Source organism: Rattus norvegicus, chromosome 1 (genome assembly GCF_036323735.1).
Source record: "Rattus norvegicus strain BN/NHsdMcwi chromosome 1, GRCr8, whole genome shotgun sequence".
In the NCBI taxonomy this organism is placed as follows: Eukaryota; Metazoa; Chordata; class Mammalia; order Rodentia; family Muridae; genus Rattus; species Rattus norvegicus.
In genome coordinates, this window is record NC_086019.1 from 49501580 (window position 1) to 49645450 (window position 143871).

General features: G+C 44.5%; 2 protein-coding genes and 2 long non-coding RNA genes across 12 annotated transcripts in view; 2 read left to right on the forward strand and 2 right to left on the reverse strand.

The window, feature by feature from the left end:
- Positions 1-5408: 5408 nt before the first annotated feature.
- On the reverse strand, positions 5409-64161 carry Rsph3 (radial spoke head 3). Of its 7 annotated transcripts, none has more exons than XM_006227910.5 (9): positions 56928-64161; positions 50231-50318; positions 28279-28420; positions 25576-25721; positions 24454-24657; positions 22374-22536; positions 20381-20467; positions 19942-20060; positions 5409-5584 (listed from the first exon to the last, which is right to left on the reverse strand). In XM_006227910.5, exons 1-9 carry the CDS (start codon positions 57470-57472, stop codon positions 5474-5476), a joined length of 1605 nt encoding a protein of 534 aa, XP_006227972.1. In that variant the 5' UTR covers positions 57473-64161; the 3' UTR covers positions 5409-5473. The 7 variants fall into 7 exon arrangements, with proteins under 7 accessions (XP_006227972.1, XP_006227971.1, XP_008756963.1 ...); XM_006227909.5 differs by having other exon boundaries at positions 19715-20060; XM_008758741.4 differs by lacking the exon at positions 5409-5584 and adding an exon at positions 14473-15954 and having other exon boundaries at positions 19715-20060.
- A 10009-nt stretch (positions 64162-74170) lies between these two features.
- Positions 74171-83168, reverse strand: Tagap (T-cell activation RhoGTPase activating protein). 3 transcript variants are annotated; one of them, XM_003748695.6, is made up of 10 exons: positions 82981-83168; positions 82175-82259; positions 82034-82087; positions 81694-81760; positions 80358-80524; positions 79670-79831; positions 79152-79261; positions 77634-77829; positions 76813-76927; positions 74176-76140 (listed from the first exon to the last, which is right to left on the reverse strand). In XM_003748695.6, exons 2-10 carry the CDS (start codon positions 82199-82201, stop codon positions 74894-74896), a joined length of 2145 nt encoding a protein of 714 aa, XP_003748743.1. In that variant the 5' UTR covers positions 82202-82259; positions 82981-83168; the 3' UTR covers positions 74176-74893. The 3 variants fall into 3 exon arrangements, with proteins under 3 accessions (NP_001296378.1, XP_003748743.1, XP_006227974.1); XM_006227912.5 differs by having other exon boundaries at positions 82171-82259; positions 82981-83155; NM_001309449.1 differs by lacking the exon at positions 82981-83168 and having other exon boundaries at positions 74171-76140; positions 82175-82201.
- Positions 83169-87065: 3897 nt separating this feature from the next.
- Positions 87066-99831, forward strand: LOC120099118 (uncharacterized). Its single transcript, XR_005497978.2, has 4 exons — positions 87066-89541; positions 93346-93506; positions 93873-93968; positions 99553-99831. It is a non-coding gene; the product is annotated as an uncharacterized LOC120099118 (long non-coding RNA).
- A 38272-nt stretch (positions 99832-138103) lies between these two features.
- The window catches only part of LOC102551987 (uncharacterized), a 10573-nt gene continuing 4805 nt past the window's right edge, over positions 138104-143871 (forward strand). Inside the window, exon 1 of the long non-coding RNA XR_349996.5 lies at positions 138104-143649. This is a non-coding gene — a long non-coding RNA (uncharacterized LOC102551987). The remainder of the gene's footprint in view (positions 143650-143871) is intronic.

The following is a 143871-nucleotide window of genomic DNA, read 5'->3' on the forward strand; positions in this document are numbered from 1 at the left end:
GTGTGTGGTGTGTATGTGTGTATAATGTGTGTGTATTTGTGGTGTGTTTGTGTGTGTGGTATATGTGTGTGTATGTATATGTGTGTATGTATGTGTGTATATGTGTGGTGTGTGTGTGTATGTGTGTATGGTATGTGTGTGTAGATGTGTGTGTGGTATATGTGTATATGTGTGTGTGTGTGTGTGGGGTCATATAGCCAGAGAGTAAGTAATGAAACATGACATAAAAAGGAATAAGAGGAGGGGTGGGGTTAAAGAAGAAGAGGAGATAGAAGCATAAACAGAAAGATTATGTTTGAAAATCCCACCATGAAACATAATATGGTATATTCTAAACTAAAAAATAAAATTAAAAATGGCATTTAGGTCGGGCAGTGGAGGTTCGTGGACTCCTTTGATCTCAACACTTGGGAGGCAGAGGCAAGTGTGTCTCTGAGTTGAGGTCAGCCTGGTCTACAGAGTGAATTCCAGGACAGGCAGGGCTACATGACAGAACCCTGTCGTGAGTTGACAACCCTTGCCCCTTGCCACAGAGGCACCCCCTTTGGTTTTTAATGATGTGGCCTAACTTGAGTTCTCGAAACTGAACTTGGGTCCTCTGAGGAGCGACAAATGCTCTTGACCATTGTGCCATCTCCTTAGCCCATGCTTCTTTTTCAGTGATTTAGAACCTCAGCGTCTGACTGAATAGACAGAAGGACTGAGCTGGTACAAACTTGATTTAGTGAGTGTGGAGAGCTGTGAAGGGCTAATAATCATTATGCCATAATTTGTGAGAATCTAGGATACTATAAGCCTGTACTTTGTTTTTAAGGAGTTTTACTATATAGTTCAGGCTAGCCTTGAATTCATGGTGTTTCTCCTGTTCAGTAACGCTAGTCGTACTGAGATTAAAGGTGTGCTCTACCATGCACAGCTAGCATCAATACACTTTGGATGGATTGCTCTAATACACTCATTTTAGCCAGCGTGAGCCATGAGTGAGCATTTCAATAGTGGGAGAGGTCATCTACCCTTTGCCTGAGGTGGAAAGGGACCCAGAGCGTCATGGTTCTGTGATCATCTGTACAATGGACCAAAGGACAGATCCTCCTGTGGCTGGGTACATGGATCTGCAGTCTATCATTAACACGGCTGAGGATGACCTTGAACTCCCAGTCCCCTGGACTCTACCTCCCAGGTGCTGGGGATGCAAACATGGCGATGTTTGGTTTCTGCACCACGGGAGATCGGAGCCAGGGCTTCATTCCTACCAGGGCAGCAGTCTACCAACTGAGCTACATCTCTAGCCCAGACTCATTGCCAGGGCCCAAGTCCTTTGAAAACACGGGCAGATTCCATTAGTATATAAGCCACGAAAGTCTGACCAGCCTGGGCAAGTACATCTGAGCTAGGGCTAGAATAGTCAAAGGGGGTTACTCCAAATGGGATCACTGAACTGTTTCTGCCTGGGAAGACACTGGCGAGAGGAAGAAGGGATCTTTATTGGCTACTACCACCAGCCATGACATCACTGTCCCCAGGAGAGTTAGTTCTTCATTTATTGGACTTCAGTCCCTCCCACATTCATTCTAGCTTTGGGGTAATCCCCTTGTGATTTGCTAAGACAGCGTGGTTTCAGGTTCCAGAAACCAGCTCTGTAATTATTTTGACGAAAAAGGGAATTTACTGGAAGAAAGCCTTACCATTTCGGGGTATTACTTTGAAAAGGGCAGGGCCTCTTTGGCAATCTTGCGCCCTTTCTTCAGCACGAGGCTCTGCCTTAGCGACACTTAGATTTGCCAGGGCGTTTCTTTCTGTCTTCTCCAGAATGCCAGCTTCCTGTGCAACGTGCCTGAGTTGCTTGTGTGGCCATGGCTGGCGGGGACACAGTGGTTGGGGAGGGCGGAAGAGTGGCTGGATCAACACTTTACTCTTTTTCTCTGGAACACTACTCATGCTCATGCTTACCGCCTGGTTCTCCTTTTATTTAGCTTGCTCTCAAATCGCCCAGTCTCTTCTTTTGGCTTTGAATGACACTGCCCCCCACTCCCATAACTTGAGTAAACCATATCTACACACCTGTAGACACCCACTTTACAGGGTCAGCTTTTCCTTCATGCTCCCTGCTTTGGCCACAAAGTGCATCTTCTTTGGTGTGATTGAGGATATGGAGAAAGGTCAAATGCCCACTACTCAGGGGACCGCCAAGTCTGAGAGAGGAGCACTGGGTCTGGCTGCAGCCTTGGTTTTAGACTTGAAGAGGGATAGGAGGGAAGGAAGGCCTCCTGGAAGCCCCTCAGAGGCATGGGTTGGGGTACAGGCGGCTGACAAGTCAGCTCAGTAGAGAACCAGACGTGGAGTTGAGCAGCAGTTCTGCAGGCCCCAGGGCTTTCTCTGTCTTCCTGGTGAATGAGGCTCCCCTAAAACTGTCAGTGGGTGAGAAGTGGGAGGGACCATGGGGCCCAGCTGCAGGCAGAGGCCAGAGTCTCTGTGGCTCCCCTTGTTCAATTTGCACTGGAAACAAATCATCCTTGGTGTCTGTCTGAGAGTGGCTTCTCACAACCTCACTTTTCTGACTCTAGCACTTCTGAGAATAATCAGAATACTGTTATCTACCTCTTATCTGTCTGTCTGTCTGTCTGTCTGTCTGTGTACCTATCTGTCATCTATTTATTATCTATCATCTATTTTCTATCTATCTATCTATCTATCTATCTATCTATCTATCTATCTATCTATCTATCTATCTATCAACCTACCTGTCTGTCCATCTTCCACCCACCCCCCATCTATGTATCTGAAGTGAATTCTTTATTATCCAGGCCTGATCTTGACTGGGCACAACTGATTCTCCTGCTACATCCTTCCAAGTAGCTGAGACTACCCGTATGCAAATGCATCAGGCCAAGCTGACTTGAGTCTCTCTCTCTCCATTATCTATCTATCGATCAATTGATCGACCTATCATCTAGCTATCATCTATTTGGCTAAATCGTTTAGGGTTATACTCAAATACTGCCATCAGTTGCTATAGTCTCTCCTGATGATTCTGCAACCTCTTTCCTGTCAGTGTGACTGCACTAATGCCCTGCTTAGCATCTCATCCCTTAAGTGGTTGATTGCTGGCTCACAAGAATGTTCTTCTGCAGCCTTAGGACAGCTCCCACCTGTGGCGTCTAGTTGCACCTCTCTTCTGCACACAGGAATGTGTGCTTTCTGCCCTCTGCCCCACTGGATTCTGTCCTGAAGTACTCGGCCCTCACTCGTGTTGGGTCTGGCTCCGCATCCAACTCTCTGCTTTCCTTCTGGGTTTCCTTGTGTGTAGCAGGAGCAGAACTCTCTCTCAGAGGCACAGGCCCGGTATGGAGACTGTGCTGCTCTGCCCAAGGCCTTCTTGGGGCTCACTCTCTGAGGCTCCTCTGTCTTCTTATGGATGTATTCTCCGGTGCCTACCACAGGGTCTGCCACAGTCCCTCCATTAGACAACTTTCAGTGGATTTGTACGGGATCCCCCTACCCCCTGCCCTGCCCTCTCTGCCCCGCCCTCTCTGCCCCTCCCACCTCTCCTCATTCCACCGTCAGCTGACTGCTCTTCTGAATCTTGCCCATCAGGCCCAGCTGCAGACTGTCTGTCCATAGCGAATTTGCAGCTGCCTATTCTTGAAGCGTTTTACTCTCTGTCCCTTACTGGAACCGAACCCCTGACATTGGTACCTTACAGAGAGCATTGAATGGGATGTCCCCAGGGAACACTAGGTAGGATACCCCCATTGCTTCAGGCCCTGGTAAGCCAGCCTCTGAGCCCGGACCTTGGACAGGCTCTGTCCGACACAGCCTTATCTCTCCTCCTAACTTTATTCCCAGTTCGGTCAGAGACTGCATGTGACTTCCATCAACCCCAGACTCAGAAAGTCCGTTCCTTTCTCCTATGAGATTCAGGGTTACATGTTACCTCAACTTTCCCAGTGAATGTTCTGCTCTGGTTCCTGAGTTCTTCCTCCAGCCTCCATGGTTGTCCCCCTGCACCGTTGTCAAGACCTCACTTACTTCAATAACTTGCCCTTTCCTCCGCGCAGGTAGATCCCTCAGCCTGAAGCTTCTCTCTCTCTTTGGGACTCCCATTTAGCTTCCTGTCAGAGTATTTTATTACAACAGGAGGGAAAATAATTGTAAGACACGTTTCTTGTATTTGCCTCCAAAGGACTTGAAATCTCACATGCCGGAAATGGTTGAGGAAGAGGTGGAGTCAGCTAAGCCACGCCCCCCGAGGGCCATGTATGATTCTGTCTCTGATCTTTGGAGGTTATGGAGCAGGCAGACATGGCCAGAGTTTCGTGACATCATTTAATTCATTAGTTCAACTTCTACACTGAGAATTACATTCTAGGTAAAATTAAAATAGGGGACTGATGTTTGAGAGAACGTTCATCTATGACTGAACTTCCCACCAAACTAAGAAGATTAAAAAATAATAATGTTCTGACCCTGACACAGACCGACTGAATCATAACTTGTATTTACTGAAAAAATTAAAGAGAGTACTGTTTTAAAAAGGACTTCCAGCTGGGTGTGATGGTGCACATCTTTAGTCCCAGCACCTGGGAGACAGAGGCTCATGGATCTGTGAGTTTGAGCCCAGCCTGGTCTACAGAGAGAGTTCCAGGGCAGCTAGGACCACACAGAGAAACCTTGTCTCAGAAAACAAATAAAAAACACCTTCAGTGGGGCTGGAGAGATGGCTTAGTGGCTAAGAGTCCTGGCCTCTCATCTAGGCAACCTGGGTTCAATTCCCCACCGCATCCACACGATAGTTTACAATCATCTGTAACTTCAGTCCTCAGGAATCCAAGTCTTCTTCTGGCCTCCTTACACACAAATCTAGTGAAATCAAGGGGTTTTGGAATGCCTTTTTAAAAATATGAGCTTTGTTATCTTCAGGTTCCAAGGCAAGCAAGTAACTAACTAACTAACTAAACTAACCTAATTAACTAACTAACCAATCAGCCACCAACTCCTTTAGGAGTAGCTCACCTCAGCCATAACAGGGCTCAAGAAGTTTGCCCAGGGAGGGAGGCGGGACTCAGTTAACAATGCCCAGGAAGTGTAGTCAGGGCAGAACCAGCTGTTTGCTCACTCCTGTGTCCAGTCTCCATGATGGGTCCCAACACACAGCACACACTACATAAATATTTGCTGACTAAGGCAGTGGCAAGGCATACAGATCAGCTGTATAGGTCCTCTCTCCCCCCACCCCCACCCCCAGTTTCTCCCCACAGTGCAGACCTATTCCCTGGGTTCTTTCTTAGGTGTGCCCCCACCCCCGCCAGCATGCAGTGGGGACTGTCACACTTCACGGGATGTTTCTGTGTTGATGTTTCTTCAGTTTGAAAAGAATAGATGGCTTTTGCTAACAATTGAAGACAATGTTTTAAGAAAAAAAGACTTTAATGAATAATCTACAATAGGCAAACAAAAAGAAAAAGAAAACCCTTCACGTTTTCAGTCTCCGCCCCCCATTAAAAGTGAGCCAATGGTTTCTAAGGCTGCTGCTAAATCTTCCTGATGGCGTGGCTGAAGCTTGGCTTTGGAACAAATTAGACCCCTGTAAGACACAGATAGATGAAATATGAATTAATGAAGGACAGTCATTTGTTGAAGAAAGAAAGCTAAAATAGTACCCGGATGTGTGATTTCCCATGAGTCCCACTTCTTAGAAACTGGCATCCAGCCAAGAGTTCAATGAGCGTAGACTAGGGGTACACTCCAGCAGAAAGAAACACACAGTGCTCTCTTTGTCTAAAGATTAAATGGACTTAGTTAGCACAGTAGTGACTAAGCCAGCCGCAGGGATGTGTGTCTGGGAAACTGAGGCCTCAGGATCGTAAGCTCCAGGCCAACTGGGGCTATGTCACAAGACCCTCCTTAAAAATCCAAACCTGGAACCAAAAGGTAATGACTCATACTTGATGGCTGAGGAAGACTGAAGCAGTTCTGATGAGGTAATGACCTCATCTTTTAAAACTATTGTCAGCTTGACGGTGGCTCATATTGACCTTCCACACACTGTGACTTTGTTAGGAATGGTTACAGCGGGCACACACGAGAAGTGAAAGCATGCTAGAAATAACCAACTCATAGACTGATGAGTCCTTTGCATAATTTGCACATTTTAAGTTTTTTCCTTAAAGGAAATAAGGTTGGTCTACCTGACTGTCGGTTTGCTTGCCTGCCTGCTACCTTATCATGTCAACCTCTGGCCTCCACAGGGATGCTTCCGTGCATGTATAAGCACCCTCCACATGTGTACTCCGATACATATCAACATCTGTATATCTGCATGTACATATTTAAAGCTTGACATGGTATTTATTAGAATTAGGAACTTTTTAAAAAAAAAACAAGGGTTGGGGATTTAGCTCAGTGGTAGAGCGCTTGTTTAGCAAGCGCAAGGTTCTGGGTTCGGTCGGTCCCCAGCTCCGAAAAAAAGAAAAGAAAAGAAAAGAAAAAGAATGAAGTTTTAAAAAAACCAAAAACAAATACTTCTTACAAGAATCCAAGCATAGCAACTTTGTTAGTTGCAACTACACAGACAAAAGCCATAGTTCTATCTTTTCTTTCCTTCCTTCCTTCCTTAAACTGCTTCAGACATAGAAAGGAGGAAAGTAACCAACACCGAGTCTGCCTGCATAACCTAGAGTCCCCTTCCCGCCTCTAAGCCACAACAGCATCTCTTTGCAAAATCTCCTTGGCCATGACTGCTCACAGTCACGGACTCTCAAGACCGCCTAACAGCTTTGGGGACTCTGTTTACTGTACCAATCACAGCCACTTCTTCTTCGGGGGCAGCTCTGTCCCAAATGACAGATTAACCAGAGCAGGTGCTAAGTAAACCATAAAAACAGCCATTAAGGACTTTTTGCTGACAGCCTGGACATGCATTCATGGAGAATATGAATATATATACATATATATATACACATATAGTCAGACTTTATAAAGAATATGTCTGTCTCATATATGTGTGTGTATACATATATATATTCATTTATAAAATTTTATTTTTAAATGTGCTTGGTTTAAAATTTATCATAAAACATTGCCAAGGGGAGTGACTCCTTAGGGGGCAGCATCTGTCTGCCAGTCACCTTGGTCCTCTCCCCATCCCGCTCTTCTGATGACGTCATCTGGCCAGTCCCTAGCTCCTCTTCCCATCTCCTTCCCGTCCTCCACAGCTGTCTCCTTGTGGACGTCTCCACTCTTCACTCCTTCTCTCCTACATGACTAGTGCCCCTGGACCACTGTCTCTTGACCAAACACTTGTTCCTGAGCAGTTTACTCTCCCATCTTAGGAGTGTTTCCATACAAGTCAAACCCATCTGGCTCCAAGATGGCAGCTGCTGTCTTCCCTCCTGTGTATGCTAGCTGCTAGGGCCAGTGTTAAAAGAGTGCCCTAGTCTTTCATCTTCTGCTGTCTCTACTCACAGCAGGGAGGCACGAGGCTGTCCCCAAGTGTCAGAGGCAAGGGTATGCATATCACTTGGGTGGGGGGAGACGCAGGTCTGTTTTGATCATCTCAGAACCAGAGGGGAAGGGCCAGCTTGAGGCAAACACACACATTTAGGGCACAAAGGACAGTGAGCTGTGTCTGTGCATGGTACACAATGCACATTTATTCTGCCTTGCAGATTTTTAGGGGAAAAATCTTTAAAGCAGAAAATAATCAGTGTTTGCTTTTTGCATCTGAAAGTACAAGGCCACTTGACTGGCCCTGTTTCACTGCCTGTGAAGCCCGATACAGCAGAGGACACTGTCAAATTTCCACTCCTGGAATGCACAAGCAGACTGAGTTTGGAGCCCAGTTTCTTCACTAGGACGTAGCTTTGCCTCCCTGTCTCAGAGATGCCTGCCTTTCCTGACCTTGTCTGGCAATGGCCCTCAGTACTGCCCTCACAAATGCCCTCTTGTCTCATTATTTGAATATTACCGATTAACCTTATTTTCATTCTTTCTCCAACTTTTATAGAGTTGCTATAATTATCCTTAAAAATATAAACATGATACATTTCCTGCTCAAGATTTACACCAGTTGTCTCAGGAAATGTCAATGTATGCAGGAGAGAACAAAACATTTCTCCTATACCTCAGGAGAAAGAGTGAAATAAAAACAATCTGAGGACATACATATTTTCAATTAGTCATTATGAAGTAGATAATCTTTTGAAAGAATTGTTACTTTTCCACTTAATTATTTGAAAAGTGCAGCCCACCCAATGGACTCATTTAGGTGTGTAGTGGGCTGACAGGACAGTCTGTCTGCAAGTTGCTTAGACCTAGTTTGTCTAAGAAGACAGCAGTTTTTATGCCAGAAATTAGCATTTCTAATGATACACAATGTACCAGAATGCTCTGCATGAGACACCAGAGATAATGCTGCCGTGTTCCTGGTGGAGATAAACCATTGTATCTTAGGACTGTTTGGACAGTGCAGTCAGGGCTCTGGCACTCGTGGATGTCACATCTGCACACCGCTGTTGGAACTGCCAACCCCAGCATAGTGGACTGCCTTCCTGCGTATCTGGGCTGAATGTTTTTAATAGAATTCTCTTGTGCTCAGCCCTCAGAACTTGAAAGTATCATTTGTTCTTGGAGAGCCTTAGTTACCTTCATTTCTAGGAAACGTCAGGCTAACGTTCCACTCAACTTTAAAAAACAACATAACCAGACATAGCTCTACAAAGACAAAGAATAAAATCCCACAACTGTCAAACATGAACTCAGTTTGGCATTGTGCAAAGTGCTTGAGTTCCCACCATTCAGGGGAGTGTCTAAACTTCCAGGGCACCGTCCTAAGGCTCACGTGTAAAGGGTGAGGTGACACACTGTTTGTCCCAGGGGTTACAATGGTGCCAGTGAGAACATTAAAGGACCTGCTGAGGTACTGCTGGATACCTCGTGTTAGCATTTGCCATGATAAGGGGCAGCCGGGTGGGACTGAGTGTTTAGGAATTCAGTGCTCTGTCTCTGCCCTCCCTTTATGTTATATTTAGAGGGGCTAAAAGATTGTGAAACAAAGAGCAAAACAGCAGCTGTCAGTGTGAGAATTTCACTATCACCACTTTGATCTACATATGAGGTCACCATATGGGATAGGCTGGACTTTGAGAAGGAGGCCAGCAGCAACTTAAACCATCCAGAGAGCTGTTCCTCATTCCTCTTAGATGAAATCCTGGACAGATTCTACAACTTTTCTGGGTATTTAAAAACCATGATAAAACACATAAATAAATAGACACAAAATAGAAATAAAAGTAAAAAACAAAACAAAACAAAAATAAAACCAAACAAACCAAAAACCTTCCACCCAACTCTCATCTGGCTAGGAACCCTTCTCTATCAGATAGCTGCGGGCAGGGTGTTCCCCCACCCCCACACCCCCTTTCTCTTTCCACCTCGCTGTGGAAGGAGCCTGTTGTTTCTGATCTCCCAGATGCCAGTGGGCCAGAGGCCGGGAGAATCGGCCATCAAGGTCCTCTAGGTGAGGAGGTAGGCATACTACAATCTTAGCTCTTCCTTCAAAGAGGCCGCTTGGAAGTCCATGCCTTGCCCTGCCCTTCTTCTCGGGAAGATAGTTTGCCCAAAGCAGAGGAGGAGAAGGCAGGGCAGGGTGACGCTTGTTTGGGAGTTGCCAGTGTTCTGCACAGTATCCAGCCCTGGGAGCTTCAAGGGTAGTGCTCATTTGTGTGACAAGACAGAGATGTGTCTTTTGACTGCCTGAGTCTGGGCTCCCGGGGTGGGGGTGGGGTGTGCGGCTTTTTTGAAGCCCCTCACAGATGGCTTGGACACTAGGGGCTGCGGACCTAGCACCTTTGGCCGCCAGGGCTGATGGATTCCAAGCTGTACCACTGCTGGCCACTAGGCGCAGCAGCCAGCTCTGCCCCATCGCCCAGGCTGTTTCCTGAAAGAAGGACAGAGCCTCTAGGGGACTGTGGGAAATAGGAGGTAGCTGTGTGGGGCGGAGCAGCCGAGAGAGGTCCTGCTGTGGAATATCCTGAGTTTGTCTGCTGTACCTCAGCGGTTTGTCGCTTCTTCCCTAGGATAGAAACCCAGTGTTTACTGTTGGGGAGCACGCAAAGCTCTGCAATAAACTCTTTTCTTCTTGAGTTTCTCTCTTTCCCATGAGCCATGTGTGTGCTGCCCAATGCTGGAGACCAAGGAAGGCTTCACAGAGGAGCGGCCCTTGAGCTTAGATCCCTTAGTGGACGAATGGGAGGCTGGCACTGCTTTTTCAGTTCTAGAATACCAACTGATTCTTTCGTTAATGCTGGGACTTCTTATTTTTCACTTTTTGTTTTACTTCATCATAGAAATTTCTAACAGCTGTTTGAAAGTCACCATTGCTAGTTGGAGGAGCTGGTACATCTTGGCATGCAGTTTTTTCTTTAGATTGTTTTTTCTATGACAGGTAATTTTTAAATTGGCATATTAAATTACATATTAATGGAAGGTGATATGACAACTTGATGCATGCACACGATCTGCAACGATCAAGGTGATAGCATTTCTATATCCTCCTTGTCTCTCTGCTTTTCCTGGCCACCACGAGGCAGGCAGCCTATGCTACCTACTATTTCCCGTAATCTCATTTTAGGCCTGTACAACGGGGTCACTGACTGCAGACTAAAGCCCCCCAAACTGTAAACTGCAGTAAGCTTGTGCTCTGTGTACACCCCTGAAGGGTCTGTCGCAGGGATGCGGTCTGACTGCATCTATTGGCAGGAGAGCTGCTCCAGCTTTGGCTGGACTCAGGTTTTGTTGTTTTCCGTATCTTTACCTTTGACATAGCTGTCTTTGAACTGCAGGTCTTCCCTAGGCAAGCACCTTAAACAGAGTGTGTCAAGTTATATCTTGTAGACAGTATGGCTGGATCGTTCTACTTTATACTCTGCTCGTTGCTGCCTTCTGGAAGCCAGAGTGTAAGTCATTTAGTGTAACTGCTCAGGAGCCTCCTCTGCCATTTTGCTGTTTCCACAGCTCTTCTGCGTTTTTATGCTTCTGTTTCTCCATTACTGCCCCCCTTTTTGTATTAAGTGTGTGTCTTCCACCACACAATGTGCTTTTGCTTCCTTTTTATTATTCTCTTTAGAAGTTATTCTCTTAGTGGCTGCTCTGGGGATTACAGTTCACATTTTAATTGAATCAATCTACTTTAGACCAATACAGGCTTAATTTTGATAGCATATGAGCATTTCCCTCTAGGATCACCCTGTCTCCCCACCTGTGCTTGGCTAATCTGAAAATTGCCTTGATACATTAGGATCCAACTGGTAATTTTATGATGTCTGCCTTATTATGCTATCTTAAGTGGCAAAAAAGGTTAAAGCTACTCAGTCTTTTATACGCATGTATGATTTTTATTGATGCTTTTTATGTGCATGCATCTGAGTTACTACTTTTTTCATTTCAGCATTAGTATTTCTTGTAGAGTAGGGCTGCTAGTCACAGCCCTTTTGTGTGCATGTGTACATGTGTGCAGTACGTGTACATATGTGTTGTGTGTCCATGTGGTGTGTTGGGACTGATCCAGTTTTTACTATCTGGCAATGTTTTATTTTTTGTTCATTTGAAGTGCAGTCTCGCTGTCCCTTAGAATTCTTGACTCACAGTCCTTCTCTGAACACACAGATATGCTCATGCCTTCTGACCGCCATGATGGCTGTAGTGTGTGAAGTCAGCTGATAATCTGAGAAGCACGTGCACAGGATAGGTCAAGCTTGTCTGGCTACCTTCACCATTTCCCTGGTCTCTTGGAACTCTGTGGCTCATCACCATGTGATGTCTTCATGGAGAGCTCACTAAGCCTCTTGGATAGGGAAGCAGGTACTTTCTACCACGTCTAAGTTTTTAGCCATGTGTCTTCAAACCCTCTTCTGGACTCTTCTGTCTGACATTCCCTGTTCACATCTTTGTATGCCTGATGGTTTGGGGCAGGTCTCTCAGCCTCCATTCATTAGCCTTCCCTCATTTCCTTCCTGTTCCCCAGAGTGGATTTATTTTATCTTATTGATTCTGGTTTCGGGGATTCTTTCTTTGCAGATCAAATCTGCTTACGGAAGTCTTGGCGATAGGTTTTGAGTCAGAATCTACTTTTGAACACCAGAATTTCCACTTGGTTCTGACGGGTGCTTTGCTGGCACATCTCTGCCTTACATGTGTGCCTGGTGTGCAACGAGGCCAGAAGGAGCATCAGATCTCCTGGGACTGGCCTTGCAGAACATTGTAAACCACCCTGTGGATGGCTGGGGACTGAACGCTGGTCCTCTGAGCAGCAGCCAGTGCTTTTCACCTGAGTTATATCTCAGCCCCACTGCTTCTGACTGCCACTCATTTTGCCATTTGATGAGACCATATTCCTACACACTAGTTCTCAGGTACTGTTTCCTTCAATTTTTTGAACATGTAAATGATTCAAGTAATTTTCTCCTGTAGGCTGAAATCTGGACTTCCTCACACAGTTTCTGCACACAGACCTTTGTTCCTTTCCATGGATAAGACTTTCCAATTTTTGTATGTTTGTTAAAAGTTCTTTTGGTAAGTCCTGGACATTTCTGAGTAAGTGTGACATAGTATTTTGGAAGACATATTTTTGTCCCACACCTACTTTGAGTTTTTTATTGTAGTTTTTATTTTACCCTTAAAAAAGATTTATTTATATTTATTACATAAGTACACTGTAGCTGTCTTCAGACACACCAGAAGAGGGCATCAGATCTCATTACAGATGGTTGTGAGCCACCATGTGGTTGCTGGGAATTGAACTCAGGCCCTCTGGAAGAGCAGTCAGTGCTCTTAGCCACTGAGCCATCTCTCCAGTCCATATTTTACTCTTTATAATAACCTTATAACTAAAATACTGTCAGATTGTCTTTGTTGTATATGACCACTAGAATCTGTTCAGCAAAGTTCGTGGGTCGGCAATTACAATCCGCAGTAGAAATATCCCTCTGCAGACCATTCTTGTGTGTGTCGGGGTTAGTGCATGCCACTGCACATGAGGGAGGTCAGAAGACAGCATGCAGGAGTGAGTTCTCTCCCTTCACTCTGTGCGTCTTGGGGAACTGAACTCAGGTCATGATGACTGGTGTGAGGGGATTTACCCACCAAGCTATCTGGCTGACCCCCAGAGAAGACATAGGCGAGTCACTAAGTCCCCCATGCTTTGCTATGTAGGTTCTACAGAGGCTGGGCATGCCTTCGACGGGAATGAGTGATCCATGCCATCTCAGGTCTTCCCCAGGCGTGCAGTTACCCTTCATACGGACTCCAGGAGTATGTCGACATTTCCAAAGCTCCCGTGGCCGCTCACGCACATGCTCTGCCTCTCTCACTGTTCCCGCCACAGCCTTCATCTTAGGTAAATGTCACTGCACTCACACCCGATTTACATTACTCAGTAACAATGCCCTGGTGTTAGGACCTTTGTCAACGAGCGAACTCTGAGTCAAATCAAATAAAGTCAGGCCCTAAACATGGTCTTTTCCAGGGTGCTAACCCAAAGTCAAATAGTGACGAGTGTCTTTGGAATGTGGCTCTGAGGGACACTGAGCCTACTGGCTCCTTCAGCGGCTGCTAAGCTACTTGTCAGCTGTTATGGCCCGAGTCTGCTGGTCTCCAGGGCCATGGGGCTGAAACAAGACCGAGACAGGGAGATTTGAGAGGTCCTTATTCTAGCATTCGAGGTGGTGGTAGTGGTGTGCTCCCCGCCTATGGCAGGCAACTCCTGCCCTGTGCCATATTAAAATCTAGGACTGAGGAATGCTTTGTTTTAGCCCAGACTCTTACACTTCAAGAGATATCTTCCTATGCCTTCTCCCTTGTGACTGTTAGCTCCATGCTGTGCTCATAGCAATAACTTTCCCCTTGTATGCCATCTTTTGACTTCTGTGCAATTATTACCCAAAAGTCAAAATAGTAGAGGAGGTATGCAGGCTCAAGTTTGTGGACTTTATGGCGTTGCACTTATCAGCATTATTTGAGTTTCTATGTTCTAGACCAGTGGTTCTCAACCTTCCTAATGCTGCAACCCTTTACTATAGTTTCTCATGCTGTAGGGACTCCCCAACCATAAAATTATTTTCACTGCCACTCATAACTTAATTTTGCTAGTGTAATGAATTGTAATGTAAATATCTGTGTTTTCTGATGGTATTAGGCAAACTCTGTGGAAGGGTCATTACCCTCAGGCTGAGAACCGCTGCTCTATATGGTGTGTTTGTATATACTTGAGATAGACGATGTGTGTGGTGCTACCTAACTCATAGGGAATAAGGGTCTTACAGGACTCCAAAGTGGCGAGATTACAGGTATAGCATCTGGGCTTCAGAGACACCTGAGAAGAACCAAGATAAGTAGAAGTTTCCTAGTAGTGGTTACAGGGTTAAGGGAGAGAGGTTGTAAAAACTGGGAGAAATGATCTCTCACTGAGAGAACACCGAGGGAAGAGAGATGTTTATTGCACACTGATATAATAAAATTCTGCCCCCTTGGTCATAATCATAATCTAGAATTCCAAAGATTACAACGAAGAGTAGAAATGGGAAGGCATTGAACTTTTCTCCTCTGGTACACATATGTGCATGGATGCTTACGCCGCAGAACCTATGAGGGGTCAGATGACAACCTAAGGAGTCACGTCTCTCCTCCTCCTGTGTGGGTCTCAGAGTGTGAACTCAAGAGTACCAGGCTTTGGCAGTGCCTTACGTGTGCCCTGGGATAGCTTTTAATGTGGTATAAGAGCTCCTAATGACAATGTCAGGAGCAAGCGACTGACTAAGCAGAGCACTGCCTGGGCCAGGGGAGACAGAACTGAACAGGAAAGAACTGTTTCCTAGTTCATGAGGTAAAAACAGCCTCATTTTAAGAGTGAACAGGAGAGATTAGGGCTGGTGATGTAACTTAGTGTGGAAGGCTAGGACCCACAGGTGAAGGAGAGGACTGACAGACGTGGTAATTAATGAAGAGCAGCTGACAGAATGGCCATCTGTTAAGGATCCAGAGTCAGGATGAAGACTGAAGTCACTGAGTACAGCAGAATTCCAGTCTGCAACAATCATGAGAGTTGCTCTGGCACCTGATTAAACTGGCGGATAACGTTAGAGCGAGGTAAATCTTCAATGGGAGTCTGGATCTCCAAGGAGAGCAATTCATTTTTAAACAATTGCCCTCCAAGTTACTAAATCAGCAGACAAAACAATGAAGCTCGATCACTATGGCATTTTAATGATGCCATTACACACTGTGCTGTCCTTCCTCTCCCACACTCTTCCCCCCAGCCCCTGCCCCCCCTAATCTTGCAGGTCCCCCTCTCCCCTCTTCTCTCCAATATTCCATTCCCTTCCCTCACTCCCTTTGCCTCCTGAAGATCACTTCCACGCCCTTAGTACCTTTTCCACTTCACACGCACGCACAGATAAACACATATACACACAGTCAGATACACACACCACACATTCAAAGCTAAAGTCTACGTTAAGATTAACAATTGGCATCTGTCTTTCTGCGTCTGTCTTATTTGGCAAAACAACGACAACAGCTCCATCCTACCCGTGTGAGAGGCTCCGTCTCTCTCTATGGCTGAAAACCTGTGGCACAGTACATGATGAAATTTGATCTGCATACCAAAATTTCTTAAATTACATATAACCTTGAATTCAAGTTAACAGTGACACAGTGTTTTACTGACCCCTGGTGGTAAAAATGAATATTAATAGACTATAATTAACACAATTTAAAATGCTTATTTTCTAAAAATCAGTATACCTTCAGACATTTGTTTTGAATTTTACTTTCGAGCTTAGTTGAATTATCAGAAATAATGGGTACTGGTTGCTGGTTCTATCCATGGGAAATGAACCAAACTTAGGCTCCGCAGAGTGGCTTCATATAGATATGTTCAGGAAAACCGCCAAGGCTACTCTGTTACACAATACATAAAAATAAAAGATTAAGGGAGAACATATCAAACTTTCTAGAATAAGCAGAACATATAGAATCAAAATTAGGTGAAACTGGATGATGTGGTTCATGTTTTTGCCAACATAAGAAAATGAAACTTTGCTGGGATAAAAGAAATAGGCAGTGAAAAAACCACGAGGTGAGTTCTTTCCCCAGTTTCACAAAGGGGAGCTTTGAGAAAAGAAAAGTTGTCCTCTGAGCTGAGGGTTAGCTGCTCGTTGGTAGATTCCATCCCAGAAGGTGTGGCTTGAGCCAGTCCCTGCAAGTTCTTGGAGAGATTCACATGGCTCAAACCTAATGATGTGAAATAGGGGAAACAACATTCTAGCTTCTCTCTAGTTAGGTATGTGGGATCAATTCCGTGATTCCAGTCTGTGCATGGTGACCACAAGTCATCGCTTATCCTGTCACCTCAGTGCTACCTGAGTGAGACCTCAGGAAGGACGGGTTTGTAAAAGGAGCGTTGGCAAACCCCAGTGAATCAGATGGAGTTGCAGAGTCTGTCTGCTCATGCTCATCTGCGCCGCCGCTCATGGTTACGGTCACTGATACCAGGGACTTCAGATTGCTGCCCTCTCTTTACTGCAGCCCACATGTGCCTGAAGAGACTCTTCCTAAACCATGAAAGCTCCCTCTTCACGTAACATCCTTGTTTCCATATAATGTAAAGCTGGCTTCTTTCCTCTCAGGCACAGTGCCCTCATCTCTCACTTAGCTGTTTCTTTCTAGGATGGACAGGCTAAGCCTGATTCAGTGTGGAATCCCTAAACTTATGCACACATCGCCTGTCTAGAAAACAACCACACATGGTCAAAGGCACATGGCTGAGGAAGCCCTGGCCCTAGCTGGGACTGATGACTGCTGTGTGAATTGGCACAGTGTTACTCTGCTTTCTAAGTGTCTCTGTTTATACCCAGACAAGACAAAGCATATTCCAAACTATCAGAGAAGCTTCTCTTAGTAGAAAACAAAGAAACTCAAGGTGGGCCTTAGGGATGGCTCAGCGGTTAAGAGCACTGACTGCTCTTCTAGAGGTCCTGAGTTCAATTCTCAGCAACTACATGGTGGTTTGCAACCATCTGTAATGAGATCTGGTGTTTTCTTCTGGCCAGCAGGTATATATGCAGGCAGAACACCGTATACATAATAATAAATATTTAGAAAGGAAAGGAAAGGAAGGAAGGAAGGAAGGAAGGAAGGAAGGAAGAAAGAAAGAAAGAAAGAAAAGAAAGAAACTTAAGGTGCTGAGAATGACTGATGACATTTTACATGACCCCCAAAGGCTCAGTAGAGGGGCAAGATGACTGGAAGAGCTGGAAGACACAAGGCTGTGCAATGCCTTCTGGATACGACACAGCGGTTATAATCTTGAACTCACAATGGCTGCGATTATCTGTACTGGGGCTGCACAAGACTAGCCCTGTAGTCATGAAGGGGGGTTGTGGGCCCGCAGAGCTATTGGCTACTGACAGACGGGGAGAAGGGGCTGTCTCTCTAGTTGTACCACTGCGGAGCCCACCAGGCCCTAACAGACAGTTCTAAAGTCACACAGATGGCCCTAGACGAACTCAGTGGGTCACAAAACAAAACAGACACAGATTTGGGGAAGGGTTTTGTAGGGAGCAAGAGAGGGCTGACAGGGGTTGGAGGGTGATAAAAGAGGGTGTGGAACATAAGTAATTCTAATGAATTATGTACAAGTATGAAATTGTCGAAGAAGAAATTGTTGCAAAATGTTGAATAAACTCGATTTTACAATGGATAGTAACAGTTGCAAAAAGCAATTAGCCTCAAATTAATTTTAAATAACTTGTAGTTACTTTAATTTTTCAACTATAAAAATAAAATAATTTGGCGGCTGGAGAGATGGCTCAGCGGTTAAGAGCACTGGCTGTTCTTCCAGAGGTTCTGAGTTCAATTCCCAGCAACCACATGGTGGCTCACAACTATCTGTAATGGAGTCTGATGCCCTCTCCTGGTGTGTCTGATACAATGTACTCGTATATATAAAATAAATAAATACTTAAAAAATAAAATAATTTTATATTTACTATTAAATTTAATTAAAATCTTTTAATAAATAGCAATAATTTTAATCAAAAATTTTGGGCTTTTGCTAAAGTCAGTATGTTACAGATTTTAGAATGATGATAGACTGTTTAACATGGGAGACCTAGCCCAGCAGTGGATAGCAATAAGTTGAATGTTTCATATTCTGCAGAGCAGTAACTCACTTAAATCTGTAGTCAGTGCGTCCCAAGGGCAGAGGGCAGAGGACGACGCTTATGAGGCTGAAGTCCACCAAGGCTCTGGTGACATGCTGTAACTCACTGCATTTGTTACCTGCTGCAAGTCACTCCATTTCCTAGCTCTAGGGTCTTCATTGGTAGCACGTACTCAAGGCAGCTACACTACTAGACGATGAGAGTGCGAGGGTGTCTGATACAGACCCTAAGGTCTGTAGCTCCTGCGTGGTGCCTGACATGCAGCAGTTAGTTACCTGTTCATGTCACTGACTGACTTAGCTAAAGGAAGATGGAAATAGAAACATGAGTGCACGGCTCCGGAAGTGCCCATGATGTTTAAGTAGTATTGTGATATACATGGAGAACTGGGTACACTCGTTTTATAGTCATAATCACGTATACACTCTTGCTCTGGTCTTAGGAAATTATAGTGGATACATCAATAAGTCAAGCCACTCCATGACTGCAGATTCTACCTCTGCTGGCATTTGAAGACTTGATGGGATGCTTGCCTGACAATGCAGGCTTCAGTTACTGCCAGCAGCCATAGGGCTGAGGTGGTCATTCCAAAGAGCCAAGTTAAGTCACGAGTGACTCCTCTATATACTACGACTTTCTACAATACACATTTTTCTTTTTTTCTCTTTTTTTTTTCTTTTTTTCTTTTTTTTTTTTTTCGGAGCTGGGGACCGAACCCAGGGCCTTGCGTTTGCTAGGCAAGCGCTCTACCACTGAGCTAAATCCCCAACCCCTACAATACACATTTTTAAGAGACAAGCAAGTTACGTTAACTAGTATGGAAAGACATACTATTTGGTAAAGAATAAGATATGTAAAGAACACTTTGTTGAGTCATGCATGAACCTAACTAGCCCACAAAAGGTCTGGGCACTTCTAGCTGGCAGCAGAGCTGTGTGTGGAGGGAGGGGACTGCTTTGCTTTGCTTGGCAATGCCTGAAACTTCTCTATGATGAGATATGAAAAAGAAAGATGCGAGAAGCAACAGGTCCAGATCAGTCAGTAAACCTTTGTCAAATACTGATGCTGGAGGGGGTGGCTGTTTAATTTACACAACAAGGGCTCAGGTGTGGCAGCCCAGCCTTTAGGAGTGCGCTTAGGTATTCTTTACCGAGTGAATGGGCTAGTTTCCTACAGAGGAGACAGGCTTAATGGCTGACAGCACCTATTATCTAAGTGAGACAGGAGACCTACCGAAAACAGGTTAACCACAAGATGAGAAGGATTAAGAAAAGACACACTTACTAGTTATATATGAGAGTAATGGGAAACTAGTGCTTGGACAAGATTCTTATTAGTAAGACATCATGGCCTTTGAATATTCTGATAAATAAATGAAAAAGTGCCATTTTTTATTAGTTTTATTTTTTTAATCATAATTGATTTGTTCAGCCAACTAGACAAAAAGACTTGGCGGCTGAGTGTCATATAATTTCTAAAGCCTGGGTCATACGCACCATTACTACTGACCAGATGTTGAGCTGCTCTCTGGCTCCAGTGATCCTTCTGGTTGTGACAACTCCTCTCCTACAGGCTCCCTCAGTTCTGTTTGGTCATTCTGCCATAAGGAAGACCCCTCTTCCACAGGCTTCTTCTCTTGGACTGGTGCTGTCTGTGAGGAGTATGTATCTAAAACTGGCTTCTGGGTATGGAGTGTGGTTGACTGCTGTGATTCTAGACTCACCGAGGGGTCTGGCACTGTGTTAGGGTCGTTAGGCACATCATCCGACCTCTGAGCGGGCTGTGCAGCTTCCTTACTCTCATAATCGTTTATCCTTCTTTCAACCACTTCACGGATCAACACTGAAAAGGTCAGAGGTCATTTTGAGTTCCCATACTTTCTTTATAGACAAGTACAAATATCCCTAGGCCTCCCCCTTCCCCATCAGCCTTTATACATTTAGCACATACAACTATCAATTAATGCTTTGAACGGGTTATATCTTTCCGTCTTTAAAGACGCCATGTATGAAGCAACAATAGAAGATATATAACGCAATTACAGGAAAACCAGAGAAAAAGAGGGTGAAAACTGTTAATACAGCTGACAGCCTCGAGGTTTATTGTCACTAACACTAGTGTCCCCCACTTGCACTTCTTGGCTTTTATGTAAAGTAACTTACTGTCAAGCACAGTTCTTCCCACCATGCTGTGCTCCATGGTCTTCTCAACTTCATTCAGCAGCCATGGCAGGAATCCGACCTCAATATCTGCAAGAAAGGATTTCATTAAGCCATTTCTGCAAATCATTAGACAGACTGTTTCCCCAATGTAACACTGCTTAGCATCACCATCTTCTCAACATAAATGTTAAATACACTCACATAATGTAGCAGGAATGGTGGGGCCACCTCTCTGTAAACGCTGGGGACCTCACAAAAGCACCTCCTGCAGGAGGACCTAATTGCCACTGCCTGAGAGTCCAAGGATTGCTGGCACAGACAATGCCAGCCAATCAGGAACTGCTGTTTAGAAGCAATGCTTTCTGGGACCCATGGGGTGTGGGTGGAGGGTACTAGAGGAGCTCGCAGCAGTGCTCAGAGAGCTTGCTTGCTGTTTCTCACCTGCTCCCAGAGTCTGTAGTTGGCACTGAGCCACCTCACCTCCAACCCCCAAGGGCAGGTAGGGTCAGGTGTCATAGTTCAGGGTACAGGCAGCAACATAGCATAGCTTTTTGCCACATTTTCTAAATATGCTCTGGTTAATTTCCATTCTACTGCAGTAGAAGCAATATTTTACAAATGATTTCTACAGTTTTACAAAAGTTACAGGACGTTATTCTTTACCGATTTAGTGCCTGGCCTTTAGCCATTAACACCCTGAAGCTGGGAGTAGAAGTTTTGTTGAATTCTTATTGATCTTTAGTGCTTCCATTTGATTTTCTGCCATTTGAGCTCCATGGCTGCTGGAGAGAACCTTAGACCCCTCTAGTCTTCTGTGCACATCTGGAGTCGGTCGATCATATCACTGAGCTCACTACTGTCCTCCATCACCTAGGATGCTAGCAGCTGGTTCACTTTATCATGGCACTCATTGCTTTCTTTTGTCAATTTATCCAGAGATACTAGGTGCAACCAACCAGCATAATTGTTTTTCTTATTTTTCCACAATTTGTCAAAAGTTTTAAATGCAGTCACTAAATTCCTTGCTACTCACAATAGGTTAATCAATATATTCAAATGCATTTGTCTACATAAGTTGGTTAACTAGTTCACATAACAGGTTTTACTGACCACCATGCTTCTAGGAGAGGCTTTAGTAAATGTAGGTGTTAGCAAATAGGAAAACCAGGACCATATACTTCTTTGTTTTGGTGGGGTGGGGGCAGCTTCAAGACAGGGTTTTCCTTGTGTAGCTCTGGGTGGCCTGGAACTCAGAGATATGCCTGTCTCTGACTCCTGAGTGCTGAATTAAAGGCATACATCATTACTGGAATGTTCCAGATCCTTAAAAAAATTTATTCTTATCCTTCTGTTGCTCTAGAACCACACTTAGGGTAAAAATATGTGACAGCCAGGGTTCTCTATAGAAACAGAATGAATCTATGTATAAAATTTCACATACTTTATGATTTAATTTCTAAAAAATCATTTCAAAATGAGAAAACTGATGGTCATAAAACTTATGAAACCGGGGTCTAAACTCATGTTTTTCACATCAACTCTTTCTATTATATAATCCTGCTTATCAATAAGGAGCTGCTAATATCCTAAATCAATACCTTTATAACACACTGCTTTAAAGACTTAAGCTTTTCTTTTGCTTTCCAACAATGCTATGTGTTTAGAAGGTATGATACTTAAACAACTACAACTGACTTTTTGTTTCAGAAATATAAAAATTCTAATTCAAAATAAAAATGATTAGGAAGGGCATGGTGGCACATTCCTGTGTTTTCAGCATCCAGGAGGGAGAGGAGGAGGTAGGAAAATCATAAGTTTGATGCTGGCCTGGACTACAAAAAAAAACCAAAAAACAACAACAACAACAACAACAAAAAAAAACCCAAAAAACAAAAACCAAAAAACCAGGGCAGTGATCTTACACATGAAATAAATTTGAACCAGTAATAAAATTCTCAGCATAACAATGAATCTAATAAAAATTTCTACAAACCTCTTTCAATTGGATCATAAAAATAGCCACTATTCCTGAGACTGTCAAAGACAGACGGGAGAAGGTCAGCCAGGTACCGCTGAGCAAATGCACGAGCTGAGATCTTCTGTGACGTCTCATTCTGCTTGTGTACGATCTCCCACTGCTGTCTCTTACGGCGTTCCTGCCAAGGGAAGAGATGCCATTGCATATGGAGATCTGAGTATTTTGTTCCCTCAGGCACTAGGACTACTGAGGCTGAGGATGTGGAAATGTGTCTGTCAAGGACTCACCACAATGTTAACACATTTGAGCAGTGAGTGAGTGTTGAGTTTAGGAAGAAAGAAACGAGGTAAACCTCATCTCCTGAGCCATTTCAAATAAATCATTTCTATGATTAATGTATGAGTGTTATCAACAGGATAAGGGCAGCTGGATACAGCAGCACAAACCGCTAATTCCTGTCCTAGGGGGGGTTGATACAGGAGAATGGGGGTTACACTGGGGGAGACCTTGTCTAAAACAACTATGACAAATGATACTTTTTACTAGTGATATCATAAAGTAGTACTTACTTGAAATTATATTCTTATGTATTTTCCACTGAAGGACATTGGCCAATGATCTGACTTGTTTTTAATGCCTCTTTGAATTAGTAAGGCTAAACTGGCTTTCGAGATCATGAAAGCTTGTTTTTTCTTTTTTAGTATATATTTGTCTCCTTTAGGTCAAACAACATCTATAAAGCTAATGAATGCTTTGCTATATGCCTGTATTAAGCGGGGGGCATTAACAGTCTTCGAATAACCTATCTTCTGTTTAAAAACAAGTATGGATCTAGATGACGTAGATTCTAGCTGTTTCCATGATCTACTTCCTGACAGCAAGCACATACTTTGTAAAGATCTTGTTTCTGTGGTCAGTGTCTATTTTATATATGCAAGCAAAGACCTGCATAGAACATTTCTACGGAGCCCTATGTTCTTCAAAGAAACAACTACTAATTTTGGAAGAATTATTAATTTGGGAAGAAAATATTAAAACCATCTGATTATGTCATATTTAGTAGACGTTTTCTACAAATGTACCTTTTTTTAAGACTATTTATTTTATGTATGTGAGTACAATGTCGCTGTCTTCAGACACACCAGAAGAGGGCATCAGGTCTCATTACAGATGGTTGTGAGCCACCATGTGGTTGCTGGGAACTGAACTCAGGACCTCTGGAAGAGCAGTCAGTGCTCTTAACCACCGAGCCATCTCTCCAGCCCCCAAGTGTACTTGTCTTCACAGTACTTTGGGCTCTTTGGGAAATAGTTCTCATTGGTTTAAGTATTCGGGCACTACCTTTTATCTATTTGGTGTGTAGACTGACAGCCACTGTCAATACCAGAAAGACCCTTAAATATAACACAGTATAGAATTTTCTAGCTGTAGGCTATTGATACATTTTATTAAAATGAGTTATAAAACTTTTCTTAATGAAGATTCCTAAAACATAATTTGGAAACAAGGTCCTGGCCACCAGGAAGCAGGCAGAGCCCTCTCTTCAGTCTGCCAACCATGTATCCCATGAGCCCCAGCAGGTCTTGCTTCTTTCCTTTCCTTTATCCTGCTGCTATTGGACCATGGCAAGTCAAGGTATTCTTTCTCTAGTGCTCCTTTCCAGCTCTCGACATTTAAGAGCAGCATCCAGCTGGACTCACGGTACTGAAGAACTGCATTTCATTGGGAGCTTTGGGAAGCTGACTCAGATACATTAATAGAAGGTGAAATTTACAAAAAGTGAGAGATTCATGATCTACAGGAGAGGCCTGAGCAACAAAGACTGTAGGTCACCTTCACAGGAACATTTCTTACGGTGCTTGTGTTCTTCATGTAAGTAGTTACTATTTATTAAAAAAGATTACTGGCTTCATGGTATGCCATATGTAAGTTTGGACATAATGTATTACGTAGCCAAGAGACTAAGGGACAGTTTTGGGTACTCAAATAGGGGATGGGTCTAGCATATGCAGGGCTCCAGTGTCAATCCCAAAGAAACAAGAGAAGAAATAAAAGACCAAGACAGGCAGGCAGGCAGACAGACAGACAGCTGCACCTTTTCTTCTCGGTGCCTTCTCTCTTGCTCTTCCAGTCGCTGCACTTCGGCCAGCTCCACGTTCCGGATCTCTTCATATGCGTACTGACTGGCCCGCAGGTTGGCCAGCTCCTCCTCTTCCATCACCTCTAAAAGGGCCTGCTCAATCGTCTTCCCCACCAGAACCTCTAACATTGGCTTGACTTCAAGGTCAAAGTCAAAGAGCTGAAAACAAAGGAAGCACACAGACTTTCAGTCACGAGCGCATGCACGGTAAGAATGTAAAGGGGGTGACGAGAGCAGATTGCTGGGTAGCCTGTGCGTCAGACACTGACTACTACTGTGTGTGCTTTGACTCTCAAAACAACCCTACAAGGCACACAGGAACCTTCTGATCACAGGCAAAAATCTATCAGGTTAAGCACAATCAAGGAAATCTATGTTTATCAATGTGAACTCTAACACTTAATGATTTTAAGCTAGAATTCTGAAACTAAAGGGAAGTGTCCTGACTTTCATATTCTGTTTTTTTTTTCCCCCTGCTAAACATTGACTGGCTGTTCTTAAAAATGGCATTTGAACTAAGGACTAAGAATAGTGTCCATCTGAAGTGACTCAAGTCTAACAAGTCACCACTTTCTCTGCAGAGCTTGAAGACTTCCTTTCCAAATTTCAATGAGTTTCTCAAGTTCCTTTGTTCCCACTTCTCCATAACCTCATTCATGTAGTCAATGACTTTAACTCCATAAACTGGTCTATTACGCATTCCATGTGGCAATGAAAATGTCATTCAGAGTTCTTAAACATACAGTGCTTTCATAAAAGTTATATACTCCACAGTGACTTGTTAAGTCACTGAGAGTGGAATCTCTTATATAAACAGTAGTCCTCTTCCAAATTATTTGGTACAAATCTTAGGTATACACATTAAGTAAACATGTAAGCAAAACTGAATGTGTAAAAATGTTTGTAATGAATTTGTTTCTCATCAGAAAGTAGGAACAATCAAAATAGTGTACTTAAAAACATTTCTTGGTACTACAGGATAGGTCATTATCTGGAAAGAAATCCAAGAAATGAGTCTGATTTGAGTCTATGAAACTCAGTTTTCAAGGTAGAGGGAAGCCAGAGGATGTACCGTACCTCTCCTTCTAGTATCTGAGTGGCCACATCTTTGCCAGTTTTGGCAGGAATGAAGAGGGGTGTTGGTGGTCTGTCCAGAAATGCATCTGTCTGGCATTCCATGTCGATTTCAACTATGCGGTCAGCAATTTCTTCAAGGTATAATTCTAGAAAGAACATTACAGGGCTTACGATTAATTATATCCCATTTTTGGTACATACATGCATTTGAGATGTTAGCTCACCCAAACAGAATTAAGTTACCAGGCATGGTGGCACATACCTGCCAACCTCAGCACTTAAAAGGCTGAGGGGGAGGACCTCGAATTTAAGGCCAACCCAGGTCAACAGTGAGTGTGAGTTCAACAGTCAAAACAACGAAATAGACTCCTAAACCGAAACGATAACAAATTAAATGAATTAGAAAATAAATCTTAGAATGAAAGTACTCAACACTTTCTCATGGCTGAGAACGCCCTGGCCTTTTCATTGTAAAATGGGATTAAAAGAGAACATGACACCATAGGTGCCTGAGTGAAGAGTGAACAGCGCTTGTAGGAGACTGCGTTTTAGTAAACACAGGATTGGCTGTAAGTGTGTTAGGTGCCTGGGGACTTTAAGAATCATGCACCAAACCACCTTGCTCTTTGGTATTCTCCTATGCATAGTTTAGAAACAGACACATGCAGACACGTGTCGCATTAATACCTGGATGAGGCAGGGCGACATGTACCATGTGAAGCACTTGAACACTGGCATTAAATACTGAATACAGGATCCAGCCAAGATATAGCTCGCTGCCCTCAATCTCCTCATGTGTTAGAAGGGTCAGTTACTTGTCACACAGAATCTTTTTAACACAAGCGAGTAACAGGTAAAGGGCCAGAGGCAACAGTAAAGAAAAAGTAGGGCTTTATCAGTTAATATTCGGATGGTTCTGAAGCTTGGCTTGAGACCCCCCTCTCCAACACACACACACACACACACACACACACACACACACACACACACACACACACACACACGCACACGCACACATTAGCCAAGCTCTCCTGTTTTGAGCTGATGATTTTGAGTTGATCACACTCAGAGCTTTCAGACACACCTAGGCCCAACACTAAGCCTCAGCTGTCAGGATCACAAGGATAGCTAATCACTGACACCCACTCATTCTAGGTTTGGCTTAAGAGCAGGGGGAAGCAGTGTGGTTTATTCTTTTTGCTTTTAGTTTAGAAATAATCCTGGTGATCTGCTTATGGCCTTCTCTGCATAGAAGGAGAATCTCAAGTCACATCAGTCTAAAGAAAACACCAAGTACTGTCAGATTACCAAAGTCCTGTCAACAGGAAATGCCTTGTCCAGCATGGCCTGGTCCTGGAAACCTGACTAGGGGCAGTGAAGAAATGAAGAAAGGACACATAGACACAGCACAGAAAGACTGGGGTCAGGTGGGCTTTGCCCACTGTGATGGAGTGGCACCTACTATCCCAGCAACCCAGAGTCTCAGCACATTTATGCACACCATGGGATGGGGTGGGGAGTGGTTAGCGAGTCTCTGTAGGAGTGACTGTAGCAAGTAGTCTCAGGCCATAAACATCTGGGAGGAGAAAGCTGCAGTTGCTTATTTTTGCACACACTGGTCAATCACCCGTAAACACATACTTGCACACTGTCAATATTCACACTCAGAGCAGAAGGCTTGGCCAATTTGCTATGGGTCTGAAGCCCATGTCAATAATACACGAATTTACTCAGAACTTCATGTGCTGCTTACACATTCCCTCACGGTACCTGTGTTATGTACACACTCAGTCAGGGCCTCCTTAGCTCCCCATAAGGAAAGTCTCTACAGCTGAGAGGGAGGCAAGCAGGGAATCCTGGAACCTGCTTTACAGACACCTATGTGCAAAGTCAAAGAGAGCAAAGGAGACAGGCCAGTGCGAAAAGCAGATGACTAAAAATGAGTGGGTTCATTCTCCCTGAAGGACAAGTAAATGTCCACACAGAGCTGCAATGCTCTCTTGTCAGTCTTGAAAGGAAAAGTGACTCATGTTGGGCTGTGAGTAATAATTCTACTTTAATAGTGTGCTGGCTAATTTGATGTCAACTTGTCCATGCTTGGAGTCATCTGAGAGGAAGGAATTTCAGTTGAGAAAATGCCTCCATAAGATTGAGCTGTAAGAAATCCTGTAGGGCATTTTCCTAATTAGTGATAGAAGGGGAGGGCCCAGCCCATTGTGGGTGGTGCCATCCCTGGGAAGGTGGCCCTGGGATCTATAAGAGAGCAGGCTGAGCAAGCCATTGGGATGTAGGCCAGTAAGCAGCACCCTCCACGGCCTTTGCATCAGCTCCTCCAGATTCCAGCCCTGCTTGAGTTCCTGTCAGGACTTACAGACTACAATGCGGAAGTGTGAGCCAAATAACCCTTTCCTCTCCAAGTTACTTGGTGGTGGTGTTTATCACGGCAGTGGTCACCCTCACTACGACAGACATACAATATGTGGAAAGGGCAGAGGGAATGTGTAGTCAAGGGACTCTTATCAAGTCCAAATCCCTCCTTCTAGTACTTCTGACACTAATGATATGAGATCTATTTGTTTACTAAACAGATGTCCTTACCATATAACAGGGATACAGAAATATTATAAAGAAAACAAAATGTAAGCTCCAATGGACTGACATGAACAGCTCGTGAGCTGTGATGCCAGGGGCGTGGTCAGATACCTGTCTGCACATCCACATGCTTTCTGCCCTCCACGGGCTCAGGTGTTCGTGGTCTGAGTTGCTGTTGGGCTCGTTTTCTGGCAAGAGCCCTTCTTCTGGCCTGCTGCTGCTGCTGAAGCTCTAGAGGGTCCGGCTGTCCAGGCTGAGAGGGACAGACAAGGCTTAGAAAGAGCAGACAGTACTTCTCAAAGCAGACAGCTGCTGACACGGACCAGGCCACCCCTGGCTAGCAGCAAAGCTGTGTCAGCTAATGGCTCCTGATGATTACTGGTGTGATGAGGGCCATTTTGTTGGGATGTGGTCAGCTGACACAAAGCTAACAGCAAACGCACAGTGGGACACATGGGTACAGAGTCCTACTAACCCTATTTCTCTCTATTAAGCACTTTTACCACTAATTCTTCTGGTGCCTAGTAAAGTGTGTGTGTGTGTGTGTATTCTGTTACAGTAAATTTTTAGTGATAGTAAAGAAATGGAAAACCATTATTATTTTTTTTAAATCTGAGTTTAAGGGAATAGATTTCCCTTGAATTTTTATCAGTTCAGTTCAAAGAGAAAACATCCTGAGTCCAAAGAAAGCTTCTTCAAGTACACAAAATAAGCTATTAAGAGGGCTGGAGACACTGCCTGTTGTAACTCAATACAATTATGAAAGGAAAAGGGAAATTGGATAGTATTTTGAATGAAAAAAGTTTCAATATTTGAAACTTGAACACATTTTAAATCTTGTATGACTATGTATTTGTATATGTGCAAGTTCATGTCTGCGAGTGTGGGCTGGTAGTCCATGAACCATAGCACATGTACAAAGGCCAGAGGACAACCCTGGGTGTCATCCTCAGAAATGCCACCACCACCTAAGAGACATGGTTTCTCACTGGCCTGGAGTCTACTCATTAGCCTAGACAGGTGGCCAGCGGGCCCTGGGGATCCTCCTGTATATACCTTCCCAGTTCGGGGATATCAAGTGTGCTCCCCTAGACCCAGCTTTTTTTTTAGTGGGTTCTGGAGATCAGACTCAAGTTCTCATGCTTACAAGACAGACACTTTCCTACTGACCATCTCCCAGCCTCCATGTTTTTATTTTTAATCTTCATAAAGGAACTGTACATATTTACAGGTCACAGTGTGACATTTCAACACACCGATACAATGTGTTGTGATCAGATTATAACAATGACTATATCTGTCATTTCTGTGAATTGGGCACACTTAAAAGTCTTTTTTTTTTATCTTGATTAACTTGAGTATTTCTTATTTACATTTTGATTGTTATTCCCCTTCCTGGTTTCTGGGTCAACATCCCCCTAACCCCTCCCCCTCCTCTTCTATATGGGCTTCCCCTCTCCATCCTCCCCCCATTACCACCTTCCCCACAACAATCACGTTCACTGGGGGTTCAGTCTTGGCAGGACCAAGGGCTTCCCCTTCCACTGGTGCTCTCACTAGGCTATTCATTGCTACCTATGAGGTTGGAGCCCAGGGTCAGTCCATGTATAGTCTTTGGGTAGTGGCTTAGTCCCTGGAAGCTCTGGTTGGTTGGCATTGTTGTTCATATGGGGTCTCGAGCCCCTTCAAGCTCTTCCAGTCCTTTCTCTGATTCCTTCAACGGGGGTCCTGTTCTCAGTTCAGTGGTTTTTTGCTGGCATTTGCCTATGTATTTGCTGTAATCTGGGTGTGTCTCTCAGGAGAGATCTACATCCGGCTCCTGTCGGCCTGCACCTCTTTGCTTCATCCATCTTGTCTAATTGGGTGGCTGTATATGTATGGGCCACATGTGGGGCAGGCTCTGAATGGGTGTTCCTTCTGCCTCTGTTCTAAACTCTGCCTCCCTATTCCCTGCCAAGGGTATTCTTGTTCCCCTTTTAAAGAAGGAGTGAGGCATTCACATTTTGGTCATCCCTCTTGAGTTTCATGTGTTCTGTGCATCTAGGGCAATTCAAGCATTTGGGCTAATAGCCACTTATCAATGAGTGCATACCATGTGTGTTTTTCTGTGATTGGGTTACCTCGCTCAGGATGATATTTTCCAGTTCCATCCATTTGCCTATGAATTTCATAAAGTCATTGTTTTTGATAGTGGAGTAATATTCCATTGTGTAGATGTACCACATTTTCTGTATCCATTCCTCTGTTGAAGGGCATCTGGGTTCTTTCCAGCTTCTGGCTATTATAAATAAGGCTGCTATGAACATAGTGAACCACGTGTTTTTGTTATATGTTGGGGCATCTTTTGGGTATATGCCCAAGAGAGGTATAGCTGGGTCCTCAGGTAGTTCAATGTCCAATTTTCTGAGGAACCTCCAGACTGATTTCCAGAATGGTTGTACCAGTCTGCAATCCCACCAACAATGGGGGAGTGTTCTTCTTTCTCCACTTCCTCGCCAGCATTTGCTGCCACCTGAGTTTTTGATCTTAGCCATTCTCACTGGTGTGAGGTGAAATCTCAGGGTTGTTTTGATTTGCATTTCCGTTATGACTAAAGATGTTGAACATTTCTTTAGGTGCTTCTCAGCCATTCAGCATTCCTCAGCTGTGAATTCTTTGTTTAGCTCTGAACCCCATTTTTTAATGGGGTTATTTATTAAATGGTCTGACTTATTGAGTTCTTTGTATATTTTGGATATAAGCCCTCTATCTGTTGTAGGATTGGTAAAGATCTTTTCCCAATCTGTTGGTTGTCGTTTTGTCCTAACAACAGTGTCCTTTGCCTTACAGAAGCTTTGCAGTTTTATGAGATCCCATTTGTCGATTCTTGATCTTAGAGCATAAGCCATTGGTGTTTTGTTCAGGAAATTTTCTCCAGTGCCCATGTGTTCGAGATGCTTCCTCACTTTTTCTTCTATTAGTTTGAGTGTATCTGGTTTGATGTGGAGGTCCTTGATCCACTTGGACTTAAGCTTTGTACAGGGTGATAAGCATGGATCAATATGCATTCTTCTACATACTGACCTCCAGTTGAACCAGCACCATTTGCTGAAAATGCTATCTTTTTTCCATTGGATGGTTTTGGCTCCTTTGTCAAAAATCAAGTGACCATAGGTGTGTGGGTTCATTTCTGGGTCTTCAATTCTATTCCATTGGTCTATCTGTCTGTCTCTGTACCAATACCATGCAGTTTTTATCACTATTGCTCTGTAATACTGCTTGAGTTCAGGGATAGTGATTCCCCCAGAAGTCCTTTTATTGTTGAGGATAGTTTTAGCTATCCTGTGTTTTTTGTTATTCCAGATGAATTTGCAAATTGTTCTAACTCTCTGAAGAATTGGATTGCTACTATGATGGGGATTGCATTGAATCTGTAGATCACTTTTGGTAAAATGGCCATTTTTACTATATTAATCCTGCCAATCCATGAACATGGGAGATCTTTCCATCTTCTGAGGTCTTCTTCATTTTCTTTCTTCAGAGGCTTGAAGTTCTTATCATATAGATCTTTTATTTGCTTGGTTAAAGTCACACCGAGGTATTTTATATTATTTGGGACTATTATGAAGGGTGTCATTTCCCTAATTTCTTTCTCGGCTTGTTTCTCTTTTGTGTAGAGGAAGGCTACTGATGTATTTGAGTTAATTTTATACCCAGCCACTTTGCTGAAGTTGTTTATCAGCTTTAGTAGTTCTCTGGTGGAACTTTTGGGATCACTTAAATATACTATCATATCATCTGCAAATAGTGATATTTTGACTTCTTCTTTTCCAATCTGTATCCCTTTGATCTCCTTTTGTTGTCTGATTGCTCTGGCTAGAACTTCAAGAACTATATTGAATAAGTAGGAAGAGAGTGGACAGCCTTGTCTAGTCCCTGATTTTAGTGGGATTGCTTCAAGTTTCTCTCCATTTAGTTTAATATTAGCTACTGGTTTGCTGTATATGGCTTTTACTATGTTTAGGTATGGGCCTTGAATTCCTATTCTTTCCAGGACTTTTATCATGAAGGAGTGTTGAATTTTGTCAAATGCTTTCTCAGCATCTAATGAAATGATCATGTGGTTTTGTTCTTTCAGTTCGTTTATAAAATGGATTACGTTGATGGTTTTCCGTATATTAAACCATCCCTGCATGCCTGGGATGAAGCCTACTTGATCATGGTGGATGATTGTTTTGATGTGCTCTTGGATTCGGTTTGCCAGAATTTTATTGAGTATTTTTGGGTCGATATTCATAAGGGAAACTGGTCTGAAGTTCTCTTTCTTTGTTGGGTCTTTGTGTGGTTTAGGTATAAGAGTAATTGTGGCTTCATAGAAGGAATTCGGTAGTGCTCCATCTGTTTCAATTTTGTGGAATAGTTTGGATAGTATTGATACGAAGTCTTCTGATAGAATTCTGCACTGAACCCATCTGGACCTGGGCTCTTTTTGGTTGGGAGACCTTTAATGACTGCTTCTATTTCCTTAGGAGTTATGGGGTTGATTAAATGGTTTATCTGTTCCTGATTTAACTTCAGTACCTGGTATCTGTCTAGGAAATTGTCCATTTCCTGCAGATTTTGAAGTTTTGTTGAATATAGGCTTTTATAGTAAGATCTGATGATTTTTTTAATTTCCTCTGATTCTGTAGTTATGTCTCCCTTTTCATTTCTGATTTTGTTAATTTTGGACACACTCTCTGTGTCCTCTCGTTAGTCTGGCTAAGGGTTTATCTATCTTGTTGATTTTCTCAAAGAACCAACTTTTGGGTCTGTTGATTCTTTCTATGGTCCTTTTTGTTTCTACTTGGTTGATTTCAGCTCTGAGTTTGATTATTTCCTGCCTTCTACTCCTCCTGGGTGTATTTGCTTCTTTTTGTTCTAGAGCTTTTAGGTGTGCTGTCAAGCTGCTGATATATGCTCTCTCCTGTTTCTTTCTGCAGGCACTCAGAGCTATGAGTTTTCCTCTTAGCACAGCTTTCATTGTGTCCCATAAGTTTGGGTATGTTGTACCTTCATTTTCATTAAATTCTAAGAAGTCTTTAATTTCTTTCTTTATTTCTTCCTTGACCAAGTTATCGTTGAGTAGAGCATTGTTCAACTTCCATGTATATGTGGGCGTTCTTCCCTTACTGTTATTGAAGACCAGCTTTAGGCCGTGGTGGTCTGATAGGACACATGGGATTATTTCTATCTTTCTGTATCTGTTGAGGCCTGTTTTTTGACCAATTATATGGTCAATTTTGGAGAAAGTACCATGAGGTGCTGAGAAGAAGGTATATCCTTTTGCTTTAGGATAGAATGTTCTATAAATATCTGTTAAGTCCATTTGGCTCATGAGTTCTCTTAGTCTGTGTATGTCTCTGTTTAATTTCTATTTCCATGATCTGTCCATTGATGAGAGTGGGGTGTTGAAATCTCCTACTATTATTGTGTGAGGTGCAATGTGTGCTTTGAGCTTTAGTAAGATTTCTTTTATGTATGTAGGTGCCCTTGTATTTGGAGCATAGATATTTAGGATTGAGAGTTCATCTTGGTGGATTTTTTCCTTTGATGAATATGAAGTGTCCTTCCTTATCTTTTTTGATGACTTTTAGTTGAAAATCGATTTTATTCGATATTAGAATGGCTACTCCAGCTTGCTTCTTCTGACCATTTGCTTGGAAAGTTGTTTCCCAGCCTTTTACTCTGAGGTAGTGTCTTTGTCTCTGAGGTGTGTTTCCTGTAGGCAGCAGAATGCAGGGTCCTCATTGCGTATCCAGTTTGTTAATCTATGTCTTTTTATTGGGGAGTTGAGACCATTGATATTGAGAGATATTAAGGAATAGTTATTACTGCTTCCTGTTATATTCATATTTGAATGTGAGATTATGTTTGTGTGCTTTTCTTCTGTTTTGTTGCCAAGACGATTAGTTTCTTGCTTTTTCTATGGTGTAGCTTACATCCTTATGTTGGGCTTTACCATTTATTATTCTTTGTAGGGCTGGATTTGTAGAAAGATATTGTGTAAATTTGGTTTTGTCATGGAATATCTTGGTTTCTCCATCTATGTTAATTGAGAGTTTTGCAGGATACAGTAACCTGGGCTGGCATTTGTGTTCTCTTAGGGTCTGTATGACATCTGTCCAGGATCTTCTGGCTTTCATAGTCTCTGGTGAGAAGTCTGGTGTGATTCTGATAGGTCTGCCTTTATATGTTACTTGACATTTTTCCCTTACTGCTTTTAATATTCTTTCTTTGTTTTGTGTATTTGGTGTTTTGACTATTATGTGATGGGAGGAGTTTCTTTTCTGGTCCAATCTATTTGGAGTTCTGTAGGCTTCTTGTATGTTTATGGGTATCTCTTTCTTTAGGTTAGGGAAGTTTTCTTCTATGATTTTGTTGAAGATATTTACTGGTCCTTTGAGCTGGGAGTCTTCACTCTCTTCTATACCTATTATCCTTAGTTTTGATTGGATTTCCTGTATGTTTTGGACCAGTAGCTTTTTTTGTTTTACATTATCTTTGACCGTTGTGTCGATGATTTCTATGGAATCTTCTGCTCCTGAGATTCTCTCTTCTATCTCCTGTATTCTGTTGGTGATGCTTGTATCTGCGGCTCCTTGTCTCTTCCTTTGGTTTTCTATATCCAGTGTTGTTTCCCTTTGTGCTTTCTTTATTGCTTCTATTTCCATTTTTAATTCCTTCACCTGTTTGATTGTTTTCCCGGAATTCTTTCAGGGGTTTTTGTGATTCCTCTCTATAGGCTTCTACTTGTTTATTTATGTTTTCCTGGATTTCTCTAAGGGAGTCCTTCATGCCTTTCTTGAAGTCCTCCAGCATCATGATCAAACGTGATTTTAAATCTAGATTTTGCTTTTCTGGTGTGTTTGGATATTCAGTGTTTGCTTTGGTGGGAGAATTGGTCTCCGATGATGCCATGTAGTCTTGGTTTCTGTTGATTGGGTTCCTGCACTTGCCTCTCGCCATCAGGTTGTCTCTGGTGTTACCTGTTCTGCTATTTCTGACAGTGGCTAGACCTTCCTATAGGCCTGTGTGTCAGGAGTGCTGTAGACCTGTTTTCCTGTTTTCTTTCAGCCAGTTGTGGGAACAGAGTGTTCTGCTTTCGGGCATGTAGTCTTTCCTGTCTACTGGTCTTCAGCTGTTCCTGTGAGCCTGTGTCCTGAGTCCACTAGGGTCGCTTGGAGCAGAAAAGTTGGTCTTACTACCCAAAGACTATACATGGACTGACCCTGGGCTCCAACCTCATAGGTAGCAATGAATAGCCTAGTAAGAGCACCAGTGGAAGGGGAATCCCTTGGTCCTGCTAAGACTGAACCCCCAGTGAACGTGATTATTGGGGGGAGGGCGGTAATGGGGGGAGGATGGGGTGCGGAACACCCATATTGAAGGGAGGGGGAGGGGTTAGGGGGATGGTGGCCCGGAAACCGGGAAAGGGAATAACAATCAAAATGTAAATAAGAAATAGTCAAGTTAATAAAGGAAAAAAAAAGTTGGTCTTACCTGTTGCTTGTGGGGGGCTGCTTTTGAGCTCTCCGTGAGGGCGGTAACCAGGAGGGCCTGCGCCGCCTTTTCCCGGTGCCCCCGTGCACCCAAAAGTCTTATTAACTATTTTATTTTTTAAAAAATGTTGGGCCTGGGAAGATGGCTCAGTGGTTAAGAGCACTGTCTGCTCTTGCAGAAATCCCAATTTCAATTCCCAGCAACCACATGGTGGCTCACAACCATCTGTAATGAGATCTGATGCCCTCTTCTGGCATGCAGTTGTACATGCAGACAGAGCACTTATACATAAAATAAATAAATAAAATACTTTTAAAAAAGTGTTATACGCAAGGAACCTTATAGCACATAACACCTTGAAAGTGACTTGCTTTTTCCTAAGTAGTCACCTGAGTCATCTAGGACCTTACCATGTCCCAATAACCCACCTGCCTGCCCCTACTTGTGCTGGGGTTTATAAGATGGCATTAGATTACCACGGAGCTGGAGTTACAAGTAGTTATGAGTTACCCAACATTGGTGCTGGCAAACAAACTCAGCTCCTCTAACTGCTAAGCCACCTTCCCAGCACCTCTACCCCACAACTCTGCCTTTGCTGAGTACAATTTGGTTGGACGGACACATTTTCATCATTTACCTCATGAAAAAAATATTAAGAATATGACAATACAGGTTGCTATGAATGCTCATATGCAGGCTTATGTATAGAAGCGTTATCTGTTTGAAACAGGTAGATGCAGCTGTAAGTTTGAATGTATCTTTCCATTTCTATGGACCCTTGAAGCCCTTATTGTCAGTTTTTAAATGTTAGTGTGGTAATAGGTGTGTAGTAACTATGTCACCACAGCTTAAAATCGTATTTCCCTAATGGCTAATGCTACATCTTTTGATGTGTCTGTCAGGATTATCTTCTCCTATGGCTCACAACTTTTGACATTTTCTAATTGGTTTGCATATTTTTAGCTTTTAAGTTTTGAGAATTATAATTTCCATAAGCCCTTCATCAGCATGCTGTTTACCTGTTGGAGTGGTTTGTAAGTTTTGTAGCTTGCCCTTCTGCTTCTTTACAGGGCTTGTCATCACTCCAGCTTTGTTTCTGTGAGAGCCACCCTCTCAGGATCATACGAATTTTTTTTATATTTCACATTTAAACCTGTCCATTTGCAATTTTCTCCTCATTGCTTCTTTAAAGCAAGGATCCCTACATAGCTCAGACCGGCCTCAACCTAATGATCCTTCTGCCTCAGTGCCCCCAAGTGCCCCTGCTCTTTCTACTTAGGACTGCCTTGGCATTTGGGGTCTGTGGTGATTCCACAGAACTTCGAGTGTTGTTTTTCTATCTCTGCTAAGAATGTGACTGAAATTTTGATGAGAATTGCACAGAATCTTTAGACCACCTTGGATAATAAACATATTTGCATTATTATGCCAATCAATGAGTATGATGTCTTCCCATTTGCACTGCTAACTTTAACTTCTTCCTTAGGTATAGACATCTTTCTCTTCCTTCAGTATCTTTCTATGCTTTGAAGCTACTGTCAATGGAAGTTTTTCCTGATTTCTTTCTCTGTAAGTTTGTTATTGTTGTGTTGATTTTGATTTTAGTGGTAGTTGTTGATTTTGTATCTTGGTACTATGCTGAAAGTGTTTATCAGGTCTCTGGGGGCATCATTAGGGTCTCTGAAGTATGGGAAACTTTGACTTGCTCCTTTCCTGCACATGTTCTTTTTGTTTCTCTCTTGCTTTATGCTTTAGGTAAGATATTGAGTATTATATTGAATAAGAGTGGATGTACTGGCCTAGCTCCTGATTTTAGAGGAAATGTTTTCGGTGTTTCTCCATTTAGGGTCCTGTTGGGTGCATGTTTATTATGCTTTGGGTGCTCTCCTGTTCATCAGGCAGGAGCTGAGCACTTACCACAGGGGCTCTCTGTACACAGTTATCTCCTGCTTTCTGTTCACACATCCATCTATGGCAATCATTTGCATCTGTGGGTCAATCTTGCTTCCGTGGGATGAAACCACCTTGGTCACAGGCACATCTTTTTTAATATGTTGCTGAATACGAATCATGGGAGTTCATGTGTGTTCATCAGGGAAACTGGTTTGTATTGGTTGTAGTTTTGTTTCTTTGCCATGTCCTCCCCTGGCTCTGGCACCAGGAAACACCAGTTTTCTAGAGCAGGTATGATTGTCTTCCTATGCTGTAACTGCTTTGGAGAGCACTGCTCAGCTCTTTCTTCAAGGTTTGGGACAATTTGGCAGTGACTGCATCTATCCTTTACCTTTTCTTTGGGGAAACTTTATTACTGGTTTAAACTCATTACTTGTTATGGGTCTGGGTAAGTTACTCATCTCTTTGTGACTTAACTTTGGTAGGTCATTTGTGTTTTTATCCATTTTTCTAGATTTCCCATTATTTCACTTTAATTTTATCTGTATCTATATCTATATATCTGTGTGTATATTTTGCATGCATGTGTGCCTGGGCATCATGTAATTGCCCAGTGCCTTCAGAAGCCAGAGGAGGGCTTTAGACCTCTGGACTTGGACTTACATATGATTGTGAGCTGCCATGTCGGTGCTGGAAACACAAACTAAACAAATAGTTTTTAGGGTCTTTCAATACTCCTCAAAGTTGTCTACAAACACAATGGAGGAATATTACATCTGTGCTAGAAAGGCAGTGTGGTCCCAAGGCCAAAGCCATATGAGGACACACAGAGGCAAACTACAAATCAATTTCCCTGATGAACACAGACACATTTCCCAGTAAAATTCTTGAAAATCTTATTCAACAACATATTTAAAAGATTATATACCATGACTAAAAACAGGTCCTCTGGAAGATTAGCCACTGCTCTCTTCAGAACCAAGAGTTTCCATTAAAAAAAGCAAAACAAAAAACATGTTTTCAAAGTATTCCCCAATGATTATCTGGAGTTTGTAAACTCCCACTTTTACCAATAGCTTTATTAATTAGCTTTTCTCTCGCTTCTGGTTAGTTTGGTTAGAGCCTGTCAATCTTGTCTGTCCTTGCAAAAACTTTGGGTGAATGGAGTCTCCTTCACTGACCTCTAACCTGGTCTTTATTGTTTCTTGTCACTTCCTGCTTTTAGCTTTGGCTTGTTCTTGTTCTTCTCATTCTTGGGGCACATCATTAGGCCACTTATTTGAGATCTCTGATTGTTGCTGTTGTTGTTTTGAGACAAGCATTTTACTTTGTAACCCAGGTTGGCATGGAACTCCCTATGTATGTCAAAGCTGAACTTTAACTCGTGGTGCTCCTCTGGCCTCAGCCTCTCAAATGCTGGGACTACAGATACATGCTACCATGTCCAGTCTCTCGATCTAATTTAGTTATAAACCTCCTCTCATAACTGCCACCCTGATTTCTACAGTGCATCTGGGGTATTCAACAGTATATTGTTCAGTCGTTGAGAATTTATTTCAGTAGGGTTTTTCCCCTTTTATTCCACTATGATCTGATAAGGAATAAAAATTATTTTGATTCTTTTGTATTGTCTTATTATTTAAAAATGCTTTATTTAGGGGCTGGAGAGATAGCTCAGCGGTTAAGAGCACTGACTGCTCTTCCAGAGGTCCTGAGTTCAATTCCCAGCAACCACTTGGTGGCTCACAACCATCTGTAGTGGGATCTGATGCCCTCTTCTGGTGTGTATGAAGTCAGAGACAGTACATGAAATAAATAAATAAATAAATATTTAAAAAATGTCTAATTTAATGAATGTATGAACATTACAAAAGGCAATAATTTAAAACATAATAGATCAGATGGCACAGAAATTAGAGAGGTAAATTATAGCTTTAAGAACACGTTCTAAACGAGTCATATCATTGAAAAGCACCTCTTTTTTGTATTTATTCTTTCTTTGTGATCTAGAATGTGGTCCACTTTAGAAAAAGTCCAGGGGTTGCTAGAGGAAGTGCACATTTCATTTTGTTGGTTGGAATATTCTGTCAATGTTTGATCTGTTTGATCTATGGTACAGTTTAACCCTGGAGTTGGTTAATTTTTAGTTTTAATAGCCTATCTAAAGATGAGAATGGGGTACTGAGACCATCTATTCTTATTGTAGCAGGATCCATGAGGCCTTTTGTGCTCATTTGTACTTGTTTTACAAAACATTTGACATGTGTATTTATAAGTGTTGATCTTGGTGGGCCAGTCCCTCATTAATGTACAGTGGCCTTCTTTATCTCTTCTTTGGTTTGCAGTTGGCTTTATCACATGCCAAAAAAGCCACCTGTGCCAGCTTATTTTTGGCTTCTGCTTAAACTGACTTCATTCTTTGGTTCTAGACTCTCAGCAGTGAGCTTTTTCTTGGATATAACAGATAGTAGAAATAATTTTTAACCCAATCAGCCAGCCTGTAGCTCTTTTCTAGTGATTTGGATCATTTGCATATGGAGTTATTGAGAGATGTCTACTAATGCCTGTTTTGTTGGATTGATGTTTTTATTGATTGGTGTTGGGGATTTCTTGTTTACTGTGTTGGACACGATAGATTCCTTTGTTAATCTATTTCTGATGTAAGATTCCCTTTTCCTCAGACTGTCTTCCTCCACTGAGTAGAGCATTCTTTAAGTAGCTTCTCAAGTGATGGATTGCCCTCCAATGTCCTGATTTCATCATAGCCTTGGAAGACAGATGTCCTGGAGACAACAACCTTGGCTGGAAGTTATGTCTTTCAGGGTTTAAAGTATCAGCCATGCTTCCTGGCCTTTGGAGTTGCTGATGAGGGATTGAGAGACAAAATTTTTTGGGTTCAGATGCCATATTAGCAAACTTGACCTAAGTTTAAACTCAAGTAAACTAACAGGACAGTACCCAGCATCAGTTTCCAAGTTACCTCTCCCCAACAAAACCTGAACTAGCTCCACTTTCTAGGCTACCCAATACCTGCATCTCCAGGTTATCCCCCACCCTCAAATCCAGCATTTAGCACCAGTTTCCAGGTTAATTCCTAACAAATCTGCCCCTCCAGGTTACAAGCCCACCCCCTGCCTAACCACCACCAATCATGAGGGAAGCAGAAGTTAAGTTTACGGTATGGTTCCCAGCACCAGCCAATGATGCTAAAGGCCCCCGACTAGATGCTTGCCAGGTTAGAGACACTCACCCCTCGTTTGCTGCTTTCTATAAAACCTTGTCTCGATGAATGTTCAGGGTTTTTTCTTCACTGGAACTGTCCTGTGGGTTGGCAGTGAGTTAAGCCCAAGCTAGCTCGAATAAAGACCCTGGTGTGTGTCTTAGTCAGGGTTTCTGTACAAAACATCATGCCCAAGAAGCAAGTTGGGGAGGGAAGGGTTTATTCAGCTTACACTTCTACATTGCTGTTCATCACCAAAGGAAGTTAGGGCAGGAACTCACAAAGGGTAGGAACTTGGAGGCAGGAGCTGATGCAGATAACATAGAGGAATGCTGCTTACTGGCTTGCTTCCTCTGGCTTGCTCAGCTTGCTTTCTTATAGAAGCCAGGACTACCAGCCCAGGGATGGCACCACCTGAAATGGCCCTCTCACCCTTAATCATTGATTGAGAAAATGCCTTACAGTTGAATCTCATGGAGGCATTTCCTCAAGGGAGGTTCCTTTCTCTGTGTTAACTCCAGCTTGTGTCAAGTTGACATACAAAACCAGCCAATACAGTGTGATTGCATCGAATTGGCTCCTGACTGGTCTTTCAGGGTTTGCAAACACTTCCTTAGTACTACATTTTGGTGCATTGGCTGGGAAATTCCCCAGGGCTTTCAGAACTACTAATTTGGAGGGTCTCAATGAGGACAAATCCAATCTAGGTCTGTCTATATTTGTGTTTGCATCACAATGATAAACTTCCTGCTTTCTGTCCATCCCCACACTAAATCTGTCCATGTGGTCTGTGCATGGTGTAAGCAGTTTGGCCCACACTTAGGAGGTTTGTGTACTGAGCATCTGTGCAGCATCATGGGCTGTGCTTTGTTCGTGAATTCTGAGACATGAGACATTTGTAATTCTAGAAAAAGGCCTTGAATCTGTATCTGTGGCCAGGTTGTAGTTAAGACGAATGAGTCAGGGGGCTGTGGCTTTCAGGCCAGGAGATGTCCTGAGCCTCGACATGGGGTGGGCATGGGCTCCAAGAGCCAAAGGTGCCTCACCAATCTGATTACTTTTGTCTCTTCCTGATGAAGGGACACGTTTCTTTTCTTATGTGTGAGTGCTACATATTGATTATTTCTCTCTTCTGACTGATGAGAGAAAAGGTCAGACTTGTGTATGTGTGTGCTATCTGACAGAGAGGAAGGGATGAGGGATGAGTGTCTTTTGCTTAAGAGTGCCACTTTCTGGTTGTTTCTTGTTTCTGCCTGAAAGGGGAAAGGAGGAATTGGTGTTTCATGTGTTATATTTGTGTTTATTATTACGAGGTGATTTTAATGGAAGTATTAACATAGGAAAGCACCTTCAACCCCATTAGAACTGCTCCTTGGCCATTTTAATGATATTGGGGGGGGGGAATCTCTCCATCATTACTAAGGAAGATAAACTGACCACACTCTGCAGGTCAGGATGGTCCATTTTCAACAGCAACTGGCTCCCAGAAGGATCCTTTGACCTGAGATTAGTCCAAGGGATTGAGAAAGTCATTTTCAAACCCAAATTTGGTCACTTGGACCAAATACCTTATGTGGTGGTTTGGTGAGATCTCCTAGTGAGGGGAAGACCCACCCTCTTGCTTAAACCTTTTCTCTCAGACAACAGGCAAAAGTTCTTGCCTTGGCTACCAAAAAGGCCAAGGATACAAAGGAAGACATTCCGGATCATTCATCTCTTCTGCACCACCCCCTACCTGGTCCTCCAAGGAGGAATGGAGGAGGATGTTATCTTCCCACCCCCACCTCAATTAACCCCTCGGGTGGAATGGCAGCCACTACAGGCCACTCTGCAACAGGCTGTCCCATCACAGGCAGGGGGAAGGGGACCTGCTACAGGGACACAAAGCTGATGGGGATGCCTCTTGCACCAGAGTCTGTCATCCTGCTCTTGAGTACAGCTTGGTTGGTTGATGAACAAAAGAACCAACCTTATCACTATTGTCCCTTTGCCACCAGTGACCTTTATAACTGGAGAACTTAGAATTCTTCCCTTTTCAGACAATCCCAGAGATCTACAATCTCTTAGAACAGTTCTCTTCACCCACCAGACCATTTGGGATGATTGTCAACAAAGTTTGCACATTCTCTTACCACAAAAGAGAGGGAATCCAGGCAGAGGCCAGGAAGCTGGATCCAGGCCCCCCAGGGGAGCTGGCCAGTAGCCAAGCAGCTATTGATGCTTGCTTCCCCTAACTCACCCAGCCTGGGATTTAACAGCATTGAAGGTAAGAGGAGGCTCATGGTCTACCATCAGGATTGGCTGGCAGGTCTCAAGGCGGCCACAGATGGCCCACAAATCTGGCCAAAGTGTTTGACATTAGGCAGGGAGAAAATGCAGCTTTCTTAGAGAGGGTCAGGGAAGCATTCTGACATTGCTCCCATGGACTTTGAATCAGCAGAAACAAGGTAGCAGCAGCAGCAGCTCTAGCCTTTATTAACCAGGCAGCATCAGACATCAAGAGAAAGATCCAGAGGGTTGAGAGCAGGAGGAAAGAGTCCGAGGGACTTAGTGATAGTGGCAGAAAGAGTGTTTAATGGAAGAGAGACTGCAGAGGAGAAGCAAATGAGAGGACAGAGGCAACAAACTCATGACCCGGCAAAGACCCTGTTGGTAGCCACAACCAAACTAGAAGACTGTAAGAGATGCCTAAAATATATAGCTTTTGAAGGAAGAGGTAAGGGGACCCCTAAGGATCGAGAATTCACTTAACAAAGAATGTACCTATTGTAAGGAGAAGGGCCACTGGGCCAGGGAATGCCCCAAGAAGAAGTAGTCTATCCAAACCCTGTCCTTAGAAGATGAAGAATGGGGGGATAGCATTCAGATCCCCTCCCTGAGCCTAGGGTAACTTAAAAGTGGAAGGGAAACCTACCAGTTTTCTTGTTGACAGCAGAACCCAAAATTCTGTCTTGCTGAAGCCTGAGGGTAAAGTTTCTTCAAACAAATCCTGGGTCCAAGGGGCAACAGGAATTAAACAATACTCATGGACTATCAGAAGAACAGTGGACTTGGGCAGGGTAACACACTCATTCCTTGTTATACCTGAATGCTCTTACCCTGTATTGGGGAGAGATTTGTTGACAAAAATGAGGGCACAACTACACTTCTTTCCAGAAGGAGCTAAACTATTAGATTTAGAGGGAAGCCTATTCATGGCCTGACCACCTCTCAAGCAGAATAATACTGGCTGTTTGGTCTCCTCCCCACCTCAGAGGATGAAATTACTACTTGGCTAGATCACTTCCTCAATGCTTCAGCAGAGACAGGAAGAGTCGGGACGGCTAATCATCAGACCCCAATTTGGATTTAGCTCAAACCAGGGGCTGAGCCTATATGGATCTAGCAGTACCCCACATCCCTGATTGCTAAGGTAGGTATAGCCACCCCCTATCAGTATAAGGTTATTAAATGTGGGGATCCTGAGACCATGTCAGTCGGCCTGGAATACCCCCTCCTGCCAGTCAAGAAGTCCAGAACTAATGATTATAGACTGGTATAAGACTTAAGAGAGGTAAACAAGCAGGTTATGGACATCCACCCAACAGTCCCTAATCCCTACTGTCCTGAGTGCAGTTCCTCCTGAGTGTCAATGGTATATAGTGCTGGATTTAAAGGATACTTTCTTCAGCTTACCCTTGGCATCCAAGAGCCAAGAGCTCTTTGCCTTTGAATGGCACAATCCCGAACTCAGGATTAACGGACAGCTGATTTGGACTGGTCTGCTCCAGGGATCTAAGAACCCACCTAATATTTGATGAGGTGCTCCACAAAGATTTGAGTGAGTACAGAACCCAGTACCCTAACCTGACTCTTTTGCAGTATGTAGATGATCTTCTTGTGGCAGCAGAGATCAAGCAAGAATGCCTGAAAGACCTCTTGGAGGCTCGGGGAAATTTGGGCTATTGAGCCTCCACTTTGCAGAAATAGCTAAACCACTGTGTAAGACCACCAAAGAGCCTCCTGAGAACTTTGTATGAATGGAGGTGTTGTGTGTAATGTTAAAAACATGCTGATTCCTTTGCCTAGGACCACGGCCCACTCTTCTGGCTTAGCTCCACCAACGGCCAACTTCTGCCTTTTCTGGGAACTGTCATCACGTTCCCAGCTCCTCCTGGCTTGCCATTGGCAACCCAGCTACTATCTTTCCCTGCCCACCTTTGCTCTGTGGAAGGAAAACATTGACAACTTTATTATCTTAGAACTTGCCAGACAGCCCGATTGCTGGGTGCAGAATCTCCTGCCCTAACCTTATCAGCCAGCCTATACCAGCCACCCGCTGGTGGCAGAGACCATGAGTTCTAGCTACCCCAAGACCTTACGTGGTTGTTGTGTGCTTATCTGCTTCTTGTCCCAAAGCACGGACAAAAAGCTTCCTTTCCCATGTTTCCTCTTACTCCTGGGATCCAGAAGTCCCACCTTTACTCTTTGCCCAGTGACTGGCTCTAGCCTTCTTTATTGACACAATTAAAACAATTAAATCAGGGAATCAGCACCTTCCCCTACATGGAAGAACATTACAAAACCTTCGCTGTCTTAAAGAAGGCTTTCATTTCTGCACCCACCTTGGGATTGCCAGATGTAACTAAGTCCTTTCACCTCTTCATGGATGAGATATCTGGGGTAACAAAAGGGGTATTGCTGTAGACTCTTGGGCCTGGTGCTGACTAGTGGCTTACCTCTCAATAAGATTAGACACAGTGACCAGAGGTTGGCCCCTTTGCTTACGCATCATAGCTGCAATGGCCCTCTTGGTCAAGGATGCTGATAAACTGTCATTGGGCCAAATGCTATTGAAGGGGTACTTAAACAGCCCTCCCCTACCCCTAATTGATGGCTCACCAATGCCAGAATGACTCATTACCAATCTCTCCTTTTAAACCTTCCTAGAATAATCTTTCAGTTAGGCCCCAACTGCCCTAAACCCAGCTACCCTGATGCCTGATCCAGATCTTGAAGGGCCACTGCATGACTGCTCAGAATCCTGGCCCACATCCAGACCAGAGATACCCCTTCGATGGATGCAAAGACAACATGGTTCACCGATAGTAGTAGCTTCATTCAGGATGAACAGACATATGCTAGGGCAGACACAAACACTGAGATCAATAGGCAGAGCCACTCCTGGCTGGACTATCAGCACAGAAAATTGAATTGTTAGCTCTAACCGAAGTGAAGCATTAGAACTGAGAAAAGATCTGAAGTTCTTCTGATATGTCTGTCTTTTTGGGTGAGTTGTTTTCCTCTTATAGCTTTTAATACTATTTCTCTGCATTGTATTTTTGATATATTGAGTAAAAGTGTCCAATTACATTGTGTATTTTATTTGTAATTAAATTGTACCATTCTCTCAGGTAGCTTGAAACCATGCTCCAGCTCCAGACCTGGTATTTTTAGCCTTCAATGACACCTACACTCAGTATATACACAAAGTTTAAGAATTAATGTTTGCATATTATATCTTCTTCCTTCTACTTTTGACGTTATAATTAAAGGGATTTTCTTACATACAGATTATAGTTGGATCGTGTTTATAATCTCTTCCAACTTCTAACTGTTTTATTTAGACCATTTATGTTTAACAAGATCATTGATAAGACCATATCAGATGATAGGGTGTAGACTGCCATTTTTGTTTTCTTTTTGTTCACTGTTTTAAATTTCTCTACATTCTTTTTCTTGCATTTCTATGGGCATTGTAAGTGCTTATGGTTTCATGTAGAATCGGCATTTCTGTTTTTCAGAGGTAGGAATCAAGTCCAGGGCCTGCTGCCCATTCACCCAGTTCTCTATCACTGAGGTGCAGTCCCCTCCGGCATCCACTTTTAATTAGGCTGACCTTCAGGGCTCAGGTACTTTAAGCTGCTTTCACCTTGCATCTGAATGGCTCTATCCAGTGACTGGTTAAAAAAGGCCCAGCTCCACCTAGCCAGTCAGACACCCCGCCTTCCTGCTGCTTCCTTTATAGGGGAGATTCAATGTTTGCTCTGAATATGCGGTGGTCACTCTCAATCATTGCATGGCCTCCTGGAACAAAAGCCTTGAGCTCAGATTAATAGCTTGACATTGGCCAATTAAAGTTCACCACGGGAAACCTGCTAGCACAACAGAGATTATTTTTCAGTTAACACTACATTTCTCTTCAGCTCCTTTCAAGACCTTTTAGATTCTGAAAGTTAGATTCTGATGTGGCTTGGTGTGTTACTTAGTCTCTTGAATCTCTTCAATCTAAGTCAGCTGCTAAGTGTGTGGAATTATCAAGCATTATTTATTCAACTATCTTCTGTTCCATATGGTTTCTTTTCTTCCGAGCCCACTACTTCTAGCAACATCCCCGATGCATTGCTGACTATAATGAACTTCTTATTCTGGATATTTTAGTTTTTAGTTTTACAGATTCCATGCGGTTCATTTTTGTATTCCCTATTTCTCTGTTAAGTTGCTTATTCATTGGCATACATTATTCATAATTTTTCACTTCTGGTGAAAATATTTCTGACTACTTTAGAAGTCTCACAGTCCCCACATGTTAGTTGTCATGTGCGGTCATTTTGATTGTTTATCTCATAAGAGACTACCTTGGTTTTTATGATAAACCAACTCTTTTTTTTTTTTTTTTTTTTTGGTTCTTTTTTTTCGGAGCTGGGGACCGAACCCAGGGCCTTGCGCTTCCTAGGTAAGCGCTCTACCACTGAGCTAAATCCCCAGCCCCGATAAATCAACTCTTTATTATAGAGGTTTGGAGCTTTACATGGTAAGACTTCACACCCTCCTCAATCTTTTCAGTAGGAAGTCGTTCTCATTGCAGTAGGTGTATGTCACTCCCCGAGAGGCTTTCATGCCACCTTAGTGGTCCTGGGTGGTGGTGTAGTGGTGCTGAGTCTGGATGGGGCTATGTTGTTTCTCTTTGACAGAATAAAAACTTAACTCCCTGCTGGTTTTCTTACCAGCACTCAGAAAAAGTAGGGCATAAACGTGTGTGGGTGGCTGAGTGAGGGTGGAACCCAGCTCCTGCTCTCCTTGTGTGGACAGTGCCTCAGCAGGGGGAGTAGGGGCTGGAGTTGTACTCATCTGCTATGTATGTGCGATTTGCATTGTTTTACTGTCTGTGAGGTGGGAGTGGTGCCTATGTGGCCCAGTCTCACTGACACTGTGACAGCTTCTCTTTCAGTGTCTGGCTGAAGTATGGGTCTGCAGGCCTGCCCTTCTCTCCTTGAGGTTGTGCCTGTGGGTGGCATGGGCTTCTCCAGCATCCTGAGCATGATGTGGGAGAGGCAGAATGGAAGCATGAAAACACATGCGTATGCTGCTTTTCAACTGAGTCTCAAAGTCCCTGGCCAGCTGCAGCCTTCCATGCTTGAGTCTTTCAGAGTTTCTGAGAATGTGTCTTAGGACATTTTCAGTCTTAAGGAGGAGGAACAGGAAGTTTTAGGGCAGATTTTTGTAGTAAGATGCTGATTATTTGATTAAAGATATTTTTAAAGGGTTATTTACTTGTTTACATTTGTTCTAGGTATACTGTGCTCACTACACTGCTAAAGTGGCACAATATGTTTAGATCTCATACATGGACTCTTCCTGAGCTGGCTGTACCAACACTGTTTAGAGAAGCTTGTTTGTTTTGAAAAAAAAAAAAAACATGTAGGTAGGGCAGAAGAGATGGCTCAGTGGTTAAGAGCACTGACTGCTTTTTCCAGAGGTCCTGAGTTCAATTCCCAGCAATCACATGGTCACATGGTGGCTCACAACCATCTGTAATGAGATCTGATGCCCTCTTCTTGTGTGTGTGAGGCCAGCCACAGTGTACTCATATACATTAAATAAATAATTTTTAAAAATGCACAGTCCTAGCCCAGCGGTGGTGGTGCACACCTTTAATCCCAGCACTCAGGAGGCAGAGGCAGGCAGATCTCTGAGTTCCAGGACAGCCTGGTCTACAGAGTGAGTTCTAGGACAGCCAGGGCTACACAAAATAACTCTGTGTCAAAAAAACCAAACCAAACAAACATATAACCCCTCCAACCCCTCTCAAGAACCTCCATCCCCCAAAATAACAACAGTAACAACCAATCAAAAACAACGCTGAGTCCTGTGTTGTGATTTTGAGTGTGTAAAGAAAAGATACATAATTCATATTTTAGATTAAATAATGTCAGTAGTAGAGGGTAAGACAATCTAAACAAAACTAAATGTGTCAGACGCCAGCCAGTGTGGCCTCACACTAGTGGTATCTGTAAATTGCTTAAATTGATTTGCAACAATTTAGTACAAAAATCCAAAGTCAAAGTTTAGAATCTTTTAGAAGGTCCACTAAAATCTGTTGAATAAAAACAAAATAGGATTTATTATGGTAATTATTTATAATTGTGGAAAATATGTATAATATAAAAGTTCCTACTTTCCTTCGTTCATGCTGGGAAATATACCAGCTGGTGAAAGGACTTACTCTTAGAGCAGACTACAGAAAACAGGGTGTTTAGTACACTGCAAAAAGAACAGCAGAGTCAATGAACTGGAGCCACCGTATACACATCCTTGTGTATACAGCTCTACGGCAGAGCACGCCCACACCACTGTGACCAGCACCACTCACCCTCACCCTCAGACTGTTCACTCGTCTGTAACTGAAGCTCTGGGCCATCAAACAGTAACTCCTGCAAGTACTGATGGATCCACATACACATGCACATACATATACACGATACATACATACACACATAATATACACACATTACACACATATGCGCATACATATGTATTAACATACGTACACACATACTTGAGGGGCAGTGTTGGGGACTGAAATGAAGTCCTTACACATGTTAGGCAACTGCTTTATCATGGCCCACACCTCCAGCTTCTATGTCTTTAAAAAATTCATTCTTCAAGTAATTTATTTCTATTTCATTTTATAAACGTTTTAGGTAACAGATTAAAATCTGACACAAATGTACAACTGATCTTCACCACAATAAAATGAAAGCTGTGTTAGACCACTGTCCAGGTTAGTTTTCATTGTCAACTTGACACAAATCCAGAGTCACCTGGGAAGAGAAAAGCTCAACGGAGGATGAACTACTCAGATTGGATTTGCCTGTGGCCTGGTCTGCATCAGACTGTTTTGACTAATGATTGATGTGAAGGGCTCAGCCCACTGTGGGAGGCACCATCCCTAGGTTGTGTAAGAAAGTTGTCTGAGCAAGCCAGATGGAAACATTTCTCCATGGTTTCTGCTTCAATTTCTGCTTCAGCTCCTGTCCTGACTTCTCTCAACAATGGGTTGTGACCCAGAAGTGTAAGCCAAATAAACCTTTTCCCTTTTTAGATGCTTTTGGTCACAGTGTTTGTTACAACAACAGGACTAAACTAAGCCAGCCACTCTGTGCTTACCACCTGTCCTGTGGGCAATGCATAGGTGTTGCCTCGGATCACCCTTCTGTCATACATGATGTTCCCATAATTCATAGATTCTTCAACTCTATAAAACAGAAAATTCTAAGTGAACAGTAGAGCATATATATCCATTAAGTCAACCTGTTACAAAAGAATTTAGATAAAAAACATCTTACAGGGGCTGGGGAGATAGATGGCTTAGCCTTTCAGAGCACTTGCTCTTTCAGAAGAGCCTGTTGGTTCCCAGTGTTAGCTCCAGTTTCATGAAACCGTGTATCTTTGGCACTGTGTACACACACACATGCAGACAAACACCCATACATATATGGTAAAATACAAACATCTAAAAATGTACAAAGGAAATAGTACAGTCCATAAAATATGGAGACAGAGCTATGGTTCATGTAATAGTTTCCCTGTGTGGCCTTGGCTGTCCTGGAACTCTTTCTATAGACCAGGCTCAGAGACCCACCTGTCTCTGCCTCTCTGTGCTGGGATTAAAGGTATGCTCCACTACCACCCAGCTAAAAATTTATTACTTACAATAATTTCATGTTGGGAACTATTACTCCTACAGAAATGGTCTGTCCAGACTCCCTTGCTAGTAAGACACAGAGCTGGTTTAGGTTGTAAATACTGAAGACTATTCAGTAACTGTGAAAAGGGCTCAATAAATTGGAGTCTGTCCTAAAAGACTAAGAATGCTCTACTCAGGGACTGAAATGCACACTTAATATAAGAATCAAGTGTTAAAAAGAAAGCCAGCTTTGCTCTGGAGCCCTTCAGTGCTCTTCTGTATATAGCGGTGAGGCCCATCCTCACCTATACTCATGACAGCTATCCCACCTGGGGCTGAGCTGCTGAGGCACACTGAAGCATCTCCTGAGCGTGAGCATACAACACGCTTTTCTGTCCATGCTGCTTGGACTGAGGCTGGGTGGACGCTCCTGTGTGGCAGTGCTCTCTTTTCTAGCCCCACAGTCTAACTTCTGGCTGTTTCCCAGCTACTTATCTGTACTTCCTAAAGGCTCAGCTCTCTCTTGTCCTAGAGCAGTGCTTCTAACCTTCCTCATGCTGCAACCCTTTAATCCACTTCCTCAGGCTGTAGGGACCCCAGCCATACAATTACTTCCTTGTTACTTTGTAACTGTAACTTTGCTACTGTTATGAATTGTAATGTAAATGTCTCACATGTACCTTCTCCACCCCACCCCACCTCTTGGTAGGAGTTGTGACTCAAAGTGTGAGAACCCCTGCCTTAGATGATCTATGTCCTCCATGTGCAAAGCTTTGGTTATAATCAACACACCAATTCTATTTTATTTTTCGTTAAGCACTCTCAACTCCAGGGATGTCTAGAAGGCAAATTCAAACTGGACTACCCTTCTCTCATGATTCCCATTTCATTAATGCTGCCGATAGCCACAGCTGACAGCTGTCCCTTACTCAAGAATGGTGGGAATCATCTATGACTCTTCCTCTTCCCTCTCCCTACAGCTAACGACAGTTACTAACTCCATCCTGCACTCTGCTCACAGCCATCCAGTGCTCACGGCCATCACTATCTTTTACCTGGATGGCCAAAAAAACCCTCTTAACTGATTGGAACAACATTTCTTCCTCAATGTATCCTACATCTACTAAACTAGTGATGTTTTAGAAGAGAGATGGTCCAAGTAGTATTAACTTGGTTAATGCCTCTTACTATGAATTAAAATAAGGGAAAATACAGGTTGACACTATCAAAACAACAAAACCATGGTACCAAGTACTGATAAGAATGTAATGCATTTGTTTAAATATTCTTGGGAGGACAGGTTTATTGGCTTAACGATCACATTCCTAAGAACCTGCATCATAGAAGTAAAAGGCCCAGTACATACAGTTGTCTGCCAAACCTCATTCTCTGTAGCAACAGCTAGATGCAAAGCAAGTATCTATCAACAGTGCAATGTTTGAAGAATGATGGTTACACCTGTACTCCGCATTACCGTGATACTACGGAAAACTACTGAGCACTCCAATTATTAGGAAGGCAGAAGAGGTTCAGCCTTGTGCATGTACTGCTGCTGTGAGAACTGTGATGGTTCACCTTGATTGCCGACTTGATTGGCTGGATTGAGAGACACCTAGGAGATTAGTGACTTCTAGGTGTCTGTGATGTTCCAGAGATGATTAGGTCAGGAGCTCTGACTCAATCAATAATTTAGGCCACTGGTGGATTCAAAATTTGAACAGACTGTGGAGAAGTGGAAGGTAAGAAGCTGGCTTTAATGGATAGTTAATGGTCATTAGGAGTATGACACTGAGGGTATGTCCTGGCGCTGACTCCTCCTGTTATTTTCTCCTCTGATTCCTGGCTGCCATGAAGTGAGCATCTCTGTTTCCTCACATAGCTTCCTTCTGTTGGCTAAAATAAATCCTCTCCCTCCTCTGCTAGTTTTCTTATTATCTATTCAGTGATAGAAAGTTCAGTAACACACACACACAAACACACAGAGGTGTTGTGTGTGTCCACAATAAGAAGCCATGAATTTGAATATAAATATGTGAGCCTGAAAAGAAGAACAGAAAAATGCATACAAAATGGGTAACATGGTTTGCCTTAATGACAGGCAGAAAGGGGATTAAGGCATAAGAATACTTGAGGCACGAATGGATGCTTTTTTTTTGAATATGTATGTTCATGTACAAAAAAGAAAATAATAGAAAAATAGATTTAAAGCTTATTTAATATGGGGACAACACTAAGTGCAGAATAATATATACTACTTTAATTTTACTTTAGGAAGAAGTCTCTTCTGTATATGGCCATTTATATGAATACCAAGAGGAACACCAGACAATTGCTCAGCAGTGAAGACACAAAAGTGAGCAGGGGATAATTACTGTCTTTATTCATCTACCTTTAGCTCCTGTTGTTTCTATAAGGGTACTTTACCTTTACAAGCTGAAAACCAACGATGAGGACAATTTAACCTCCTGCCCACAGCTATCACCTTACCTCCTCCTCTGACCTCTCTGCTCCCAGTACCACTAGCATAAAAGGGAAAGTTGACCATAGCCTCTCTGGCTGCCTTCACACATCCTGCCCCTGCCTGTTCCCATGCCTATGTGGGTCTCTCTTCCCGTCCTCCCTGTTTCCTAGCTACACTGGTCTTTCAGAGTCTTCAAACAGACTTGACTTCTTTCCTTTTGCATCCATCCATCCATCCATCCATCCATCCATCCATCCATCCATCCATCATTCTTTCAGTCTTTCTCTTTTATGGGAGTTTTGAATATGTGATTTCTTCTCCTAATCACCAAATTCATTTGGCTATTTCCTCAGATCCTTCTACACCCTTCCCCTCACAATTCTCAACAGAGATGGTAGCCTTCTATGTCCTCCAAGGATGCCTTGTTTCTCTCTTGGTGTAGCAGCGACATGTTTAGTGCCTGGTTTTTGCAATATTTGGTATATGTAAGGGTAATGCCATAGTCTTTTTTTCTTAAGTGTTTCTCTGGATTCTAGCATGCTGACACACACATGGCAGGCACTGCACACAGACTGGCTTTAAAAGACCCCAATTGCTCATAACTACTCTAGAAGGGAGAAGAAACCATGGGACTGTCAAATCAGTCTGTATAGAGACTGTGGCTATAACGAATTAGTTGCATAACCTCGGGAAATGAAAGCAATGTCACCTACTTCTCAGAGCTGTAGTGACCCAACAGCAGTGTTTAATACATGAGAACAATTCCTACTGCAGGGTCTCTTTATATCTAAACTAAAAAGTTATACAATTCCATCTGCATGTTTAACCTTACAGGACAGGGCTTTACTTCTTTGTATATTTAGACTAAGGAAATCTATATCCCTGGTATGAAAATGTAAAAAATGAACTAAAATTAGGATTAGACATATAAATCAAATATATATCTAGAAAACAGTACAGAAGACAAGGCCTAATTTAGACAAGGCAGAGAAGTGGCTGAGGCAAGGGTGAGGCCTTTGCTAGCTTGGCAGGCCCCGCCCATCTCTGGACATGTGATAGGAGATGAGAGACTCTTCATGTTACTAAGAGAGCAACATGCACTCTTTCACTGCTTTCCTGTAGCTACTTGTTTAAACCGTCTAGTTAGTGGCTAATAAAATGATGGAACTTTTGTTATTTTGCTGTTGGTGGTGGTGGTTGTGTGTGTGTTCTTCCTTTCTTTTGGTTTTGATAGTGCAAAATTATTTATTTCCTGTGTTTTTATGAGTTTAATTATCCTATTTGGGGTAGAGTTTTCCTTCTAGTACCTTCTGTAGGGCTGGGTTTGTGGATAGATATTGTGGATGGAATCATTCCACCGGCTGGGGAAAGCAAGCTAAATACCAGCAGCCATCTTTATTTGCTTTGTGACTGCAAACACAATGTCAACAGCCATGTCACTTTCCTAGCTATGATGAACTGTATCCCCGTGACCTGGAAGCCAAAATAAACTCTTCCTGTTAGGTTTGCTTCTGTGTGGTATTTGATCATAGCAACCAGACAGAGGAAACTAACAGAGCCTTACTTCAGCCTCTGCGTCTGTCCCCACAGCTCTGTTTCAGCCTTCCTGTCTCTTTTCACTTGTGTGGGCTCACTGAGACAGAGCCCCACTAAGACAATTCAGGATCTCCCCATTTAACATTTGAAATTTAGCTATATGATAAGAGCGTTTGACCACACAAGGTAGTATGTTCATAGGTTCTGAGGATTATGTGAGGATATCTCCAGGAAGCCATCAATATTGTCTGCCATGATAGTGTTAAGCTTCATTTGGTCATTGTCAGACAAAAGGTATGGTGCAATTTTTTCATTTCTTTGAATTAAAAATAATCACTAGAAGGTTTACATGCTCTTCACTAAGAGGTCTGTAAAACAAGGTGGCCACATTTTGGTTTGGACATAAGCCTATCGGTGAATTTAACTGTACTTACGTGTTTGTAATCTGCTGAGTACTCTTAGCTGAAATACTTGGGACGAGAAGTATTTCAGATTTTTCCCCTCAGTTTGGAATATTTGCATATAAATGACTCAAATGTAAACATGCTCCATAGATGCCTGCATACACATAGCCTGGAGTTAATTATATACAGTATTTTTACTGTACCTATACTCTGACTGTGACTAGTCACCATAATGTCTTACATGGAATTTTCTGCTACGTCACTGTGGCACTCAGAGACCTTCTGTTTGGGGACTGGTGGGACTGCTCAAGGGTTAAAAGCCCACACTGCTTGTGCAGCAGAGTGGAGTTTGGTTCCCAGCACCCATGGTAGCCAGCTCACAACCCCTCCAGCTCCAGGGGCTCTGATGGCCTCTTCTGGGGTCCACTGACACCTGTACTCCCATGCACATACACAAAGAGACACTCACATATACATACAGAAAGCTTTGGGTTTTCAGATTAGGGATGCTCATTCCGTTAAAACTTGTCTGTCAACAAGAAAACCTGTATTCAAATGCCACCCCAGTCTGCCCTGTTTTATAGTTTATTGAGTACAAAAGGGCAAAAGCCCTTGAACCACATCTAGCTTGTATTGTTCTTAAAATTTTAACTTTCTCGGGGGAAAAAAATGAGATATGCCCACTTCTGTGCTGGTGAAATTGGCTTCTCATGTCGAAATATAAAACCGGGATTCAGACCAGTCATAACCTAATCAAAATAATTTGTAATTTTGTTTCCTTTAAACACATCCGGTCTAGCTATGTGTTATCTGGAAAACTTACTTACTATGGTCAATATAGAAACTTTTTAACGTGACCGGATTAAGGACTTTGTAGAATGGAGGCATACTGACCTAAAGATACTAACTCTTTGGACATGTTTATATCGTCACTCACCAGGAAGCTTAGCTAATGATATCCCCCAGGATGTGCTTATTTAAAGGGTATCATGGAAGACAACCATTCTTATGGCTAAGGGTCTTAATTAATGTACTTTGTAAGAGACCACTTTCATGACCCATTTTGGTATGGTCTCTGCACTGCTTTGATACACTGATAAATTAGTCAACATGTCACTTCAACATAAAAATCAACTAGTTACAAAAAAGAACTCAGACATCCTACTGCTTCTGCCTCTGGGATGATAGGTCTGTTCCAGGCCTGGCTGAGAGTTACAAGTGTTCAGTTACCACTTCAATTTATACTAAGAACTTCCTATGTGTTAGGCAAGGTTCTAGGTGAGCAAAAGGTGTAGAGTTGCCCACTACCATGAAGCTTGTGCTCTCAAGCCCTGCTATTCTAAAACTTGAAGCCTATAGAAAGAACTCTGAGAACCACAAACTAGGTAGTCTTTATTACATATACAGGCCTGCCTGAATATTTGCAAACGTTCACTAGGGTAGCAGTATGTTTTGTGGTCCTGCATGGAAGGCTAATCTAATTCCACCCAGAAGAGCTTTATGTGGCTGGCTCTCTCATTTGATACATGCTCTGTGCTTCACTTTCCTCATCTGCATGATGGAGTGATGACTCACCAACTTGGTAGAACTGTGTTTTAAGAAAGAATATATATGTGGATGGCCCGTATGGTGTTTAGTGGTGTTCATAACCATTCGTGTACACGTCATAGCTCAGACCAGCTGTGCCTCTGTTTAACCACATAGTTGTGTAGACAAGGGAATGCAGAAGGGATGCAAAACGGGGACCAGACTACTGGAGCTACTATGGTCACTCACGGCTGCAAAATGCTGTCCCGGTAGCGGCGGCGCTGGCAAGCCACGGCACGGGGCCTGCTGGTGTAGGTGTAGGTGCCTGAGGCCTCTGCCGCCCGAGGGTTACGGTCTGTCATCGCCGACGCCATGTTGGGGGTCGAACCGCGCCCCCTTCGGTGAAGGTGGGCTCTGAAGCAGGTGGGGGCTAAGGAGTCCTCGTAGCTGGAGACGTGTAAGTAGTGCCAAGGGCAGGGATGATGAGACCTGAGAAGACGCGGCTCTCGGGGAAGCGGGCGGGACGCGAGGGTGCCCCAGCAGTAGGTCACTGGTACCCTAGGGTTTCTCCCGGGAACCTGGAGCGAGTCAGTCGCGCCCGCACCGGTTGCCGAGCAACCTGAGGTTCCGCCTGGAGGTAAGAACGCCAGGCAGTTCCGGCCAGCTGGATTTCCGGACTGGTCGGTAGAAAAGGGCTCTTCCGTCTTGTGGTCCCGCCCACCTGCTGGTCCTCGGGCGCACCTGCGCAGTGGCGGCTTGCCTGGCAGGGCCGCCCAGATGTTAGAGGCGGCCATTGGGGCGAAGGTAACGCCGTGTGCCTCAGTGCGGAGGCTGCTGTCAGCGCCATTCCCGCCTGCCCATGTGTTCCTGATCTTTCAAAGGCCGTCCCCTGTTGTTTCTTCTTCTGCCACGCCGCCGCGCTCCCCGCTCCCTCGGCGGTGACACGCCCTTGGCAGTCGGGCTCCTGGCTCTGTTACGCGTGGGGCAGGGGCGGGCTGGGAGGGCTGTCTCCTGTTTCCCAGTTCCTCCTCCGCTACTTGGCGTGAATTGGCACGCCTGCCTCCTCCAATCACCTTTAGAGGACCTTGGGCTATTACAGCGACATGGGCCATGCTTTAGACTTGTAACTTTTGGAAAGGGCTGGGTAGATTGATTAAGTAGGGTTCCCTTACACTTTCATGCTTCAGGTGCCCAAGAGCGGAGTGTTTTAGTATTTAATTTTAGGACTTTAAAGAGGCTAATTTTTTTTTGTGTAAGTGTATGCATCCCTTGTGATTAATTACGTGGGTTTGCAGTTAACACCTTCAGTGCAGCTAAGTGCTGCCTTGACTTTAATCGCGCTTCTGCAAGATACTATCCCAGCAACACGTGGGCGAATGGTTATAATTTGTGTGCTTGCACACCTTGTTTTTCTGGTCTACAAAATGGGAGTAGAATTTATCCTTTAGGATTTGCGAGGACTTAAAGCGTTAATTGAAGCTTCAGTACTTAGAACTGTACCTGGTTAATGCAGTTTACCGTTTAAAGCAGTCACCATTCTATAAGTATGCTAAAGAACATGTGGTAAATGCTGTAGACACTGCTAAAGACTTTCGATCTGACTCTTTTGAGGAATCTTTTGAGAAAGTGACATTGAAGTGAATATAATGTCAAGGTTAGCATCTGGGGAAAAGGAACCTTTTGAATGTCTCTGATGGGACCATAGCTTAGAGGCTCAAAGCAAGCTTGTGGAGCCGCCAAGTTTGCACACCAGAACCAACAGTAGGAGAGACAGAATTCAGACTCACACACTGACAATAAGTGGGTGTGATCAATGGTTCAAAAGTCTGAGGTGTAGAAATCCAGGAGGGTGTGTGTAGATGACTTGTAGAAACACTAGAGAAAAGTGGGTATTATTTTGTAGAAATGTTGAACAGCTTATCAGAATGTTTATGCCCCCTTTGGAACAGGAAACCAATTCCAAACAGCTAAAACAATAAAGCATCCTTTCATTTAAGTTTAGAGATAAAACCTGGGGTTTTAGCACTGTTTTCCGGGAGGAAGGAGGAGCAAATTGGTTATTTAACTTGGAAAGAGTAGCCAACTGTGCCAGCCCAGCCATACCTGGGACTTATTAATAATGTGGTTACTACTAAATGTTCTGTAAGTTTCTCCCCTCAGTCTGGATCTCTTTATTTGACTCTCAGGGCAACCTCATTTATGTCTTTAGTTATAGAAGCACTTATATATTTGCGATAATAAAATCTTTTGTGTAGAGTCTCAGGTGACAATCCCAGATATCTGTGTTCTGCATAATTGCCTTGGGTGGTCTGAAATGCAATGATTTGGTCAAAGGGTTTTGAATATTTGCTGTATGCCAAGCATTGGTCAGTTACTGGAAACTAAAGTTTTTTTTTATTTAACATTTTTGCCTTTGTGGAATTTATATTTTAATAGATGAATGATAAAAACAAGGCAAGGGAGTAAAATTTAGGTGTTATAAGAACCAAGTGGAAAAAAACAATGCAGCATGGAAGGTTAGGTATAGGGAGGGAAGAGTTTTAGGCTGGTTAGAGAAGGCTGAAGAGGAAAGCTGTCATCCCAGCAAAGATGAGAAGGGGGAAAAGTAATGAAGCTTCAGACTGGCAGAACATTCCAAATCACCGAAGCAGCAGGAACAGAGTTCTCATATCAGGCATGTTCGAAGAGAAAGAAAGTGGGTGGAGCCACAAGGACAAGGGGGAAGTGACATCAGTGACCATGTTGCGTGTTCCCGAAAGTCAATGCAAAGGTTCGGGCATTTACTCCAAGGCTAAAAGCCACTAAGAGGTTTGAGTAGAAGTTTGACAATTTGATTAAAAAGAACCTATCCCGCTCTGGTTTTTTCACTGAGAATAGACTACCCAGTAGCAGAGGCAAGGGGATTGTTACCCAGTTTTGCTGGCCAATAGGGGGACTGAGACTAGCATTCCAGTGACAGATAATCTGGGGAGATGCTGGCATTGTCTTGAAGGTTGAAACAGATGGACTGGACATGGTCATGCGAGGAGGAGAGAAGCCAAAGATGACTCTTAAGGGATATGGGTAAACGTTGCACAATGTGCAGAAAAACTTGCCCAATTGCCTTGGCTGACACTTCTCAGAGAGGATTAAATTAAATTATTTTATGCTGAGGGTCAACCCCAGCATGCTAGGCAGGCAAGTGCACAAGTCACTGAAGTACTTTCCCAGCTTAAGGATTTGATCAGTTAAAAGTAAGAGAAGGAGTCAGACATTGTGAGCCTGCATTTTGTTGTGTTTTTCCCGGTTGCTGCTATCCTAAAGCATAGGTCTCTCTGTCTTCCTCAAGAAAGTTGTGGATGTTTGGCAGGCATCCATCATTGGATGAACTTGGAACTGTATGTCCATTTTTTTCCTATTTCAGCTTAAAATTCAGCAGGTAACTCCAATTAAAAGCCAAGCAAATTGTCAAGCTGTTCTCATTACAGCCCCTGCCTCTTCAAGCCTCGGTCGTGGGTCTCAACTCTAGTTTTTCTCTCCCTACATTAGAAAGGTGCCAGGTCACAGCTTTGTGCTTGACTTAAATGCCCTGCACAGAAGCTAACAAATGCATTGAAGAGGGAAAGCTCTGTACTACTTCCTGTGTTTCTCCCCTGCCCGGGGTTTCTAGTCCTTTACACCCTGGCCATACCAGTCAGTCTCCAGCACCTTCAAACAACTTGTATGGTTTTAGTGAGGTTGGATTTTTAATATTGTTTCCTTTTGAACCTTTATAGTTAATTCCTAAATTGATTGTTCTGATTGATGGTCATAGGTAGAGGCCATTCTAAGGTTGTTGGGCCAGAGTGACTGGAAGAACAGATTGCCATTTCCAGGAAAGTCTGGAGCAGAGCAGGTTTTAGGGTGAGCATTGGAAACTCAGGGTCATCCGGATAGAGATGTGCATCTCCCATCCACGTGGGAGAACTAAGTAGATGGTGGGTAGGGAGTGTAAAGTTTCAGGGGATTGGTCCAGGGCTGAAAGATTACTGCCTGGATAGCACAGAGATGGTATTTAGAGTTGTAAATGTTGATGAGATCACGGAAGGAGAGTAGAAAGAATAAGCCCCTGGGTCTTCTGTTAGATTCAGAAGGATGAGGGAAAACTAGCAGAGGAGACTGAAAAAGAGTCGACAAAGAGATGGGAAAGTGCAAAATCTGGTTGCCAGGGTTAAGGGAGGACTCATTTGAGAGAGAGGGAAGGAGGCCACCATTTCTAACATTCACACGTTGAGAACACTGGCAAGGGGGACAGGGTCAATGGTTTGTGCAGTCGTTGACGAGAAAGCTGATAAAGTAGCTTCAGAAGTGGGTGAGAGGAGAGAAAACTGACCAAACAGGCTTACTGCGAAGGGATAGAAGTGGTCCACTACACAGAGATGAGTTGGGTCGAGAGAAAAGTCTCTGGTCTTAATGGCAAATTTGATTTTGTATATCCTTATAGGAATGACTTAATGGGAATGTGGCGGATGTGGGGCAGAAAGGTAGGAACTGGAACAATACAGCTAAGAGATGGGCCCTTTTGCATCAGCAGGATGGACAGCTCCTCCATAGTCATGAGAAAGGGAAACTATGCATTCAGGGACACAGGTTTTTAAGTTCTATCACAATGGGGATTTTAACACAGCAGACACTATGCTCCACACTTTACACATGTGATTCCATTTAGTTTTAATAATATAAATTCTAATATTCCTATTCATCAGGCAGAACTGAAACCTGAAAGGACCTTAGCAAGGTCATAAGCGGGACAGTGACAGGTAGGATTGAGTGCTGGTCTATTTGGTCCCACCACCACACACAGTATCAGCAGCTCATGGTGGTCATGGTCCCCCAGTCCCAGAACCTCTTGGTTCTTACCTCCTCTGCTGTCTCCTTCTTGCTTCTCATTCCCCTTATTTCAGTAACCAATAAGGAGAGGTCCAGTCTCCTTTTTGGCCTCCTAAATGATCCTTTATCTTTTTTTTTTTTTTTTTTTTTGGAGCTGGGGACCGAACCCAGGGCCTTGCGCTTCCTAGGCAAGCGCTCTACCAGCTAAATCCCCAACTCCCTTTATCCTTTTTATTATGTTCTATTTTTTAGAGATAAAGTGTCCCCATGTAGCTGTGCTGTCCTCAAACTCACAATCCTCCTGCCTCAGCCTCCCAGGCTCTGGGCCTACAGGTGTGCACCTCCACATCTGGGCATTCTTCCTAGCCTTTGCTTGATTGTCTTACTCCTTTCTGGTTGTTGTAAAAAAAAAAAAAAAAAAAAAAAAAGTATGGTTGTCTTTTACCTCGCTTGATCTGGCTCTGCAGTGCCCCAAGATATCTGCTGGATATCTTGGTGGAAATACATCCCAACTCCGCAGCGGCCCAGACCAGTCACCCAACACTCCATTACACTTAAATCTACACATTAAAGAACACACAACACAATAACCTTAGATTCAATTGATAAGATATAATTGCCCACTTAAACATACAAAGCCTGGTACCATCCATCCCTTAGGAACATTAATAACAACCTGTAAATACACAGAGCGGAATCTTAACATCAGTCTCCATTGTCCTGCCATGGCTTCTCTCCTCCTCCTCTGTCTCCTCCTTTCCGTTCCAGCCTCCTCCTCTTCCTTCAATCTTTTCTCCCACCCATCCTTCCTTTTCCTCCAATGACAGGCCTCCTTCTATCCTGTACCTGCCCCTCACCTCTATTTTACAAATTCAATGGGTAGAAATTTCTGGTAAAGTCACCTGATTCCTGAGTACTTGACTAGGCAGCTGTCCTTGGGGCAGTGGAATTAGCATCAAAATACAGATAACTCCAGGGCAAACCCCAACATTTTCTGCCTTAAGGAGCAACAGACTGCCAGGACTGAGATGGGGCTCTGACCGTGCCGGCTCCCTCCTCTGATTCCCACTACCACATAGGTTGCCCATAGGTTCAGGGTCCTTATACCACACCACAGACAGACAGCACTGTGAGCTTCCTGCCTGCCTTTGACCGCAAGTGCTGTAGCACTGCCTTGCAGACCTAGGCACTCTCTTCCTGCCACGCTGCTCAGTGCTTCCCCTGCACTCCTCCCAGGCTATTCTCTGTTCACATTCCAAATCTCAGCTCCTCCCATGGTTTTCTCCAGGAAGACCTTTCTGACCTGGCTTATGCTCCTCTAGCCTTCGGTCCCGTTTCCACTTTTGCTCACCACAAGTCATTGAGTAGGACTCAAGGACACATTTGCTTCCGCAGTGAGGCCATGTGCTTATTGAGAGATTAGGTCCCACTGGTGTTTGTCCCCTGGCCGGATAGATCCAGTTTGCTGAGACAGTTGGCAGCAGAGGTGTGTATTTTACCCAGGAAAAGGAAGGAGCATCTCTTCTTTTTTGGTGTGAGTAATTTGAGCAACTGAATGCAGCTTCAAAATGTTTTCAAGTACAGACAACAGAAGACAACAGAGCTTGGGAGGTTCAGCCTTCAGCAAACACTAAGCGACTCCAGGAGCCTTAGAGAAACATGGGACTTTCTTCTTAACATCGTGGGTCAGATAATAGGCAAGTGAACCAGGAAAGGAAGAAAATGTTAGTGATGCAAAAGTGCTTATATGAAAATGAGATGTTGTGGAAGGTCATCCCAAGTGGCTGCCTTGGATTGAAAGGCAGAAAAAGCCCAAGGAAGTAATTTTCAACAGAGACTTGTGTGATGCACGCAGAAAGGACTCAGCCACATGGCATTTGCTGAGAGAGCAGTCCAGGCAGAAGGTGATGGCCAAGTCACTGCTTCTAAGCAAGCTTGTTGTGCTGAGAAGCTGAAGGAGGGCAGGGTGACCAGAATTAGGAGTTCCAAGGGGGAGGAGTTGGGAGAGAGCTTTGAGAGTGTCAGAGGAGGTGAGCAGTCAAATCAGCAGGCCTTCATAGGACAGGAGGTATGGACAGAGGAGAGCCATAGAGGATCTTTAGGGGGAAATGGCGATGACCTGGGCTGCTTTTACAGGATCGTTAATTGCTGTGTGAAGAATGGATTGCCTGGAGTGGAGGCTAAGATACTAGTCAAGAAGGCACATAGTTCTTCAGAGAGGGCACAGACCTGGAGCTAGAACAATAGCAGAGAAAATAGAATAGGTGCCTTTGGGATATTTTGGAGATTTAAGATAACACCGTGTTTTAGCTTTAACTCTTAACTTGAGAGAACACATCTAGAGTCATCAGAAAGGGGATCAGTTGAAGGACTGCCCAGGTCACATTGGCCTGTGGGCATGTTTAAGGGGAAGGACTGTCTTGGTTGCCTTCATTGATGTATAGGGCTCACTCCACTGCTGGAAGCACCATTCCCTTGGCAGGTGGTCCTGGGCTGTATCTCTAAGCACTGGTGTATAACCAAGCCAGCAAGCAGCATTCTTCTATGGTCTCTGCTTTAAGTTCCTGCTTGGTTCCCTACCCCGACTTCCCTCAGCGATGGACTGACCTGCAAGATGAAATAAACCCTTTCTCTCTCTAAGTTGCTTTTGGTCATGGTATTTGTCTCTGCAGCAGAATGAGACTGCAGCATTTAGTGAAGCATTAGCTATGGGGGTGACGACTCGAGACACAGGATGGTCGCCATGCTTCCAACTCAAGTGAAATATAAACAAACACACAATTCACTGAGATGCAGGTAGGTGTCAGAGCGACGAGAAGCCCAGAGTTCTGATCTGGATATGCCAATTCTGAAATTCATGGGTACATGCCAAGTTGGTAAGGTTTAGCTGAGTGAGCAGGCCGTAGATGGATGCAATGGAGAGAAATGTGGGATTTAGAGAGGGCCAAAGACACGGAAGGCAGATAAGCAACAGAACATGGTCTGTGGATAGCTTCCTAGGGTCTCTAGCTGGTGTGTGAAAAATATCTGGCAGGCTTTTCCACACCAATGACCCTAAACATCTACATGTTACTATCAACTTCAAAAGCTAAGGCAGGTAAACCCCTCTAAACTTGAAATGTTGGAAGGAATCTCAGTATTAACCACCCTCAAAGAAAACTGCTGTCTTTTTCTATAGGAAACATTAAAAATATAATATATACATGTATATATTTAACATATAATATATTGGTATATATATGCGTATATTAAAATATATATCTTATCTATTTCTCATTAGGAAGAAATGACTTAAATAGTCTTTAGCCAACATACAAAGAATGTATTGGGAAGTTGATAAAAATGTTTTCTATTCAGGTGGAAATTTTTGTCAATTTTTTAGTCTTAAGTTTATAATTCACAATGCATTTTTCATTCTAGATAAGCATCTGTGTTTGTGATTTAATTAGTATTTGCAAGCATTTCTTTTTCCTATAGAAAAACTCCAGAATCATCATGTAAACATCAGGTCCTTTGAAGCTCATTCTGGCCCCAAGGAGCCCGGCTTTCAGGCTGACAGTGTGAGGTTCCCTGAATCCGGGGTAATACTCAGAACTACAGGCCCGCTGCTTTTCAATTTCCTACAGAACTGAGAACCAGACAGGATGTTCCGATCATTTCCTTTTGATCTAACGGCTTCCGTGATTCTCTCTAGTAAGAGCCAGGGGGAGCACACGGTCACCAGTCAGAGTAAAACCATGACTCAGAGTGTGCAGAATAGCGCCGTCTTCTTGGGAAGTTTTCAGTATCAAAACATGTTGTGTATTTGAATGAAAAGTAAAATTCACATCCAGTGGATGGAAATTTCTTGTAAGAAGATATAAAACTCCCCTAACACTTTCTATTCTTGAAAATGAGAGTTATTTTTGCCAAAGGATCTGAGACCTGAATGCATTTTTTTTTTTTTTAAATTGGCAGGTCATGCTAAGTCCTGTGATTCTGCGACTTCATTTACTGGTTCTTGTCACCTCGGTACAGCCCTAAACTATCTCCCATAGTTTAAAAACACAAGAAGCGTGGGCTGGGGACAATTAAAAGTACTTTTAGATTTGTAAAATTTTAATTTAAGGCCATGAGTTTCTTTTTCTTAATATCTGCTTTTTTGATTGGATTATTTTGTGGTTTTAAAAACATCTCAGACTTATTAAGGAGTATAGACTCAGAATCCAGCCCAGAACATTGCCCCTTTTGGGCAACATGTACAGTGAGGGCCTATACTGTTGGGGGATAGGCCAGCCAGTGATCATTTCACTGATGATTCCGGTTAGTTTTATCTGAGTATTTATAGCAAACTGTTATAGGACTTTCACTGTGGTTGGAAATAATACGGTGTGGCACTTGAATTGTATTATTCCTAAGAATAACTTCGGAAGACTTGGGTGCCTAAATATTTGACAGTAAACTTCCTCAGGCTCAGCATGCTGAGATCTATACAGCTGAAAGCTGTTCCTTTGGGACTTACACTAAGAAAGATTGACCAACAACTCTTTTAAATATTCAGAACATTTGTCTAGTCAACAAAAGTTATAGCAGACTGTAGTAGCAAAAAACCCCCAAAACAACAAAAGACCCCTGTAAATTGTATAAATTGTAAAATTGTATATCTTGCCCTAGAGAGATTCCCCGCTCAAACATCTGCACTGCTATAACTAAATCCAGCTGAGCGTGCCTAAAGATCATCACCGGTGTTGGCCTGAGTGTAGAAATTCCTTCTGTTACCTGGAGTTGTAGACAAGTTATTTCTAAAAGGGTTTCAAGTCCAATTTGTGGGAATTGATGTCCGACTACTCATATCCACAGGAGGGAGAAAGCTTCAGAAATGTCTTGTCACTCGTGGAGATTAAAGAGATTTGTGAATAAATTTGATAATAAGTATTGCTGGACATGCAAAACCACAGAAAACTACTGAGAGAAACCATAAAATGTCTAAATGAGGGTCAGGTATACTTCATTGTTAGGTCAATTGCATCATAAGCATGAAGTCTAAGGTTCAGTTCGCAAAACCATTTTTTAAAAAATAGGGCCTAAATGTGTAGTCGGTTGGTCTGGTGCTGCTTGTATTTAAATAGTACTACTGGCCCCCAAGAGGTGGTTGCCCCTGACAAGCAGGTCCTCAGGTACACCACGTGATGCTGTGTAAACCCTGCTCCCCAGTCTAACTCAGCAATGAAAGGCCAGAGCCTGTGACTGGGCAGAGGAGGAAGAAAGGGAGGATTTGGGAATTGAGTGAGGGGTCTCAGAAGAGACCGAAGGAGAAAAGAAAGGACACAGAGGTGGAGGAGGCCACCATGAGGGGAGATGGACCATGAGCACGTGACCAGGAGAGACAGCAAGTAACAGGGACATATGGCTGGGAAATAAGCTAGCCTAGCTCCAAGGCTGCCCGATCTAGGCTTACAGCTGTAAATAAAACACCTGGGGTGTATGTCTACTGTTGTAAAATTATAAAAAATTATAGAAACACACATCCCAACTCTGTGGTGGCCCAGTGTCTCTAGCCGCCATACACTCTCTTAAACTTAAATCACTACATGAAAGAACACACACCACAATAACCTCTGATCCAATTGATAAGATATAATTGCCCACCTAAACATACAAAGCCCTGTTCACATCCATCCTTTAAGAATATTCATAACCTGTAAATACACAGAGTGGAGTCTTAACATCAGCCTCCATGTTCTCTCCGCGGCTTCCTCTGCCTTCCGGTTCCAGTCTCCCCCTCTTCCCTCAAACTTTTCTCCCGCCCATCCTTCCTTCTTGTCCAATGACAGGCCTCCTTCTATCCTGTACCTGCCTTCACCTGCGTAATGACATCATCCCACATATGTCTTTTAGACAGGCTAGCTAGAATCTGTAATTCCTTTTAGATAAGCGAGTAGAAAGACGTATTATTTTCATGGAATGGAGGACTCAACAGTTTGAGGTACCAACTCTCTCAATTGTTACATGAATTTAATTAAACTCCAGTTGAAGTTTCTAGATATTTGAGGATGCGGCTCCGTTGGCAGTATGTTTGCCTAGCATGCATGGAGCCCTGGGTTGTAATCCTGGTTGTGGTGGCACAGGGCTGTGATCCCAATTCTTTGGAGATAAAGATGAGGACCAAATGTTTAAAGCATCCATGTATAGTGAGTGATTTCTGTGCCATCCCAGGCTACAGAGTCTCTTGTCTCAAACAAAACAAGAAAACCTTCCTAGACATTGACAACCATAACTGAGAATATACATGGATCAAAGGCCTTAGCATGTTCAAAGAGAAGGAGAAGGCTGTGATGTAGTTCCAGGTCTTTAACATTCTGGGGTCAGCATCGCATGACACAGACAGAAGGGTAGTTACATGGACCAGAGAGCTAGATTGCAGCCCCCGGGAAGATGCGCATCTATAGCCATGCGTTCACTTTTCAAGGACGGGCTGCTGGGGACTGACCCCTAGGGCCTTGATCATACCAGGCGAATGTTCCATCACGCCCACAACCCTCCATCAGTGTTTGGCAAAGGCGCTGAAGCAAGACACAGGGAATGTCTTGTTTACTTCTCTCTTTTTATTGCTGCAATAAAAGGTTCCGTGGCCCAGGCAACTTAGAGACATTTAATCTGAGGCTCACAATTCCAGGGCAGTAAGAGTCCAGGAGCAGCCTGTCAGGAAGCACGGCAGCAGGCAGGCGGGCGGGCATGGCGCTGGAGCAGTAGCTGAGCGCTTACATCTGATCCACAAGCACGAGGCAGCGAGAGCTCTAACTGGGGATGATGGGGTTTGAAATCTCAGAGCCCACCCACAGTGACATGGATAAATACTAAACAAACCACACACTGGAACAAAACCCCACAAACCAAAGAATTTGTGCAAAACATAAAGTTTATGTGAAGTACCCGCCACAGTTCGTTACATATAGAACAGTTGATTTTAAGAAAAATGGGCATAAGGCTGGGTAATATTAAATAGCCATAATATAAGGAGATGCTCATTATTATCTAATCAATGGGAAATGCAAACGAGCCCACAGTGAGATACTAGTATATCCCCACCATGGTGGCCAACTAGAGTAAACTAGTCAACCAAACCAAGCCAAACCAAACTGGCAGCACCAAGTAGTTATTGATAGCCCTGTGAATTGGGCTATCTGTGAGAGGCAAAATCAACCACACCATGCATTCTGAATAGATAGGGTTTGTTGTATGGCTGCACTTCAATAAAGCTGATCAAAGGTACAAACCAATGGGAGAGCAGAAGTTACCCTCTTGGCAAAGGGCCAAAGATACACAGATGCCTAAGCAGTTATTAAAATGCTGTCTTCATAATAAAGAGAGCTAGGGTTAGACTCAAGTCTTACCGCAGATGGTTTCCCTTAAACTGGAGTACATTGGTGTGCACAGGTGGTGGAAATAGAGGAGGAACATGGAGGGAAACACATGTGCTGAGCGCTAACCTCTGGCTATCCAAATCCCCAGGCCCACTCCAAACACTTAACGTTCAGAACGCCACCCAGAATGCTTAAGACGGGTCTTTGTGAACAAATTCAGTACTTTGAAATAGCTCCTTATTTCCCTTTTCCCTCCCTAGTTGGAGACCAGCAGTTGGAAATGTATACAGGAGTTAGATATTAAAGGAGAAAGGCCAAATGGCCTATGTCCTTTCAGAAGGGAACCAAGAGCATGAAGGCAGCACTCCTAACAACTTCTGTAAACACAGCAAAGGCTTTGTCTGCCTTTAGCTTTAACATTTTTGTAACTAGACCCAAACTAAGAATTAAGGGGACTCCAACAAAGCACAAGGTGCATGGAGTTGATTTTCTTTTAGAATTAGCATATGGATCTGCCAGCATTTTAAAACCAATTATTATTCTTTTAATTAGAAATTTTTAAATTTAAATTTTATTTCGTGCTCATTGTTTTTCTCTTTTGACTGCAAGTACATCAGTGGGAGGGTATTAGAGCCCTGGAACTGGAGTTACAGACGGGTGTGAGCTGCCACCTAGACAGGTTGGTGCCAGGAACTGAACCCAGATCCTTGATAAGAGCAGACAGCGCTCTTAACCGCAGATCCATCTCTCTAGCCCCAACTGTTTATTTTAAAAAATATTTTGTTTCTTATATATTTTGCATTGAGTTTGCCTAGTTTTTTGGGGGCTTAAAAACTAGATTAATTGACATTTGGTATTTTGGGAACGGGAGATGGCTCAGCAATGAAGAGCACTGGCTGCTTTTACAGAAGAGTGGAGTTCAGTTCCCAGCACTTTCATAAGGGAGCAGCCATGCTCTTCCGGCCTCCACAGGAGGCATGCACTCACACATACATATACATAAATAGCATCAACAGCAGACTTTTAATAATTTTTTTTAATTAAAAATCTTATAAAAGGAATTTTAATGTTTTTCTCCAAAAGAGAAGTTTATAATACCTGATACCTGCTTTTAGTATCTTTAGAGACAGGTTCTTTCGATGCAAGCCTTGCAGGCCTGGAATACACTATGGAGAGCAAGCTGACCATGAACTAACAGAGATTCCCCTGCCTGTACCTCTTCAGTGCTGGAATTAAAGGTGTTTACCGCCTTAGCATTGGGCTGCTGTTGATAGCTGTGTTGTGATTACCCTGTAAGAAAAGCTAACTCAGCGAGGAGTTCCTCATGGTGCAGCTCACCCGCCTTTGATTGCTAAGCAAAGTTAAATAATCCCATATCCATCACCCTTTCCCATGCTGAATTGTGCAGGAAGAGCCCGAGGAGCTGTGTGGGGTACAGTTCTGAAACCCTTTAGGTTGAAATGGCAAAAGGCTACATTGCTTGGAGAACCAAAATCACACAGAAAGCTAATGTTTGTTGAAGGCTGATGGGGTTCTTGTTCTGCAAACCCTGGGTGTGCATCATGTCTCTCGGCATCAGAGTAGCCCTGCAGAGTCGTCATCCTCTAGCAGATGGGGATGCGGGCACAGGGAGCTTAGTTGTGTCTCCAAGGCCAGAGAGTGAGTGGTTGGTTTTAGACATGATCTCAGGCAGCCTACCTGTCTCTGGCCGTGTCCGTGGGCCTGGGGTCCCTACTGTTACATGCATGTGCGCCATGCTTAATCCTGTCCCCACCTCAGTTTCCAACAGAAGGGAATGAGACCAAATCTCCCTCCTTGTAATTGACACAGAACACGGAACGTTAGATTTGTACTTATTAATTGAAAAATGCTTGTCTTATTTGATAGGGCAGTAGGTGTGGGGTTCTATCTTCTTTACGACAGTACAAACTTCATTAGTTTTTACCTGCTTTACTGTATTTTACCACTACTGTGGATTTTAGGTTTTAACTTAGGTCCTGTGTCCTTGGATTTTTAAGTCATATTGTAAAGTTCTGCTTTATTCTGGGGTTATCTGAAAAGCTTAGTTATTCTAGAACTCTGACTTTTCCGCTCCCCATGCTCAGTTAAATCTTCTATCCTTCTAGAACTCAACCTGGCACACACTGTGAGACCCTGTTCTGGTGTTTTATTTCCTTGGACAGCCATTCCTCTCAAGCTGTTCACCAAGTGTCTGTACTTCACACAGTTTGACCGTCATCACCATCAGCCGAGCCTTGCCTCTCTTCCCTCCTGTGGGTTGGGGTCTCTCCAAGCTGCCATCCCCCTGTTTCCTTGAGCATGACTTAAAATAGCTCAAGGCCCCTTTCCTGCCATCTTGCCTTTCTTCACTTCTCTTGACTGGTGCCGATCGAGATTGAGATAAGTGAGATGTGGTCTGTAGATGAGTTTGTCACATTGTCGTGAGCAACACAAACCCAGAGAGCAAACCCAGAAGTCCTCCTGCCTCAGCTCCCCACAGACCCGGGGTCACAGGCACACCTGGCTTTTAATGGGAGCTCTAGATCTGAACCCAGGTCCTCAGGCTTGTGCAACAAGCATTTCTGCTCACCGAGCCTTCTCTCTACTCCCCGTATTAAACCTGCATTCTGGGGCACAGAAAACACAGCGTCTCATCCACATTCAAGATATCGCCAAGTGAGCCATTGTCATCTCTAGCGTGCTGTGTACACTTTGGCTGCTTCAGTATTTCTCCTTTTGCAAATGAAGAGTTAAAACCACAGAATTAAATTAATGAAGAGCCGACAGCTATCTGAGATCTGATCTGATGTGGCCTCATGCGTGGTTGATTGGAGGAAAGCATGTATTGGCAGCTCTCCCAACGAGATTACGATTTTAAGTGTGCATTAATATAAACAGTGTTAGACATTCTCACCCCCAGCATTTCCAAGCACTGTGGCCAGTAGCTATTTCTTGGTACATTAATGTTGCAAGACCAAGCTGCTGACTCAACTACTGTGGGACCCACCATTGTGCCGTGTGCTTATTGGGTTTGAGTTTTAAGCAATTGTTCTTGCCTCTAGCAAGCATTCCCAATTTTGGTAAATTTCCCGAAGCCAACATATCTAGGTCAGATTCAGTTTATTTAAGTCCTGGGGTCAGGGACAGTGTGTGCTTTGGAAAATAAGTACAGTACATTGCATGCCACCCTCCTGCCCATGCCCTCTTTATAGGAGGGAAGAAAACTTCTTAGGAACACTAAGGTTGACCGTTTGTGTCCAATAGGAGTGTGGAACGAGCCTTGCTAACACCCCAGTCTCCGACTTCCAGTCTGCAGAACCATGGGCAAGGCATTGCTGCTCTTTACTGTCTCCTTTCCGCTACGGCATGGCTGTGGCAGCTCCACAAATGGACAGACATGGAAACAGAATTAGGAAATCCAGGTTGGAAACATCAGTGGGCCACATATCTACAAGTGAGTCCCACATCATGTGACATTTGAAATGGCCACCGTAACTTCTCTCCTTACTGGTCAAAGAAAGACACAGTATGACAAGAATGACACACACTTTACCACAAGGTACTGTGGGTATCTGACAATAAACTGGATGGGGGTTCCAGTCTCACTGTCACTTTTTAAAATATAGGCAATTAGCCAGGCATGACAGTGCATGTCTTTAACCCCAGCACTTGGAAAGCTGGAGAGCTCTGTGAGGTCGAAGTCAGTCTGGTCTACATGGTGAGTTTCAGGCTACACAGAGAAACCCTGTCTTAAATAAAATTAAATAATTAGGCATTTGAGGAGGGTTTTCAAGACCTGAGGAAGGATCTTATGGAGGTCAACTCACTAGTAAAGTGGGAATACATCTAAAACTTTTCAGTTTTTCCTCTTGGTTAGCCACTGCAGGCAATGCTCTGGTTCTCATTAGCAAGTTACTAAGAGACAGTTTAATGTGGCCTGTAATTGTAGCACTCAGCAGGCTGAGGCAAGAAGATTTCACATTCCAGGACTGTTTGGGCAACAGGGAAATCCTCTCTCAAATAAATTTATATATATTATATTTATATATGTATGTATAAACTGTCATTTTCTATCTATCTAATCAATTATATCCATCCATCTATCATTATTCATCATCTATGTATTCATTACCATCCATTCATCCATCCATCCATCCATCCATCCATCCATCCATCCATCTTTCATTTGTGTGTCTCACTAGGAACCTGGTGGGAGATAAGTTTCCCCCCAATTCTGAGTCAGTGTGGTGCCTGGCTCATGGTAGGTAGTAAGTCATGTCTGTCAGGGGTCAGCTCTAAGAAAGGGTTGCTCTTACTAGCTTACCAGTTAGAGGGGGATGGCCTGCCCTTTAAGATTGACTTATTGTTGGTGCTTACTAGAGCATAAAAAGATTTCCCTTTATTTTATGTATTATGCTTTGCCTGTGTGTATGCAAGTTCACCACAGGGATGCCTGGAGAGTAGAAGAGGCTCTCAGATTCCCTGGAACTGAAGTTACAGATGGTCATGAGGAATCATGTAGTGCTGGGAACACCAAACCCAGGTCCTTGGTATGAAAAACAAGTGCTCTTAACTGCCACACACCCCCCTTTAAGTTTTTTTTTTCTTTTTTGAGATGGGTTTCTCTATGTAGCCCAGGCTGGCCTGGAACTTGTTCTATGGACCAGGCTGGCCTCTAGCTCAGAGATTCCCCCTACTTCTGCTTTCTAAGTGCTGGGATTAAAGTCATGGGCCGCCACCACCTGGTTTATTAGAGTTATTAATGTTATTTTTGATCATGATGCCTGGGCAACCCAATTTACAACTTGACTAAGCAAATGCTCAGTAAATCACCTCTGAGGAAGAACCAGGTGTACACAGTGTTTTATAAAAATGGATGTAATTAGAAAGACGGGTGCCCTGCATTTTAAAATATTTAGATAAACATACTGGCCCTGGAGTAGTAAAATTCTAATATCACAAACTTTTTTCCTTATGGTTGCTAACAATAAAGGAGATTGGACATCACAAAAGCAAGGCATGCAAAGACATTGGAAGTCTACTTCAGTCACGTGGAAACATTACATGTGCCAGATTATCCCATGTCCTGTAGTTTTTTTCTGTCTCTTGAATGACTGCTTACTCAAAAGAGTGGCTCAAATCCCCAGAGAACAGAGACTACATCTCCTGGGCACCAGCTCCCTGAGGTATGTGTTGGCCTACAGTGAGTGTCTAGTGAACAGACACCGGCTGAGTGGACCAGTGTGTGGATAATGTTCTGGATGGACTTTTATTTGAGGCAAAGAATATAGCGTCAGCAAGTAATGAACTGTCTAAAGAAGGGGACAGTTTATTGTGAATAATAAATGAACTGCACTGAAGACTTATACAAGACTCCCCAGTGCATACGACATCACATACCTCCACACAGCCTCACAAGGCATCACTGAGCTGCAGAGGCTCAAAGTGCTCTGCGTGAGTTAATACTGACAGAACGCATTTCCACCGCGCCACTCACATTCCGTTACATGATTGAAAAACCTTCGCCCAGCGCGGCTGACAGCTCACACACCGAGTACAGTCTTTCAGTCTGTTCTCTTCTATGATGCTGATTAGTTGTTATAAGCCTGCTTAGGGGAAGACGCATCAGAGGCGCAGACATTTCTGCCTACATGTGGCTCACAGAAAATGTGAACATGGGCATGACATTTGCTGTAATGTTAAAAGTAAAGATTCTTTGTCTATAGAAACAAGTGCCTGAGGACAAGAAAGCAGCATATGAAAAGTACAGAAGTGCATGCACATAACACCCTTTGTATCAAATACCTTGTATATAATACATTTTATACATTTACTACATATTGCACAAACCCTGTTACACACGGACACGATCTGGTGTCACTGTGAGAGCCATCCTCACAGAGGAGAGCTCCACATGACATTCTGAATGAGCTTATCTATGACTTTTTGGGAAACAGACTCGACAGGCAGTTCTCTGCAGCAGTATCCTCACATACAAGTTAGCCATGGTACACGGTCTCCTTCCTAAATGTAGGATTCTTTAGCACATCGGAGTTGGTCAACCTCAAAGACCAAGTGGCTGCGTTGCTGCCCAAGGTAGTCCAGCTTAGCCCTCTGCACGGACTCAGACACTGTCCTCAATCGATGTAGCTCAGATCTCCCCCGAGTTTCTACAGAGACATGGACAGTCTGACTCTGTGTCCAGTGCTCAGTCACGGAAGACGATCTGTGTCCACCAGGTATCCCTTCACTGAGCTCACCTTCATGGTGAGAAGGCACAGGGGGCACCGCCATGCTCTGCTTCAACATTCTTGCTCTCATACTCCCAACTGTCTGGCCACTGTAGGCTGTGAGTCCTGATGTGTGGTAATAAATGGCCTCTTCATAAGATGGTGGGCTTCCTGGCTTCCTCACATCAATGAACTGGAACGTGTTATCAACTGAGAGGGCCCAGGTTCCAGACAAGCTGGAGCCCAGATTTGTTTGGCTTTGGATTTCGGACTCATTTTCCCGGATGATTCTGCCGGCAAGCTGGCTCTCTTTCCTCAAGTCCTTCTGGAGCTGGTCTCTAGAGAAGTCTTTGGATTTCTCAGACCCAATGCTGGAGGTCCGGGGCAGCACTTTCTTGTGAGACGCAAAGGAAAATGACATGGAGTGCTTTCTAATTTCTCTCTGGGGCTTGGTCTTGTCCGTCTTTGTGGTGAAACTCTGGTGTCTGGTGAAGAAGTTTCTCTTGGGACAGGATGGAGAAGGCACAGGTGAGCTGTCCAAAGATTCCCCCGCGGAGAAGCTGGAGAAAGCTTTGTTTGCAGGTCCCTGTGGAGATGCTAAACCTTGGGTCAAGTTCTTTATCTTCAAATCCACTGGTCTCATGGGTTTGCCTTCAACTGCTGGGAAGACTTCCTCTGTAAAGGGATCTTCGGCTTCATTGCCTTCAGAACAGGAGGCTTCCTGGGGCAGAACGAAGCTGTCCTCGCTCCTCGTTAGCTTTTGCTTGGTTATCGGGCCCACGAAGCACTCTCGTGAGGGTGGCATGTTGGGTTCAGAGAAACGCCTGTCTTGCTGGCCAATGGAGCTTTTCAGCCTGGCTACCATGCTGACACTGGATTCTGAGCTCGACTCACAGGTGTTCCGGGGCCCCCGGGTATCCATGCCAGCCACTGTGGTAGAGGGACCCTCCAACTGCCTGCAGGGAGAGGCAACTCCATTCGCGGGCTCTACATCCGGGTCATTGCTGTCATAGGCTGAGTCGTTCTGCAGAGTCGACACGTCTGGGGAAAGTTAAGGAAGAGTTGAACATTCTGCCCAGGCTCTCTTAGCAACGGTATTTATTGCAGGCCACCCTATCCATGGTGCTTTGGTGGAAGTGTACTGGGGTTCCTTCTGACAATAAGCAGATTACACTGAAACTTTGCTTCTGTCGAAAATGGTCTTTAAATGTCAAGAAAGTGGGAAGATAAGGTGGAGGGAGAAGGAAGGGAAAGAGGAAGACGACAAGAATAATGTTCTCTAAGGTCTACTGGTCTGAATTCATGTCCGGTCCTTTGGAGAGCTCTTGTACAGGATCAAAGTCCATTTTGATGGACTCACATTCCAGTGCAGAGCTGGGATCTCCTTTCTCCAACCCATAGCTGAAGTTTACGTAGTAGAATCAAGAGTCATCCATGACTCAGAGTGAGAAGGAGAAAATACCAGATCGTTACAGACAGTGAGGCAGTGTCCGGTGCGTGCGTGCGTGCGTGCGTGCGTGCGTGCGTGCGTGCGTGCGGTGTAAATCTAACAGCAAGGCCTCTGTGGTTAGCAACTTCCTTACAGAATTCTGACCCATGAAGGCGAATCCTGCTTCTAATACCAGGGAGGCTTCCCATCACTACACGGAGCTACACGGAGCACCTATGGCCGGCCCGAACTTCTCCCCAGACAAGTGACGGAATGTTCTGTACCTGAGCTGTCAGTGTGTTCCAGAGAGTCATCAGAAGTGATGCGGGGATGTGTCGGAATGTTCTCCCCAAATATTTCAAGGCAGTTGTCAATGAGGAATTCCACCAAGATCTTAACCTGAAAAAAAAAAAAAAGAAAAAGAAAATAAGCAGTTTGTCAGCTTAAGTGCATTCATAAAAAAGGTAAAAGGAATGAGGACATGTCAGGGTCAACTATGCAGGAAGTGGCAGAATTAAGACTACATACTTTCATGTGCCTGAAAAGCCCATTGGAATAATAAATACACTTTATTATTATATTTTCTGAGGTGTGCATTTTTTTTCAGAATTAAAAAAAACTTTGAAGTAACTACAATTTCTTTTTTTTTCCTTTTCTTTTCTTTCTTTCTTTCTTTCTTTCTTTCTTTTTTTTTTTTTGGAGCTGGGGACCGAACCCAGGGCCTTGCGCTTGCTAGGCAAGTGGTCTACCACTGAGCTAAATCCCCAACCCTAGTAACTACAATTTCATTTAAGGAAGTACTGGCCCAGATTTCTAGCTGAACAGGCAGAATGTGATACACAGAAGAACAAGAACAAAGTGTTTTTCCCAGTTGTGGGGGTAGTTCTGTGTCTGTTACTCTGGTCTGTCAGCCAGGACAGCATTTTGAGCTTCAGCAAATGCAGGTCTCTGTGACTGTGGAACCACGACAGAACATCCTGCAGTTTAGATCGCCACTGTGGTCCCTGAGTCATCTGAGAAACTCAAACCACAAGCACTGCAGTGCCTGGCTTTTACAGAGAGTAGGCTCCGTAACGGGGAGTTTCTCATACCGAGGCGGACTTACCTTATTGTTCAGGTCCCTCTGGGCCTGGAAGGACAGGCTCTGGTCATTCTTCAGTGTGAGCATGTTGGGTCCGATGCAGATGGCCAGGTTGCTGGAGTCCATCTTGTTGACCTCGGCGTTCTTGCTGATAAGGTGTAGCACGTAGACTAAGGTCCTGAGCAGAAGGAGGTTGGGCCGGGGGAGCCGATCAGCAACCCTGGAATAAAGTCACGTGGTTTTAGGATGGCCTCTCGAAAGGCTCCACCCAAACCAGACTTCCTTTAAAACGAGGAAGGTGCATTTTCACAAGAAACGTTGTGAAACGCTCATTCCTGGACTCCCCGTGGCTGGAGCAGACTCCAACAGTGCCCATCTTTATCACACACAGGAATGCTGACTGCGAATCAGAGCGTCTGACTGTCACAGGCCGCCTCACATTTTGGAAACAATTCTGTTTCGTCATTAAATAGCCGTGTCAGAATCCGTTCTGTTTCAAGCCCTGTAAGACTGGCTTTCTCACACCTTTTTAGATTGTAGTTTTCAAATGAAGATCACCTATTTTTATACTATCCCAAGGAGTCTTTAGAGAGAACTAACCTGTAAAAGCACATTTATAGCTAGAGGCAAGGCAGTACTTCAACACGAGCATTGCTCTACTGACAATAAATTGGATTCTTTATATTGGATATTTTAAAAAATGAAGCGAATCCGACACATGGGTCTTTTCATTTCTTAGTGCTATTTTTAGAAAAGACTTTTATGTGCAAGCAGAAACATGATAATTCTAGTATTCTGGGAGGAGGGCAAGGGCAGAAACCATCCTCTTTCTGGTAAATATTTCATGGAAAATACTTGGCTGTGGGGACAACTGTTGCATATTGATGAGCTTTTTAAGGGTGTGGCAAGAGTACTGGCATGTTCACAGAAGGCCTCCGGGGATTCTCGAGTAACGCACATGCCACACTTCCTACTTCAAATGCTAGCTCTCAGAATTTGACCTTTTTCTTTAAAAACTTTTTATTAACCATAAGAATGCAGTTTTCTGTGGAAATTTAGGGAACGAAACCATTTCTTTCAAGGTGTTCTGTGGTGCCATAAGGGTTTATAAGAGAACAGTGTCTGGCAAGACACCAGTTAATGACGTTAAGGATAACTCCAATCTTGTTGGCTAACCTGTGGTAAAGCATTCAGAAGTCTGAGTTCTTTTAAAACTACTCCCGTGTTTAGGTTCCCTCCCATCTTGGAATCTATGAGTATTGAAGTTTACTTTCTGATTTTTTTATAGGAATAAGCTTATTGGATATTTTCTTATTTATTTTACTTCCTGCTTTTTAAGAAGTGCTTTCTCTCATTTGGGTAGATCCGCTTCCTTTAAATACCCAGGGCCTTTTCTGGCTTCCATGATAGAAGCAGGCAAGCAGTTCCGCTCAGATTCCCTGGACTGCACAGTTTCTGCGAGGCAGGAATCCTGAAGCACTTGCACAGTTTTATAAAGGATAGAAGAGGGAGGCCTTGTTCCTACAGTGCCAGAGGACTTACTGCTTCAGGGCCTCGATCCTGTCCTCCTCACTGGGCTTCTCCAGGGCTCCCATCCAGTCCTCAAAGAGGTCACAGGAGAGCAGCTTCAGGGGGATTCCTCGGAGGAAGTCCTGGAGGGAGGAAAATGTGCACCCAAGTCACATTGCTGTATTTACTTCCTTTAGGGGCCTCTTCCAAACTCACACAATACTTAAGAACCCCCCAGTAGCCAGCATAGTAAGATGCACTGTTCCTAGGTAGGTGAAATTTGGTGAGACCAGATTTATGAATGGACTTGGCCATGGGGCAATCAAATAATCTTTTGAGAGAATCCCATGCCACCATTTCAGTTAAAACCTGGGGTCATTGCAACAGGTGTTTGTAAGAATAACTGAAAGGTTTAACTGAGGAAAAAAACTAAACTCCCAGACCTTCCTAGCTTTGCCTATCAGGGAGCAGTGCCAGGTCCAGGTCTCCTGATGAGTTTGTCAGCATGCCCTCAACAGGTCATGTGGTGCAAATGCCGCAGGCAGGCTCACCTTGAAGACCACAGCCAGGAGGTGCACAGGGAGCTGGTTCAGATTCACAGAGCCCCCACAGTTAAGCTCCTCCTTCAGCTCCTTGCGGGCTTTCTCGCTGGCTGCTTTCCTGAATATTCCTTCAGTTGAAGGACCTTTAAGGCAGAGGATGGTGAGGATGTCCTGCGGGAGCAGAAAACAGTCACTTGGAGACATCTACGCTGTTGCTGTGAAATCACGACAATCTGTAGGCTCCAGTTACAGGAGAGACTTACAAGCATACTGAAGCCAGAGCTACCAATGACACCTTTTTACCCTCTTTTCTCAGAGGTTGTAAACTGGGAAGGCATTAATTTTGCACATTTGAACATTATTTTGGGCCCCCTCTCTCCTCTCAAATGCTTCTGTAGAAGCACTGGTTTAACCCCACAGACATCCTCTGCTCCCTCTCTGATGAGTTTTTAGAAGTTACAAATGTTCCACCTTCTTCAATCCACAAGACAAAGGACTGAGGGAGGGACCATGGTTCAGAGTATATTGATGGATACAGACGGCAGATGGCTCTTCAGCCAGCAGACCGCTCCTCTGCTGCACTGGACAGCAGGGGCAGGCTTTCTTTGAAAGCCAATGTCCATCGTGTTCAGAATTTCCACAGACTTTTCTGGTCCCACAGGAAAAGGAGGTAGGTTTAGAGTCCACACACACCTACCTGGATGGGTCTAGGGAGTGTGTCATTCTCCTTACAGATGATTGACAAGGGTTGATCAAACAGCGACACTTTCAGCTCTGGTTCCAATGACCCAGAGAAGTCTGGTGAAGGAGAGAGCTTTCTCATGAGAGATGGCCAGGACAGCACTTTCTTTCTCTTCTTAACTTCTGTAGCCAAGGAAAAAATAAAGAGAGAACTCCATGTCAATAACAAGCCAAGATCCACATTAGAACATGGATGGCATTGGCTACATCATCCTACCTATAGCATGCTACGTTGAAAACAAAAGTTTTTTTAAAAAAAAATACAAACCAACAAACCCAGTGTTGAAAATTCTAGAAGGCCCAGGGCATGAACTGTGATCTAGAAATATCAACCCCAAAGCAACCACATTGTTGTCAGGGTAGCCAGTTTCCAAACATCAACATCAGTGTTCCTCAAAGGCCCCACCTTTCCTGTTTTTACGTTCACAGCTTTTAGCTACAGAAAACTAGCAAAATTTAAACGGCTTGTGGGTCAAAACCACCCATTTTAACGTATTCCTAATGACTACAAAGAACGTATTTCTGATTAATGGATATTATTTTAATTTATTTCTTTGAATGCGAAAGTTCCAGAGAGGAAGTGTTTTGCTTCCTTTCAAAGATCTTCTAGAAGATTCTGGGTAGGGGTGGCTGTTCAACTCCATCCCAGTACTTGCCACCGCTAGAGGGGGCTATATCACCCAGGGAACCCTGCAACCACCCACTCCCAGCTTCATTTAAGAAGCCAGTACGCAGTTCTCCAAGCAGGTTGCCACCAAGGCTTGACACTCTGCCAAGTATCCTACCATTTGCATATTTTGTGCCCTCAAGTAGAAGAAAGGCAAGAATGAGAGGTCCCATCTTGATACTTGGGAGGGGTGGTCAGATCTGATGTGTACCATAATGAAAAGTGTTATGAAAGATGGTAAGAAAGGTTGCCTGACTCTTTTGAGGTTGGAGATCAGCAATAGTTGCCTCACGGGCTCTTAGGTGCGGTCTCCACTAGAGAAGGAAGCAGCGGGTGGGAAGGGCAGTGTCTGTTTCTCCAATGTGTGCACGCGTCCATCCTCAAGGCTTATTTATAGGTTCTGAGACTTGGCAGACCTCTTGGAAACCCCCTGCAGAGCTGAGCACTGGCTACGGACAGAATCTTCTTTCCTACAGCTCTGCCCGTCTTAGTCAAGGGTTAATGTTCTGCGGTCTCTCAGAACACTTAGAAAACCAATTCTCAGTAAAGTAAAAGCCCTGTGGTTTTGCAAACCAAGAGCACTAGTTAGGCGCACAGGAGCGATCAGTATGTTTTCAAAACTCACCAATTAGCTGGCAAATGCTGTCTTCACTCTCACATGACGTCAGCAATGGAAGCACCTTGATATCGCCCTGAAAACACACATTTCATTTAAAATAGTGGCATCCGAAGACACCCCATCTTTCGCCACAAAATGCACATGCAGCCTTTTGCTCATCTTGAAAATTAAGTCAAATGCACGGATTCTGTATTTTATCTTCTGAGATCGACATTGTTTTGGAAGAGCTCAGTAGATGTGTTTAGTTTATAGTCACCCTGATAATTAAACAACCCAAACAAGAAACCAAAAAAGTCTTTTATCTAATTACAGTGCAAATAAAAAGTTTAAAACATTACTTTCTTACCTCTGACTGACATTCAATTAATGTGTCCATGTTGTTGGCATTAAGCGTTTTTGCCTGAAAGAGAGGGAGAAGGAACGTTAGTGAAGGTCCTCGTCCCTCGTCTGTGGACAAGAAGAACGAGCAGGGAAAGGACTCACGTACACCATCGAGACTGCTTATCAACTTCATTGGATTCGGGGCTGACAGTCCAAGGGGAATTTTCTCTACCTCGAGGCTTTGGTTCTGTCTACAATAAATCGTAAGTGAAAAGAGTTAGAAGATAGAATAACCAGTCCAGTCAAATTCAAATTTCAGAGTCAGTTTGGAAAACAAAAGAAAGACCCAGAGCTTAAAGCTACTGGATAGAAAAATTTTCACTTAAAACCAGGCTCCCACTAAGAAGCATCGTGAGAACCTCATCCAACGTTTCATTTGCCTCTTATTTTATCCAAGTGAAATAAAAATTCCTACGTTTCCATGAAATAAGATAAAAATCAGTCTTTCTTACTAAATGTCACCTATGACTAAGAACAGCCTCTGAGAAACTTATTCCTAAATTCTTTAAGCCAGACGTCTTTATTACTCTCAAACTTTGTTGTGTGTTACTAAGTTCCCATCAGGCGAGCCTAAATGCAAATTACAATAACTAAGACTCGTTTCTTTTGAGTGTTCATACATACTATATTAAAGGCTCTGCACTCTCCTGCAACCCAAGTAAGACAGAACTTTATTTCCAGGACACTATATACGGTATGCAGAAACAAAAGATAACATTTACGGAATCCCTAAACCCCCAAGCTGCAGCTTACACTCTGTCGCCAAGCATTCTGCATTCAGAGTCCTTCTAAGGCGACACATATTTCTCAGTAGAGCTGTTTTTAATAGCACTGGCCCTGGAGACTTCAGGGACCCAAGACCCTCAACCCACAATGTGTTTATGTTCTGTCCTGTTAATTTGAAGTACTTACCCAGCGAGGGTCTTCAGGCAGAGAGAGCTCTTTTTTTTACCTTTGGCCGACTGTGGAAAATGGGAGACACAACATGACACTCTGACCCTAAGAATCTACCCCCAGAGACAAGGCACGGGAGCCCTCAGCCTCATGTGCTGCACGTTATATGTGACGGGGGCGGGCAGGTGGAAACTCAGAATATTACTGGGGCCGGAAGGAACATCATGGGCTGTCACACAGAGAGAGCCAGCCAGAGACTGCTCCGCTCTCACTTCCTCATTCCTTTTAGGGTAGCACCGGTTCTTTCCGAGCCTGCTCCCCTAATTCCTACCCCCCCCCATTTCAAAGTAAAAATGTGTACAAACTACTAGTAGTGGAAACCGTGACATGTTAAACATAGGAGGTGAGGAGGCTCTGGTTAATGTCAAAGGTGGTGTGTGCAAATGAGAAATTTTATTATTCTGTGTGTAGTAAACATCATTTTCTTTCCTAATTGGTCGTGCCGGCCCACTCCCTGCTTTGGGTGTCCTGTTTGGGTGCTATTCCCTTTCACCACCATCCCCTCTGTCTATCAGGACTAGATATTAATGGCACATATAGGTGCAGGGTGTTGCTATAAAACCAGGACAGAGATGGAGGAATGACTTCCCCTCTTTGAAAATTACCCTTGAAAGCTGCATCAGTTTCTTTGGAACTAGGGGAATTGCCCACTGAGAAATTAATTTATTTCTCATGTAGAGAACCACGGCCCTAAGTTGATTGTGAAATAACACGGGCAGTCAGACGGGCCCAGCTGTGTTTGTTTTAGGATCAACAGCTTGGCAAAGTGGGGTAAAAGGGTCAATGTCAATGCCGTGGCATCTTTGGAAAATTGAAAAGAACGAAGTCGTTAGCAATGCAGGTGCTGTATTATACTGCATGTAAAATTGCCCTCCGTCCTGGCATCTTCTGTTACATCACCTCCTCTTCTTCCTCTGAGGGCAAATCAGGTCCCATGGACTATGGCTGTGAACATCCCACCAATTTGGATGTTTGGCTCTGCAGCTGAATTGTCTAAGATGTTATGTTTTTGGTGCTGGAGATTAAAACCTGCCCCTTAGAACACACTCTGCCTCCGAGCTGCACCCCAGTCCGGGATTGGTCTTGGGGTTCTCTAACGTCAAGGGCACTGTACTCTGGAGAAAGCTACCTCTCCTCACCAGGCAGAAGGCTCTTCCTCTGAGACGTGAAAATGGAACCCACTTTACAAGATTTTTCATCCTAATTCCGGTTCTCTCCTGAGATGTAGAGCTCTTAGACTTGGCATCAGAGACCCAGAGACACCCGGGACGCAGAGAGACACAGCTCAACTCTCCTGGGTCCTGAGCACCAAATCTCTCCGTGCTTTCCCTCAGAGTAACTCTTCAAGTGGTTCATTTGTGAGCAGAGATAGGTCGTCCATACCCGCTTTGTCAAGTCAGGGGTCCTCATGAGGAACACTTAGTGAGCAGAGACTAAGATTTAGGACAAAGTCCTGAAGCTTCAGCTTTATGATGACTTTCGTTAATAATAAACAAACAATCCACACAATCGATGATGCAGTGACCTCAGAAACAGCTACATCTACAGATTTGTGTGCACACGTATGTGTATGTATGTGATATAGATGTGTGTGGTATGCCGTGCTATGATTCTGCATGGGTGTGCTTATGGAGGCCATAGTTAAGCGTCTTCCTGTGTTTCATCTTACTTTTGAGGCAGGGTTTCTTTGCTGGACTTACAGTGTCTACCAATTTGTCTAGATTGATTAGCAGTGAACCCCTGCCCATCCTCTTCCCATGGCCAGGGTCATGGGAGCATACTGCCATGCTGGCTTTTCCATGGTTATCATGGATCCAAACTTGGCTCCTCATGCTTGTGCAGTAGACCCTACTACCCCTGGAGCCATTCTCCAGACCCCTACATTGACAAACTTGTGCCTATAACTCTCCATGGACCAACAATGTCCAACTTTTAGAAACTAAGGGAGATGTTGAGTTACTAGCCCCCCCCCCAATCCAATAGTAACCATGGCAACAGAAAAGCATAACATGGGACCTCACATTTCTAAAGCAGAAGAATGCATCTGGTTTTTGTGGAACCCCACTGTTGATAACAGAACCCAGAGGAAAGACACTGATCAGTGTTGGAACCCCTGGAGAGTCCAACAGTCAACGCCTAATTAGATAACTGTGTGACTGTTAGACAGCCACCATTGGCAGAAGTTCTTCCAATGATGTGGCTCTTCCCTAAGCGGGGGTGGGTAGAGTGGGAAATAGAGCCGTCTGTGGAAGACAGGCCTGTCCCCCATTCTGAAAAGCTCACAGTAACATCGACGGCAGTTTTTAAGCAGTAGAGACATTTGTAAAGACAATGTGACATTGGGAAATAGCCTTGTCTTTATTTTTTTTAAGGTTAGAAATAAGATTTATTTTTATTTTATGTGTATGTGTGCCGAGCATGTGTGTGCCTGATGCCTGCAAAGAGGATGTTAGAGTCCCTAGAACTGGAATAACTGGGTTGTAAGCCTCCCTGTAGATGCTGGGAAGGGAATCTGGGTCCTCTGCCAGAGCAGCCATGGCCCTTAACAGCTGAGCTCTCTCTCCAGCCCCCGTCACATTTTTCAAAGCTGAAATGATATATATTTTTTGTTTGTATCTTCTTTCTCTAGCCTGTTTTGTTGAAGAACAAGCTTGAACCCTCCTGCATGACCATTTTGTCTTTAGTTGATGGGAAGGAACCCAGATGGCTTTTGCAGGGTCAGGTTGAAGAAACCTCACCGAGAACCACCCCTGTAACCACCCTCCCGATTCCAGGACTCTCACCACCTGGTTCCTGGTTCTAACCGCCTTTTCTCGCCAGTCTCGGCTCCGCTCTCACTGTGGCCAGTCTGTAAGGACAGGAGGCTCTGTTGTAGGGACCATGCTTCACACACTGTGGTGTGTGTGTGTGTGTGTGTGTGTGTGTTGTTCCTTTTCCAGCTTCCAGTCTCAGCAACCACTTCTGCCTTCCTGTGGTGCACAAGACCCTGCGAATCATTTACCGTGAACTGTTTGCCCTGCCTACCTGGGAAACAGCCACTCAGGGCAGCGGCTCTCAATGTGTCGGTTGTGACCCCTTGGGGGGTGGCTAATGACCCTTCCACAGGGGTCACACCAGATCTCCTGCATATCAGATATTTATATCACAATTCAAAACAGCAGCAACATAACAGTTATGAAGAAACAACAAAAACATTTTATGGTTTGGGGTCACCACAGCATGTGGAACTGTATTACAGGGTCACGGCACTGGGGAGATTGAGGATCACTGACCTGGGGGCAGATTCCTGTATTCCTTCACCTCATCCCCATTCCCATCAACAACTCTCTGAACAAATCCCTGCTTTCTGGAGGAGTTCATCTCCGTCAAGAATTCAGCACCACCTGCCTCAGTTGGGGTTTTACTGCTATGAACAGACACCATGACCAAAGCAAGTCTTATAAGAACAACATTTAAATGGGGCTGGTTTACAGGTTCAGAGTTCTAGTCCATTATCATCAAGGCAGGAATATGGCAGCATCCAGGCAGGCATGGTGCAGGAGGAGCTGAGAGTTCTACATCTTCATCTGAGGGCTGCTAGCAGAATACTGACTTCCAGGAAGCCAGGACTAAGGTATTAAAGCCCATTCCCACAGTGATGTGCCTACTCCAACAAGGCCACACCTCCAAATAGTGCCACTCCCTGGGCCGAGCATATGCAGTCCATCTTACTCCACTCCCTGGACTCCACAGGTTTGTTCAAACACATGAGTCTATGGGGGCCATTCCTAGCTATAGCATAAAAAAAGGTACAGTTAGTCCAACTTCCAAAACCCCTTGTGTTCACAGCATCACCGCATCTTGCAGAATCATCCCTTGTGCTGATGATCACCCGTGTTTCTGCAGTTACCAGTGCACATGGCTTAGATTTCTACCTCAGATATTTCCATAATTCACTTGTCTCTGTGTCCGAATATAAAATTGCCTCGACATAAAATAATATTTGAAGAACTCTGTGTATTCAGAAAGCTGGCTTGAAATCCAAGAAAGGTTAGGACAAAGTGATCTTTGAAAATTGCCTTTCTCGGTTATCGGGATCCAAACAAAGAATTAGAAATAAAACATCCTGCAAACGGGGTGATTAGAATCTGAGTTGTGGATCTTTCAGACTTCGCTGGTACCACTGGCGGAGTTTCAATTCACAGCATACATCACTCAAAGAATTGAAGAATACCCTCCCACCCCCTTTTAAAATTTCTGAGCCCATTTTGACCTGAAAAAAGTGAGCAAAGAAAGTGTAATGACAGAAAGGTTACCAGAGCAACCCCAAACAACAGTGCTCACAGGGCAAATGAGTGACTTTTTGAAAAGAAACTAAACAAAAACAGCAGCGAAATGGACCAGTGAACTTTTTTTTTGTTACAAAAGTCACAGGTGGAGATTGTAAAAGTCTGAAGGAGAAATATAGAAACCGTGTAAACAAATTTGGTTAGTCCCTCTCTCTTTTGAAAATGTTTACTGTAGTCTAGCTTGGGTTTTTGTTTTGTTTTTTATTCTTAGCACTTAATTCTTTTGGTGTGTGTGTGTGTGTGTGTGTGTGTGTGTGTGTGTGTGTGTGTATGTGTGTGTGTGTCAGATTTAGGTGCCTGCTACTTTGTGCAGCTTCACACGTGGATGTTACAGATCCAAACCCCAAGCCCTCACCCTTGTGGAGTAAGCAAGTGCTTTGCAGATGGAGCCATCGTCTGTCTCTCCAGGCCCACAGCCCCACAGATGCCATTTCACTAAGCTGTGACATGTGTGCGGGCTCTGGTTAAGTCTCCGAGGGCAGCCATTTTTCAAGCCTGTTGCACAGTGCCATTCAGAGTAGAGCATGTATGGCGACCTCCTGGGTGGAGGGCTGTGTGAAGCTCTGTCAGAGGCTTCATCCCATAGCTCGTATGTTGTCAGGCTTGGGGTGGGCCTGAGAGCACGCATGTCTCCCTGAGTGTCACCTGCAGCTACCTATTCAGAGCCCTACTTGATGGGCTACTCTGGTGTGTTCTGTTAGTTTTTGGGGGGAGTTAAGTAGTTCCCTTGCTTGGTTACCCCTCTACCCCCTTATTCGTTGCTAGTTTCACATTTATGCCGTTTCCCCGATTAGACTGTAGGCCATCAAGATGGAGGAACTCATTCTGACCCAGGGACTCAAGTCCCTGGAGTCCCATGTGCAGTTCACAAAAGCTCACTTTCCAGAATGACAGAGCAGAATGACAGGCTCCCTGGCAGAAGACGGAATTCTGAGTTTATTGTGCATTTGGACTTATTTCTGCTCCTCAGTGACGTGCTCAACCATGTCTTCCCAGATAAATACATGGGGGTTGTTCCAAAGGCACCCTTCAAGCCTCTTTGTTAAGAACAACCGCCAGGACATTTGCTAGGTGGCTGAACAGAGATATTCTGCTCCCACACTTAGAGCCCAACATCCACCTAAACAGATGCCATTAACTTTATCTTTCCCCCACCTCAAATAAATACGGTATTCCGCTCTCACTGACTCACTTCCAGTTGCCCTGGGTTAAGAAGACCACATGAACTGCAGTTATGTCGTTTTGTTCTGAGCCCGAGTCGCCTGTGTGCCCAGGTGGCACTCAGTTCTCCACAACCGGCTCTACATTTCCCGGACACTGGAAGGCAAGCGTCCTTCATCTATGAGGACACTGTGAATGTCACATTAGGTTTTTATCACAGGTCTTGCGTACACGTGACCAGACAGCATGGTAGATAGGGTGTTGGTTGTCTCTCTCTTGCCAAGGGAGCCAAGGCAGTTTAGACGCCATTCCTTCCCAAGCTTCCTTACTGGGTTTTAGAAGCATTGGGAAAGCAAACACCAGTCTTTCAGGAACAAAGTCAGAATTTATAACAATGCGTCGGGACATCAGTATTTCTTGTGGTGTCAGGGATGGAACATCCTCTTGCCAATGCCAGCCAGGTGATCTGCCAGCAGGCTACACCACAGCCCCAACTCTACAAAGAACTCCAGTAGGCAGGCAGGCCTGATAGCTATGACTTGGAAACAGTTTTCTGGGTAAACTGACCCAGCACTTTAGGGACCAGATTCTTTCCTGCAGCAACCAGGGACGGGGAGCAGCCTACTGGACATCAGGTCATAATTCTTGCTGGAAAAGATAAAGGTTCCGGTTTCTCTTCCACAAAGAGCTCACCACCCAGGAGGTACTACTTCCCCAACTCCCTAGCCCAAACCCTTTGTCTTTTGCTCATAAAATGAGAACATAGAGCGGCCGATTCTGCTGCAATCCTGTGGTTGATTGGATGTGGCCATTACTCTGCCGCTGCCCCTATCAGGAGACAGGGTCTACTTCCCCTGTCCTTGAAGCCACTTGGTCTCATGACTTGGAGAATGCAGCCACGTGAATGTTGGGCAGGCCTGCCACCCAGGCTTCCAGTGGACACCACAGCTTTTACTTTTGTTATCTTTGAGGAAGCCCCGAGACAAGACGTGAGGACACAGGTCTCCCCTTCCGAAGTGTGAGAGGTCAGGTAAGCCTGCACGGAGCCTGCACCAGCTCTTAGATGCGTGTCAGGCCATCCTGGAGTTACATCTGAAAGACTCACGTTTGAGTGAGCCCAAGTGAAGCAGCGTCCCTCACAGGATGACTCAGGGGTCTGGACAAAATAGACACTAGCACTGTCCTCACACGATGAGTCTCCAGGTGGTTGTTATCCAGTGGCAGGGGCCTGCAACAACAACAACAACAAAAAAACGGCTGTAAATCATCGTCACATTTGCTCATGAGCCACCAAGCCAGCACTGCAAACAAGTTGAAAAACAGCAGTGTCTCCCCCACCACAGTCACAGCTTTATTTTGAAACGTCTTAGTGAGTCACTGATACAATGTTTCTCATGGCATGCACCCTGTACTTGTTGGGGTTTAAAACAATTATTAGAGTGTGTGTGTGTGTGTGTGTGTGTGTGTGTGTGTGTGTGTGTGTGCGCGTGCGCGCGCACTGAGAACATATGTAGAAGGCAACTTGAAGGAGTTGATTCTCTTCTGCCTTGTGGGTTCCAAGGATCCAGGGGAAGTTGCCAGGTTTGGTAGGGAGTGCCCTTACCCACTGAGCCATCTTTCCAGCCTCCTTCCTTTCCAGATGATGAATTCTAGATGTGCTGGTGAGAGACAGTAGCTAAGCACGTTCAAAGCTGAGGCAGCGGGGTTGGGGATTTAGCTCAGTGGTAGAGTGCTTGCCTAGGAAGCGCAAGGTCCTGGGTTCGGTCCCCAGCTCCGAAAAAAAAGAAAAAAAAAAAAAAAGCTGAGGCAGCTGGATTGTAAATTTGAGACCAGCCTGAGCTACCTAGTGAAATTCTGTCTCCTCACACTGCCTCCCATCCCCCAAAGATAATAAACTTTAAAGTAGCTGACAGAGATGTTAAATAAAATGCAACCAGCCACGGGCGTGAAGGGAGTTGATGGGTACAAGCAATACAGAAGGGTTGGTTTTTTGGTCAGGAAATAAAATCTCAAGGACAGAGCCACAGGGTTCTGAGTTGGGCTTTACAAACTGCAGAAAAGAATGACTCTCAGTGGCTGGTTTTGAGGGCTGATCTGGGATACCTGGAAATTTAGTTTTCACATTGTTTGTAGTGAGCGGATCAGTAACTTCGTGGGTCTCCACAGTGTGCAAGGTGCCTGAGGAAGCTGGAGAGCATGGCTCTCACACCAGGAGTGTTGGGCAGGACCAGCTCTTGCCAGGCCAGTTCTCCAAGTCATCGACTGCCGTGGACAGGCTTGTCTCCACCCTAGCAAGGGGACACCCATTCAGCTTCTGAAATGCGTGATGGTCTTCACTGCAGGGAGAACGGCCTGCATCCCCATGGGCTGTGGGTGGAGTGAAGAGGCCCATCACAGGGTGATCGCCACACCCCTGAGAGGGGCAGAGGGAAGGGTGAGACACCTCACAGAGTAGACAAGGGGCTTCTACTGGGCTCCTGGACCCTGCACTCAACAGTTCTAACATAGACCGGGGGAGGGGGGAATCTAAAAGGCTTTGGCCTTGTACCACTTTCCAATATTCATTCTCTCTGTATCTCTCTGTCTCTGTCTCTGTCTCTCTCTTGCTCTACTTTTCTCTGTCTCTCTGTGTGTGAGAGAGACAGACAGACAGGGAAAGACAGACAGACAGACAGACAGACAGACACACACACACACACACATATATATATACATATATATATATATATACATATATATATATATATATATATATATATATATAGAGAGAGAGAGAGAGAGAGAGAGAAGACAAAGATTTCTAGGACCATCATGACAAATAGTTGCAATGGAAACAAATACTTAAAACAACATTTGCCTCCAAAGTTCTGATCAGGCTGCTGGTAAATTTGATTTTTTCGGAACCTCTGTCCTTGGCTTGCTGGATACCTTCTTTCTGTGTCCTCTCTGTGCACACTCTCCCAGCCTGTTTCTTTCTCCAAATGTCCTATATACGTCAGTTTAACTACCTCCCTACAAGTTCTGCCTCCCAGTGCCACTTTCAGAGGCGCTGAAGGATTAGACTTCTTGAGGAGAGCACCATTCGGCTCCTAAATACACACGTGTGTAAATGTGTGTCTTTAGTTGGCCAGAAGTGGGTTTGGCCTCTGAGCTACCCTGTTTTAACAGATAAAGATGAACTGAAGAGGCAACACATGTCTTGGAAACAATAGCTTTTGACCCTAGTCCCTGAAGGCAGAGGCTGGGAAAGCTTGCAGGGAGCATGGAGGGCACAGGGCAGGAGGCATAAACTGAAAGTGTTTATGCAAAGTGGCAGGCCAGTCTGGTGCCATCAGGAAGCATCTTGCTATTCTGAGCAAATAGTTAGGATTGAACTCCCACTTTCTTGAGTATGATTCCTTAGCCCCATACTCGGAAGTAACTGTCAAAAGGGAAATTACATTTGTTTTTTTGGCGGCTTTTTTCTTCTTATTTTAAAATTTCTCCCTGATGTGATAGGCCAACAGAACTTCTCCTTTCTTAAATGCAAGCTACTCGGTTCCTGTTTTCTCTCATTGGAAGCATTTCAAATAAAAAGCCAAGAGATCAGACAAACCAAAATGAAATAGCATACTTCCCAACTGAAGGGGACTTCTGCAGGTGACTTGGAGGTTTAAGAGCAGAGGTTGAGGACAATTGCCCAAGCGCAGCAAAACGTGCTAGCTTACACTCTCGGCCAAGAGAGCCAGGGTCTGTTTCAGACCAGAGGCTCCTGTTTCCAAGTGATTCTCACACTGCCTGTGCTCAGCTTCCTGGGTGGAAGACGCATCAGAGGGAAGGCAGAGGGGGACTTCCCCCAGCTTCCCCCAGACAGGCTGGGGTCGCTAAAGCAGAAGATGTCCTTCTTAGGGAAAGAGGTGGGATTTTAAGAGAAGAAGGGGGGGGGAGGAGGAGGAGGAGGAGGAGGAGGAGGAGGAGGAGGAGGAGGAGGAGGAGGAGGAGGAGGAGGAGGAGGAGGAGGAGGAGGAGGAGGAGAAAAATATGAAAATCTGCCCGGGAAGAAACAGTGGATCAATCCATGCTAATATCACCTACCTAACATGGAATTGTCACAAGAAACTACCAGGTAGAAACAGAAAATCCTGTTAACCTTGAAGTGTCTCCCACACCACCATCTCCAGCCCTACTCCCACCCTCCACTCCTCCACACCAGAGCAACGAGATGAGTTAAACACTGCTCACGAGCCCATAAGAGTCCCCAGTGGGTGGTCTTCCTCACTAAGGTTTAAATTTCCTGTTAGCTCACCTTCTTGCACACATCAACTTCAGTTAGTTATGAAGAGACTGGAAAAGAACAAAGAAGGAATATCCCTAGACCTTGCTAGGCGCATGTACCGACCCCCTGCGTGGCGCCTGCAGCGACCCCTTGTGGAGCTCTTGTAGCGGATCTGTGGGCACAGGAATTCATCTGTTTTATCACTCACACTATTCTCATAGAACCTGCTTTCCCTCCATTCCAGAGGAGCTGTTATCTGGGACACCCCATCGCACTGGATCTCTTCCGGAGGTCTCTTCTGAGGCAATGAAGAAATCCATGTAGTTCAAGGGCTAGAGGATCTAGGGGGCCTCACCCAGTCTTGTCTGTGGCCTTCCCCACACTTGTCTATGGTAGTCTTATGTTTACTTCACAGCCAAGTTTAATGGAGTGATGAAACTAGTTTGTCACACCTCCCTCCGTATACTTATGACAAGTGTGGAAATCTGTTCTGTAGGAATTGGTTCAAAACTACGTGAGAAGTGCACCGCAAACTTTTGTGGTGAACAAAAAAAAAAAAAATCTTACTCTGATTTTCAGACACTCTGATCTGCAAACAAGGCTATGGATGAAGCACCAGAGGTGAAGCCCGTCGGCTTCTCATTAAAACCGATGTTACCACTTCATCCGCATTACCCCTGGTATACGGCTGGCATTCCACAGAGGCTTTGGGGGTACCCGAGTGCTTGCAGGGTCCACGTGTGAGTACCACGCACTCCTGGCCACCACTCTACAGCTCTTGATGAGGACGAGTTATCAGATGGGACCGTTCAGAGTTCTGAGGGAGCGAAAGCGGGAATTGGAGCATCTTCTGGCTTCTGGAACATATGCCACCGAAGCCTGCTCTTGAGGGAAAGGAGAGTTTATCGCCTGTGTGGTCAAAACTCTGGTTTCTCTGTGGCCTATCCCGGAAGCCACACTTGTGGGTGTGCCTGGAGGGAAGAGCCTGACTCACTAGAGGGGTGGTGCAGGAAAGTTTCATGGGAGAAGCAGCGACTCTGAATGAGGAAAAGGTGGCCACAGAACTAAGTGGTCAATTTCCTGCTTTTTCTCTTGTTCTTTGATAGTCAGAAGAAGGAAGAGAAACCCTTTGTCCAAAGCTGGACAGGAGCTCTCCTCACTGTTAATGGAGCAGACAGCCTGTCTCTCCCTAAGGAACAGAGGTGAGGGATCTGTAGTTACTGGGGACATTGTACTAAGTGATCTGGGCTAAATGTCCTCTGCGTTCCTCTCCCATGCTCCTTTCCTCTTTCCTCCCTCCTCCCTCCCTCTCTCTCCCTTCTTCCTCCTTCCCTTTCTTCCTCTCTCCTCACTTTCCTTCCCACCATTCTGGTACTCCGGATGGAAGCCAGGATTTCTCACACAGAATGGACAAGAGCTCTAATACGGAGCCACACCCTTGATTTCTTTAACAATGTTTATTTTGAGACGCACTCTCACTAAGAGGTCTAGCTGTCCTTGAACTCACTCTGTAGCCCCACTGGGGGTTTAAGTTGGGATCTTCCTGCCCTAACCTCCTGGGTATAAGGGGATAACTGGCTTGTACCATTAGCCCCTTACTGTTGTGGACTTCTGATAGTAACAAGTTGAACTCTCCTTTTAGCAGAAAGAAAACTATGGCTGGTAAGAATTTCTTTTCCTTCTGCAAGCTTCAGACCATGGTAGCCTCTTTTTTGAATTTGGACATTGGGGTGGTTGTATCCTAGGTCAGTGCAGGGTGCTGTCTGAATCAACCAGAGAGGTTTTGAACCACCCAGGACCAAGGGAACCCAAGCCAACTGATAGGAAATATTTTTAAAGAAGATCGTTGGTACCTATTTTAAAAATTCCTCCTGTTAATATATTTAAAACTTCTAATGGAGTTACAGCACTGATAACCAGTGCTTAGGGTCAATCCCAGAGTCCTCAAAGGTAATGGTTTGCATTTAAAAAGTAATAAGGCCTAAGAATTCATATTTTAAAAGCCCACAGTCAGAAATTATCAATGGGATTTCCCATGCCCCATCCCATTCTATCAATAAAAAGAAAGAAAACAACAACAACAACAATAACAACAACAACAGCAACAACAACAAAAACCAAGTTGAACTATACTGAAAACAATTTGGAGAAGTTTCAGAAAAAAATTTTTTTTAGAAAGTTTATGGATAAGTGAAAAAAGAAAGCCAACTATCATTGAAAACAAATGCCTTTACAGGAATTTCTTTGTGGTGCAAGTCTCATTTAAAGATGGGTAAACAGCATTAGTCAAAAAGCCCCACCCCCGGCTGCCACTAAGCAGCCTTTTGGAAATGCCTAGGACAGAGTTAACTCACGCTGACTCAATGTGGGACTTAGCACATGGTAACAGCAGGGACAGAAGTGGCTGACAAGGTGACTGAATGACTAGACCAGCCGATTCTCTGATCAGCAAGGGCTGTGCCTCCTGACAGACAGACACAGCTCTCTAGGGATGGTGTGAACCTTCTTCCTGTGGCAAAACCATTGTGTGTCTTCATTTGCCAAGATGACACTACACCGTCACCAGTGCACATGTATATGGAGATTGGGGGGCAGTTTCAGAACTGTTATCCCTCAGGAACTGTCTACCTCTTTTTAAAAGAATTATTTATTTATTTTATATGAGTACACTGTAGCTTTTCTTCAGCCACACCAATCCCATTGCAGATGGTTGTGAGCCACCATGTGGTTGTAGGGAATTGAACTCAGGATCTCTGGAAGAGCAGTCAGTGCTCTTAACTGCTGAGCCATCAATCCAGCCCCCAATCATTCCTCCGCCCTCTTTTAAAGGCAAGGTCTCTTACTAGTTTGGAACTTGCCAAGTAGGCTAAGCTGGCTGGGTAGTGAGCTCTATATATCTGCCTGTCACCAAAAATGTGCCCTACCATGTTCAGCTTGTTCCTTTCTTTGTTCCTTTCTTTGTTTCTTTCTTTCTTTCCTTCTTTCTTTCTTTCTTTCTTCCTTCCTTCTTTCCTTCCTTCTTTCTTCCCTCCCTTCCTTCCTTCCTTCCTTCTTTCCTTCCTTCCTTATTTGAAAATATTATTTATTTAATGTATATGAGTATACTGTAGCTGTCTTCAGACACACCAGAATAGGGCATTAGATCCCATTACCGATGGTTGTGAGCCATCATGTGGTTGCTGGGATTTGAACTCAGGACCTCTGGAAGAGTAGTCAGAGCTCTTAACCACTGAGCCATCTCTCTAGCTCCTTTCTTTCCTTTTCTCTTTGTTAGTGTTTTTTGTTTTTGTTTTTGGTTTTTGGTTTTTTTTTTTTAAAGACAGGGTTTCTCAGTATGGCCCTGGCTGTCCTGGAATTTATTCTGTAGCCCAGGCTGGCCTTGAGCTTTCAGAGATCTCCCCGCCTCTGCCTCCCTAGTACTAGAATTAAAGGCATGGGCCACCACAGCCTGGCTTCACATCCAGCTTTTTTTTTTAAAAGTATTTATTTAATATATATCAGTACAGTGTAGCTTGTCATCAGATATACCAGAAGAAGACATCAGATACCATTACAGATGGCTATGAGCCACCATGTGGTTGCTGGGAATTGAACTCAGGACCTCTGGAAGAGCAGTTGGTGCCCTTAACCGCTGAGCCATCTCTCCATCCCCACATCCAGCTTTTTAAATGTGGGTTCTGGAGATAGAATTCAGGTGTCCATGCTTCTGAGGCAAGTTCTTCCAGACTTAGCTATTCCCATGTCCAATAACGACACTGCCCTAAGGCATGGGGTAATTGTTGACCTCTGGCTTTCCTTTACCCTTGCTGACTTTTGTGGCTTCGCCTTCCTATTCACTAATGACATGGCCTCAGGGGTGAATATATCACAGTAGCTTTAGGACGAAGTAGAACTCTGAGGCTGACATCCAAGCCCTTTCATGGTGACATCACAGTGTGCTTTTGGCGCCATAGAGTGGGGACAGGGAACAGTGCTTTAGAAAAAATAACTTTCTAGTGAGACGATGCACTGTCAGGAGTCCACGAGAGCGTCCTCGTCTCCTGTGCTGCTGCAGGACTTTAAAGACTTGTGTTCATCTGCTCCTGAGAATAAGCATGTGATGAGGCACGAAGGAAAGCAGAGTGTGTGTTGCTCACCCTGGTCTGCCAAGGAAACAGACCCCGGGTGAACCAAGAAGATGATTAGATGAGTCCGTGTTACCCTGGAGCACTGCTTCTCGACCTTCCTAACACCGCAACCCTTTAAGACCCCCAACCATAAAATTAATCAGTTGCTACTTCATAACTAGTTTTGCTACTGTTAGGAATCGTAATGTAAATATCTGTGTTTTCTGATGAACTTAGGCGACCCCTGTCAAAGGGTCGTTCAAACCCAGAGTGGTGATAACCCACAGGTCTAGAATTGCTGCCCTAGTGGATGTGACATGGCCATTCTCTGCCAGGGTGAAGTGGTTTTCCAGGAGATGTCTCCATTCCCTGGTAGTGGAGGGCACAGGCTTTCCCACAGCTGGACGGGAAAGCGGCTGTTGTAAACCCAAAGAAGCAATTACGGAAAGAGAAAAGATGTCAGTGCCACCTGCTTTGAAACACTTACTTCAGATGATACCAGGGCATCTGTGCCAAAGAAGAAGTGAGTGGCTCCTGGGCCATGTGCTCACAACAGTGTTTGGCACAGGACCAAGGGACTGTGGCTATTAGTGTCACAGTGTATAGACTTAGTCTGAGTCTTTTGTGTCAGAGAATGTGTCACAGATAATTTATTTTGGCTCCTACCTGCACCATGAGTTGATTCTATGAGGTTGTCTTAGGATCACAGCCACCTACGTAAGGATGGAATACAGAACATTTTCCTGAACCCTGTAGCAAGCAAAGCGAAGCTACACAAAACCTACTGCTTCTCCTCGCTCCAGCTCTGCGGCTGCCAAGTCCCTGGGGCCAGCCATTAAAGCCGGTGGTGGGTTCTTGAATGAGATTCCAGGTTTCTCAGCCACAACCTGGGCATGTTTAAGAGTTGCAAAGTCAGAGCTGAGAGTTCTGTCTTCATCAAGCCTGCTAGTGGAAGACTGACTTCTAGACAGCTAGGATGAGGGTCTTAAAGCCCACACCCACAGTAATACACCTACTCCAACAAGGCCACACCTACTGCAATAAGGCCACACCTACTGCAACAAGGCCACACCCACTCCAACAAGGCCACACCTCCTAATAGTGCCACTCCCTGGCCCAAGCTTATCCAAACCATCTCAGCTATCTTTTAAACCATCTCATTTCTCAGTCCTTGACAACATGTGCCAACAGCTCCTTTAATCCCCTGCCCCTGACATTTTAAATGGCAGATAAAGTTACTGTAAAAATATTACTTTTATTTCGCATGGATATGCATGTGCCTGAGTGCACATATGTTATGTGTACCATGTTCATGCAGGAGCCCTCAGGGGTCAGAAGAGTGTGACAAGTGTCCCAGAACTGACACACAGCTGTGAGCCACCCAGTGGGTGCTGGGAACTGAACATGGGTCTTCTGCATCATGAACAGTAACTGTTCTTAACCACAGAACCATCTTGCTAGCCTCTACAGTCAGTATTTTAAATTTTGCCCAGAGAAAATGGAAAAGGTGAGGACCACATGCATGAGTCTTTGTGATTATTAGTGATTTCTAAATCTCCATGGCACTGGAGATGGGGTGGGGATGACGATCTGTTCCAGAAAGGACAGGGCTGATGAGGTATACTGAGATGTTTTCATAAGCAAGATTTCTCTGAAGACATCTGCAGTGCCTAGTTTCTGTTTGGGGATGAGCTACGTTTACAAATACTGACCAGCGTCTGACCTGGAGTCAACAAGCAAGTCCTGATTCCACGAGGCTCCTTACCAAATGGCTCCTGCCTCCTAGCTGATGGATGGTGAGAGAAAGAAGGCTTCAGAGAAATGCGTGGGAAAGATCAGGAAGATTCAATTCGACCCATAATATTTTGATTGTTACCAGGTGGCAGGCTAGAGGCTGTGGGCTGAGGGCTCTGGTTCTCCAGGTCTGAAGATGGAGTCTACTAGAGCCAAGGGAGTGGGTTAAAAAAGTGACGGAGACAAACCTAAACAATAGTAACATCACCTTAAGGTTCTATATGGAAGGAACAAGCCCTAAGCTTTGGGGGTCTTGTTCTTTGACCCAGTAGACATGACGTTCATTGCCAAGGAAAGCACCATTAAGAAGCTGTGTACAGATCATCATCCTACACATTTGAACTCAGAGAAGGGCTCTAAAATCTCAGAGGAGTCTAGGAGCATGGTGTGGAAACTCAGACACCTCCATCTCATGTCTCTTCTTGATGGAGCCCTGAGATAGCTCTGTATCTTCTCAGAGACCAGCATGAGAGCAGCTCTTGTTCCCGTACCCACCTTTCTAAGTGATAGATTCACACATTGGCTACATGGTCTCAAGAGTGCCAGAAGGAAAAGCCGGGCCGAAGTTCATATCCTAAATGCTTTACAGGGAAATCAGACTGTTAATTGTTGGCGGTCTGGACCTGTCAGTGAATTCCACTCAATGTTGCTACATCTCAATGCAGGAACCCCCAGCTCCACCTGTTTGGTTCAAATGACAACTTCATCCTAGGTCCTTTTCCTTACATGTCTCATAGACTCTGGCTTGACTGCTGGAGTTTTCAGCCAGAGACAATGCTCCAAGTTGAGCCTTGTGAAAAGCCTGACAAGTTCTCATGTAGGAGGTTGGCCCCTGCATCATTTTTCTCCACTCTGCTACCTGATTGACCATCTATTCCATTTTCAGACAACGCTTGGAAGTCAAGAAGGAACAGCAAATGTGAGGCAGCTGATGGCCAGTGGCCTTGGCATGTACTACTACAGATGACCTCTTTCTACCAGACTCAGAGTTTTAGCAGGAGGAGGACCTGGCTGACACTGGACACGGCTTCAATGGCATAGCATTCTTTATAGAGTTGGAAGAGAACAATGGCCACACAGACCCTATCACAGTGACGACCTGTGGTCAAGAATTTCGATTATGAAAAGCAGCAATAATAAACAAGAGTAATTATTTTCTCCATTATTTTAAGTTTGAAAGTGCCAAGAGTCAATGAAATCTGCCTCCTTTTATTAAGGGATTCACTAGCTTTGTTGTTATACATAAAAAATAATAATAAAAGCATAATTTAACAGATCAAAGGGATAGTACAACACCAGCCCAACAACAGGCACTTAATGGACAATTTAGAGGCATCTGGATTCATCGGGAGCTTTGAAGGAAGAGTAAGGGTTTGTGAGTACAGAGAGGGTTTGAAGCATTCCTTTCTGACAGGACGAACTTGAAGGTTTCCCTGCCAACCCCAGGGACCACCACTGGCTACCACAACAGAATCTACATTCGGCCAGGAAGACCAAGTTCTGAGCATCCAGTAAACATTCAGCCCAGCAATAGTGTGCTTTGGGGCTCCCAAGCTCTTCTTTCCTGTGAGGTGCCTAAATTTCAACTGTGCTGAAGAACTGTAGCCTGAAAGCAGCCGTAGCTTTGGCAAAGAGTATAGAAGTGAAGAGACAGAGTAGGGGATGGCCTCCATCATCCCTCTGTTTGGGAGGGGGGCGGCTTTATCTCTCTGAGTCAGAGGAATGGAATAGCCAGGGAGTGCAAAACAACGGGTCATAAATCACGCTTAGCCTCAGCGTTTTTCAGAACATCTCAGCCATGAGGCACTCAGCCCTCAGCCGCGCTAGCTGGAGGACTCTGGTACCTTTGGGAGTTGTTGGGACTGAGGGGGAAGAGAGAGTGGGGTGGGGTCATCCTAACACTTCTTCTCCTGAAGACCAACGAAAGGATTTCATCGCTGCCTAGCAAAACCCCACTTACTCTTTAGGGCAGGCTGACCTGCCAACTCTAAGTATATATATTTATGACAATAATTTTCTCCTGAAACAATAAAGAAGAAATATGGCTGCATTCCACTCTCCCACCTCATGCCAGTACCAGGGCAACTGGGATTGTTTTGACTGCAGAGATACACGGCAGCTCTTCCCTACGCACAGATATGCTCTCCCTGTGGTTTCCCTGACGCCCATACCATTGTGGCAATTTAGTTCCATAAAGGGTACCCTTACCATGCCAACACTGACTCTTATTTAAAAGCAAATGGAAAGCCAAGTCCCTCCTTCAGAATTCTATCTTGTGAGAGAGTTGGTCGGAGTACACCAAGGGCCGGGAGACGGCTAGGAGGCTGATGCTCTTTCAGGCACATTTTTGTCTCTATGGCCGACACGCCTGGCGCCACACTCTCTCTGCAAATAACACAACCCCTTTCTCCTCCCCTCATCTCCCCCATCCCGCTTCTCCTCTTCCACTCCATGACCTGAACATCGTCTCTCCACCCAAGATACTCAGAGAGGCCAATGCTGGCATCTGGTCTGTGAAGATTGAAAGGACTCAAACTCAGAGCCACTGAAAGCCCCTTCCCAAGTTCTGAAAATGTAAATATGTTCTCCATGCTCAGAGTAGTCCTCCTGCAGTAACCCCAGGCACAGTCCCATTGTGCCTTCTGGTCTCTTCAGGAACACGTTTTACATACCCATACTTAAGGGGAGCTGCAGCCCCAGGGTATTTCATATTTGTTGGTGCTACTGTGTTATTGAAACGCCCACACTGCCTATTTTGGTGATTATATAGACTATAAGCCAAGTGCATGATATCCTCCTTTTCTACCAGCTCAGTAGCAGGACAAAGGACATTTTGGTCCAGTAAGATGTAATGGTGTTTTAGTTCATTCAAAGAAAAATGAAGACTAAGGGATGGTTAATGTTTTCTTTTCAGGGATACAGGCTTATGCCTCTAAATCCACTTTAAGTTCTCTCTCTCTCTCTCTCTCTCTCTCTCTCTCTCTCTCTCTCATTTATTTATTTATTTATCTGTCTTTACTGAAACAGAATATGAACACATAAGCTGTGAACTATGATCATAAGGTAGTGGTGCGAGCATCAGAAGCCCCACGAGAAACGCTGTCTTTGTTCCTCAGCTGCTGTCTCTCTGTGCTCATTAAAATGTGTGGTCAAGGATGGGGACTGTGATAAGCCAGGGAAGGGAGGAGGTGGAGCACATCTGTTTGGGAGAGCGCTCTGCGCCATGCATGCTGTGGTGTGTAGCACGAGTCCTCCCTAATGTGACAGACAGCTCGCCTCGCTCACAGCTGGTTATGAAATCATGCAGACTTGACTCCGGGTGGTGCATTGCAGCTTCAACCATCCCCTGGGGCACAGTACCAGGATGACAGTTTTCACAAGCTCCTGGAAAGGACCACATTGCTCTTCTAGGGATATACCCTTTTACAGCCAGGGTAGAGGATAGTGCAACCTGGATGTCACCTCTACACCCAAGATGCCCAGAGGGGTCATTGCTGGCAGGTCCTAGGAACCTCTATTCACAGTCTAGCTAGTATTATTGGGTCAGAAATCTCAGCATTACTCTTGGAGAAAGTTTGTCTCCTCCTCTTTTAAACTTGAATTCCTATAGGACATCTTGCTTTGAAGGAATTTGGGGTCCTTCATGAAGGACCCCAGTGGTAGCCACATTGATTGGGAGAGAAGTTGACCATATGGGATTTCTCTCATCAGTGGACATAGGGGATTGCCCCCTGCACGGGGTAGATCATGTGATCAATCACTAAGAGGAAACTGGGTGATTGCTGCATATCAAGGATGACCATCTGGAACCTGGGGGATTCACTGGGCTGTACCTCCTTATTTCCTGTCTTAGGAAAGTGAAAGCAAAACCATTGGAAGAAGGAAGGATGCGGGATGCGGGATGCGGGAAGCGAGATGCCGGACCGTTGAGGACTTAGATCCCAGAGGAGCTAAGAGCTGAGTTGCTATGTAGAGAGCCCCAGAAAGCTGGGGGGAAGCTGAGCACAGAGGACACACAATACTAGTGGAGGAAGTTACAAGTGTCAACCACAGGCTCATGACTGGTTTACAAGAGGAACCGAGTAACCATCACATGTCCATGGCGTGTGTGAACACGAGTACATGCATGTTTGTAATATGTTTCTTCTTTTCTCTTCATTTCTTGGAACAAATTTATCAGAGATTATTTTAGTCATAAGGTAATATCATGTTCAGAGAAGACACTGGCTGAATTTAAGGAACGGTCACTCCATAATGACAGATTATGTCCCAGGAAATATCAGCTATGACTGTTAAACTGTTGGGATATTGTATTTCCTCATTCATGGGGGAAGATAGCAATCTCTCTCTCTCTCTCTCTCTCTCTCTGTGTGTGTGTGTGCGTGCGTGTGCGTGTGTGTGTGCATGCGTGTGTGTGTGTGCGTGTGTGTGCATGCATGTGTGTGTGCGTGTGTGTGTGTGTGCGTGTGTGTGCATGCATGTGTGTGTGCGTGCGTGTGTGTGTGTGTGTGCATGCACATTAGAAGAGAGATTCACATCTTGCAAATCTGAAACAAAAGAATTCATGGGTGATTCAAATATGAGAAGAGTATGGGGCAGAGACTCAGTCATAGGGCAGACTGTGGTTATTAAGCCATGACTCAATCCCAAACCCACCATCCTAGGTGCCTGGAAGGCATGGTAACCCTGCAGGCCTCATTCCTGCTCTTCTCTCAGTCTCCCTGTGCAGATGGAGAGGGAACACTCCCTCCTGGTTTCTCTTGTTCTGCACGATGTCATTCTGCTTTCTGTTGGCGTCTCCTGAGGAAGGTTTTCTTTATGCTGACAGCAGCATTCACATCCAATAGCAGTTTTTGGTTTTATTCACAAGTCTCAGTATCAGTCTGGTCACCGTGTCTGCCATCACGAGCTCCTACCATCTGGCACCTGGTCCTCAGGGCCCTGGGGCCTCTTCTGACTGTGGGGATTTCAGCCCAGGGAGCTGCTTCCCATATGAGTAGTCTCTGCTCGGCAAGCTTCTCGCCCCAGCTCTTTGTGTCCTCAGAGGTCAGGTGAAGTGGCTGCTTCCTGTGGTCACGTTTATGGTACCCCACTGGTTCCTTTTCTTCAACTTCTGAATCCAGAGGTCATGCTCTCCCTGTGAATCATCCTGTGTGCTCTCTGCAGAGGTCACGGTCTTCCAGTGGATCAGCCTGTGTGATCTTTCTAACGTGACTTTCTAAAGCTCACCAGCTTCCCAGTAATGACATGACAACCTTTTATATTATTTATGAAAGCCTTATGCCTTTGCTTACTCTTTTCCTAACTAGCTCTTATAATTCATTAACCCATTAATATTAATCTGTGTTCTGCCACATGGCCTGTTAGTTAGCACTCCTCAGTTTTATTATTCTCAACTTCCTCAGCGTCTGTAGATAATATCCTACCTTTTGCTCTCTCTCCCGGAGTTCCTATCTCTCTGCTCAAAAGTCCCGCCTATTCTCTCCTGCTTTGCTATAGGCTGTTCAGCTCTTGATTAAACCAATCTGAAGGCGTCAGAGAGAGTGTCCCGCCTATTCTCTCCTGCTTTGCTATAGGCTGTTCAGCTCTTGATTAAACCAATCTTAAGGCGTCAGAGAGAGTGTCCCGCCTATTCTCTCCTGCTTTGCTATAGGCTGTTCAGCTCTTGATTAAACCAATCTGAAGGCGTCAGAGAGAGTGTCCCGCCTATTCTCTCCTGTTTTACTATAGGCTGTTCAGCTCTTTATTAAACCAATCAGAAGGCGTCAGCGAGAGTGTTTCCAAAATACTAAGATAGGTTATACTTAACGTACCCAAGTCCAGTGTGCACCCAAATCAGCATGTAAAAATACGAAGATAATCTTTATACAGTGTGTAAAAAGATCGCCCCAGCAGATCTCTGTGGAGATCATGTTGACCCTGTGGATCAGCCTGTGTGCTCTCTGCCACTCGTTGCTCATCTTCGCTTGGCTTCTTTTCATTTTGGGCACTGGTCAATGTCGTTTCAGCATTTTTTTTTTACTTCTTATTAGAATCTGGAAGGACACATCCTATTTTATTTTCTTACCAGATCTTGTTGTTTTTCTAAGAAATCCTAAAGGTGGTTAACATTTGTGCTTGGTGAAGACCAAGTTGAATGTTTTAACTTCCTTCTGGACTCTTCCATTTTTAAGATTTATTTCTAAGTGTGTGTGTGTGTGTGTGTGTGTGTGTGTGTGTGTGTGTGTGTGTGTGTGTGTATGTATGTATCTGTGCCTTATGTATGTGTGTCTCTGTGTGCCTATGTGTGTGTATGTGTGTATGTGTGTGTATCTGTGCCTTATGTATGTGTGTCTCTGTGTGCCTATGTGTGTCTCTCTGTATATGTGTCTGTGTGTCTTTCTGTGTGTATCTGTGCCTTGTGTATGTATGTGTGTGTGTGTGTGTGTGTGTGTGCATACAGATCCCTAAGGAGACCAGAAGCATCCAATTTCCCTGGAGCTGGGGTTAAAGGTGATTGCAAGCTACTGGAAACTGAGCTCCAGTCTTTGACAGAACAGCATTCATAAAAAAAAAAAAGAAAAGAAAAGATTTACTTATTTTTATGTGTATGGGTGCTTTGCCTGCATGTATGTCTGTGTACCCTGTGCATGTCTGGCACCAGTAGAGGACAGAACAAGGTGTCAGATATCCTGGAATTAGAGTTAGAGATGGGTGTGAGCCACTATCAGGGTGCTGGGAATTTAACTCAGATCCTCTGGAAGAACAGCAAGTGTTCCTAACTGCTAAGCCATCTCCCCATGCCCCAGTACTCATTCTTAACCACCCAGTCACCTCTCCAGCCCTTGGAGAGGTTTTCATATGATTGTACATTATGCCAGTCTATTATAGCCTGGTTTTAAGCAATCTTCAGTTTCTGTTTATTCCAGTTAAGAGACTGGAGAAACTTAGAGAAATCCATGCAGTTTATTGATTTTAAAACAATTCTTATTTAGTTTTCGTTCATAATCTACATCTCAACTGTTATCCAGCCTGACTTGGGAGAAATGAAGACAACATGAGACCCAACATTCTGTATCGAGAGCAGAGGTCTGTGGGAGATAGTGAGCGGGTCTGGGTGAGGCTGAACCACAAAATCTATGGCCTGGTAGAAAAGAGGCACCGGTCAAAAATGCCAGAGCTTCCCACAGTGGGCAGTGACTCCTACTGACATCTTGTGGTTTCTGGACCTCATGTGGCACATGGCCCCTGTGATGCTCATGCTGTCTGCCACCATCCTGGAGACCATATGCACGGGGGTGGTGTGGGGCTAAAGGATGCCAGACAGACAGACACACACAATTAATAGAGACCTTTTCCTGGCACTGCATTGGTCAGAAAGGAATCACATATTGATTTCTGACCCAATGACAATGTGTGTGTGTGTGTGTGTGTGTGTGTGTGTGAGAGAGAGAGAGAGAGAGAGAGAGAAAGAGTGTCTGTGTGAGTATACGTGAGTGTGAGTATGTGTATGTATTTGTGTGTATGTATGTGAATATATGTGAGTATGTATATATATATATGTTTGTATGCATGTGAGTGTATGTATGTGAGTGTATGTGTGTGTGTGGTGTATATCAATGTATATGTGGTTTATATGTGTGTGTGTGTGTGTGTGGTGTGTCTTTGTTTGTGTGTGTCTTTCTGTGTAATTACCTTTAGATGAACCATGTCCAACCTAAGTCAAGCAGGAGACAAAATGACTCTTCCTGAAAAGCACAGGCTGAGGAACAGGAATGAAATGTGACAAGCCAGGCTCTGTAGGCAGGACTGAAGGACATCCATAACTGACCACTGGAAAGTGCAAGGCTCCTGGGTCTCCTCTGCTGACTCACTGCAAGAGCTAGCAAAGCATCATGGGATGCGAAGAGACAACAAAGCAATCAACAGAAGGCAAGAAGCAAAGGAAACCAAGCCGACCGAGAGGGTCTTGTTTACTGAGAGAGGCTTTGGTAGAGTTGCATTCCTGTGTTCTCTAGAAATACCTCATGATTTAGTGAACAGCCACTTGGGTTTTTCTTGTTCTGTGTGGAACAGCACAATCCATGCCAATGGGTGTAGGGTGTCTTGTTGTTGTTTTGTTTTGTTTTGTTTTTAACAGAGAAATAAATGAATCCAATGAAGAAAATGTAAATAAAGCGATTCCAGCATTTCGGAGCTGACAAAGCAAAAATATTAACAATTGGGATTAATCTTTGTGTATAGTGTGATGCTTTGGAAAAAAAAATCTCTATTTCCAGTATCAGCACAGGACTGTGTGCCAGGCCACTCAACAAAGTAGTTAAATAGTCACACTGTAGGGAACAGAGTGTCGGGCTCTTGGTCCAATGCTATTACTAGCCACAGACTTTTGGGGGGAAGTCGCTTCTGGGAGTCAGCCAGCAAAGCTACAACAACAGCAGCAGAGTCCTCCAGGAAGCCCCCAAAGCTCTGCAAAATTTCGCTAAGATTGGTCCACCTTCCTTTCTTCAGTCAGCATTTGATGAACACCTGCTAGGTGTGGGGTGTCGTGTTGGATGGTGGCACATGATAGGTCATTACAACATGCCTGCTGTCATCCCAACTTCCTAAGCAACTCTCCTCAGGAGAGGAAGATACGGATCCAGACTGTACATTTAGATCTATGGATATTTGGATTCTTCGTCTCCCTTAGGCGTATTCGTGAATAAAAAGCGAAAGTGGCTCTGGCCTGGGCAGCACTGGTGTGTGGGTAGCAAGGGGCCAATGATGGCTCCTTTACTAGCTCGTGCGACCTCTTCCTGCCACCCACGCATTAGTCAGGATGTTAGGTTAGGTGACAGTGAAGGGCTCCCTGCAAAGGTGTCAATTGAACAGGGGCAATGGCAGATTGCTGGGGTGAGAGAAAGTTCCAGAGGAACGAAGTAGCACATGCTGACATTTGACGGGGAGGAGCCACCGCTCCGCTCCCGCCCGCACTCCCGTCTCAGCCTGGAAACACTGACTTTTCCTTTGTCCACTTCCGGCTCCTTTTTCATAATCTTTGTCTCGCCACCACTTCCACTTTCCTCATCATTTCATCCTTGAGCCTTAAGTCCCTTTGACTTTTGGTTGTTTTGTTGAACACGCCCCTGTTTATAGCCTGAAGTGCGTTGATTTATGAGCCCTCACAGAATCCTGTAAGCCCCCCTCTTTAACATCACAGTGTGAACCTACAGTTTCACCTATAGCCCTCTGCTCCCCAACTCCCCAAGAACTGTTTGCTCGTCTTGTCAGAATTTGAAAGGTGCCTTTCCACAGGCCATATGTAATCCCAGATCTACTGTTTAGAAGTTGTTATGGAAAAACCAGCTACACTACAGACGAGATCAGTCTACTCTAAACCAGTGGTTCTCAACCTGGCGGTCGAAATCACAAGATCATATCACATATTTACATTATAATACCCAACAGTAGAAAAATTATAGTTATGAAGTAGCAACAAACTTTTTTATGGTTGGGGTCACCACAACATGAAGAACTGTATTAAAGGGTTGCAGATTTAGAAAGATGGAGAACCATTGCTCTAAACAGTCGTGAGTCGGAAGCCCAGGTCTTCTGACTCTGTAAGCTGTACCAGCCCTCCCAAACGAGGTCTTTGCCTTCTTCAGAGTTAAGGCTGTTACCTTGAGTATTTTTAATGATCACCGACTAACTCACATAAAGTCTATACTGAGTAGGGTTCGGAGTTTTCTGGACTGGGGGTGGGGTGTTAGAACCTTTTAGGTGGGGTACTCTTTTAGGTAGGCATAAGCAGACAGATTCCAGGACTCCGGTTCATCTCTACACTCACACCGTCCTACAGAACAGCATCACGACACTTTGTTCAGACTGGTTTTTGTGTAGTCCATTCTCCGGAGTTTTCTAAGATTAGGAGCCAACAACATTCTGTAAAGGACCGTACGGTGAATATTTTTTGACATTATGAAGCCACACAACTCAACCACAGGCTGTGTGTAAACTGATGGGTGTGACTCTTTCAATAAAAATTCATTTACCAAAACCAGACAGCAGCCGGCAACTTATCACCTGAGATGGGATAGACGATTTTCCACTGTGGCATCTTGCATGTAAAGGTTTGGATTTGGAGGACTTCAGATTTTCTGTTTTGGGGTTAGTTGTTCTGATTTCTCCAGTCTTACTACCCCAGACATAAGTGAACCATTTATTGGCACTTGGAATGATGTTCCAAATAGCTCACTGGGGTAGGCCGGCTGCATATTCTGCACACATCATCTTCTCTATCAGACTGAGCACCTCTTAGTGAACAGCTGGGGCTAGCCCAGCACATGGCCCGGGGTTCACTTTATGAAAGGCTTCCTGGAACATGGCACTCATCCTTTCCCGCCTGCCTCCACTCCCACCTCATGTTGAGTGACAGAACTTACAGTCTCAGTTTACTGCATTGGGAATGGAGTGAAGCGGTTTGCGCCGTCTGCTTGTGTGAGATGAGATGCTGTCTGGCAGGCACACTGTGAGCACAGCCACTGGGTTACTGGAGCCGCGCTCAGGGTGTAGAGCCCTGAGAAGCTCATGTCCAGAAGAGGTTTGAAAGTGAGTGAGCCTGGTTAGTCTACTGCCAGTCGGTCAGCAGCAGTTCTGTGCAGTAAAAGCTTGAGTAAGACAGCAGAGCTAAGGCTACTTTCTGCTCAGCAAAGGAGGCAATCAGAGGTAACGGACAGTCAGGGAATGGGAGAAACCTTTACCAGCTCCAGTTCAGACACGAGGCAGCGTTTGCGAAGAATTGCAGAAATTAAATCCCAAGCTGGCAATCAACGAATAGAAAAATAAACCAAATAACCAAATAGATACCTCTCAAAATAAGAAAGAAATGGAGGGAAGGAAGGAGGGAGGGAAGGAGGGGGGGAGAGAGAGAGAAAGAGAGAGAGAAAGAGAGAGAGAGAAGCTATCATTAAGAAATCTGACAACAATGCATTGTTGGGGACGAAATGGAAAGAAGAAACTATTGTGACATCAGTTTGGAGACCTCTCAAAAAAAGCCACAAGCTATCCTACCTTGGGGCATATATTCAGAGAGTCCCACACCCATTCTGGAGAAATCTGTTATCCGTATCCCCTGGTTATTGGTGCTTTCTTCACTATAACAAAGAATTGCGGTCAGTCTAGCTGCCCATCAACTGATAAAAATGGATAATGAAAATTTGCTGTGTTTTATATAAAATATAACATGTACATTATCTATATATGAATACTATTCAGCTCTGAAGAAAAGTGAAGTTAAAGAATCTACAGAAAAATGGATGGACTTAGAATGTATACCATTAAGCATTCTTAATTCTTTTTTTTAATTTTTTTTATTTTTAATAATTCACATGGGACTTTAATTCACATTATTGTAAACATTTTGTTTTCACAGCATTAGAAACATATTAATGTCTAATTAATGGTTGCAAAGATGTGTACATCCCTTTCTGATGGTGATTTTGTTTGTAAAACAGATTTCAAGACAAAGAGACTTTTTAAATAAAATATTTTTACAAATAACATTTTGAAAGCATGAAAACTAAAATAGAACTGGTAGTTTTATTATATATGCTAAAATATTTCTTGACTCATGATGAACCACAGAAAGGTAAACAGTTCTTTTTTTTTAATTGATCAATTAGATTTATTTTTTTTTAATTTAGAGAATACTTTATTAGTTTTTGTAATCAAACGCACGTAGATAAGACCTTACATATTTAATACAGTGTGTTACCCCTGTACAAATGGAAAAAACTTCAACATTTCTAGACCAATATGGCTGTTAATTTCTGTACAGTGCCAACTCAACACAGTAAACGGGGATACTTTTTTCCAAAGTTGACAGCACAGCTAAAGTTTCCAAAAATTCAAATTATATATCTGTATATATATATATATATTTATATTTATATAAAAAGACCAATAATAGCAGTGTGTTATGCATCAACAGCAGCAACAGCTTTTCCAGGTTCTGCAGTCATCTGAACAAAACTGTAGAGACATCCAGCACACTCCATTAAAAAAAAAAAAAGTAAAAAAACAAAACCCGAGAAAACAGCACAGTTCTGTTACTCTTGTGGTACCTGGCACCATTTTTTTTTAAATTAGCTTCTCAATCATCATCTGGAAAGAAAACATTCTGAGCAACATCATTAAAAACAGCTCTGATAAAGCACGGTCACTACTACGTATCATAAAGCAGGTACAAGCTATTTTACATCCACAGAGGTATGATACAGTACTGTCCTACATCTATAATACTAGAGGATACAATTTAAAAGGCATTATTTGAGACTTGATTCTACTTTTCCAGCAGAGGGCCCAAAGGATGGTGTGACACAGCTTTGTAAAGAAATATACTCTAGACAGGATTTCCTTTCACTAGTGGCACAGTTCTAAGGATTCATTCTCTCCATGAATGTCAGCTAAAACCGTTATTAAAAAAATGAAATATCCCTAGAACAAAACCGTATAACCACCGGATTCACATGAAGATGACCTAGTGGAGACAAGCTGGACCTCACCTTACCAACAAGCTATCAAATCTGTTATGTTTAAACAGTGAGACCCCCAAGGAAGGAGATGCCAAGTAGTGCTTCAAAGCTTCGGACCACAATCAAATACAGCATCCTTTTCAACAGAAGCAGAAGCTCATCTGAATATGCTCAAGGATGCTGACATCAACATTTAATCATCTCCTCACTCATCCAGGAAGAAGGGGAGATCAGTTACTACTGTACTTTATTGTGTTCAACCAAATCACCATGTTACAAAAATAGCAAGCTGCCATAATAAAAAATAAGACTCCTCTATCCAGCACCAGATAGCATCATTTTACTTTCAAGCCTAGAAATTGCACACTTGTATATAAACCAACCGAAGATGAGGATTGAGAGTTCATCTTGGTGGATTTTTCCTTTGATGAATATGAAGTGTCCTTCCTTATCTTTTTTGATGACTTTTAATTGAAAATTGATTTTATTTGATATTAGAATGGCTACTCCAGCTTGCTTCTTCTGACCATTTGCTTGGAAAGTTGTTTTCCAGCCTTTCACTCTGAGGTAGTGTCTGTCTTTGTCTCTGAGGTGTGTTTCCTGTAGGCAACAGAATGCAGGGTCCTCATTGCGTATCCAGTTTGTTAATCTATGTCTTTTTATTGGGGAGTTGAGGCCATTGATGTTAAGAGATATTAAGGAATAGTGATTATTGCTTCCTGTTATATTCATATTTGGATGTGAGGTTATGTTTGTGTGCTTTTCTTCTCTTTGTTTTGTTGCCAAGATGATTAGTTTCTTGCTTCTTCTAGGGTATAGCTTGCCTCCTTATGTTGGGCTTTACCCTTTATTATCCTTTGTAGTGCTGGATTTGTAGAAAGATATTGTGTAAATTTGGTTTTGTCATGGAATATCTTGGTTTCTCCATCTATGTTAATAGAGAGTTTTGCAGGATACAGTAACCTGGGCTGGCATTTGTGTTCTCTTAGGGTCTGTATGACATCTGTCCAGGATCTTCTGGCCTTCATAGTTTCTGGCGAAAAGTCTGGTGTGATTCTGATAGGTCTGCCTTTATATGTTACTTGATCTTTTTCCCTTACTGCTTTTAATATTCTTTCTTTATTTTGTGCGTTTGGTGTTTTGACAATTATGTGACGGGAGGTGTTTCTTTTCTGGTCCAATCTATTTGGAGTTCTGTAGGCTTCTTGTATGCCTATGGGTATCTCTTTTTTTAGGTTAGGGAAGTTTTCTTCTATGATTTTGTTGAAGATATTTACTGGTCCTTTGAGCTGGGAGTCTTCACTCTCTTCTATTCCTATTATCCTTAGGTTTGATCTTCTCATTGAGTCCTGGATTTCCTGTATGTTTTGGACCAGTAGCTTTTTCTGCTTTACATTATCTTTGACAGTTGAGTCAATGATTTCTATGGAATCTTCTGCTCCCGAGATTCTCTCTTCCATCTCTTGTATTCTGTTGGTGAAGCTTGTATCTACAGCTCCTTGTCTTTTCTTTTGATTTTCTATGTCCAGGGTTGTTTCCATGTGTTCTTTCTTGATTGCTTCTATTTCCATTTTTAATTCCTTCAACTGTTTGATTGTGTTTTCCTGGAATTCTTTCAGGGATTTTTGCAATTCCTCTCTGTAGGCTTCTACTTGTTCTCTAAGGGAGTTCTTTATGTCTTTCTTGAAGTCCCCCAGCATCATGATCAAATATGATTTTGAAACTAGATTTTGCTTTTCTGGTGTGTTTGGATATTCCGTGTTTGCTTTGGTGGGAGAATTGGGCTCCGATGATGCCATGTAGTCTTGGTTTCTGTTGCTTGGGTTCCTGCGCTTGCCTCTCGCCATCAGATTATCTCTAGTGTTACTTTGTTCTGCTATTTCTGACTGTGGCTAGACTGTCCTATAAGCCTGTGTGTCAGGAGTGCTGTAGACCTGTTTTCCTGTTTTCTTTCAGCCAGTTATGGGGACATAGTGTTCTGCTTTCGGGCGTGTAGTTTTTTCTATCTACAGGTCTTCAGCTGTTCCTGTGGGCCTGTGTCTTGAGTTCACCAGGCAGGTTTCTTGCAGGGGAAAAGTTGGTCCTACCTGTGGTTCCAAGGCTCAAGTTTGCTCGTGGGGTACTGCCTAAGTCCTCTCCACGGCGGCAGCAACCGGAAAGATCTGCGCCGCTCTTTCCGGGAGCCTCCGTGCACCAGGGTTCCAGATGACGTTTGGTGTTTTCCTCTGGCGTCTGGATGTGCACAGAGTGCAGTCTCTTCTGGTTTCCCAGGCATGTCTGCCTCTCTGAAGGTTCAGCTCTCCCTCCCACGGGATTTGGGTGCAGAGAACTGTTTATCCGGTCTGTTTCCTTCAGGTTCCGACGGTGTCTCAGGCACAGGGGTCCTGCCGCTCCCGGGCCCTCCCCTATGGGAACCCAGAGGCCTTATACAGTTGCCTCTTGGGCCAGGGATGTGGTCAGGGGTGGGCAGTATTGGTGGTCTCCTCCGCTCTGCAGCCTCAGGAGTGCCCACCTGATCAGGCGGTGAGGTCTCTCTCCCATGGGGTTTGGGAGCAGAGAGCTGCTGCGGGCCGGGATCCGCGGGTCCTTAATTCTTAAATGTTTAACATCCTCTCAGAAAGAAAAACGCCATGTATTCTCTCTCAAGTATGGGATGTAAGGGACCCCGCCTGAGTCAGTACAGAACACATCCAGATACCAAACCCTCAGCACAAAGGAGATTTGTTACCCCAGAGAGACAATCAGGGGTGCAGGGGTGAGGTGGGGTGAGGTGGGGTGGGGTGGGGGCTGGGCTGCTTCTGGATCCTATAGAGCAGACAAAAGCACACAGCAGGTGTGTCTGCAGAGGTGAGTTTTAAGGAGAAACTGTGACGTCTGTGCTAGACTGAGTCAGTAAGTCCTGACTGGATTGGTTAGCCAGTGTAGCCAAATAATGGAGTTTGAGTGCTGGACCTTGGTGTTTTCTCTCAGGAATGAGCCAATGGCCAAATAAGGGAATAACAGACTTTGGGGGCTAGGAGAGGGAGGGAGAAAGGACAAAACCTTCCAGTACCATGTTCTCCGTGCTTGGCTTGCCAGAGAGCCCTTCATGGGATCTAACAAATAACATATGTATATATGTAAACAGGTGTTCACGTGGGTGCGGTGTAACCTGAAGGAAAGAGAACAAGAAAGGCTAAAAATAAGAGACCTCAGGAACACTGCGTGCAGGTAATGGACCAGAGCTTTAAAAGGAGGGGTTAAGCCACTTGCCTTTCTAGTTATAATTCTGTCACAAACTCTCGTTGTTTTTGATGGTATCTGGATAAGTGCATAAAATATATGTGAAACTAGAAATGTAAAATTTAATATGACACTCCACAGATTCCCTTCTAAATGCCTATTCTAACTGTATAGAAGTTCACTGAATTTCAGACTGGATTTGTTTCCCTTTGGTGTGTAATTTTTTATTTATTTGAAGATTTTTCATAATAAAGTTCATAAAACTTTTTTTAAGACTCCTTAGGTCTGTAACTACTGGAGTATATTTTGAACCTCTTTTAAAAAAGGATAGTAATATTAGTGTCTTAAAGTATAGGATCTCAACCTATGGGGCTCAAACCCTTGGGGTTCGAATGACCCTTTCGCATATCAGATATCCTGCATATCAGATGTTTACCTTATGATTCATGACAATATAAAAATTACAGTTATGAGGTGGCATCCAAGATAATTTTATGGTCAGGGGTCACTACAACATGAGGGACTTCTTAAAGAGTCGCAACCTTAGTAAGGTTGACACCAGTGTCTTAAAGCAAGTGGTTGCTGGGGAGAACACACCTGCTTCAGGGTCTTCTGCTCTCAAAAGCAATTGCTCACATGAGAAGTGATGTCATTGCTGGGAATCATCTCAGCCTTAGTTGATGCTCGTCGGGACAGTCAGAAGATGCCCAGGCCTGTAGTTCCCCACCCTCCATGGCCCCTGAGTAAATGTGGTGCGGCCCACTCAGCAGCAAGTGGGAGGAAAGTGTAACTCAAACCACAGAGTGGGCTTCCAGCTGCACAGCTGGTCCTTCCACCCGAGGGCCTCCGGAGGCCCAGTGGGGCTCGGCAGGCCCGGTTGGGGAAAGGAAGGGCTGGGTGTCAACAAGAAGGTCCTGTTGTGGTTTCTGTGGTAAATCATGGGATTTCCAGACCTCTGATTTCGGGGCTTACCGATCCTTGGGTGTCCATCTTCTAACCAAGCACAGGTTGCCTTCTGTTTCCAGGAAGTGGACAATGGGGTCCTTCCATCAAAACAAGAAAGCAGTTATGAAACTGGATTTTTATTTGTAAGAGATCAATGGGAGAAAAAGAGAGTGATAAAACCACATAGCGGTGGATGTAGGCACTTTGGTTTTTAAAAAGTTGGATCTTGGGAGACATTTCCACAGCCAGGACTGTCATATATATCTACCAGTGTTGACCTTTTTAGCTTTCTGACCACGGTGGTGAGGCGGTACTGTTGTTACCACAGACATCCACAGTTTAGAGGAGACTGGCATGTAATGGTTTAAGACCTTTTGGCAGCTAAGACTGAATCCAGGCTAAATCATTGGTCTGTTCTTACTGCGTTGCTGGGTACAGCCATCTGGAAGCCCCTGACTGAAGCGACTGTTGGCTGTCTCACTTATTCCGTGAAGCCTGATGGAGCTCCTCCTCGTGAGAGCCCCAGAGAGTTCAAGACTGCTCCATCCTGGAGGAAACTGTGGAAAAATGTAGTTATACTGAGCAAGACGGAGGCTGAGGGAATTTGAGAGAAACATCTCTCAGTCTATCCACAGCAGCTGGGGTAGCATCTTCTAGTGCAATCACGTGCTCAAGTGAGCCCTCAAAGAACAAGAAGATTCTCACCCAAGGAATAAGGGAGCTATGTAACTCCCGGAAGGAGAACAAGGATGGTCAGGGCCCAGAACTGACACTCAGTGAGTCTCGGAAAGTCACAGTGCATTGTCAATGAGAAACTACAGTGCTCAAAGAAAACAGTCGGACTCCACGATGGTGCTCTTAGTACAGCGCGCAGTTGCTGGGCTTTGTAGAGGAGATGTGGGATCGTGGTACTTAACTGACATGTGATGAAGACTCAGAGGGAGGGAAGTGAGCTGAGGAGATGGTCAGTCTTACAGTTCCTGGTCTTTGTGGTAATACAGACCATGAAAGGAGTGGACAGGCTTGGGCACGAGTGAGTCCGTGTGAAAGCTAACTGTCTAGAAGGAGTGGAGCGCATGGGGTGGGGGCAGTGATATGATTTTGGTCACCAAGTAGATTTGGGGGGAAAAGACGGTCAGTAGGGGTGTTTTGGTTTCTGCCTTGCCTATACTGTCTCAATTCTGTGTTAAAAAAGGACCTTTGGTCCTGACTTAGTGTGAATGTCCAGGTGAGTTTTCTCAGTGTCCAGTATGCATGAAGAGGAGGTAGAGGAAACATGTGGGAAGGGGGCCGTCCCACCAGACAGAACTAGTAAGGCAGAGTGAGCTCAAGCCGCCAGTCTCAGAGATTTGGGATCAGCAAGAGTGGAGCTGCTCCCTACACGTTTGTCTTATCAGGGTTCCTATTCCTGCACAAACATCATGGCCAAGAAGCAAGCTGGGGAGGAAAGGGTTTATTCAGTTTACACTTCCACATGGCTGTTCATCACCAAAGGAAGTCAGGACTGGAACTCAAGCGGGTCAGGAAGCAGGAGCTGATGCAGAGTCCATGGATGGATGTTTCTTACTGGCTTGCTTCCCCTGACTTGCTCAGCTTGCTCTCTTATAGAACCATCAGCCCAGGGACCGTACCACCCACAATGGGTTGGGTCCTCCCACCTTGATGACTAGTTGAGAAAATGCCTTACAGCTGGGTCTCATGAAGGCATTTTCTCAACTGAGGCTCCTTTTCTGTGATAACTCAAGCTTGTGTCAAGTTGACACACAAAACCAGCCAGTACACCATTTCTGTACTTACTTTAAAACAGGTAACCACACGGCCCACGAGGATCATGGGCACGAGTCATGTAGCATAAACACCTGGAATTCTTTTCCATGCTAATGAGGGATCTAGGTAGCTCTGGAGTGTTTAGCCAATGAGCTTCCCTTCTGGGCATTCCTTCCCGAAAAAGGTATTTAATCCCTGATTCACCCGGAATAAAGTGTATGCATTCGCATCAGCCATCAAATAAACTAGTATGAACAAGCAAGAATGCTCTCTTCATTAAGGATCGCCTTCTGCCTTCTTTCCTCTAGTCCCTCCATACTCTCAGCCCTCAATCCGAACCCGCTTTTCCTGGGCTCTGCCTACCCCTTCCTGCCTGGCACGAGACAGGGGAAAAGTGGACTACGGGCCCCCATTCTTGACTCCCAGTGGATACACAGGAGACTGGGAACCACAGGGGTGCTCCGGGCATCTCAGCCGAGAAGCAGAGGGCTGCTGTATGACAGAAATGCGCTTTTAGTTCGTATATTTTACGTCTCCCTCTCATTTACATTATTTTTCTCTTACCACAAACCTGCAGGCAGTGCCAGCCCCGGTGAAAGCCGAGGTGGGAGAAATTGGAAGTCGCTGCGGGAGGCCACTTGACTCAGTGGTGAAAGACAGGGTTCCCCTCCCCCCCACGTGTTTCAGCTCCTCCAGTCCACGGGCTGAGCACCTCCCCCTGTTGCAGAGGGTAGCAGAGCAGCTCCCCCTGTTCCAGGGCTGCTCTGCCAGTCTGCATTGTCTTAACAGGTGGGAGTCACTGTGAAAAGCAGACCAGAAATGAGGAAATTTGTGGAGGTGGAAAGTGAACAGGAACCTGAAAACATACGCTTTACTACTCTGAAATCCACTTAATTCCAGCTTTTAAAAAGTTATTTTGCTGGGTGGTGGCGGCACATTCATCCTAGCACCCGGGAGGCGGAGTCAGGTGGATCTCTGAGTTTGAAGTCAGCCTGGTCTACAGAGGACAGCCAGAGCAACACAGAGAAACTCTGCCTCAAAAATTATATATATGTACGTGCATATGCATGATGCATATATGCATATATACAGATATGTGTATATGTATATATGCATATATATGTGGAGGCCAGGAGATATATATGTATATATGTATATGTATACATATGTGTTTATGTAAGGCTTCTATGCAGCCAACACTGGCCTTGAACTCCTGCTGCCCTTGCCTTCTCCCCCCAACCCCCAAGTGCTGTGATTACAGTATGTGCTACCACATCCAGCTTTATTTCAGTTTTTAAATCAATGGTTAAGGAAATAAACCAACCTGATACATTACCATTAAATCTTTACTAGTTTCTTGTAAGGGACATCTGGTAACCTCCTCTCAGAGTCAAGGGGGAAGTGTCCACGCTCACAGAGCTCAGCAATAAAAATCCCTCCTCAGAGGCCTTGGAAAGTGTCTCCAAAGGTCACACTCACCCCCCCACCCCTGCCAACCCTGCCATGCCATCACCAATGGACATCGCCCAGCAGCCCAGGCTTTAACTCTCGTCTCCCATGGATGAGAGGACACAGCGAAGGGCTTTTTGCAATGAACTTGTTGATCCCTAGCACAAGGCTGGAAAACTAACTACCTCATTGTATTTAACCATCATAGATGTTAAGAACAGGATTTGGGGTGCTGGGGGTATAGATCAGTGGTGGGGTGCTTACTAAGCATTCGGGAGGCTCGAGACTTATCCACAGTACCATGAAAATGAACAGCTACAAAGGGTTGGGTGTTTTGTTTTTTTTTAGACAGTTTCTTTGTGTAGACCAGACTGTCCTTGAACTCATTTTGTAGACCAGGTCTGTCTGCCTCTGCCTCCCAAGTGCTGGGACTAAAGGCGTGGACTGCAACAATCAGCTACAGGGAGCCTCATCTGGACTTGTAACTAATACAGCTATGACGCTATTTTATTTCCACAAAAATAAAACTGAAATCTATTGATGCTGTATCTATTCCTATTCATATATGTATCTTTCTGTGTGTGAGAATATATTCTGAGATGATTCGGAACATTACCAAATAATTTACAGGAAATTCACCTTAGCAACTGGTCAGAAAGTTACAGTGTCCGTGTGTGGGGCTCCTGTCGTTACACCCGGACTAAGCCCATGGTTCTCAACCTCCCTGAGGCTGCAACCCTTTGATACAGTTTCTCATGTTGTGGTGACCTAAGACATGAAATTATTTTCTCTGCTACTTCATAACTACAATTCTGCTACTGTTATAGATTGCAATGTAAACATTTTTTGGAGACAGAAATTTGCTAAAGGGGTCATGACCCACAAGTTGAGAAACATTGGCTAAGCAATTTAAAACATGACTTTTCCTTTAGTTTCTTTTTCTTACAAGTAACTACATATATTTTTGTGTTCCCCTTTTGGGGAGAGAGGATGACTTAAAATTAAAAAAAAAAAAGCTGTTAGAAAAGAGACAATCTCCCATGATGCCAGGACCGGAAGACATCTGTCGTAATGATTTCTGTGGTTTGCATTTTGTTGTGGCAGATGGAGGTGGCAAGGCTGTCTTCCTCTGTTTTCTTCAGAAACTACTCCTGGATATTAGCACACTGAAGTAACTTGCTTTATTTAAAAACAATCCCCTGAGGATTTTGCTCAACACAGGAATCACAGTGGTCTGTGAGGAAAGCAATTCATAATCAAGTTTCTCGTCCATAAACATGGTCCTGCTTTTTTCCATTCAAGTCTTTGCTTCACTTTAATTATGGCGGCTTTCCACATATGGCTCTTTTTTAAAAAATTTTTTTTAAAATTTTACATTTTATTTATTTACTGTAGAAGGTGTACGTGTGCCATGGCACTGTGGGGGTCAGAGGACGACTCTGTGAATTCTGTTTTCTCCTTTCACTTTTATGTGAGGTCAGATCAAACTCATCTCATCAAAGTCACCTGGCTTGGCAGCAAGCCCCATTTCCTGCTGAACCCTCTTGCTAGCTCCCTAATTAAAGTTTCTTTATAAAGACCTGGAATTTTTTTCTTAAATAGATTGCCATTTTTTAAAGATGATTTCAAGCTAAATCTTTCATAGATTAATAGAAGAGTGTGCTACCCACATTCTTAATTTTACATTTCTTAATTTAAATTTTCCCTTTACACTTCTTAAGTTTTAATTTCTTTTTAGGCTTTCTGTACTTTTTATTTCTGGGTGCATTTCAGTTTTTCTTTTCTTTCCTATATTTTTGTTAAATGATGTATTCATGCATCATGGATTCTTATTTTGTAACCACTGTATTTTTATTTTTAAAAATTTACTTAGTTAATTTTTCTTCGTGTGCTTATGTATATGACTGTGCATGGGTATGGGCACATGCACCACGGCATGCATGTGGAGGTCAAAGGGCAACTTGCATGAGTCAATTCTCTCCTACCATGTGGGTCCTAGGGATCCAACTCTGATTGACAGGTTTGGTGGCAAGTGCCTTTACCCTGGCAAAAGCCATTACTGTGGCCCTGTGATTCTTGCATAAACAAGAAATTATATGGTACTATGTAACACAGGTCGGTTTTTGTTTAGTAGCAAAGCTCTCATTTGTAAACAGCATATTTATTGTAGTAATAAATTTGGAATTTTTGTCACAATCATATTTAGTTGCTACTTCATTGTTTTTAAAGGTGTGTGTGTGTGTGTGTGTGTGTATGTGTGTGTGTGTGTGTGTGTGTGTAAGAGAGAGAGTGTGGCCACGTGTCAGGGTCAGAAGGCAACTTTTGGGAGTCCACCTTTTACCACAAAACTGTCTCACCAGCCAGTCACAATTGTACTTAAGGCTGTTATAGCCAATTCCCACTTGCAGTTCCCTGTAGCTGAATAAAAATGGGGTGAAAGTTATGTAATGAACCAAGATGGGGTAACACCACTGACACGGGAACTTGACAGCCCTTTGTGTGTCTATGAAAGGGGGTGCTGTGTCATCTTGGGGAGAAGCAGTAACTCAATCTGTTCTTGGATTCAAATGTGACTGCTATGTCTCCTTTAATGGCTTTTCTTTGGACGGTTGTTTCACAGTTTCACAGTCGATTGTGGATTTCATTTGGTCCTGAATGAAAAACAGACTGATGGAAAATAACTGTTTGGATTTCACTGACATTTTCAGAAATATCACTCAAACCACTATGGCTTGAAATTTTAATGTTAAAACTTAAGAGATTAAAAATCTCAAAGGTGAGTCACTCCCCTCCTCCGTCACAGACACACAACCTCACTGTTGTTACCAGCATTTTCACAATGCATAGTTATTCAAAATACAAAAACAAATTATACTGACTTTACTCTTAGCCGTTAGGTGCAAAATTGTTTATTGTGTGGAGTAGTTAGAATTCACTCCTCTCTTAGATAAGCAAATAGATAGGCTTTTAAGGTTCTGATTTTAAACAGGTCTCAAAATCAAAGCAAAAGATTTGTAAAATGAAAAAAATCCTTTAGAATTCCATAATTTTAAAAAATCTGCCTCAACATATGTTTAAGTATTCTTAATATATTACAGAAAAATCTGCCAACAGACAACTCTGGAAAATGTTGTGGTATATTTAAAGAGTATTTATATGTATAAAGACTATAATTTTTGTGTTTGCCAGCATAGCCAAGAGAGCCTTCTCCTGAGGATGAAGATTCCTGTTTCCATCCATCCAGCAACATTAAGAAAAATTACTTAAGACTGAATAATTAAACTTAAAGCCAATTTTTCACTTCCCGTGGTGGCCCAAAATGAACCCAAGTTCATTCTTCATTGCGGCTGTTGATCTGATCCAAGTCCATACTTTCAGATATGGACCTAACATCTTCTACATCATACATGATGGCACAGAGTGAGGTGTGTCTTCTCTCAGAAGCTCGACGTCATCTCTGATCAACACATCCAAAGCCAAATGGCTGATTTGAGAGTTCCAGAACCTTCTACCTCATTCTCATCTCTGTTGATGGCCAATCTACCCTCTGGTTCCTTGGGCCAGAACATTTTAATCGTCCCTGATGTCCCCTTCTCTCCAACAGCGCACTCTATTTCAGCAGGTAGCCCTTCCCTCTAGACATATCATTCAGAATCCAGCAACATGTCACCACCTTTAGCAGCCGTTTCCCAGGTTGCTTGCCCGCAGTTGCCATCCCACAATTCTCCTCTCTGCCCTCAAGTGTCTCCCTTCAACCATAGACTATTTGCATCAGTGCAAGCCAGAGTGATGTTTCCCATATACTGTAGTCTTTTCAGTGGCTTCCTAGCTCACTCAAAACAAGCAGGCCAAAGGAGGCCTAGTTTGATCTGACATCGGGCTCCTGCTATGTCTCCCACCTTTTTGCCTTTACTTTGCCTCTTCCTGCCCTTGCTAGCTCTTGGCTCTCTCTTCTTGCCCGGTTAGTTCTCTGCGCTCTGGTACCATTTCAGGCACACTTCACACTTTGGGCTTCTGCTCTTGGTGTTTTTGGTTTTTTTTTTTTTTGTTTTGTTTTGTTTTGTTTTTTTCTATCAGGAATTTTACCCTAGGGACCTGGTTGATACACTATATACCTTTGCAAAATTTTCCTTTGCAACAAGGCCCCCACAGGATGCTCTGCTTAATGTTGCCCCAGATCCCCCCATCGCCAGCAACTGCTAGTTCCTCTTACCCAACTTCCTCTCCTGCCGCATAGCACACAGCAGTTTCTGATCTGCTGGACAATTTACTACGCTCACCTGTACTACAAGACAAGTGCCATCCAGCTAGGATTTGTTTTCTCATCGAATGTACTCAGAGTAGTGCTCAGTAGACAGATCCTCACCACACACGTCTTAAACAGTTGGATTGCATGGCCATCATCATTCAGTGGCAGAGACCCAGGGAGCTCATGGAGGAATGGAAGCCTTCCCGGGTCCTTCACACCAGGACAAATTCAAATACAAGTTCATGGCCCTGTGTGATCCCATGAGTTTGCCAAACTCAGGCCCCCAACTCAGTGACCTTGGGAAGCTAAGTGTTGAGGCATCTTGGGTCGCAGTCTTCCCATACTTGCCCTGCTGGTTTCTCTTGAAAGTTGAATCTTCGTTTCTCTCCCTTTAGTGTAGATGGACCTTGCAGATTTGCTTCTAGGCTTGACTGTGGCCGATGGTAAACCAGCCTGCCTCCATCTTGGGCTCGAAATCGATCTTACAGTAAAGACAAACTAGGTTCACTCCTGTCTAAAAGTAAATGTCTGTTTCTCACTACAAATGGTTCTGCACTGCCTGTTCCAGGAAGTGACAACCATGCCTTGGTTCCCAAAGGTTATTATGACCACCTTGTTATGACCGCCTTGCAAGCATGTCTCTCTATCAGGAAGTTGTTATGACTGACTTGCCATGTTATGTCCTGCTTCTGTAACCCTGCCTATGTGCCTGCCAAATCCCCATTAGGCAACCCCCTACTCCTGAACTATACAAACTCTTACCTTATCCAGATCCAAGGCTGATCACTTGAACCCCAACTTGAGAGAGAGAGAGAGAGAGAGAGAGAGAGAGAGAGAGAGAGAGAGAGAGACTGTGTACACAGACACACAGATAAATTAAGAAAGCTTGCTTTAATTAATTTGGCCATGATAATTTAGGTCAGTGGTCTTTCTCCTCAAATCTATGAGACTAACAGCAGAGCAATGGGCTCTCACTTCTGACCTGGTGGGATTTTCACCAGTACTGAAGAAAAAGGAAAGGCTTTGTACAGAGTCCAACATGTAGTAGAAATATTTTATGTTTGGAATGTTCCTCGGGGTGCTCGCTTCGGCAGCACATATACTAAAAAAATTGGAATGTTCCTCGGGTCTACTTTCTGGGAAGCCCTAAGACTTCTTTTGTAAGTCAGCATCAGGGATTCTTCTGGAAAGGCAAATAAACAGGCACCTGGTATTTTAGGCAATCACAGTGAGTGATGTAAATTGTTCAAATTCATGTTGCTGATCTCATAGCCTTTATAAAATGAGGAGGCAGGTTAGATCGACTGGAGTAAGGGGATGCCTGGCTCAGTCTACACCAAATCCATACCAGCCTCAGACCATTCGCTTAATTTCACAGAAAATGCAAACATCGTACTTCCATAATTTGTATTTTTACGAATTACATTGATGCTGTGACGGCTTTATCCTATGACACGAATTTCGACAAACCTTCTTTTGAGAGCAAAATTAATGTTGATAGATGTGGGTATATGTCAAGTAAAGGCCTTAAATTAAGTTTGGAAAGTTCTTAATCGGGCTAGGTGATTGACATATAACAAGTCCACCACAGGCTCAGCTGGGGTCAGCATCATGGCTGGGTCCACAAGTGTCCACCACCCTGTGATCTGATGCTTTTGTCCTGGGATTAGTACTCTTCTGCTATCTGGAAGTCTCTATTGGTTTCTGGACCACAGGCCCCCTATCTTCATCTCGCCATGGTCCTTGGAGATTCTGAGTTTCACAGTCAGTTCTCAGGATGGTTAGCAACACCATGAATGGCTATTGCCTCAAGAGTAAGGGGATGTTTCAAAACCTCTGCGGCATTACAACATGCTTTGTTGTATCTCACACTATTTATAGTAAAAAACAACTGAAACTCTTCCCTTTGGCCATGGAGGCAAAGGGCGTGGCACTCCTGTCAATGAGTTTTAGAGGCAATCTTAGATTTTTTTTCCATACAGATATAAAAATAGCCACATGTGCCTTTTCCCATATTCTTTTTCTTTTTAAATCACAACTGTAAGCCTATAAACTCACAACAAAAAACTTTGCGAATAGCTCTTACTCATTGGAATACAAATCTAAATGTTTCCATGTGTACATTTAAGATACATAGTAGAAAATTCAACTTTACATTAAAGTTAGATAAAACAGATACATTTCCTAAACACAGGAGTTTGGCCAAACTCTTTCTGACTCTGTCTTTGTTCCTCTCCCCTTCTCTCTCTCTCTCTGACTCCAGGGTCAGGCTCATGCCTTCTCTTGTCTGTCAAGGATGGTAGACTTTAGATTTCTGTTGTTTTACAGACCCATCACAAACTTTGTCTCTGAGTCAGCCAGTAGGGAACGAGCCCTCAACTCACACCAGCTCTTATTAGCTATTAACTCTTTACATTCATGCTAGCAGAGGACTCTGACGTTTCTTCTCCCTGGCCTTTTTGTGTTATGACACACAGGGTTCCTGAGCCTTCCTGGAAAGTGCATCAGAAATCATCTCCATTCCGTAGAAAAACACTACATGCCAGCTCCACCCCAAGCACCAAGTGTAATGATTCTGTCTATCCTTGCTCCAGTCCCTCATGTAAGAAGACTCAGTTTTATCCAGGTCACAGGCGAGAGACTGGAGACCCTTGGAGCACCAGGTACAGTTAGCATATTGAGCCATCTGTGACTTACTCATTCTGGAGGGAAGAACTGGTCACTGGAAGAGAGACTGCCAAATCCCAAGTATTCCAAGTAGCAAAAAGAAACTGAATGAAATCCACCTTACATTAAGACTTGGTACATTGACTAAACTTCCTAAACACATAGTAGCTTGACACAACACACACACACACACACACACACACACACACACACACACACACACACACACCCCTTTTGGAATAAGGAGGTGGGGTGAAATGGCTCAGTGGGTAAGATGCTTCTATGGAAAGCTGGGAAGCTGACTTGACATTCTGTGGAAGCTCTTGGGCCAGCAATCCTTGTCCTAACAATAGACCCTGCCTCAAATAAGGTAGAAGGTGGGGGGCTGACACTAGTTATCCTCTGGCCTCAGCATACATATCACACACTGACATGAATCCCAACACACATACCAACACACTACACAAGTAATGCTGGCCCACTGCCTTGCAGAACTGCACAGCTAGGTCTGGGGATCTCTCTCTGGTCTACTGACAGCTGGTTGCCCACTTCCACATTGAAGACGTCCTCCCTATCACCCTACCCTCCATCCTTCCTCTCCCGTTGACTTCAGGTGCACATGAGCAGTTGTTCAGGAGTCCCAAGGTTGGCTGATGTGCATTTAAAGCCACTGGCTGCCCAGTGTTCTGTGTTCTCCGGGCAGGCAGCCTGGAGGCCCTGACTGTCACAGGGGTAGGATTTCCCCGGGGCTTTCTCAGCACCCTGAAAACAACACATCCTGGCTGGGATACAGGGGAGGAGACCAGAGAGGTTCTGAATTCTTTGAAATCTCTTAAGTATCTTCAAAACATAATCCTGATGGGTAGGTGTGAGAAGTTCTTTAAACGGTGGTGCATTTCCCCCAGAGCTTAAATTAGAGTTTTTCAAGGGAAATTGAATGAAAGTATAAAAATATGTAAATATTCTTTTTTTTTCTATAAAACAGAAGTTTTATAGTTTCAGGTCTCTCTTCCACAGTTCGAATGATCTGTATAAAATGGTTCTTCTCCCCAACACTGGGCTTCATTTGGTATTGATGGTGACCATAAAGCCTCCATGCTTTAAATCCCACAGACTCTTGGCCACATTTATAGCCTTTCTGCTTGCCTTCTGGTATAGAAATTTTGGAAGGTTAGCACACATTCTATAAGGCTATGCTTTTTATCTGAAAAACAGCTGGAATCCTGGGAGAGATGGCTAGAGTTAGGAGGCCACTCCATTTCCTTCAGGCCTCTAGGTCATCAGGGAGGAAGGAAGGAGAGTAAACAGGGAGGCCAGGGGGGCAGGACTGTCCCCCTGCATGGCTTCCTCTGCTCTCTCAGAGGCTGGACCACACACTGTTTTCTTTCAGTGCAGACTTCAAAACAGAGCAAAAGCAAGTGTTGACAAACATGCTTTGGGGAATAGGTCAAAAGTGCTCCTCAGGTCCATGTTAAAAGACCCCTGGAGTGGTGCTATCACACGTGCGTATTTCTCTTTTGTTTTTAATGGAATGGAGACACTTTCTGGTGTGCTCTCCAGGAAGGGCTCTGGGGCTCTGAATGTCACAACTTGTGACTTAACCAATGACAATACTTGTGCAACTTCTGCACACCATCTGTAGACAACTGTGATAGTGTTCACATCAATCCCTGAGGTAAACAGAGGCAGCAGGTAGCTGACACAAGGCTTCTCCAGACAGGCTAACAATTGGGAAGACCAGTGCAGGGACTCTCTTAGCCATTTAATTAGTAAAAGTTTGCCTGAAAGGTTAAAACGACCGGCTTTGTGGAGCCTGAACAAACGGCCCTCAGTGGTTTTCACCTACCGCTTCCTCAGCTACACTGCAGAACTGATGCTATCTGTGAGGTGGCCATAATTCATGTCCTGACTCCAGCACAGGTCCTCCTGGACCAGGATATCTTAGCTTCTGCTGTCCTCAGACCAGTTTCAGTTAGTTTTTTTTTTTTTTTAAACTCGTATCTGGTAGGGAGGGGTCACGTCAGCAGACAGTGTGACTATAAGCATGTGTGCTTTGAGCACATGCCTCTGTATGCAATTTATTTGTGCACATGGGCATGTGTGTGTGTGTGTGTGTGTGTGTGTGTGTGTGTGTGTGTGTGTGTAAGGAGGGGAGAGATGGTTACCCATTGTCTTGTTGTCCAGAATCTCTTCCATCCTAAAGATGGCAAAATTCAGGCAAATCATTTACATAGAAAAAAATTCTTTTTTTTTTTTTCTTTTCTTTTTTTCGGAGCTGGGGACTGAGAAAAAAAATTCTTTTTTAGTCCAATGTATGCTGGTGTGCTGGGTCCCAAGGACACATTCCTGTTATTTAAAGGGCAAATACTAAGAATCTCATCTATCGCGAGCCTGTGTTGACCACTGGTGACAGCTTACCTACCACTCATCCTCTCTGAAATCACTCTGTTCTCTGGCCTTTCCACCCACTAGACACCTCCCACCGCCTCAGTGCCAGCGCTGTTCATAAATGACACAGCCCAGAGGAAAGCCTGGGCGGGCTGCGACTCGGGGGTTTCAGTGCTTGCTAAAGGTTACCGAGCCCCGGAGGAGAGAATGGGACAAATGTAACTGGAGACAATGGGTTCGAATCTTGGTGGGTGTAAAGTCCAAATAAGTTCAGCCTGGAGAGAGGGAGAAGACTTATTTCACACAGCAGGCAAGAGCGGGTGGCTCTTCCCAAAGCCACTCCCTTCTCCCCGGTAAAGGAAGCGCTTTTATTCTGGGAGCCCCGTGTTGGGGTTGGTCCGTTCCTGCGCCTGCTCAGTTAAGGAGCACGTTCTTGAGCATGCCCAGTTCAAGGCCGTGGTTTAAGCAAACCGTGAGCGCATTTTTGAGCGTGCTTAATCCAAAGTCACGGAGCACATTTTAAGAGATTTTAAGAGATGGGCGGGAAGCTTCCTGGCAAGCTCAGTTTGCATCTTAAAGTTTTAGTTGAAAACAGAGGGAAGGTGCCTATGGCGCATTCATATCCGAGTTTGCCTTTAGTGGCTAAATTTGGACTCAAAGCGTGGGAGTCCCTGTTCTGTAGTCTTCACCTGGGGGAAATGACTAGTTGTTTTCTTGTATCTGAGGTATAAATAAGTCCCCCACTAGAGAGGAATACTTGGTCTTTTCCCCTACTCCCCTCAGAGCCTGCCACATCGTCTAACCAACATCGCCAATCTACAGATGGTTGATTCCTGAGGTGGGCAGTGAGGGCTGTAGAAACTGCTAGAAGTCTCTCTGTGTCCAAAAGCACAAGTAGGAAATTGAACCCAGTGCTCTGGTCAATACAAAGCTTAGTAAACCAAAGCTCCCTCCAGTGCCAACAGTCGCCTTAAATACCTAGTTAGGGACAGTGTTGGTGGTGGTACAAGCTCCAATCTAGCTTATCCCAGCCTTCTGTGATTACTATGAAAACATCCTGCTGATACTGGCAAAACGGCTGAAGGTTTGCAATAGGAGGTTACAAACCAAACTGAGAGTGACTGAGGTAACACTTGTCAGATGCATATTCGTCTGACTCGGGAGTATGTACACACAGAAAACCACGCCCAGGAAAGGAAAGTAGACGGAAAAATGAGGAAGACTTCCTCCCGTGAGCACTTTGCTCTGCCAGGTGGACAGTGGGGAGGGTGCTAGCCTGCCTTTCTTCTAACCCCTCTCCATTTTAACTTGTCCCCCACCACCCTAAACCATCCCCTATCCCCTTTCTCTTCATCCCTCTGAGATCCCAGCAGAGCAGTACACTCACAGGGGATTTACACTTCACACACACACACACACACACACACACACACACACACACACACACACACAGACCTGAAGTGAGTGGTGTCACCAAAAGAATAAAGAAAACCCCAAACTTAGCACCTCGTCTTAACTGCGTTTCACAACAAAGGCTGCCAGTGCTCTTGCTGACGGGGAAATTTTAAAAGTCATTGAAGTAGGAAACGTGTGACGTAGTCAATACCCGCTGCGTGGAAATGCCTTTCTACCAGCGACACATTTCCACAGCGGGGCGGGCTGGTGACTGTCTCACTCTCCCAAGACATGGAAAGTGATTTGGTGTGTGGCCAGCCCCTGGTCTCTGTGAGCTTTGCAAAGGCACCAGAGAGGGAAAGGCAGAGTGTGGGAAAGGCAGAGTATCAGAGGCACCTGTGGCAGGGATGCGGCGGAGTAAGAGCACATGGACACCCCACATCCCACAGAGATCTGGCATAAATCATGTGGTGATTCGGTATGCTGAGTTCTGAGTGCCTGGTGCCTCCGCTAACAGAGAGAAGCACAGTTAAACTGATTTCAGATGTCTAAGCTGGAGTTGGGTCTAGGGCTGGAGGTCACACAGGTGTGTGTCTAGTCTTCTGCAAGGCTTAGGGTTCCCTGCATATGGAGACCCTAGGTTCCTTGTGCATCTGTGTGTATGTGCGTGTGCGTGTCTGTGTGCACATGTGTGCAAGCTTCACTTTTACATGAAATATGTCCAGGGCATCTGAATTCTCCTGGTTCTTTCTCTCTTGCTATTCGTTTTCAAGTGGTGTGTGTGTGCACCTCTTCTGGCTGGGGTTGTAGGCACGAGCAATCAAGCCTGGTTTGTTTTCAAACCTGAGGTCAACTTTGCACGTCCTTCAGAGGATACCTTCCCTGTAAGGCTGTCTGCTGTGTACAGCGCTAAGCCTTTCATTCTTTTTCTCTTCCATTCCTCAAAACACTCCCCTAGAGTCAGGCCTACATATGGATGAAGGAACTGAGACTGAGTGAAATTAAGCAGTCTGCTGACCCCAGAGCTATCACGTGGAACGGCGCTTTGGTACCAGAGTCTGTCTCTGTTGGGGATTTTCTTTCTCCATATGTCCTACATCCATCTCTGGACTGCTTGCAAACCTAACACCTCACTGTTTCGCTTGTGTCTTCTCTTTTGTCGCACATGCAAGCAGTCTCATTCATTCCCACTGTCATTCCTCTCTCCCACTGTGGCCAGTTTGAAGCCAAGCCAGCATCTATGTGGAGATGGGGGAGCAGTTTGTTAGTTCTGTCTAAGCTGCCCCACAGTTACCTGGCAACAGCCAGGTATGCCTGACTCACTGTAAAAGAGGCTGCTTGTTCCCTCCTCTCTCTCTTGCTCTCCCTTCTTGCTTCCACCCTCTCCCCATCCCCTTATCCCTCCCTCCCTCCCTCCACATGCTATGGCTGGTCTCTCTCTCTCTCTCTCTCTCTCTCTCTCTCTCTCTCTCTGTCTCTCTCTCCCCCCCACCCCGTTTTCTGTCTCTACTAAGCTCTTAACTCCCCTCCCCATGCCCTGAATAAACTCTATTCTATTCTATTCATGTGGCTGGTCCCTCAGGGGGAAGGGATGCCTCAGCATGGGCCCACTGAGGCACCCCCTTTCCCCACACCTCCATAGAACATATCTCCCCTCTCTTTACCTTTTTATAAACATATCAAGTTGGTGTGGAAGGCAAGGGGATGGCAGGAATCAATCCAGATCCTGCCCTGGAGCAGTGAGCATCTGTAGCCCTGGGTGGCATGCCTGGGCTCACTATTGCTACAACTTTTTCAACGTCAGAACAGTCTTGGACAGACTGGGAATGCTTGCTGAACACCTGCTGTATGCCAGCCAGAGAACTGTGTTCAACACTGCTGAACTTGTAATTCTCACCCCGAAGTACATGGAAGGTCCCGTTCTTCCTGTTCTGAAGTTCTAGAATGGATGCTGTAAGCTTGATATAAAGTGCCCTCCGAAAGGCTAGTGTGGTCCTTAGCTGGTGAATCCAGTCACCATGAGGATTCTGACTTCCTTGGTGGACTTATAACTTTGTGACATTATTGAGAAGCAGTTAGAAGGTGAGGCCTTGTTTGAGGAGGGACATCACTGGGGCTGTGTCTGAGATAAGCATCTTTTGCCTGTCCCCTGCTCTCTCCTCTTACTAGCTACCATGTGGAGAGCATCTCATTCCCCTTGACCATGACACTCTTGCCTCACTACCGGCCTGAGAGCTGATCCAGCTGACCAGAGACTGAAACCTCCAAAACTGGGAGCCAAAACAAATCATCTTTTTTAGTGGTTTCTCTTGGGTATTGTCACAATGATATAGTCTGGTGACCTCAAAGACAAACGTATTTACGAATACTCTTGATTGGGTGTCTAACTTTAAGACCTTTTGCTTTGTTGATATTTTGATCTTGTATTAAAGTGGTGTCCCCTCCCATGCCCAAAGATGTTCCTTATTCTGTAATGTGACTTTCTGTAGTAATAGTAAGGCATGGGTTTTTAGACCGTTCAGAGTTCAAAACATTTTGACCCTCATACCTTACTTGACTTCAGTTTTCATTTTTCTCTCGAATGGGACAGAACGAACTCTTTAACTTTGTGTAGAGACAGCAAAGAAGGTCAGGGAAGAGGGTGGCAGAATGAATGAGGGGAGAAGACTAGACCATCTTGACTGCACACTGAATCTAACCTGTCTGAGAGACCAGTTGTTGGCCTCGGCTCATTGCCATCGAGCCAGCCTCCCACTTGTGTTAAGGCCACATGGAATGTTCTATCTGCAGCTCCCTGCAGCTACAGGGTGAGCTGGCTCGGGGGGAAATCCCTCTGGGGTAGAAGACACCCACACACGCGTGAGTGGCAGGAAACAAAACTCAGTTGCCGGCCTAGGAGTGTGTGCAGGTCTATCCTGTGCGGGCACCGGGCATGGGTGGGCTGAACAACATGACACTTCACTCCCCGGTCACATCTTTTGGTGGAAAAGACTTGTAATGTTTGAGAAGCCAAGGGGGGAGGCACAGGCAGGCTCTAGGCAGAGGCAGCAGACCCTCATCTGACGTTGAGACGCTTTGTTTCCTTTGGAGAGGATATCTCAGCAGGGGGAAGAGTCAGAGCTGTGTGCGTGTGTGTGTGTGTGTGTGTGTGTGTGTGTGTGTGTGTGTGTGAGTGTGTGTGTGTGTGTGTGTTTGTTAAACTCATTCTCAAAGGGCTCTGATGCCCCTCTTCATATGTTAAGCTTTACCATTTTTATAGGAATCTCATGAATATGTAAGTAACTTGCTGTGTCCAATGTGGGGATATTTTTTATCCTTCTCAGGGGACTACCAAGGACCAAGTCAAACAGTATCTCTGGGTGTACTTTGAAGTGTCATGGTTTTCAGGACGGGCAGCCTACCCACTTGGGGCACCCTCTTCTACAGTGACCGACTTCAGTTATCAGTCTATCGGAACCTCAGTTCCACTGCCTGATGGAGCCTCTCAGGGCTCACCTGGTACCTTATTCTTAGCTTGCCCAGCCCCCATCCTGTCTATAAGTCGCATCTCCTTGTCATGTGGTGACCTGTTGACCTGTCTTTCTATGGGGGCACATCTGGAATGAGGTCCTTGGCGGATTCATTTTTACCTCCCTAGCATCAGTCGCTGTGCCAGACACACAACAGATGCCCTGAAGATCATTGCTTGACTGACAGTCTGAAAGTCCATCCGTGAAGCTAAATCTCGGCTCATTCTGGTCAGGATTCAAAGTGTGATTCACACAGACTCCTTAAATGTCACTGAAGGTCACCACTGATATTAGGGTGCTGTGGTCCCTGAAGCAAACAGCCAACCACTGGGGAACTATTGTGCTTTGCATTTTTTTTTTTAAAATAGAGGACAGTGGTTTGCCCTGGTCTCCAGGAGATCCAGAAATGTCATTTTTAAGTTCTCCAGCCTTTGTACCTTGAGCCCCCAAGTCTGCAGAATTTTGTACTTAGTTGCTGTTTCAGAGCACTGGGTGAGCTCAAAGTAAACACACAGATCACCTGGTAAGACAGGTTTCTTTTTCCGGCATGTTGAGGCTCAGAGCCTCTACTCTCTTAATTACAGAGAGCACCCCCATTGCTTTGGTGGAGTTGAGACTGGCTATTGGGGGACAGGCAGAGTCCACCTCCAGAAGCAGCAGTTGGGTATCTTTAATGTCTCTTGGCTTCTTGAACATCGCTGGACTCCTCAATTCCTTTCTTCCCTACTGCCATGTTAGTTTGCGTTGTAGAACAAGGTCAGAGAACCTCCCAGTTGGAAGAGCTGCGGGCTACATCAGTTCAGCTGTGCTAACTACAGGGCTCACAGAGCTTAGAGATCGTTGATGTTCTCTCTGGGGGTGGAGTAGGAGGGTGTGGCAGAGTCATGGGAATCCAACCATTCCTCCAAGTCACTTGTCTACAATTCTGCTTTTATTGCAAGAGGTATCATGATCTTGGGAGGCAATAGAATTGGTAGATTTGTAGGCTGCAGAGATGAGAAGGGCTCCATCCGGGCAGCTTTGGGGAAGTCCTCATCCATGCTGGGTGAAAAATTTGCCATGAAGCTGCAGTACCCCCCCCCCCCCAATCCATGCTCTCTGGGGAAACTCAGCTTACTTTTTAGCTGACCAGGTTGGATTTTGGCAGAATCCTACTTTGCTGTGTTGTTAGGGGCTCACGGGGAGGGGTGATGCTGTCCATGTCTCCTCAGGGAAGGGATCTTCACAGTAGCTGTGATGCACTTTAGTATCCACTGATACCTTGACACCTTTGAAGTGTGAACACTAAAAAATGATGATGTCACATGTCCAGCCTTTCGGCTTCTCTGGCTGTGTTGTAATCTACAACATTCAAGCTCAAGAAAAGGACAATCCAGTTATTTAAAAAATGCAAAAAAAGAAGAAAAAACCCAACAACAACAACAGCAAAAACCAAAAACCAAACAAACCCCCAAACCAAACCAACCAACCAACCAACCAAACAAACAAACAAAAACCCCTTTCCTCACGGCGTGTTGGGCCACAGCTATCCTGGCCTGAGGGTTAGACACCCTGGTATTTATATATTCAAGTATTTGGTCCCTTGTTAGTAAAATTGAATTTAACCTTAATCCTATCCTCTTTTCTAAAGACATCATTTTTAGTTCTTAATTATGTGTACATCAGATCTCCTAGAATTTACAAGTGGTTCCCTTTCCTGAAGGACTTGGAGTCTTTTTGAGAATAGCGTGAGAGGTGTTCCCAAGTGACGATCAATGCTTGCAGTTCCAGACCGACAAACCGCGCACATTTGTAGAGACCGTACTAGCTCCCGAGTCTTACTCAGACTTTCGCTCTAGTTTCTCTGCTGTCTGTGGAGTGCTGGGAACACAGTGTACGAGTGCTAGCCGAGAAGCGGGAGTTCCTGTCACTGTCCCAGAGCATCCCACACCATTTTTCACATCCTCTTTGCATCCCCCAGCCTCCCTGACCACAGAGTCACGTCTCCACTGTATAGGCTTCAAATAGAGCCTTAAATGCACCAGTCTGTTCTCTGCGCTCTCTCTTCTCTCCCCTCCTTTCCTAGCATCCGTGTCCCACCATCCTGCCTCAGTTACCAGAAGTCACCTGCCTAGAGACCTGAGATCAGGGCTGAGCCCGCTTACGCCCCTCACCCCAACTCCGTACAGATGTCCTGGTATCACCTATGATTCAGAGGCTACTGGGATGTGGGGCTTCCCAACTGCGTGACCTTAATTCCCATAGGAGGAGACACAGCAGGGAAGATTGTTTCTGGTCCCTCTACTGCTGTGGCTTTCCAGTAAGGGCTCCCAAAAGCAGAACCTGTCTAGACTGCGGGGTGGCGGGGGTGGGGTGGGGTGGGGGCTCCCAAGGCTGGGAAAGAGGTTGTTCCAGGGAGAGCAAGGGCGCCCTCTACAGGCAGCAGTGGGCTCTGTTGTTCTTGCAGAGTTGCTAACTTCTCAACTCTGCCTGTGTAGACATGAACTGGTTGGTGTTCAAGGTAGCCTGGAATGGGGCTTGAGAGAGTCCTCGGGGTAGGGAGGGCTGCAGTGTAAATCTTTTTTCTGAAGCCATTTTGGCTTTCTCTATGTGCCCTCTGCCCGGAGCAGCGTCTGTGGTCCCACAGTTATGCGTTTGTTTTCGTGCAAAGGGCTTTCTTCAGGCAAGAGCTGAGTCTTTGGTTGTGTCAAGATCAGATCTGGGGTTCCTGAATTTCTTTTTTTTTAAAAAGATTTATTTATTTATTTCATGTAAGTACACTGTCACTGTCTTCAAACACACCAGAAGAGGGCATCGGATCCCATTACAGATGGTTGTGAGCCACCGTGTGGTTGCTGGGAATTGAACTCAGGAACTCTGGAAGAGCAGTCAGTGCTCTTAACCACTGAGCCATCTCTCCGGCCCCAGGTTCCTGAATTTCTCACCATCTGTGTGACCCACTCACTGTCCAGGACCTTGTTGCCTTGATGCGTCCGGCCTAACGTGAGCTCTGGGAAACACTGAGCTCCGTTGTTGTGGGCGTTCTCTGGCTTCCAGTGCTGATGCTCAGATATTGGGACAAATGTTTCTCCTGCTCGGGGCAGGCGAGCACTTAACAATTCCATCTTCGGGGCAATCCGTGGAGAAGAATGTCAATAACCCACTTGGGTCAACTGCTTGTTGCTTTTGTCACGTTTTTTGCTTATGTTTGGTGGTTCCTTTTGTCCCCCCCCGCCCCCGTCCCCCGAATGTTGTCAAAAAGTACCCAGGTCACTCATTGAGCAAGTTCTCAGATCATCCATCCGAAATGTGTCCCAAATACTACCTACGAAGCTCTCCTCCTTACCCCTTGCCCAGCTACGAAGCTGGAAGGGAGTTAGCCTAAACCAGAATAAACAGGCTGGTCAATAGGACCCCAGCACTCAGACCAGTGATGCAGGGTCAGGGATGTCTGTCTGCTTGGAGGATGGGTAAGGGGTAGATGGAGAATTGTCATGAGTGTATCATGTCAGAAGCATCCGTAACAATAATTTAATTAGCCACGTCAGTTTCCTTGGCTACAATTTCCCTCAATAGTTAGCCATTGGCCATCACAGGATCTTTAATTCTGATCTTAAACACGCATACTGACTCAGAATACATACTCACCTCATTCAGTATGTAGAGATAGATATGAACTATATATAGGTGTAAGTAGATACATATGATATATATGTGCATCTCTATATCTGTATATCTCTCTATCTATATCTATGCGACAGAGGGTAAGGAAGCCTCAGTTGACTTCAAAGAGGACTTCCTGAGGGCACAGGTAAAGAATTCCATTACAGAGGTTGGATATTAACCAATGTAGTGGAAAAGTTGCTGCAAGTGCCAGGCTGAGCTGCAGAGAGGCACAAAACTGGAGCTGACTGGCTCGTTGGCTGCTGGATGCAACTCAAGGGAGCGATGTCAAGCCCCAGACCATGTTGAATTTTAGACCCAAACACAGTAGCAAGCTTTCTGCTGGTGAGTTCCTCGTAGCACACAATGGGTGGTCAGTTGACTGGTTGGTGGCATCATCACCAGCGCAACATTAGGCACCATTCCTTCCTTGGGGTCCAAGCGAGGGCATTGCCACAGGCTGTCTTTACTCATCCGCTTGCTCAGAGCTCCCGTTCATGTGTTCCTTCAGACTGATGACCTCATCTCTTCCAAGTAGGTGAGTGTGAAGAAAAAACACCTTCAAACATAAGAAGACACAACTTGGCCTTCCCCAGCCCCATTGGTGTTTCAAAATAGGGTTTCTCTGGGTAGCCCTGGCTGTCCTGGAACTCACTGTGCAGACCAGGCTGTTCTGGAACTCAGAGATCCACCTGATTCTGCCTCCTGAGTCCTGGGATTAAAGTGTGTTTTACTGAACCCAACTATAATTCAACACCTTTACAGTGGAGGTTTTGGGAGGTCCGATGAACTTCCCCTGGCCTTACCCACTGCTCTTTGCAAAGACGCTGATTTGCCTTAGGAGGAACAGGCTGAGCTGCTGCCCCACGGCATTGACTGGGGGCTCAGGAGGGAATAATTTCCCAGTTCACAGTAAGACAGAAGTCATGTTCTCTTTCTCCTTACACAGCCACCTTGAAACGCAGGACAAAGACTGGGGTTCTGTCTGGTGCCCTGGGTTGGCTGCAGAGGATGTGAGGGGAACCGGAAGTGAGAAGGATCCTGAGGTTCGGCCTGTGAGCCCAGCAGCCTCACTCAATCTCCCACAGACACCGACTCGTCTCCCCTGTAAATTCGATGGCTGTATTGGCTGCTGCATTTTCTTGCTCCTGTCAGGGATAGCTGGTTCACTAAACCACATCTTTTATGGAAGTCGACATTCTCATGAGAGGAAAGGAAAATACCAGAGGCCAAGTGGGAATCAATTTTGGGTGGTTGGTGAAGAGTATTGTCCCTTTCTTGGGACTCAAAATATTCCTGCTGCTTTGCTTTTAGAAATGTGTGGACAGTGCTGTTTCTAAAGTCGTATTTGAGTGCTTACCCTTGATAGGGTGTCCCACAAGAGCAGGGGCCATGACTTTTTATTCTGTTTCCAGAGCAAGCCTAGCATAAGACAATTTTTTGTTTGTTTGTTTGTTTGTTTTGCTTTGTTTTTAATACAAGCAGTTTCTTTCGATGAATGAGGACGTGGGTGCATGATTAACAATCCTGGAAGTAGCAGAATTTAAGAACCAGCTCGATATCCCGTTCTTTGTCTGGCTCTCTGTCGCTGGCTGACCTCCGGGTAGGTGGATGACGACGACGACGATGATGATGATGATGATGATGATGATGATGATGATGATGGTGGTGGTGGTGGTGCTGGTGATGATGATGATTTAACAACTTAGAGTTCCCTCATCGCTCACAGTACTGTGTGGGCCTTATGGAGAGGCAGTGCTGGAGAAGGTGCTCGATGGTAAAGAGGCCCCTGAGAGAGGCTAAGTGGTCTAGAGAGCTCCAGAGAGGCTTCTTGAAGGAGGCCCATTAGAAACAGCGGTCAGGTCGGGAGGCTGGGAATAGACCAGATGTTTGAGTTCCAGCCCCAGAAACAAACGGATAGGAAAGTGGCAGCATGAGGACCAGATTCTACATCAGGAGGGATCCCCCAATGTGGATGTAACTTCGAATCCCTCCCTGCCCCAATCCTTCACCTATCTTTGTTCTTTCTGAACAGTAGTGGGTAGAGAACTTGACAAACGCCCTCTTGCAGAGGGCCTTAAGGTGCAAGTTATATTTCCAGGTTTTTCTTGATGTTTATTCTGTTCCTATCTCCTCCGCACTGGCCTCCAGCTCTAAGAGATTTGATTATGCTCTACGTGCACCATACGCCTCCTGCTGGCTAGAGTCAGTAATTACAGCACCTAATGGCCAGTCCCTAGAAATCTGCCTTCAGAAAGAGTAGTGTTGATACTTACCAAGTGTCAGACACTTTCCCAGGGACATGCACATGTGCCAACTTATTTTCTTACAGGACCCCATTAGTTCAGTATTGTTCTTATTCTCACGTGATCCACGATAAAACCAAAGCAGAGAGGTTAGCCCAAGACCACTCAGCCAGAGGAGTCAAGCTAGGTGAGTTTGCTGGTCATGGCATAGACTCCTTGACAATGGCTGGCTGGCTAACACACACTAGCTTGTTTGCAATCTCCTGTGAGGTTGTGAAGGAAAGAAAGGGAAAGAAAAGAAGAAAGAAAAAAAGAAAGACAACTTTATAAGAAACAGTTACAATAACTCACCCATGTGTCACCATTAACAAGACAGGGAGACAATGGATTGAGAATTTTGGTTTCTCTAAAAAACAGAAATATCATGCAAATATGTTTTTGTTTTAATCTCAGGTGAGGGATAGGAGACTGCTTCACAGCAGGTGACTGTGATTTGCCTCGTGCTCCAGCAGGGGCGTGGTATTGCCAGCTACATACAGTTTCTGCGAGTATGTGACGTCTGGAATTCTTGGGACTTTTCAGAGGATATTTAAATGCTAGCACCTTGATTAGAAGGGGGTGTTTGGCCAGCTGGTGGTTTGTACAATTTGCTTCAAGGAACTCAATGTTCCTAATCGGCAGGAAAAAGATATCTTCATCCTTCCCTCTCTGTTTTGTCTCCTACCTAGTGTTAGTGGTTGAAAGGGTGGAAGAAGATGGGAGGAGAAGGGCAGGAGAAAGAAGAACCCACAAAGCAGGCAAAAGTTCAGCCGTAAGACAATATTCTGGAAGGTGCAATGGGAATGCAGGGAGGACAAAGGAATTCTCATCCAAGGTTAAAGTTGGCCTTTGTGTTGGTGGAGGTTGGGAGAGGAGGTATATTCTAGTGGAGTGTGGACATCCAACATAAGGTTTATCAGAGTTTTCAGGACATTAAAACCAAATGCAGCCACATGACAAGTCCTCATCTAACATGACTGTTGTTCTTGGAAGAATAAACCAGGACAGAGACATGAAGGCAGATGCAGGAATGTCACCTTCTACAAGCCAAAGAGCGAAGTTCTCAGAAGAAATCTCACAGCCAACCCCTTAACTTTGGATTTCTGACTCAGAGCTGTGAGAAGACGAACTTTGATGTTTTAGCCCCACGGTCTGTAGCACTGTGCCATGTGGCCCTGGAGGACTGGCTCATCTGTGTTCTGCTCTGTGCCTGCCTGTCTCTCGGTAGAAGCCCATACCCATCTTTGGTTATCCCTGCATCTGATTTACAACCTCTGGCTTTGGTATCCAGAGACACTACTTTCCAGCATTCTTTGCTGGTGTGATTTTTGCCCTTTCCCCCTAACTACTAGACAAAGATACAACAGGCTTAACAAGTGATCTGGGACACCCCTTCCTCTCGGTCCTGCTGGAGCTTCCTGACAGTCCGCTGACATTATTTATGCAAGATACACCAGCCTCCAGTGCATAGCATGTCAAGTTTTTACAAGGGTACTGGCTGTGTGGATTCCTCTCTGCAGCTTCAGATCTGGTAAGGTGCCTGGATTTTAGAGGTATGTGATCACTTTGTTTTTGAGAGAATAATGTGTGCTTATGAGGAAACAGAGACTCCAAAGAGAATTCTGTGGGCAACCCCAGCCTTGGGAATACACCGTTAGTCTTTTTCTTGCACAAGGCAGGCACTCAAAGTTCGTTCAATGAACACAAGAGGAAAACTTCTCTTATTTAGATGAGTTTCTAGTAACTTCCATCCACCACGGGCATTGCTTGGCTTGCTTGGCCTGTTTCATCTCAAGACCCAGGGTCAGTTGTGCTGGGAAGCAGACGCCGTCCTCTGCCAATAGTGGAGAGCCATGCGCACACACCTTTCTCACGGTGGAACTCTGCTTCCCTCTGGTGGCCACTTGCAGAACTGCAATGGACATTTCTGAGGAGGCCACAAAGAGGTCAGATAGGTATATTTTCAAGCAGGAAGGAATGAAAAGTACCTATTTTAAAGTAGGTATATTTTAAAGCCTCTAAGTGGTTAGAATATTTGTCTAGCTGAATACTGTAATAAATTTGGGAGAATCTGAGTATTATTTGAGGTTTGGTGGCCATCTAATAAATATGCGGATTCAGGACTGTGATGTTGACTAGTTCCTAATAACACGCTGTGCTATAGTTCTGCTCATACATCTGTGTTTATGTTCTCAGCCACAGTGGTGCTAAATACTACAGTTTAATCTTAGGAGACTCAGGAAAGTGTGGGCTCCCTGCTCCAATAGGAACCTGGCAGTTTGGAAGCTGCATTATGAGTAACGGGATGTGTCACCTGTGCTGCATTAGATGGAGAGAGACAAGGGTTCCAGACACATCCCAGCGCCCTCACATTAGTTTTGCCAACTGAATTCTACTGACAGTGACACAGAAGCCACCCATCCAGAGGGACGCCAGAGGGGTGCCAAGCCAGTCCTCTGCCCCCTGTGCTTAAAGTCTCAGGCAATCCCAACCCTATGTATGGTACATTACTCTGATTCATACACATGCATGGTAGCATTTAATTAATAAATTAATTTAATTAATAAATTAGGCAGGTTAAGAGATTAGCAACAGTAAGCAATAGTGAAATGCACTAATTGTAATGATATACTGTGATAAAATGTATGGGAACTCAGTCTTCCTCAGATACCTCATCTCTGAGCCACCTCTCCAGCCCTTGACTGTATCTCGTGTCGTTAGAGTGAAAATGAAATAACTCAACATGTCAGTTCAAGCCCAACACCACTTTTCTCAACAGCGTGAAAGGAATAATGAGACCCTGGACAAGGAGAGCATGTGATGACATGTTAGGCCTTGCATGGTCTAATGCATGGAGCAGGAGCTAGCAGTGAGGGGGAGGGGACTTTCCCTCCTCCGTGAAGCTTGATAATCGAGTCTGTCAAAAATAAACCAACAGACAAGAGGAAAATAGTTATATTAACATGCAGGTGCATGGCAGTCACGCAAAGTAAGTAAAATATAAGAAGGCTCAGATAGCCAGCACCAAGAGAACCCCCTTCCCAGGGGAGAAGGGAACCATGATTCCAGCTAGAGAGGAAATGGGAATGATTTTAGGGTTGACAAATTAGCAGCAGAGGGGTCGAGGTCCCATGGGGTACCCTGTCACTTTTAGATTTATTTTGAAGAGCTGATCTTCCAAGAAACAGTCTTTAGGTGTGTGTGAGGGGGACACCTGAGGGGAGCCCTCCAGCACAGTGGTGCAGGAGTAAGGGTGACAGCTGGCACAGCTGGAGGTAGAGTGATCTCAGGCTGCTTATTCAGTTCAGCAAACATGGTGGGTATAGCTGGTCTTTGTTACTCTGTTTGTTTTTCTTTCCTACCCTTTATTCTCTACCCCCCCCCACTATCACTACAGAAAAGAGAAATAAGGGGAGGGGAGAGGGAAAGACAGAGAGAGAGAGAGAGAGAGAGAGAGAGAGAGAGAGAGAGAGAGAGAGAGAGAGAGAGGTGTCCCAGATTCTTAATTTCTTTCCTTATGTTTCTTCTTTGAACACGGCTACTTAACAAACCTCAACCAACCCTGCCCCCAAATGACCACCAACCCTGCCTCTCAGGACCCCAGAATTTCTGTACTCTCTGAAAATTCCCAGAATTCCAAACCTCACACACTCACAGAAACTATCTGCAGCTGACAAAACCTCGCCTCGGCTAGAGCACAGGGCAAATCATAGTCAGTTATGGATTTGGGGATTAAATTAACTTAATTAATTTTAATTAATTAATTATATTTATCAACTTATTTTATGTAATTACCCAACTAACCAGAACAATTAATTAATTAATTTAATTCTGGGATTAAAATGAAAACATATTCTTAGAATATTTCTGTGTCACTTCAGAGGTGTCTTTTTCTGAACCCCAGGAACAGTGTGCCAAGGCACTGGACAAACAGTATAGAGTATCAACACTTGTCACCACTTTTCTAGTGTCCTGCAGGGGGACAAGAACAATTCCTAGTCCTTAGATTTGGATCTGCCCAGTGTGGGCAGTGTTCCTGTCTTCCGGAATGGCCTGGGTGTTCTTCAAGTGAGTCTCAGGAGGATGGCATCTCATAAACACTCTGCCTAAAGGTCTTGCGTCTGAGGACCCCAAGGAAGAACTTGTTCAGCCCCGTTTGCCCCACTGCTCACTGGTGGCACAGCACTCACCGAAAGTGCTCTGGGGACAGACAGACAGACAGACAGACAGACAGACAGACAGACAGACAGACAGACACACACACACACACACACGCCTGTGCCAGCTTGGGTATGTGTGCAAGTGCGCACAAGTGTGTGTTCACATGCACACGGGAGGCCAGTGCAGTGTGGCGGGGGCAGCTTTTTGCACCGCGGGGATTTGAGACCTGTAAGTCGAGGACCAATGAGCTGAGGCAGGAAATAGGAGGTGGGACTCTGGCAGGAAGAGAGGATTCTGGGAAATAGTAAGGGTATAAAAGCGAGATGAGCCGGGCGAGGAGGAGATAGACCGAGGAGACGGATATAAGCTAGTAGGTAGGTAAACTCAGGGAGACGCTGAGGGAGACAAAAACGAAGAAGCAGTTCATGACTGAAGGAGAGGTAACAACCTCATGGTAGACATATAATAGTTTAAACGGGTTAAATAACTTACAAGCTAGTCAGGGGATGAGCCAAAGCTTACGGCCCAGGCCTTTAATAATAACTACTTAGTCTCAGTGTCATCATTCTAGGAGCAGGCAAAGGGTTGGACAAAAGAACCCGGCTTAACTTACACAGTGAACATTATTTATCTGGGCTCTGGGGACAGGACTGGCTATTCCCGGGTCAGTCTGAACACTGAAACTTTATGTCATCTCCATCTCCAAATGCAGGCTTCCGCTGATTCCTCACTGAGGACGGTCTGTTCTGAATCTGGGGATTGTCCGCCTACAGAGACAGACATGACAGGCTAATGACCCGAAGGCCTCAGGTGAGCTGACAAGCTCAGGACTGGAAGCAGATATGTAGATAAGATCTACAGCCCCTGGGAAGATCCGCACACCAACCTACACTGGTATTGACAACGTGGATGCTGCGGGGAATAGATTTGCAGATGGAATCTTCCACCCCCAAAGTTCTCTATTCTGCTGTATAAAACAGCTACCCTCCCTGCCACCACACACATAGACAGTCAGACACCCACCACACACCA

What these genes read in the sequence shown, in the direction of transcription:
- Rsph3 (XM_006227909.5), bottom strand. Translation starts at nt 57,472, where the DNA reads ATGGCCGCCTCTAACATCTGGGCGGCCCTGCCAGGCAAGCCGCCACTG. An exon ending in GCATGTGGATGTGCAGACAG is followed by an intron (nt 25,722 to 28,278) that starts GTATCTGACCAC and finishes TGTTCTTTCTAG; the next exon opens with AATTATACCTTGAAGAAATT. An exon ending in TTATGATCCAATTGAAAGAG is followed by an intron (nt 20,468 to 22,373) that starts GTTTGTAGAAAT and finishes CCTTTCTTGCAG; the next exon opens with ATATTGAGGTCGGATTCCTG.
- Tagap (NM_001309449.1), bottom strand. Translation starts at nt 82,201, where the DNA reads ATGAAGTTGATAAGCAGTCTCGATGGT. An exon ending in TGATAAGCAGTCTCGATGGT is followed by an intron (nt 82,088 to 82,174) that starts GTACGTGAGTCC and finishes CCTCTCTTTCAG; the next exon opens with GCAAAAACGCTTAATGCCAA. An exon ending in TAATTGAATGTCAGTCAGAG is followed by an intron (nt 81,761 to 82,033) that starts GTAAGAAAGTAA and finishes GTGTGTTTTCAG; the next exon opens with GGCGATATCAAGGTGCTTCC.